This window comes from Lytechinus variegatus, chromosome 3, assembly GCF_018143015.1.
Source record: "Lytechinus variegatus isolate NC3 chromosome 3, Lvar_3.0, whole genome shotgun sequence".
NCBI lineage: Eukaryota > Metazoa > Echinodermata > Echinoidea > Temnopleuroida > Toxopneustidae > Lytechinus > Lytechinus variegatus.
In genome coordinates this window covers 33,473,331-33,617,509 of record NC_054742.1, presented here as the reverse complement: position 1 = coordinate 33,617,509, position 144,179 = coordinate 33,473,331, and the positions used below count along the sequence as shown (strand labels likewise).

The window sequence follows — 144,179 nt, the reverse complement described above, 5'->3', positions numbered from 1 at the left end:
AAAAGATCGAAGATCTAACTACATCTCGCGTTCTTACACACAAGATATCCGTTAGGAAATAAAGCGAGCGCGAAGTGCGACCTATCCCTTTTCCCATATTTCATGTATAATAATTTAAAATTTAGTATTCTAAGCAGTTGTTTATAATCATGAACAAGATGCGTATGTAACTATTAATGCGAGCGTGTTGCGAGGGCTAAAAGTGTTAATATAGCTGATCTGAAATGGAACCAGGTAATGAAAGTTTTGCAATGACTCAGAGGATATTGCGAGTGCTGAATGCGACCTGAAAATTTAATATACTAATCTAAAAAAACGATCTATGACCTAGTAATGACGGTTTTCAGTGAATCATGAAAATTATCTAATTATGACGCGAGCGCGAAGTGGAGCAATTAGATTATAATAGACTATAACACTTTATGTAAAAATGAATACAATATGTATAACCAAACAATATTGATGCTAGGGCGAAACGCGAGCTTAAAATTTTCATTGTCCGAGTAGAAAACTGGAAATGTACTTTTCGTAATCATCAAGAGGATAGATAGGCCTATCTAACTAAAAGTAATTATGCAAGCGTGAAGCGCGACCTACAATTTTTTTATTTTCATACGATTAAGCTGGATATCTTCATTCTGTTTTCATCATTGATGAAAAAAACCTATTTGTGTACCTCACTAAATATATTCTAATAAATAAATAAAAAGGTATCTCACTAAGAAAAAAAATGCGAGCGCGAAGCACGAACTAGAAATGTTGATTTTTCGACTTTGGAAATTTGAAGCAGTTTCTTTTAACCATGTACAAATTGGTAGAATAGATATCTAACTAAAGGAGTAATGCGAGTGCGAAGGCGCGAGCTTAAAATTGATTTTTTTTCCGACTAGAAATGTGCTTTCCGTAATCAGAGGATCGGTATCTAACTTAACAATTTACGCGTGCGCAAAGCGCTAAAATTTTTTCTATTTTCCGACTTTTAACCTGCATTTTTTTAAATAACTTTTTGTAACCATGAACAGAAAAGAAGAACTGATGCGAAGCCCCGGTGCGAAGCGCTAGCTGAAAATCTTTGTTTTCCGACTTTAACTGGAAATTGCACATTTTGTAACTATGAACAGAATAGTTATCTCACCAAAAAATGATACGAGCGCAAAGTACGAATGGAAAAACGGAATTTTTTTCGACTTTTAAACTGGACTTTTTTAGCACTTGTTTAGTCATGAGAATAGAAGAATAAATATCTAATTAAATACCTAATGTAAGCGCGAAGCGCGAGCTAAAAAAATATTTTCTGACTAAGCAAGTTGATGTTCTGTGAGTGGGCCGACTGTTTGTTATACTTTGAAAACAATGGATATTTGATCAAACGATTGAAATGAAGCGTAATATGATTTATTTTTTGACCTGAAAAATAGACATTCTAAGCACTTTTGACAGGATTAGTATCTAATTAACAATTTGTGCGAGCGCGAAGCGGGAGCTATAGTTAGGAGGTAGATTTTGATCCCTATGCACTTTTTTCTAACAATTAAAGGAAAGGATGGACATTTCGCTAAAATGAGGAGAGTGCGAAGAGCGAGCCATTGGTTTTTTTTATATTCCGATCTAAAAGAAAAAAAAATCGTTACTTTAAGAAAAAAACACAGTGTAACCCCCATAACAATTAACAAATGCGAGCACAAAGGGCGAGCTGATTTTTTATATGCTCATTTAAGCTCTAATTCTTCTTCTTCCGCCCCCTTTTCTTTCTTTCTTTTTTTTTCTCCGTCAATGGGGGGGGGGAAGGTTACATTTTGGATGGCGAATCATTAGGAATCGGTCTGAATTGGCAGCTGCTGCAAGAGAAGGAAATTCGTAGAGCCGCTTTGCCCCCTGATTCTGCCTATGTATACTGGAATCCTAACATTTTAAGGAGTTATGTGTGCTATCTATGGAGTGGATACCTAACTCACTAATCAAATATTGCGAGGGCGTAGCGTGAGCTGAGTTTTAAATTCAGCCCTGTTTTGTGATCCTGAACAGAATACCCAACTCGCTAAACAGCCTTGAAAAGAGAGCACATAGTTTTTTTTTGTATCGTAAAAACGGGATATTTTAATTCAGACGCATTTAACCTTTTAGTTTGACAGGACGTGTATCTCACTAGGCAGGCAATACAAGCAATTTTGCGCAACCGATCAAACATGAATTTACATGGCGCCCCAATAAGTTTAAGGTAAATTTGGTGCCCCCATGTGAAATAAGACTATCCCCTCCCCCTCTGAAACAGGAATTTGTCGCCTCCGGTCAAACATTAAATTGCCGCTCCCTATAGTTCGAACATCAATTACGCTTCCCTTAGTTTGAACATCAATTTGGTGCCCCCCCCCTCTAGTTTGAACATCGATTCGGCGCCCCACTAGTTTGAAAATAAATTAGGCCCTCCCCTATGTTAGCTCAAATATCTATTCGCCACCCCCTAGTTCGAACATCAATTTGACACCCCCTAGTTTGAACATAATTTGGCGCCCCCTATTTGGAACATCAATCAATTTGGCGCCCCCTAATTCAAACATCGATTTGGATCCCCTTAGAAGGGCCCTGTCCAGGGAGGATTATTCTTTTGTTAGCCATACATGGAGCGGCTACAAGTTACATGCGCTCGCGCTTGACAATTTTGGCAGGGCTAGCTGGGAAAAAACTAAGATAACTCGCAACAGGGGTCTTGCGAGCGGGGTTGGGGGGCTTCTAAGCTGAACTTTTGTCATTTGGAGTATCTAGAAAACTGAAAATTAGGTCTGAAAAGGGTGTGATCAAAGCAGCACATCCTTGTACCACCAATACGTGTTGAGTGCCCCCGGGTATCCCCTTAAAGATTCCAAAAATATATAGCAGGAACTTCTAAATGTTTTTTGAACCAAAAGAACAGTGAAGTCAGTTTGCAATGTCTATGAATATATAACAAAGGATTAAACCAAATCTTATTTCTATAAAAAATACATCCATCTGGAACATGCATGACTGAAACAACATTACATTTCCTAACTGAATGCTCCAAATAGAAAGAACAATTCTATTATAGGGATCGAATCAGACTGCAGCAGATCTCGAAGGAATTTAGCTTCATCAGAGGTTTCACACCACTTGTGCATGCCTTTCATCTTATCTTAAGTTCTTTCTGCATAACAGATTACAAATACTCTGTCCTTTTCACTTTCATGTATCCAACTATTTTTTCTCTCACTCCCACTTCACCCTTCCCCCCTCACATCTTTATCTCTTCTTTTCTTTCTGCCATCTCTCAACATTGAGTGGCAATCATCACCATCCCTTTCACCCCTCTCTCCCACCCTTTTTTTTTCAAGTAATTAAACACTCCAAACTTAATAGTCTCCATTTACCCCATTGCTCCTCCCCCTAATTATCTTTAATGCTTCTATATGTGACTCTTCAACCACAAACGCAAACTTTTAAAAGTTTTGAAATGTTGATAATTATTTAATGCATAATTTATACTACATAATATAGATTCTCATTCTATACAAAATGCATTCATTTATAAACAAGATAATGTAACGGCCTCTCAAATGAATACAATATATATATATATATATATACTTGTAAACATTATATAATGTGGTAGCCAAAAAAAGCATATACGGTAGACTCTTAACTCTGTAATCGTCAGTCATTTTTCCCTTCAGTATTTTTTTTCTGTTCCTTCATTTCCTTCAAGTGTTAAGCATGTCAAATGTGTTAAACAAGTCAAGGTTTGTGTTTTTTTTTTTTTTGGGGGGGGGTGTTGGGGGAGGTCTCATCATGACAGTATATAGAACAAGAAAAACCCAGCACTATTTAATAGAGAAGGATGGAATACTTTGTGAAATGGCAGAGAAGTAAAATGAGATATATATCATATTTTCTTGGTGAAGATTCCTGATAATGTTCCACTTTAAACAATGAATTTGTCTTAATTCCATATCAGTCACAACTTTCAGCCACAATAGAAGTAGTAATACAGGTGAAAACCTCTACAAAATGTTTGGACGGATGAATTTGAGGTTCGTCATAGCTTATTATGTCATGATTGATCCTGCAAACCTGTGTGCCAAAGTCAAAATATGAGCATAGATAATTCAAAAGACCTTGGGGTAATATTCAGTCATTAAGACAATTTGACATTAACCATATCAAGAATATCCTATGTGAAGAAATATGCCATCTCCTCCTCCTCTTTGTTGGCCTTCTCCTTGGAACGATCAACTTTGCGCTTTGTTTGTGGGGGCTCTGAACGATAGACAAGTTTGCGACCAGTCTGGAACAAAATCAAGCAAGCAAATTATGGATTAATTCCTGTTGACTATCAACAAATGATGTATAAGTAGGGTAACACTTGAGGTATTTGTCATTGATATCTAAAAAAAAAATCAGGCATAAGAAATGTTATAAAATACAGGAGTCAATGGTTCTGATGACTTACGTTTCATGTCTTTTTTTCTTTCAAGTCTTGAATGGCTTTTGATATCAAATTTGCTAGGCCTGGGTACACAGTTGTGAAGTAATTCCTTACAAGTGTGAGACTAAGAAATACTAAAAAACTTGAATTTGTGCAGAATGTTAATTCTAATGTCTCTTCCAATCTTAGTTAATTAAGTGTAATTTTTTATCCCTGAACTAATTAATTGCATGTGTATGAGCAGAAAAGTGTACCCATAGATTTCATAAGAAAAGAAAAAGGAAAAATAATAAGCAAAACACACAAGAGAATGATATTTAATCTTTTTTTTACAGTAGAAGATTTTAAAATACCAAAAGGTGTATAAAGACCTAACATAAACATATTTCTTAATTTAGAGCAGAAATCTATGTTTAAATTAGCATGAGTAATGGTATCACACACAAAAAAGAATTTGACCGCAATTTATGATTAGGGTGACAAGCATGTCAATTTCCGGTGCACAATGCTGTCACTGGCCAATATCCAGACTCCCAGAGGGGCTAAACACACCCCATCCCCTGTAATATAATCTACATAGAAAGCTGGTCTTGTAATGTTTAAACAGTTAATAGAAAATAAAATATAATGGTCTACTTAGCTTCAACTTTTGCTCCATGAGAATTGTTGTTTTGCTTTCCACAATCCAGATATTATGAGTAACTTTATGAGCTACTTTATCAAATATCACCCTTTTCCCCAAAAGAAAAAAAATGTTAGTACAGAATCACCTGACGACACCTACCTTTTTCTTGGGATCTGCCTGTGCCCTCTCTAGGGCTCTCCTAACCCTCTCCTCTTGGTGGATCCTCTGAGCCTCCAACTTCTCCTCTCGAAGGCGAAGACGTCTCTCTTTCTCCTTGGCTTTCTCTGCAGCTTCGACCTTCTCTGGGGGCATGGTCTCGATGCTCTCAAAGAGTTCCTCCAGTTTGTTCTCTATGTTCGTCAACATCTGGAGAGTGCTGTTGTAACAATATCAATAGTATCATGTGTAACTGCTTATGTGCAGAGTGATATATCAACCAGGTGATTTGATATCTGCCCATTATTTGTCATAAACGCTAGTAAGAAATATGTTTCACCTTCTACATCAAATAATTCACTGTAATTTGATTATCTTTTTATTCATTTATGTGTTATTTTGTTTGTTAATCCACTAATTCTTTCTTTCATTCATTCATTTCATCTTCAAGGTAACCTTGTTCATGATAATGGCGATATTACATGCTGCTTTAATATACACATCCATTCCTTTTAAGATCAGAAATGGTATTACTTCTGTTTAAAATCAAAATTAGTAATACTTCTGTTTTAACATGCAATTTATTTTCTTTAAATAATAGTCACTCTAACAACTATCATCACAAAAGTTACAAGTAAGTTGATTTTCATGAATATTTGTCACTCTCTTCAAATAGAAAACCCAACATTTCTGTGATCTTACAGAATGATACAAGGCACCAAAATTGGGGACTGGCATGAGCCTGTCAGTATTATCATCTTCTGACAGTAATATTCTCTGCATGTACATTGTAAAATATTGTAGAACTAGGAGATTTTCTTTGTTGTTGTGTAGATACAGATGTCAAAGCAAAAAACACATACCTGATATTTGCTTCATTGTCACCAATACAATTGGCATAGACCTCTTCTACTTTGTTGTTTAATGTATCCAACATGGCTTCCTGTAATAAAAAGTTTTGTGAGAAATCATTAATGAACGTTGCATCGTGGCCTGTGTACTAAAAGGAATATGTATCAGAAATCATATTTAGTGTACAAAAATGATTTGCATTTCATACCTGTATCCAATTACTTTTATTGTCACAAGTTTCATAAACCCACCATTTTCACACATGGTGTTTGCTCATGAATTAGCATGATTAATTCATGATTGTATTTACATCATCTATTTAAGAAACTTAGTGAATTTTGAGCACAGTTCTTTACTAAGTGTAATAATGAATACAATATAAAGAGAAATACATTTTATGAAAAGGGGCTTTGACTACCCATTTGCTTATGCAAACAATAATCTTGTGCTTGTGTGTTATAATGTAACTTGGTGATATGTTGTTCTCCTACTTGAGATAAGTTAATCTAAAATCATACTGAAACAAAGCAAATAGGTGGTGTCTATGTAATTTGAGGAGGGGGGGGTCCTCTCACTTGAATATTATAGGGGTGTGTTCTATACACAATTAAGACCTCCTTTTTGATAGCCTCCTTTCTTTCTTCTTCCACTTTACCCCTTTTCACTCACTTCTTGAAAAAGCATGAGGGGGGGGGGGCTATTGCACCCCATCTCTGTTCGCATGTAGCACCATGCATCCCTACTTTAGCATACGATGTAATTTAGCAGCAAATTATCTCCCAAAAGTGGAACCTGATACTGTTATTTCCTGAAAAACTTTCTATTTAACAAAATAATTGTGGTTAAGCCACCATCACCTTTTTTTTTTAAATATCTTGAAGAATGCCACATAATAAGGAGATTACATGCTGAATTTAAACATAAAACCTGAAACCAAATGACTAAAAATATAGAATATAAAAAAAATGAAAATATATTTATACACCTGCAAAAATCCATAAAAATTAGGGTGCTAATATTGAATGAATAAAGGCCACCTCAAACCTTACGACTGTTAGCGATCCAATTTTGGGACAAATCGCATTTTGCTCATTTTCTAAAAATGTAAATGGAACATATCATTTTATTTGAGGTTGAAAATAATTGAAAGAATACTAATATAACCATTTTGAAAGATTCCAAGCCTTTATTTTGGAGTAAAGGCCAAATTAGTTTCAAATCGTAGCCAATCGTTCGACTGCTATGACGTCATTACAACTAGATATTAAATTTGCTTTTATTCTAAGAAGGGTGATAGCATAGTCATGGATTTGAGCATAGGTATTCATACGATGATTTAAAAACATTACACAGTAAGATATTCAGTCTCAATATTAGCATCAAATTCTACTACATTTCATTCTGAAATCGGGTCGCAGACCAATCGTAAGGTGTGCGGTCGCCTTTAATTGAACCAAAAAAGTGAGCCCCTCAGATATGACTGAAATGAAGAATGAATATAAAAACAAATTGCATGTATATAAAAGTCATGCCATTTCCATGCACTCAGAAAAGTTCGATCAAGTAGTGGCAGGACGGAATAATAAAACAATGACAGTGATGTTGGCTTGAATATATACATAAAAAACGGTTTCAAAAGGGGGCATTCCCGTACATTTGTAGTAAGGGGACCCGCTAATTTGATGACTCCCTTCTTTTCTGTTATCTCTAGATTCTACATATAACAAAAGTTCCATTCAGAAGCCGTCCCACCCCGCTCACAAGAACCCTGTTACAACATCTCTGTTCCCCAGACCTGCCAAAATTGTCCAGCGCGAGCCTTGAAAACTAAATCCGCAAAGCTAGCTGTATACCGGTACATGGCTTTACAATTCCCTTCACTCCGTCATGCCCATAGCCCACCGTACCTTCAGTACAGAGCCAGCCATAAAGCGATTGCGACTACAGGACTACAGTGTTGCCAATTACAAGTGTGCGAATGGTACAAATGAAACGTAGAACGTTACGCATGCTGCATGCACTACCCATTAGATTTTCAAGTCAACTTATGCAAGCTTAACATGTAAATCGTACGCTTACATATATGATCATATTATTATAAGTGGAATCAGATGTTGAATCTCAGTAATCATCTCAAGCTCATTTCTGAATTTAGAACATAGTGTAAAGCATTCCATCATGCATATGATACATTCTTTGAGAAGTTTATGCAAAGATTTTAAACACTAGAGCTGAAAAGACAAGATTCCATATAGAAATTCCCTTCTAACAGAAGCCAGCAAAGGAAGTGTGGGATTTATCAAGCAATCATAAAATCAGTATTTCATTCATGCAAAATCATGCTCACAAAAACAAAGAGGGGAGCTATCTTACAGAAAGAAGGTTTGCATTTTTGAATGACAGACAGGAGAACTCTTCTTAATAACAGTGTAAGAAAGCTTCTACAGCTTGGAAAAAACAATCCAGATTCAAAGATACTAAAACTGAATTATAGTAATTACAAGGCATATAAGGAAAAATCTAGTGCTCCTTAAGTAAAAGAAAATTCAAATAATGCAGTACGAAAGGGAATAAAAGCAGTTATTTTTTTACATGATAAAGAATTGCACACAGTCTCCCCTTAGACCACAAGAAATATAAGCAAATGGGACTAAGCTGGCCAATAAGGAATGAATGTCACATGCATGTCCAAAGTCCCAGGCTGTAAGAGAAGGATTTGATAGGACTTGTGGAATCTAAATCTCTTACGGTTGACGAAGGGGAATCTACAGATCGACCTGCTGACGATTTATTGGCTGCACTTGTAGATCCCTGTAAAAATTGTCACAACACACCTCTAAAAACAAACAAAGCTGCTGACCTTTAATTCAATACCCTTTGGTAAAAAAAAAAATCCATCAATGAACATTGTAAACAGCAAATACAACATCAAAAAAACAAACAGATTTTAGTGAAAACAAACAAAACACGAACATGATATTAAAAACGAATGTTTTTTTTTTGGGGGGGGTCTTTAATACCATGAATGTGCAAGATGTGTCTGTATGACTGCCTGTTTCTGTCTCTCATCTCCATTCCTGCCCTTCTCTTGGTAATCTTATCTTAAACGCCCATATTTAAACACATAAATGTGTTGGTACATAAATCTTGTTTTGTCTTGTTGTTTAGATCAGTCAACAACATCTACATTTACATACATTCATTACCAATACTGCTAAGATTTCTTACCTGATCTTCTGCCTTGAATTCACCAAAAGAAAACATTCTGAAAGCAAAGTGGTAAATATAACTCATTGCATTACACTGAGTTGTTACGTTCAATGCATAATGCATTCTTGGAAATAAAATACAATTGTGCATCATTTTACTATTATTTACATTTATTTGGCTATTTACCTGCTTTCGGTTTGCAACAACATATTATCACAAATTCTATCAAAGTCTTTAAATATGGCAAAGTAATTTCAAAACAAAGAATCTGTGAGAAATAGTTGGAAATAGATTAATCATTAAATCCATCTCTTAACAATAATATAACCCTCAATAATAGATGTAGTCTTTTCTTTGTTTTAGTTCAGCAATTTATAACACGTTACAAGGATGACTAAATGCATTGAAACATAGGGGCAAATCTCTTGTTCTATACACAAGTGTTACGAGTACCAAGTCTGTTCAAATTTTAATCCTGATGTAACAAGGTTCAAGCTCAAGTTTAGCAAAAATAATAATTATTCATTACAACATCATCATGTCTGAATTGCTATGATCTCAAGGAACTGATCATATTCAGCAGGGTATTCTTACTAATGTCTCCATGATCATAGACGGGATATATGGAAAAGGGTTTTCATCATGATCAAACTTACTTGGATTTGTGCTCTAGATCTTTGGCTTTCTCCTCTTCTCTATCAATGGCATGTTTTAACATGTCAATCTGCTGCTTAAGAATCTCTGTTTCACGGTCCCTGAAAACCAAAAAAATAACAAAAATAATGCCAATGATTACAATAGCTGTGTGATAACTGTAAAATAGTCTAGTTCTTGATATTCAGAGAAGGGGTATGAAAGTATGTTATTATGGAATATAACACCAATCTGGGTTAATAATACTTTTGAAGTAAACTGAAAGCAAATCAGCCTACGAGCTGCTATGATCAGTAAATAAATAAACCATACTATTACAACTACTACTACTACTACTACTACTACTACTACTACTACTACTACCATACTACTACTACTACTACTACTACTACATGAGTGTGGAAGTTGTCTGTACATCTATTAAACTCACATTCTTGTTTCTGTTGATGTGATGGTCTGTTTGATCTCCTCCAGGTTTTCTTCTGTTTCTTGACTGTTCTGAATCAAGGATAGGTTCTGTTCCTCCAAGTCAGCAAATATATCAAGAAGCTGTTGAGGGTCACTGAAGAACAACTCTGGCTCCTAACAATAACAAAAGCAAAGATAATGTTTAAAAAATCTTTAAACTTTGTTACAAGGCATAAGCGACGTCGTGTCTTGCCCACTCGTGAAAGTAATCAGAAATACATAGTGATTTGCAAGGGCACGCAACAGAATTGTATAAAAAGTTCATTGTAAAATAACTGGGATAGAATAATGTTTGTCATAGGAGTTTTGCACATAAGCTTTAATGTTGACAACAAAATGACCTTTGACCTTACCATGTGACCTCCAACTGCAGCATTACATGCTTGTCCCCACCATCCAAGTTTGGTTGAAAAGTGACTAACGGTTGCAGAGTTCTATGTTATAATGTTTGTGACGGACGGACGACATTTGGATCCCTAAGTCTTTTTTTTTTAAATAACAAGTTTTTCACAGCTCATCTACAATACGTTTTTTCTAAGAATTTTTTTCCTCCTGTAGAATTATTTCCCAAGGTTTAGCTACGCAAATTTAGATTATTGCTTATTTAAAGCTAAAAGTAACATTCTATTCCTGTAAAGGTATTAGTTGTAAAGGTTGTTGTTTGATATTAGTTAGGTTATGATAATATGGATTGCTACCTCATCGCTCTCATAGTCAGAGTCGTCATCTGCTGGTCGTGCTTCATCTTCACTCTTAGCTGGACTCTGAATCGTTGCTCTGGAAAAGCAAACAGAAGCAAACAAAATAAATGCTCAAAATGTCCAAATTTTGATACTCTACATCAGTATACATCTACAGAATGCCTAACATGCATTTAAACAAAGACTATTGCTAATTTAGAACTTTATCCTTTCACCCAAATCTTTAACAATAAAAAAGGGTTGATTTGAATTGTTTATCTCAATGAATTCAAATCTATCGCCAACAAATAGTGATATCAATCACAAAATCTCCAGATATAAACCATAAGATAAATGATCACAAATAATCAGCCAAAACAGTTGGTAAGTTAATATGCAAAATAAACTAGAGATAATCAAAATAAAATCATTAATCTCCAGCACCACACATACCTCTTAACAGCTGATCCTCTACTAGATGCCTTGCCCAGACCCTTTGACATACTGGACCTAGAATTTCTTCCTTCAGTACTTGCAGACGATACTGTATTCAGAAAGTGACAAGATTGAACCACTTCATTTCAAATTACTTTTAGTCTTGCACATGTCAAAATTCAAAGAGGAAAAAATAATGAATTTCTCAAATTTGTATGTACATATAGTATACAACTCAAGGCCATATAGAGACTGTCTAGCAGTAATGTCACATGATTTTTTTTTTTTTTTTTTTAGGCCTAGAATATGAATGTCTATGCAGAAAAATCGCGGACAGAGTATGAAACAGGCAAGCATGTACATGTACTTTATAAGCTGAATATTTTGAAGAGATTTATTTGTAAACATTTTGCATCATACTAACAGCAAAATAAAAAAAATATTTACTCTCTGACATACTTGTACAAAGTGGATTACAATGTGATAAAAGTGCAAAACTATACTCCTGTGAAATTCCAGCCTCAAGCCAACATTGTGGAATATTGTTTGCACTTAAATCCTGAAAACAAATTCATTTGTGTTCTTAGTGTAATACCAAAAGTTTCTTTTAATTAGTTGTGCAATTAAAGCAAACTGCTGGGATTCAGTTTTGTCAAAACTGTGCTCAGGTTAAAGAGATGTAGACTTTGAAAACAATATAGGCAATTCTATCACTGAGAGATAACAAGCTCCTGCTACAAGTTACTGAACTTAAATCAAAATGTGTGAATGATTAGCTAACTGAGAGACAGGTTGTCATGGAATAAGAACATGCCATTGATAACAAAATTGATTCAGATTATATCACCCTATTCACCTTTCTTTCTGCTTGCTGATGTGAGCTTTTCACGATCTTTATTCTTCAGTTTCCTCTTCTCCATCCTCTGCGTTCTATTTTCTTCTTTCCATTCTGCGGGTGTGAGAGAATCTAAAAACTTCTTGTAGAGTTGGTAGTCTTTCAGCAGCACCTCATTCTTTGAAATTTCACTAAACAAAACCCCCAAAAAGATGAAAAATAGGAATGTCAGATATCAAAAACGTAAGAGAAACATGCAATACAATAATGAGAATAATACCGATACACTACAGTGAGCAGAGGCCCATCCTTCTCTTCACTGATCAACTATCTTGTAATAATTTCAATATACATGTAAGAAACCCATTCTCAGTTACTGTAATTGAAAATTATACATCTGAAGGGCAATTTGGTCATTAAAGAGCAAATAGATAGGTTAATGAAGTCAGCATTTATCAAAATAGAACAGATTTTTTAAGGACATGAGCCACAAGTGTCTGGATTACAAGCCTGTTTGTGCAAAATGTCTTTTTTTTACTTGGATAACTGTCTTTGAGGAATTGTAAATAATGCAGCATTGACACAGTATCTAAAGAATGAATAAAGAATTAAAGGGTGATTGCTTTCTCACCTTATGTGCTGATTAGGCAAGTACACTACAATACTATATAATTTATTTATGTATTTAACTAATTCCATTGTATGTCATTTTTGTTTTTATTTTGAAGAGGTTTATAATGCATGGGTATTCTGACATAGTTGCAATGTATTCCAAAGCACTAGCAAAGTCAGAAAGTTTCCAACTACAAATTAAAGCTGAAGAAAAATTGCATCTGACAGAAGGTAGAATTGTGCCCAATATTGTAGATGTATAAATATGTGTAATAAGTATCATTATTTATTCCATAAGTCAGAAAAGCAAAGTAACCTAAGCAACTTACCCTCTGATACGTCCAATCTCTTCATTGATTTTCCTGATTTCTTGCACCTTTTCCATCTTGGCCTTTGTTTCTGCTTCAGCTCTATAAATATTCAAAATTCACATAAATTTTTAAGATGAAATTTGTGTGCAGTTTAAGTAAAGCTACCAGGCTGTTTAGGAGAGCAGTTTTAGGTAAATTCAACTTGAATAACCCCCAAACGGCTAGAAGCAGCTTTCCTCTTCACCTGCACCAGTCTGAAAGAAATATCAAGCTAAACCCTACCTTTACTCATAACATGTAATATACAGCCCTCACTACTCTACCTTCTTTTTTTTTTGGGGGGGTCCCTTAGTTTTGTTTTACGTTAATAAAAAAAATCATTGGACTGTGACATAAATAAACAAATTTGAATATTTTTTTGAATAATCTGAGTACTTACTAACTGTCCAACATACCTTTACATTATACCTCATCAATTCACATGCGTTGGATGTATACCAGCAAATTACAATTTACATTATATTTTGAATATTCTACTTTATGCATGAGGGGAAAATAAAATATAGATTACACCGATTGTTTGGAGTATTTTTCACAGAATTAATGCACTGATTGAAAATTCAGATTCAACTTAAAAGGAGCAGAACAGGTACTTCAAGCTCACATTTTGATTGCCTCTACAGAGTTCTTGTCATTCTCCTTGAGGAATTCATCAAACATGGCTGCATCCTCCTCCAGGTATTGCTCAGCCAGCTCTAGCTTCCTCTCCTCTGCTGATGCAATCTCTTCCAGCTTGCGCATCTCATCTCGCTTCACGCCCAGGGAATATTGAACCAGAAACATCTCTCGCTTCTTGGCAATGTAGTCTGGAAGGCTCTCTTTCTCAACATGTCTGTCTGTTAACAATGAGAGTAAAATTAGAGAAAATGAGAGTATATATCTATCCTCTATCAATAAACATAATTCCATAGACTAAACAGTTTTTTATGAATACAATGAGAAATATAACTTCTTACATTATAACATAATCATCATATCAACAACTGACTTGTTTGTGATAACTTTAGGACTGTTACTTGTTTGCTCTTATGTTCTCTGAACTGTAATTATTTTATTTGAAACCTTGTTTGATTTTTTTGTTAAGTACTAATAGATCTCAAAATGCTTAATTCATCTCTTTGAATTTCAATGATAAAAAAATAGAAAATATGTCATAGCTCACAGATTTATGTATGATTATGTGAACTACAGTATGTCAAATTTGTTGTAAGACAAAAAAGGGTACAGGTCAAAATGCAGAAAAATGTAGACTGTATCTTTAATTTTATTCCTCATTTTGAAAGGAATTCTGGTTTCATGGTCAAGAAAATTATAGTATTTATTATCAAACCACATTTAGATCGCTTGAGAGCTAAATATAATGAAGGAAAAACCACCATGGAGTTACATGTAGTGTGGTTTTGCTTTTTTTAACAGCTAATAAGTGATAGAAATTTATCAATACAGATTCAGTGAAAATCTATCAAAGAATGACAAAACTTTTATCTTTGGAATTACTTATTCAGGAAGCTGTCCATACGTCACAAAATCAAAACTTGAAAGAAATAATTACCCAGTATTTATTCATTGTTTCATGAAACCGAGAGGACTTACTTTAAACCCTGATTTAACCAAGTGCATCATTGTTATTTCTGATAAGTACCTCTTGTGACAGCAATAGTAAATGATGGGTCATCCTTAACAGCCAGTGCCTTCTCATCTCCTGCTTCATCATCTTCTTCAGCATCAAGTTCATCCAAAGGCCTTCTCATAGAGGCCCTCAAGGCATTAACACGAGATGTGTATGTTGTCTTCTCGTGGACTTTGAGTCCCCTTTGCTTGATTCTTTCCTGTTTACAGAGAAAAAAAAATGAAAGACCATAACCAATAGAGCCAGAGCAGATGTGATTAACCAAATGAACACATTATTTGATTTTAATATAAACCCTACCCAAAAGCATTAAACTAAATTCCTACAACAAATACAGCAACTTATAAAGCATTCTCAGCAATGGAAATAGACTCAACAAATCAATAGTAAAGCATTGGCCCATTTTGGGTGTTTTAAAAAGCACATTTGCTCTAACTAAAGTGCTGAAAGATTGAAAACAACCACATGGAGCCCTACTTCTTAGTGTTTACACTTCTTAAGTATACCTTTCTTTACAACTTTGCAAATTTTGGTGAAAATGACATGGGTTTTTAATAAAGTGCGTTATGTATTGTACTTCTCAAATTTATTATAGAAATGTCAAATTACCATTATTCAGATTGCTTTTTTTGTCATCTTTCACACCATTTTTTAAGACTGTCGGTGCTGCTCGACATAAAAATAGCAAACAAATAGCACTACAAATAAATTCTACATCTGAAGTTTACAATTGTGAACTTTACTGTGAAATTTGATGAAATTTTGACGGATTCAGACTGAGCAACAAAAGTTTACACTCAATGTAGTGATCTTGTGAGGTCTAAACTGAATGCCAACTTCCAATTGCGTGAAGCTCCATAGCAAAAAATCAAGCACATGAACCCATGTTAATTTTTGCATATTTGGAATAGTCAGGGGCTAAAGTAACTATATGCAAAATTTTGTGAAAATAACATGGATTTCACTTTAACTATGGCGTCCTTAAGTTGAGAAAAGGAATATTCATTTCTCTCCAACAGCTGAAAGAATGAATGACTTACTGCTTTCTTTCTCTGCCTTTCCTTGTCTCGTAACATGAATATATCATTATCAGCAGGCATGGTGAATGGATTGAAGTCGGCTGGCATTTCTTCATCTTCTGCGGTATCAATGTACAATCAATATAATAAATGAAAGTATTACACAGAGGGAAATGATGATCCACATTAGTTTTAACAAATCGAGTAATAACTCAAGTGCAATCTCATAAACAGTGGTGGACCGTGACCCGGAGGAGACAATGATTGGAGGAGCACTGTATTGTTTCTGAACAATGCTGTGCTCCTCCAATGCTTTGTCTCCTCCGGGTCACGGTCTGCCACTGCTCATAAAAAAGAACCTTTGACTTATCAGGCAAGACATTTGAACATGAACAAAAATACAACAGTAATAAGGAAAATGTAAATCCACTATATATATAAAAGCATATAAAGTAAAAATCAATTTTAAAAATATCAACATAACAATTATGCAACATAGCACTTAATACAAATGTTTCAAAGCACTGCATACTATTCCCCAGCTATAGCATGGCTACCCTGATAGGGCACATTGAGCATTCAAGGAATTCGTTCCCACCAGGTACCCATTTACTACACCTGGGTGGAGAGTAACAAATGTAGATAAATGCTTTGCATGTGAGTGCCGAGGTGGGATTTGAACTCTGGACCTTGTGGTTCAAAGTCCAAAGACTTATCAACTGAGCCACAACCCCTCTAACGTTACTTGAGTATATATTATAGAATAATAAAACTCATTAAAACACTTAAAGAAATGTTGAAAGAAATGAAAGAGTATTCAGCTACACAAAATAAAGAAATAAATTTGGTTGTAAATAAAAATTTTTAATTACCTGTTATTACTGAATTTTGGGAAGCCGATTTGATGGATTGTGGGAAGGTCACTCTTCCGGATTGTCGAGAAACAATATCTTGTCCTGCAAAACATTTAAGACAGATTATATCAAAATTATCTCAGACATATTTTATAATCATATTCAAATATTTGATAATTAAAGGTTTTGATTCTGTTGAACATCACTTTGATCAAGTGATCAAAATGTAATTACAAACTTTTGCATTTGACATCATCATGGCCCTCCCTCAGAAGGAAATAAGTGTAAATGGAGTTGTCAAGAATGCGTCAGCTGCAGATCACCAGCGCATGCAAGGCAATAGATTCAGCCTCTAAGATGGCGGCATGATGACATTAATGCATAAGGTCTATTGTTGATATCCCATACTCAAAGGTACACGGTCTATTTTTCAAAATACAAATTTCAATCAATTTACTTTCACTTCGTAATATATGTTGTTCATTCCATGTGATTTATGATAGTCGTAAATAAACTCACAAGTCTCCTTAAATTCAATAAAATACTTATTTTTAAAAATCTCAGCTATATGACCGTCCTGGACCTAAATGACCCTGACTTCAAGCCAAGGACTCAAATTCTACTCACATATTTGGTGAAACTTGATAACATATGTCCAAGTTTTATGAACAAGAATTCTATAACTTACAATAACAAAGTTAAAGTTCATAAATCAAAAATAATGTTTAACCTTGATTTGTGACCTGAAATTCATGCTAAATAATTGGCAACATTTGACTACCTATGTCCAGATTTCATTAGATAAACCCTTAAATACTTTCAAAGCTATGAGTTTGATGCTGAAAAGCAGTTCCTACTACGACTCTATTTTGCAATGTGGATAACAAGACAAAATATAAGAGATGAAATCAATAAATAATGCCACTCTAAATCCTTGAACATCATGCCTGATGTGGATATTACTAATAAAACTTACTAGATTTTTTCTCACCAGAGTTTGGTGACTGTGAAGGTGATGGAGACCTTGCTGGGGATCCGGATCCAGACATGATGGCAGTTTCTTCAATTGGTCTATAATGCAAGAGAAACTATAACAGGATCAACAATAGATACACTTAATAATTACAGTAGTTTGACTTAATGCTTAAAAGCCCCTGCATTAAAACCTGTGACATTTACTAAACTGAATTATCACCTTCTCTGCCAGGACTTTCCTCAACCTCGCTGACGTACTGTCCGTGGACCGAGAAGTGTCCAGAGTCTGTGCATACAAGAGCACTTTGCAGTCACACAGCTCAGAATATGCAGACAGTGCACAAAAATGAAAAGAACTTGCACTTGTCTTCCAACATCATTCTACTTAGATAATACATTTATCCCTGTTGCCCACAATGAAGAAGCAAACTCATTTTATATTTTTGAATAGATTTGTCTTTCTGTTGATGCCCACAACCAATTATTATGGCAAAGCTGAAAAAGTTGACTTGACCTTGTCTGTGATGTCCTACTGTAATTTTGAAACATTGATATTTTTTTTTACTTTAAGATAAAATGATATGTTTTCGAGATGAAAGCAAAAAGCTGAATTCACATGACGATTGTATTTTAATACCAAATTTAGACTATATTGTACACCGCAATGCATCTTGAACTCGCCCCACAAAAAATGGTTTTGCTACGCTTTTTCAATTTTTATTCGGTTTAACATACTTTTATTGTCATGAAATCAATCAATATACAGCTAAATATATAAAAAATAATATATGAAATAATATATAACGTAACACAAATGGGGCAAGTTCGAGATACATGGCAACATGAGATAGCCAGCTGGTAAATGTTCACATCCGGACAATAGTAGCGCTTTAGCCCCCTTTTTGATCCCATGCATGATCCTTTGCGTGAAGCTACATATATTTGCGATAAAATCTAGACTCTTCTAGACACAAGAATAAAATAAAATCTAGACAAAAAGTACAAGTTTGTCTGGCCATGTCAAATGTAGCCTGGAGCTCTGGATCGGACACTCAAGAGTTCATTACATGCTGCCGTGCACAGGGAAAATCAAGGTACCATGCATGCAACTCTCTCTCTGAGCTGATCCTTCCACTTTTTTTGAGATTCCTGGAGTCCAGGTGAAACACTTTCATGGTATTGCACAAATTAGATACTTTGAGAAAATCTTAAATCTAATAAAATCGTTCCATTTCACTTTAATTGATATAAAGTCTTTTTTGTAACTTTTTTTTTACTTGACATTTTAAGAAAAAATATTTCTCCTCACTGTTGACGTTGGTGCTTCAGACTTTTGTGCAGACCAATATTCGACTAAAATTAAAATTATTATTCAACAAATAATAAAATTTGGAACTTGATTATAAATATTATAAATAATTATTATTACAATGATTATTGCATTGTACGTAGGTTCAATAAGCGATGTTACAAAATGCTGTTTTGGAGAACAATTTATACATGTAGATAAAAATTATCATTCAACAAATAATAAAATTTGGAACTTGATAAATAATTATTATTACAATGATTCTTTATACAGTAATCAAGTTTTAAATTTTATTATTTGTTAAATAATAATTTTTTATCTACATGAATAAATTGATCTTCAAAACAGCATTTTGTAAACATCGCTTATTGAACCCACGTACATGTACATGATCATGAAGCAGTTCAAGGGTCAAGATTATTTTACATGTATGTATGTGAGGTGTACTATTGTTATGTGATGATGTCACATACTCAGTATCATATCAATACATAATCAATATTTAATCAATACTTCTACAGGAAGTATAACAGGAAATCATATGTTCACCAACTCCAAGTTTCTGAAGGAAGTATTACTCATTCTGTTTTGAAGAACAATTTATACATGTAGATAAAAATTATTATTCAACAAATAATAAAATTTGGAACTTGATTATAAATATTATGAAGAATTATTATTACAATGATTATTTATACAGTAGTCAAGTTTTAAATTTTAAAACAAACTCTGCAGTAGATTTGATTACTCTATTCTACTTTTTCTAGCTATTTTTTTTTTGTAATATCAAACGATAGTCAAGAATACATGTTTCATAAATAATTATCTCAATCATGATTTTATTCAGAGTAGGCCTATGAACCGAGCTGTGTTTTCTTTTTCTCTCCACAGTCATTACACACTTTGCAGTCACAGCTGCACAGCTCAAAATACGCACAGACAGTGCACGAAATGAAACAAAAATGCACTAGTTTTCATAAAATCTGTGGTAATTCTTGCAGCTATAGACAGCACATCTATCTCTGCCACCCATGATTAAGAAGAAAAGTGATGTTAGACTCTGGAACAAATATGACGAGGTGTTTATTGGAAGTTTAAAAAATGTTGGCTGCGGGCGCCGATCGTATTTTGATATACTACCGGTAGTATGGAAATCGTAGACTTTACTGTCGGCTGCTTGAGGTCGCATGTCGCATCCGGACAATAGCGGCGCTATTGCTCCCTTTGCGATCCCATGATTCTTTGCGTGCAGGGTGACCAGATGTCCCGTATTTCCCGGGATCGTCCCGTATTTTCCCCCTGTGTCCCGGCGTCCCGACAAACCCTTCCCGGGACGCCTATTTGTGACGTATTTCAGAATATTGAACAAAGTATAATTAAAACATAGAAAAGTGAAGAATATTCATCAAATAACCAACAGATGACCAAGCAGAGATAACAATAAAATCGATAACTGTTAACTTTTGCAAGTTCTACGGTGATTTTCTTTCTACCCAATACATTTGCAAACAAACTGGCCTCCTGCCTGTGTGTGGCAGGCTACTATAGCTAAGCATGTTGGATCGGAGCAGATTCTCAATAGTGCAAACAAATCTCACATGATAAACAGTTCTTCCACCAATATAATCACAAAATCGGCAGGAAATTTGTATGATTATATTATGGCTTCTCAGATTACTGATAAGGTGATGAAATCGGAGGAGAAAATTATTGAGTTTTCATAACTAGATCTAGTTCCTAGTTGTTTCAGTTTTCGTTTTGAGTCTTGTGATAGGTGCGAACTTTGCCTGTGTGTGATGCTGTGAAGTTTGACATTGTTTTATTTTGAATTCTATTCATTTCTAAAACATTTTAGTGTTTTTAAAATTTTTTTAAATATATTTAAAAACCCAAAATATATCATTATAGATTTTTATTAGATTGGATTTTTTTGTTTGCTTGAAGTTTGAACTTTTTCCTTTTTTTTCTATCCTTCTTTTTTCATCCTTCTATCCTTCCTGCTTGCAAATTATTGTTCCATTTATCTTCTTTTCCAATCTTTCTTATCTTTTTCTGATCATCTCTCTCTGTTCATTTGTCTTTCCTTCTTTTTTTTAAGTTCCTTGTTAATTTTTATTTCCTTCATTCTTTTTCCTTAAACTTTTCTTTGCTTCCTTCTCCGCCTTCCTCCCCTTTTTCTTTTTGTTCTTTCTCTCCTTCCATCTTCTCTCTTTTTTCATTCTCTTATCTCTTCATTCTTTCCTCCCTCTCTGTAATTCATCCTTTCTTTCTCTCATTCTTTATTTGATTTTCCCTTCCAATTCTTTTCCCTTATTCTTTCTTTCCTCCCCTCCTGATTTATTCTGTCTTTCATTGTTTCTTTCAAAGAACGAAGGAAACATATTTTTTCCTTCATTCTTGAATTCTTTCTTCCTCTTTTTTTGACTTTCATTTTTTTAATTTCTTTCCTTTATTTTTTCCCCACACATTGATTCCCTTTATTCATTTCAAAGAATGATGGAAACCTTTTTTTTATATACTTCTTTTATTCTTTCTTTAATCATTTTCTTATTCTTTCTTTTTTTTCTCTTGTTTCCTTAATTTTCTTTACTTTATTTTCCCCTTCATTTTTTTCTTTCCTCTCAATTAAATTAAGGTACGATAATATGCCAGTGGCAGACTGTACCAGACTGGAAGAAGAAGCAATCTCTTTTCTTTCTTTCCTTGCTTCATTCTTTCATTCACCCTCACTTCCTTTTGACTTTCTATTTTTTTTTTGCAAGTCTAACACTGACTGTGTAGCCTTATTTGCTGATTTTTAAAATTCTTATTATGACCTGGCTCGGTCGATCCGCTCGTGCAGCATGCTTTGTCGATTGTCCCGTATTTAATTTTGTGAAATCTAGTCACCCTGTTTGCGTGAACCTATTTGCGCGGGCCCGGCAGCGGAACAGGCCGGTGAAGGGTCGGCTGAGCTCTCGCTCACTATCCACCGCCTCTGGCCTTTGATCACCGCATGATGTAGTAAACGCAAATTCTTACTCATACTAAAGTTAGTTTAATCGCTTTATAGTTGGCCAAAGCTTTAAAAAAAATCTCACGACACAAGGATCCAGAGTAAATAGAGATATTCATCAATCTTACCAATTATAAAATACAATCCTTGTGATAGAGTTTGATTTGGGGTCGAACATCAGAAGATATGGTCTTTCCTTTAATTCACTAATTAGGGCACGGCGTCATAGCAACACTGTGCAGTTTATTGACGTAGGGGGCCGGCTGCATGAATTGCATGTCTTGGAAATAAAACTGGGCCCTGTTGCATAAAAGTTTATGTATTGATTTATGTCATGATTTATGTCACGATTTATGTCATATAGCATAAATCATGACATAAACACAAATATTGACATAAATCCGTTGCATAAAGCTTTATGTCTTAAATCACGACATAAAATCATGACATAAATCCATTTGAATGACATAAATTTATGTCGTGATTAAAATCAAGACATAAACGGCGGCTTTCTGCAATAAGTGACTTAAGGGTAATTTTACGATCATTTTCTATAATTATGCCCTCTGTAATTTGATGATATTTTGAGTTTTACTTGGACTTTCGAAATAATTTTTGTGTCATTGGATAGCATATGATGTATTCTTTCAATATTTGAAAAACGAACAATCATAAATCTTTCCCTTATTTTTATAAGCAAAACTAGGCCTAAGCATAATAGTTAGTGTTTACTTCGTTGACGATAGGACATTTTCCGAGGAATGATGACATAATTTATATCAACGCCACATATTTTTCAAGCACCACCCCTACCTCCCAAAATGATGATAATAACTCTGACTTTCAGTCTAGAATCGCCCCTTTTGTGCTTAATTCAAATGTGATTAAAAAAGAAATTTGGTACATACATTGGGTGATTTCAAGTCCAGTGTTGGCGTTGGTATTGGAATTTGAATTGCTTCCCGTAGGTTTAAAATCTATTTTGTGTGTCAGAAATCATGTTGCCATGGTAACGGCATATTATATGACATAAAATTGGTAAAAAAAACTTTCAGATTTAATTACTAGATCAATTTTCAACCAATTCTCATGAAATTTGGTTTACATATTGAGTTTGAGGTGAAGATGTGAGAGACACATATTTTGTGTGTGTCGGAAATCATGTTGCCATGGTTACCACATACTATTTGCCCTAAATTAGGTAAAAATATATTGGTTCCTGCTTCTTGGTTATAGTTTAAACCAATTCTCAATGGGGGAATTTCTTCAAGAAAATGTTTGACATGAAAAAAAAAACAAATAAAGAAGCCTAAATAAAAAAGAAGAGACGGGGTTTAATCCGTGCCAAAAACTGGCCATTAGAGATGGGGCGATGGGGGGGGGGGGGTCCACTTTAGAATGTGCTCACTTATTGCCCAAATTCCAAGAGGAGTGCACATGAGGGGCCACTACTCATCACGGCTTTGTGCCTTAATTGGGACACGTTCATACCACCTGTATCCCTTAATCCATACCTCAGTCACCAATCATTTATATTTATTCATCTTTGAGCACCTGGCCATTTTCTTTCTATCTCTCTCTCATCAAATGTAACCCCCCCAAAAAAAAATGCTTTATCCTTTTATCGCTTGCATTATCTCCCTCCCTCCGAGATTAGGCCACTATCATTCACGAAATTTATCTAACCAATTCTCTATACATCTCTCTATCTCTGTTAATGACTCCTTCACATTTAAACTTTTTCATTTCCCTTCTCCCATTCTAATTCACCTCGCCCCCGCTTTCTCACTATTACTTATACAGTGTAATCTTTGCATCTCTACATAGATCTATCTCATTTTCATTTCTCGCCCTCAATCAATTACTTTCCAAATTTGACAATTCATGGGACAATATTTAGAGTTTATAAAAATAATCCTACAATTTTCTACAAATATTAATTACTATTTTTAGTAGGGAAACAAGTGTGTTCTGAGGGGCAAATCATATTTTGACCAGACCCACCCCCCCCCCCCCCGATTCAATAAAAGCAACAAAGAGATGAAGCAAAAAGAATGACATTTTATGTAAATTTATTACTTTAAAAATAAATACACACTAGAAATTTGTGAAACAATTTTATCTTGTCACCTGTCCTATGACTTTATAAACATGATTAAAAGTGGAACATGGATTTAAATAAAATGTATTTTTCATATCATTATATATTACATTATTAATAGATATTTCCACTTAAAAGAGATGAAGATTTCTGTAATATCATGAAGAGGAACTCACAGTGTTGTAATTTATTCTTCTCCTTTTTCACCCCTCTTCTTTTTCTTCTTCTCTTCATCCCCTCTTCTTTTTCTTCTTCTCTTCCTCCCCTCTTCTTTTTCTTCTTCTCTTCCTCCTTCTTGGTTGTCTTCTTTTCTACCTATTGTTCATTTGTATTATTATGACCTATCATCATTAACATTATAATAATTTCATGATAATCATAAAATATATCCACAATGTCAATATAATGATTATTATCTTTGAAAAAATGAAAATTAGTACTTTTCTTAATTTCAAATTTTTAAACCGTTTTTAGGATACTGAGGTTGAACAGTAATGTAATTTAGTTCCCTTGCCAGGTGCTACCAGGTCCATGACGTCACCTCTTCAACAGTCTTGAGTCTTGAACAATCTGAAATAAGAAGAATCAGTGAAAACAACTTTAGCAACTCAACTTGATAACAGTAAAGTGTTCACATACATTTACATGTATGATGTATCTCTAAAAGATTATGAAAGAGCCTTTTGAGATTGCAATCACAGACATAATTGAAAAAAATATAGAATGTTAAATAAAACTTGGGTAAATAGCTTTCGAATATCATTTTTATATACTTATAATTAAAGTCAGAATATATTTAATTTCAATCAAGTCATTTGTGAAAATTTTCATATGTGGTGTTACTTGAAAATGAAAATATACCCTTCTACTACTACTATTTATTCTTAAATGCACTTAAATTGCGTTTATGCTTGTAAGCTCTCATTGTTAGCCTCTTTGTTGAGATTCTAATAAAAATATAAATCAACTGAATCTGAATCTCTTGCAAAAGTTAAGTGGAAAATAATTGTTACAATAGTATGGATCCAATAGCCTTCCTAGATTTTGTTTTCACTTTGACGAGTTGCATTGTTGTTGCTCTTACATATTTTTGTGAATGCATTCCATAATAATATCATTAATTGAAATATTAAGAGGGCTCAGTTGCCAATTGAAACTTGAATTTCTATAAAAAAATCACGAGATTGATATTATCCATTTTTGTGAGTAAAATTAAGATGTATTTATTACAAGATGTGGATGAATTTTAAGAGATTCATATTTGAAAATTACTAGAACAGGACATCACATTTGAAACTGCTCTTAAGAATAATAAATTAGACAAGAATAAATATTACCGTACAGTAGTATACTTGTATTTACAAGTAGAATGTTCAATAAACACAACTTTATATAATGACTCACCTTCATACTAGAAGCTTGACCCCCTGATCCAAAGAGAAATTTCTTATTCAATCGCAGACAGTGGTAGAGTGTCTGGACTTCCCTCTCCTTCCAGTTGCTGTGCCCCTTTCTCTCTTTACCTCTTCTCACCGTTTGTGTGGGTCACCTGTTAAAAAGTGAATACCAAATTTTTCATATAGTAACAGATGAGAATGAATTCATATTTACATTTTGTATAAACAACAACAACTGAAGTCCCTTCTTTAAAAAATATATTTTTATCATTACAGATTTTGTCAAATATATTTGACAGGGGTGTTGGTACAGTTATACAGAATATTTTATTTTAAGGCAAATGAGGTCTAGTCTTTCAAACTTGAATTTGAACCTTACGGGTTGGTACAATAAGGGGTGCTAATGAGAGCAATTATACCCATTTGTGCACCTTTATGGGTGTATCATAAGTTATATTAATCATCATATAGGGCGCAGATTTGAACCATATAATAGAGGTTAAAAATTTGAACATCTTTAATCTTTAAGTATTATGCACCTTAAAAGGTTGAATGTTGCCCCTTTTATTGAGCAAACGAACTTTATGGGTGCAAACAATAACAAAGCAACTTTTTTTAACCTTTTATCACTTACTAAGGAAAGTACAAGTGATTCATTTAGGCTTCATTTTTTTATGTTAGAAAAATGATTTACACACTCAATGTATGAATGCTTCTAGTGAAGATAGGTTTTGATAAGTAATTGTAGGCCCTATAATTCTATTATTCATACAATTAGGGATTTTCTTTACTTCAAATTGCCAGTTTTTGTTTTCTAAAAAAAGCACCCCTCTAGTAACTGATCTAAAAGAAATCCTCTTTACAGTAAATAGGTAAAAGGAATAGAATATACTATGAGGAGTTCTTAATAACAGTCATCAAGAGAATTTCATTTGTCATGGTTATTTTTATTCACAGATCAGAAACCAAATCCTGTAGTTACCAGTAACTGAAATGCCTTTTCTCCAAGCATATTATTTGTGCACTGATTTGAAAATTAATAGAAATTAATCCATCATAGATGTACATTAATATCTTTATTAGATATTAACATACAACATAGTCATCAGTTTTTCGTGAAGTTACATGTCTTTTCAGTTCAGTGTTTAACTTAATTAGTTCAGTGTGTAATTCTCCCCCCCCCCTTCTTTACCTTCCTGTTCAGTAGTCTCCATTCTTCATTAACACAGAGGGTGACCCAGGATTTTCTAAATTATTTTATCACCTTTATTACACACCAATCACTTTGTTGTTTTTTTTCTGAACGAAGAGGGAACCCCCCCCCCCCTCGCTGCTAGGGTCTTATACTCTACACATGTTATTGAAGTGCACATCTACCAACTAATAAATCATCTAGGCCTCTACTCCTGGCACTAGAAACTAATATCATATTAGAGCTAGACACCCTATTCCATAGCTCTATCAAAAACCCAGGGGGCTCCATCACCGTAGCGTCGGCAGCGGAGGACTCGTCTCCCAAAGGTCTAAGTTATAACCTACACATATACTAGATTGTATTTGAATTTTGATGTCAGAGTTAAAAAGTCAGGCTAAAGATTAGACATAGAATAGATCTAAAGTAACTTTTGTAGTTCTAGTAGATCTATAATGTTACTTGTTTCATATAAATGATATATAGGCCCCACAAATGATTAGTTTGCTAATGATGTAAACACAATTTTGGGGCCCTGAGCTAGATCTATTCTAGATCTCTTGTATTGCTAAACTAGATTAGGTCTCGATTTTGATCTATTAATAAAAATATGAATGGAAGGAGCCCCAGCCAGACTCAGTCCAGGGGCAGGGCTGCACTACCTCATTCACTGGCCAGGACCAAGGCCCAAACCAGGGTAGGCCTAGACTAGAGTCTAAACTAAATTGTAGGGCCAGCTCAGCTCACCTAAGTAACTAAGACAAGTTTAACTTAGATTTTTTTAGAGCTAGACTAAGTCTAAATTAGACCCTAGACTTGATCTAGTCCTAGATAGAAAACTAGATAACAATAGATCTAGACTAGCACTTAATAAAGGGGCCAAGCTTTTACTTGCTAGGGCCTGGCCCTGCATTGACACTGACAGTGACATGCCTAAATTTAAGGTTTTTTTTTTTTAATCTCCGAACATAGGCTCAGCACAACTAATTATTTAGGCCTGGGCTAGGCCCTCACGGTGAGTGACAGAGCTATTTTGTATAGACTCTAGAGTGTCTAGTCTAATCTTAGACAGTTCGGCTCTAAGTCTAACGTTAGACTAGGCCTAACGAGTAATGTTAACATAGGCCTAGATGTAGATCTTTCCAGGAAAGGAAGAACAGTGATGCTCTTAAAAAACCTTTAATTTCAAATCAATGAATGAAAATGTCCAATAAAATGTCGTGAAGATTAATTAAAACTGTTTTCTGTCAGTGTTCATCCCATGAATTATTTGTGTTTATCCGACGCCGAACCTTAAAATCAATGTTCAATGTCGTGAAGATTATTTAACACTGTTCTGTTGTTGTTGATTCCATGCATTATTTGTCTTTGTCAGACGCCGGAACCTCCGGCTAGCACTGCCGGCGTTGTACGGCTAAGAGCAGCCGGAGAGTATCCGAGCAATCATTACAAAAAATTGACGGCGATAATGATTTATTTAAAACATCTCCTCATACTTAGAAACTTTTAATTTTGGTCAGAACGTGAGATATATCTATCATCTACGATATACAACAATGAAAATTTGATACATACCAAAATAGGCCTCTATCCCGTCCAAATAGAAAGCCGAAGACCCTTTTTCGCAAGAGCTTCCTGCGGCTGAAAAATGACAACTTATGCCAAGTTTATGTCAACAGGCTCGTTCATGACTATTCAGTTTATGTAATGATGATTAAATCGCGTCATAAGCTAAAACAATACATAAATATTTTTATGCAACGAAATTTATGTCAACGGCATAAGCTATGCATGATTTTATGTCATGATCGAAATTTATGTCATTATGACATAAATTTTTATGCAACAGGGCCCTGTAGGTATATTACACGTAGGGGAAGGCGGGGTAAGTTGAGCCACCAGCCCGCACCAGCCCCAGACCAATAATGAATGAGTCAGACATTGTGGTGGTGTCATGTATTGATGACCCATAGCATAACCCCTAACCATGTTAATAGCTATATGCCCTAACCCAACCACATTGTTTCCAACTTTGAAACAAAAGGTAGTTTTTTAGAGGGAAAAATATGAATTTCAGCCAAAAAAGTAAAAAAGAGTGTGAAATAGATAAGTGCTTTATAAACACGTACACACGTCTTTAAATATAATAAAGACATGATAACAACATTATTAGTCCAGGTATGGATCTTCATTCTTGTCATAGTCTTTTTTACGATGGATGCATTATGGATACAAAATTATCACACTAAGTTCGGACTGGGGTAATTTGAGCAAATAGCATGGGGCAAGTTGAGCCATGGTAATTCCTATGGTAATGTATATTAAAAAACAAACAAACCATAAAAATCAATTGAAATGCAGGCTGAAAGGAGCAAATTTACATGTCTGCTCCTTTCCTTTTACAGGATGTTAGTATTTAGGCCCTATAGAGAACTAGCAAGTGAAAAGACTTTAAACAAAAAATTGACGTGCTGGTTCTCCCAGGCGCGTACGCAGGATTTTTGAAAGGGGGTGGGGGTTTTCGAGCTGATTTTTTTTTTAATCTCCCGCCCAGTCTCTAAAAAGTGATGAGCGGGGGGGGGGGGGGAGGTGATGATTTTTTTCTTTTTTTCAGCGCTGCAAATAAGACAATAACATTTAAGTGGGGATGGGGTATGTAACAGTGCGGTCATGACCCGCGAGCGAGCAGAAATGTTCTCGTTTTTGCGTTGAAAACATAACCTTTTTGTCAATAGTTTGTTGGTATCATAGTCGATGCTACATGTCCTTCGGATCGTAGCACTCATGATATGGCCTTGATCAGAACACTAGAAACTTGAGAAATGTCATGAATAATTACGAGCGAGCGGAGCGAGCGAGCCGAAATGTTTGCGTTTTTCCGTCAAAACATACAATTCTTCTCAATAGCTTGTTGGTAATGATTACATATTAGTTGATGATATGTCCTTCTGCTCGTAAGTCTCATGATATGGCCTTGATCAAGAGACTAGAAACTTAAGAAATTTCATAAATGATTACGAGCGAGCGGAGTGAGCGAGCCGAAATTTTCGCGTTTTCCCGTCAAAACATACATTTCTTGTCAATAGTTTGTTAGTAAATCACTGAGTATTAGTCGATGCTACATGTCCTTCTATTCGTAACACTCATAATACGGCCTTGAACAGGAGACTAGATACTTATGGAATTTCATAAATTATTACGAGCGAGCGGAGCGAGCTAACCGACATTTTAGCGTTTTCCGTCATTTTGGTTTTCATATTGGTAAAACATATTTTGTAAGAAAACGTATGTCTTTGTCTTGGTTCACTTGTATTCATAAGTATACATCATGATCAGTAGCGGACCGTGACCCGGAGGAGACAAAGCATTGGGGGCACTGCATTGTTTGTGAACAATTAATGCCGTGCCCCCCCCCCCCAATGCTTTGTCTCCTTGGGGTCACGGTCCGCCACTGATCATGATAATCATGTATGGCCTTGTTAATGGCGATACCGTGATCATGTCGGCGACATGCGGAAATAAAAGATATAATAAAATGGAGCGAGCGAAGCGAGCGGAAATTTTTTCTGTGTTTTTCGTCGGAAACATGAGATTCTGTTCATTATTGCTGTCATATACATTATTTGGTAGGGGAACTGTCCATAACCAGACCAAGGAGTTATCAGGCGCTTGCCCGATAACTCCTTGACCAGACCGACCTCTGGGGAGACAAGCAAAAAAAAAAAAAAAAAAAAAAAGGAAACGAAAGGGGGGGGGGTTGAACCCCTTAAACCCCCCCTTGCGTACGCGCCTGGGTTCCCCCCATACATTTTGTACATAATTTTTGTGGCTCAACTTACCCCAGAAGGTGGCTCAAACTTACCCCATATATGGGGCAAGTTGAGCCATTTGACATCGTTTTTTTCAAAGGTCACGATGACTTTCAGTGTGGGGATAGAAAGTTATATATAGGTGGAAAATATTTCAGAAGAATTGAATTTCAAGGCAAGGTACTTATTTCGACAAGATTATTAATCATATCAATTCTAACATGCAAAAAGCAAAAACTGTCACAACTTACCCCGACTTCCCCTACCGTAAGCTCCCGGTAAGCTCTCGGTTTCTTGCCCTGTGTTTTCTTCTTGTTATTAAAATGCATAATTTCTATGATCAGATTTAAGGATTTCAGTAGCTTTTAACTATTGTTAAAATTTGTTATTGTAAGAAGTAATATTTAATTTGTTATTGTAAGAAGTTTTATTAAATGGGTTCTGCACCCGGGGGGGGGCACTCAGTATATAATGCATAGTGTGGGTATATGTGCCGCGGAGGGGACCCCCATTTTTACACTACTGAAAATTTCCGTTCCGAGGCATAGCATTTTTGTCTTATTGAGAAAAAGAACAAAGAAAGCCGCTCCAGAGCATAGCATTTTCTTCTCGAGAAAAGAGAAGAAAAAAATCCGCTTCAGGGCTTCGCATATTTTTTCGTTACGCCTAGTATCCCTAAATTAGACCTCAAAATAGCCAATCTGGAATAAAATTATTGGAAATGGTTTTTCAACTGATTTGAGTAGGTATGGGTGTCAACATTTACCAAAAAAAGTTAGGAGGAATACGGGTTGGGGAAAGTGTTTTTTTCAAGGTCAAAGGTCAATGACCTTTTTAAATATACTGTATCATGGTATCTCCCAGATAAAATACTACAATTTGGTGATCATGGTGTCAAAATGCACAGATTCTTACAAGAAGATCAAATAAAATAAAATCAAATTAAGTACCTAGCATGCACATTCACCAATGAAATTCAAGGTCAAAGCCTTTCAAAGGTCAATGACCTTTTTTACATTATATACCATACTGTATAATGGTATCTCTGAGATGATAAGGTACAGGCTAGTGATCATGGTGTCAAAATGTACAGATTCTTACAAGAAGGTAAAATAGAATGAATGTGAGTACCTAGAATGGACATTCACCAATAAAATTCAAGGTCAAAGCTTTCAAAAGGTCAATGACCTTTTTACATTATATATATCATAATGTATAATGGTATCTCTGAGATGAAAAGGTACAGGTTGGTGATCATGGTATCAAAATGCACAGATTCTGATCAGAAGATCAAATAAAATAAAATTAAGGACTAATGGTTACTAATTATGGGATACTAGCCGTTCCGGTCGCAATTTTGGTGAACAGCGGCCGCAGGCTCGCTGTCTGACCATCGCCTCTGCGCTGGCGCGCCGGTCAGTCGTGGCGCCGGGTAAGCATGTACGTTCCATAGGGATGCATACGTGAACTCGCACGCAGGACCCGTTTCAAGGACCCCCGTTTTCACAAACATTTGTAGTTGCGAAGCCCGTTCCGAGGACCCTCCTTTTTACAATGAGCCCGCTCCATAAGGCCCCCGTTTTTTTGTCTCGCCCGCTGCACATTCCTATACCACTTTTTTGGTCGAGTGCCCCCCCCCCGCAGGGGCGTCGATCCATTTTTCAGATTGGGGGGGCAAAATCATGAATCAATTTTCCAAAGGCGCTCGATCACACCCACACACATATGCCTATATATATGTGTACATATATATATATGTATATATATACACACACACGCACACACACAGACATATATATATACATATATATCTCACCAGCAGATTAATGCGAGCGCGAGCTGAAATTCCAATCTGAAAAGTGGACATTTTGAGCACGATTTTAGACGAAGAACGAGTTGTGTATTCCAATCTCGCTTGCTGATTTCTGTGTAACATTACAATCTTATTTTATTTTTAGCACATGCGGAATTATTGGGGGGGGCAAAATGATATGTTTGCCCCCCCAATATTTTCATTGGTGGGGCGATCGCCCCCCCTACCCCCCCATAATCGACGCCTCTGCCCCCCCCCCCGGGGTTCTGCATGCGTATACACAGAACAATACTTCACCAAAATCTTTCCTTTTGGAGTGAAATCCCTCCTTTAATGTCATTTTTTTTGACCACAAGTCACTTTAATTCGATTGTTCACAAACCAGCCCCCTCCCTCTTCTTTCCAAGGCCCTATGATGCATGAACCATCATACAGGAGAATAATGATTGGCAATTATTTTACAGTAGGCCTATAGGGTACACAGTAAAAATTTTGTGGTGTTAAAACTGACACCCGGGCTGACACCACGGTGTTAATAGAGGACCACACCCTGAGGTGTTAAAATTAACACGGGGGGGGGGGTGTTGGAGGGGCCCGTTGGGGATAAAGGAAGAAAAGGGAAGAGTAGGGAAAAACCGGAGGGGGGGGATAGAAGAAAGGGGGAACAAAGGACAAATCGAAAAAAAATCGAGGAAAAAAGAAAACGAAAACAAAAAGGAGAGAGAAGGGGGTGCAAGTGGTAGACAAGGTTTTGAGGTAAAACGCCTATATGGTCTTGCTCTACTATGCAGGCGAGTCAAAAATCATATATATATATCAAATATATATTACAATATCCCAGAGCAATGTCACCTTGCTCTCTAGCACAAATATTATTCCTTTCAGAATCCCATAATATTTAACAGTAATTGCATAGCTTAATTTGTTACTGTTGCCATTTCCAAATCATTATGTTAATGATTTTGTTAAATATTTCATACTTCATATACCCTAATAAAAAGAATTAGTGAATGACGTCCCTCAGTTCCCTCATTTGCATACTGACCAGAATGTACATTTTGTTCTGTGAATTTGAGCAAAAAATTTTAAATGTCACTACATTCTTACTTCACTTCTTAATGATGTCATTGTAAGCATTCCTCTTTATTCACACCAACTTTTTGTTGGGGTAGACTTTCCATTTAATTTTACTTTCAATCTCAAAAACTAGGAAAATATAAAACTTGATTTCAAGTTTAAATCATCTCAGCTGCTCAATTATTTTTAGATTTAGGGGAAATGCACAAGAAACAGCTTTTCCACATATGGTCACCTCACCAATGGCTTATTCCATTACGGTGGAGTTTCGTGAGTGCAGTTGGGAGGGAGGGCAACTTTAATCATTAATATGCCAAGATATGACACTGTCTATTTTCAGAATTATTTAAATGTTTATCGATCAAAATCTAAAAACACAATATTCAACTGGCTAAAGAAATAACACAAACAACTGAATCTCGATTCAATACATTTTTATTCCATGAATATTTTTCATAGTTACAATAACATTTCAATTCAAAACAATTCTGGTTCACATATTATCAGACTTCCTGGAGAATCACATTTCCATAAATTTATCTTATTCAACATTATTTCTGAAGGACATGGTCATGATGATGGTATATTCACCTGGTGTTTCTGCATGAAATGTTAATTTCAATATCTTCTGTTCGGTAACTTTTCTTAAAGTAATATCCATGACTTGGCCCCATGTGGGATTTCATGCTTGCTAGCTTTCCCTATCTCCAAGGTTTGTAATTGCCAAAATTGAAGAATAGGAAGAAGAAAATCTGATCACATTCCAACTAAAAGCCAACATATAACATGACTAAACAGTTTATTTATTTACCTCACTGAAAAAAAATGTAAGAGGACATCATTGCTTAGTAATCTTTGTATCAGTAATACCTAGGTCACTTTTGCTCTACGGTGGCCGTACGGCGAGTCAAAACAGTCGTTTTAACATTTTTGCACTAGCTGCATATAGGTGGTTTGAATCATAATTAATAAAACTGTTTTCGACTCGCTGTACGGCCGCCGTAGAGCAAATATGACCAAGGTATAGGTGTACCTGAAATAAGGTAAGACTTCCAGTCTCAACTCTTCTTTTTAATCCTAAACATGACAAGAGTTTTGCCAAAACAATTTGATTTTTCCATCCAAGATTACTCCATTGTCCAGAGTTTCAACTACTGTGAGGCATATCAAGTCCTAGTGTTAGATGAGGTAATATGAACCCCCCCAGGTTATAAATTTGACTTCAATTGATGCTTACCGGTACTACTGTATCCAATATACCTCTTCAAATCCTTCACCTAAATGTTAGCATAGGAAATAAATATTAGTGTGGTTGTATCTAGTATAAGATTCTCCTTTGAAAATACAAATGCTAAACAAGGTAAGTCTGATTACATGTGAAATATAAAAGGAACATACTTTTAAAGTTGATCATATCATTCACACACCTACACGCAACAGTGAGGGGCTTTAGCCCCAAACATCCCGACTCAAAATGGAACACTGAGGCCAAATAATGGATTTGTTTGCCACTGAACAATATAAATGCACAACTACAGAATAACATACATAATGCCACCCGCAAAATTCAGTATATATTTCGAAAAATGTAGTTGAACAATCATCACCTTTCATACTCATTTTTCACACAAGTAGTCATTGAAAATTTTAGTTTATCAAGGAAGTACATGTAACTCTTTTGACAGGAGGATAATGCCTTGAATTATCATACTCAGAAATTGTAAACAAAAGCTTGGCATTCTGCTTAATTATTTCATCATGAGTACCGGTAATGTATTCCAAAAACAGCATTTATACCTGATAGAGTGATGAGATTTTCTGACATTTAATATTACATTTTACTTACGCATTTAGCTTTGGATATGATCTTTCTTTCTATTTAATCTAGGGAAGTAAACAACACATTCGGTCGACAAGGATGAACTTTGGGTGTGTAATACTGAACTTAGTAATTAATTACACAGTTGATTTGTAGGCTTGTGCTTGATTGCATATGATCAATCTGATTGAATCAGCTCTCTGAAAAAGAATTAATATTTGTGTTACAGGGCCGAGGTGATGACAAAATAAATTTAATTACCCTTCAGTGGTCCCTTATATACAGACTTGAATCTATTTTTCAGTTTCCACATCTAGACACTACATATTTTTGGCATTATCCCTTTTGGTGTGATCGCCTATTTCATTGACCACATTTGGTCATAGGTGAATAAATAGTAAGATAATGGGACTGATATATGTAAACCTTTTTATAACAAGATATCACATCTGACATTTTCAAAAGCACCCATTTTATTTGCCTCAAAGTAAAATACCACAATAAGTCAGTGGCACTAGATGGAAATGTAGAAGTGCTGTTCCATTTAGTTAAAATAACATTGAATCCTGATGACGCTTTATGATTTATCATAGCTGAGCCTGGTAGAAGTTATAGTTTATTGCATTAGTACTCTGCATGTAGTAACACTTTGCTTTTGGAGCATTTGTTTTAATATAAAGTTGAAATCATTTGGGCTTAGTACAACAGACTTGCAACAAGTCATGACCATTTCTGACCATTCATGATAACTTCAGTCTATTCATCAGTAGCATTAGCAATTTTTTAGTGCTTATTTGTTGTACTCAATTAAATACACGATGAAAATTACATAGGGAACGCGCGGTAAGTTGTGACAGTTTTTGCTTTTTGCATGTTAGAATTGATATGATTAATAATCTTGTTGAAATAAGTACCTTGCCTTGAAATTTAATTCTTCTGAAATATTTTCCACCTATATATAAATTTCTATCCCCACACTGAAAGTCATCGTGACCTTTGAAAAAAGCGATGTCAAATGGCTCAACTTGCCCCATATATGGGGTAAGTTGAGCCACCTTCTGGGGTAAGTTAAGCCACAAAAACTATGTACAAAATGTATGAGGGGAGAACCAGCATGTCAATTTTTTGTTAAAAGTCTTTTCACTTGCTAATTCTCTATAAATACTAACATCCTTTAAAAGGAAAAGAGCAGTCATGTAAATTTGCTCCTTTCAGCCAGCATTTCAATCGATTTTTATGGTTTGTTTGTTTTTTAAGATACATTACCATAGGAATTACCATGGCTCAACTTGCCCCATGCTGTTTGGCTCAACTTACCCCAGTCTGAACTTAGTGCGATAATTTTGTATCCACACATTTATTATGCATCCATCATATAAAAGACTATGGCAAGAATGAAGATCCATACCTGGACTAAAAATGTTGTTATCATGTCTTTATTATATTTAAAGACGTGTGTGTTTATAAAGCACTCATCTATTTCACACTCTTTTTTACTTTTTTGGCTGAAATTCATATTTTTCCCTCTAAAAAACTACTTTTTGTTTCAAAGTTGAAAACAATGTGGTGGGGTTAGGGGTTATGCTATGGGTCATCAATACATGACACCACCACAATGTCTGACTCATTCATTATCGGCCTGGGGCTGGTGGCTCAACTTGCCCCTATGCTCAACTTACCCCGCCTTCCCCTACAGATACAATTGTACATTGCATTGTAAAACATACCAGAAACAGACATTTTTTCAAGAAGACCTAATGCCATGAAAGGATGAATATACTTTCATTCTTACGCCCACAATGAAAGTGAGAATGTGTCTTGCTAAATGCCTTATTACGAATCCTTCTTTGTGGTTCATTGAGAACATTACAAGGGGAACCTATGCAAAGAAAGTGTAGCGACAAGGGATGAAGACACAACTGTCCCATTGTAGGAATTATCAACGTGGGTGATTTCAAGTTTGGTGTTGGTGCTTGTGTTGGAAGCACAATTAAGTTTGCCTATCTAGCTCCAATGTGTGCAAAGATGATCCATATCACATTATTGTTAGCTCACATCAAGAGAGATTCGTCACAAATGTAGCTTCCTTTGAGTTTGGAGCTATGCTGATTTTAAAATCAACCATACAACAAACTTGAAATCAAGTACACAGTGAGTGGCTCTACAGACTATAAATGGGAAACTGGTTGAATCGGCCAGCATGCCTGAACTTTCCAGATACAAGACTTTGTGACATAGCACAAATTGTAAATATACAACTAGATGAGAAATAAGATTGTAAACCCTCTATCTTTACCAATCAACCAACAATCGAGGAACTGCTACTGACAGCTGTCCTAGAGAAGACGGGTCAGCGGGATGAAAGATATTGCCCTTTCCTTGTGCAGAAGGTATTTACCAAAGATGACAATATAATTTCCATTAGATAGGGGTATGCCAAAAGCATCTGCTGACACATAGGAGGGGATTTGAATTTTGAAGACGTCTACTAGAATGTACCAGTCTTACTGTATCAATGTCCACCATGCAGCAGCATTGCTTTGTTGTCACCTGTTGCTAGTAGTACAATATAAGTCTTTTTCTAAAACAGTCCCATAATCTAGAATGCTTCCTCATCATCTTCAGCCATCTCCTTTGCTAATTCAAAATCCTGTTGCTCTCGTTCTCTCCTGTCCTAGAATTAAAAATGAGGGGGGGGGGATATTAGTGAGGAAATAGACTAATGTTCTGGGAAAGGGTGCACCTATTTCCATCTTCTCTATTTTACATCAGGGAGAAGCACTGTAAATAAATCAACTGCAATCATTATCTCTAAAATTCCCTAACGTTGAAAATGACACATATAATAAAGTAGGTCAGATCATACATGCCAGAATTGTGTGTGGTTCAATATATTTGACAGGCAATAATGAAATGTTGGGTAACTTAAGTACCGTGTACCTGGGCATAACAAATTTGGCCTCAAAGATGCGCATGACTTGAAAAGTAAACTAACAAGTGGGGTGTCAAAAATTTTATGAGGGGGTGTAGTCTTCAATTTGACATCCCCCATTAAAGACTAAGGCTTCCATTTTAACTCTAGTAAAACCCTCCGAAATCCAGTTTACAGATATAGCAAAAGAAAAGCCTTGTAACATGTAACAAGTGGAACACATCTGGCAGTCATGCTTGCATTACACGATTCGATATAGCAGCAGTGCAGACTATGAAAACAGCTATTGAATAATTATCCACAAAAGAAAACATTCATTTGATAGCAAAAACAATTATTTCTACTTGATTACCCTGCATATGTTTCATGAACTAGATCCATAAACTTTCAAGTTATGATGCCAATTCAACAAATACCCCTAATATGACCAAAGCTAATTGACCCTAAATGACCTTTGACCTTGATCATGTGACCTGAAACTTGCACAGGATGTTCAGTGATACTTGATTACTCATGTATTGAAGTTTTATGAACTACATCCATAAACTTTCAAAGTTATGATGGAAATTCAACAAATACCCCTAACATGCCCAAAGTTCATTGACCCTAAATGACCTTTGACCTCGGTCAAGTGACCTAAAAAAACCAAGACAGGATGTTCAGTAATGCTTGATTGCCTTTATATCTAAGTTTCATGAACTAGGTTCACATACTTTCTAAGTTATGGTGTCATTTAAAAAACTTAACCTTAGGTTAAGATTTGATGTTGTCGTCGCTGCCGTCGGAAAAGCGGCGCCTATAGTCACGCTCTGCTATGCAGGCGATACAAAAACATAAGTTTTAACCCTAAGTAAAAATGAGTAAGAAAATGTATTGAACTTGGGCATGTATTGGCTGTGATTTATATAGAAAAATCTTTTAACATTTGGTATAATTACCTCTGCTGATTCAAGATCCTTGTTATATGACTTGGGAGGAAATCTCATTGCCTGTGAAAAAAAGAGACCAAAATTAAACACTGTAATATCATACACATGTAAAGGAGTACATAAACTGACATATGTTACTGAAAGACGGGATCATGTAATATTGTAATTCACACTTCAATAACATGAAAAAAATGCATTAGTATGTACAAGACAAACATCATTGAAACATGAAGCCCTTTACAGCTGCTCTGCTAAAGCAATGGTAATTATGCTGCATTATTGCACAGTGCTAATAAAGCAACCACGATGTGCTATATAAGCAAGTAAACTGACATACAATTACATGTAGGCATATTTATGGTATGAAGGTGATTATGGAATTATGTGCAAACAAATTAAAAAGACATGATTCACTAGATGGGAGTAGTGTACATCAGTGACGTGATTCAGATCCCTCTTAACCCTTCTTAACCCTAAATAGACTGGGCTATTTCGACGCCTAAGAAGACTGGGGGGGCTGATTCAGCCCCCCCTTATGATCTCGGCCGTCGATTGCGCGATCGCGACGAAAATTGGCACACGCGTTACCCATGGCATTATCTACAAAACTATAACATCAAATTCTGCAAAAAATCTCATGTCTCATTAATTATGCTAATTTATGCGTAAAATCATAAGTTTGCTCTAATTAATAAAATAATGCCCCTGAAATGCTAATTTTTGTTTCACATATTCTAGATAGGCATCTGATCAAATTGATTTTAAAAAAATTTCGAAATCGCATTTATTTTCTTATGTATTCTATTGTTTTCTAAATTTCTTATGTATTTCTTTGTTTTTTTACTTTTTGTTTTTTATTGTTTTTTCAGTGGAAATTGTCGGGGAATTTATTTTGACTATAAAAAAAATAAAATTGATTGAATTTAAGCAGTAAAAGGAAAAATAATGATACATTTATGAATTTTGGCTAAGAACACTATTTGCATTGGATTTGTACACAAATTCACGTTTTTGAGTAATTTTGGATCTGCATGCACTTACGAAATGTTGCATAATTTTGGAACCGCGTACCCGGGGGTCACAATTTTGGTCTCAAAAGTTGCGCAAGACTTGAAAGTAAATTGTCAGCGAGCGACGCGGTCAAAAAATTTCGCGCGGCAGATTTATTGCGAAAAATGTCGAGGGGGGGCTGAATCAGCCCCCCCAGTCTTTTTAGGGTTAAACTGGGGTGGGGTCAATTGGACCCCCCCTCAACAAATTTCACTGCTACGCCCACCAGAGGTGAAGGCGAGACTTAGGGATCCAAATGTTGTCCGTCGTCCGTCCGTCACAAATCTAATGACACCTAACTCCAGAACAGTAAATTGCTTTTCAACCAAACTTGGATAGTAGATGGACTTGGGGGACCTCCATGTTATGCTGCAGTCGGAGGTCACATTTTCAGGTCAACGTTAAAGTTTACATGCAAGACTCTCTTATGACACGAAACTCCGCAACCGTATGTCACTTTTCAACCAAACTTGGATGGTAGATGGACTTGGGGGACCTGCATCTTATGCTGCAGTCGGAGGTCACATGGTAAGGTCAAAAGTTATTTTCAGGTCAACGTTAAAGTTTACATGCAAGATGACACCTAACTCTGCAACCGCAAGTCATTTTCAACCAAACTTGGACGGTCGATGGACTTGGGGGACCTGCATGTTATGCTGCAGTCGGAGGTCACATGGTAAGGTCAAAGGTCATTTTCAGGTCAACGTTAAAGTTTACATGCAAGACTCTCTTATGACACCTAACTCCGCAACCATAAGTCGCTTTTCAACCAGACTTGGTTGGTAGATGGACTTGGGGGTCCTGCATGTTATGCTGCAGTCGGAGGTCACATGATGAGGTCAAAGGTCATTTTCAGGTCAACATTAAAGTTTAAATGCAAAACTCTCCTGACACTTAACTCCGCAACCGTAAGTCACTTTTCAACCAAACTTGGATGGTAGATGGACTCGGGCGACCTGCATGTTTTGCTGCAGTGGGAGGTCATATGGTAAGGTCAATGGCAATTTTCAGGTAAACATTAAAGCAAAGCTCTTATGCAAATGTTATTCTATCCCAGTCATTTCACAATGAAGTTTCGATACAATTATGTTGCGTGCTCTCGCAAATCACGATATTTCTGGTTATTTTCATAAGTGGGCGAGACACAAAATCGCTTTTGCCTTGTTTTTGACAGCCCCGCTCGCTAAAATTATACTTTCAAGTATTGCGCATCTTTTAAAACCAAATTTGCGATGAACGGCTACGCAGTTCTGAAATTACGCAATATTTTGTAAGTGCATGTCGGTCCCAAAATTGCTCAAAAACATGATTCCGTGTACAAATTCAATGCAAATTGTGTTTTTCAACTAAAAATGATAAATGCATGATATTAACTTTTGCTGGCTCAGATGGATTTATTTTTATGTTATTAATGATCGCAAAAATGGTCCCCGACAAAGTTCATTAAAAAAAAAAAAAAAAAGGTTTGAAAAAAAAACAAATACATAAGAATTTAAAAAACAATAGAATACATAGGAAATTAATTATTTTTCAGCAATTTTTTTTTTTATAGATATTTGTTAGAAATGCAAAAATCTATATTATGTTCACCAAAAATCAGCATTCTAGGAGCTATATAAATTGAGTTAAAGGCAAAAACATACACACACAAAAAAAAAATAGGGCAAATTTCACACGCTTATTTGCATGTTTAAGTAATTGAAAATGTACCGGTAATTAATTTTTTGAAAATTTTTACTATACAGGCTCGGAGTTTCCATCTGGCTCTACGCGCATGCAAATCTTCGCGGAGATCGCACAATCAACAGTCGAGATCTGAGGGGTGGGGGGATGTTGGTCTGGAATAGCACAGTTAAGATAAGATTAAACTTTCATAGCAATACCAATCTTGTATTGATCCCCAGTACCTTAGTGAATCAGTTCCTCCAAGCAACACCGTTCTTAGGAATGATATTGAGCCTCATAGCGAATTGGATTCATTGTTGATTTTAGACCCTGGTGAATTATCACCCCCTTCAATCTCCAGTATTATAGATAATAATATCGACTCCCATCCACTTTCACCATTTCGTCCCTCCATCTTGACCCACTTGTATTCATATTATGACACACTTCCTACTGAAAATACAAAAAAATTTAAATGACTGTACATACCTTGACTGACTGATTATGAATATCGAGGCAGAAGCTGATTCGTTGGTGGAAGGCAGACATAGGTTCCCTGGTAGTGTAGACATCAACTGTTTCTTTGGACTGTACATAGCCCTTCTCATGGTCTATACTGGCCTCTATAACACCATCCCTGATTGCCTAGAACAAGAAAATAACAAAAACATAGGTTCAGAGAAAAGATAAAAATGATCTCATGCAATTTTTAGGCAGGTACAATTGAGGCGAAAGTTTACTTACACCAATGGAATTCAGTGAAATTTGTTCACTTGACAAACATCATAAAATTTGGGATATCTTCAGAAATATAAATACTACCATGACAAATTTTGTATCAACTAAAGAGCGTATATTAATCTCTTTCACATAGTGAATGGGATGCCGTTGGGATTAAAGTATATTTCAGGTTAAATTTTCTTTGAAGAAAAAAAAGTAATATTTGTGCCAAATGTATTTTATTGTTCATTATATTTTCAAATAATTTCATAGAAACTCATAAATGTCAAATCGATGATTTATATTACGAAATCTGTTATGTTTGTGTTGACAAGTAACTAGCCCAAATATGATATGTTTTTGTCAAGTTTTTGTTTTAATTTGTCTAAAATCATAAAGACTTTTTTGGGGAAAAAAGTGACACCTAAACAAAGTAATGTGATGAAGGGACACGACATATTTATTTGTTTGATATCAGATTTTTCATGATCTAGCACAAATATTTTATAAGATACAGTAAATTTTATGATGTTTGGCAAGTGTCAAATATTTTTTTAATTTCCTGGATATATGTAAACTTCTGGTCTCAATTGTATATATCTATTTTTTATCCCCCAAAGCACCCCCAACATTTTCATAATAAATCTGTAACATGAAAAGCTTGTACCACATTTCATTTGTGACACATGGGAAAGTTGTTCCTAAACAATTTTGCAATTTAATAAGACCCCAAACTGCTCAAAAGTGTGATTTCATGAACAAATTCAATGCATACAATGTTTCTGGTGAAACTGATGAATTCTAATGTTTGAAAGAAAACTAAGGACTTGCATGAATTTCAGAATTAATCAACCTTTTAACTCCCTAAAGAATTTTATTTTTAAATTTATTTTCTACTACAGTGTAAAAATGTCATGTACAAAAAATGCATTGAATTCTGAAAACAGCATACAATTACCTTAGCTACGATGAACTCTGCATCTTCTGGACTGTCTAGCTGGAGCTTCTTCGCAACATCTGAGAGGGAAATCTTTGAATAGGAGAGACTAATCATACGAACACCGGTCTTGATAACATTGTGATGAAGTCGAATAATTAATGTGTAAGTGAACTCAGACTGGAACTTTGCAGCAAAGTCCTTCAACATCTGGTTGAAAAGACCAAGGTTGCCACTTTTTACAGCTGTATGAAAATAAGAAGCGAGAGAATTGCTAAGTGCAAATTTTTAGGTTGATTTGAGCATTTAATTTCAATATCAGAGCAGGCACACAGGCTCACTCTATTTTAATGTCCAAGATTTATATTTTAAGGAATTAGATATGATATGTAACCAACTATATATCAGCAGGCTCATAAGAATTAATAGAAGCAAAACTGAAGGGCATTCATACTCTGACCACAGCACAAGCGCTTAATATATTACATTACTTTACAATGGCAAAATACTTTGACATTCTGAACAAAGAGTGAATTTTCACTGTCACTTGACTAACAAGTGTACCAAATTTCAAAACATGAATTGATAACAGATGTAGTAATCCAATAGTTCTCCAGTTACCACATATGAAATTACCTCAAATTCTACTAAGATCACCATCACATCCATATGCATACCAGAGCCAATCCTGAAGTTGATCCATGACATAGTTCTTTGGTTATTATGAGATGGGGGTATTTAAGTGGTGGAGGCATAAAATCTACAGATCTGCCAACTCTAAACTTGTTACCATTTCCAAAATATCATGGAGACACTTCTCATTTACAATAGATAATTATCATTGTTCTTTTATTCCCAAGGATGGGTTTGGAGGCGAATCTTACCTTGAGTAAGCTGGAAGTACGGAACCAATGTTTTCTTGTAAGCACTCTGCCTGAAGATACTCCTATCAGGGATCTCTCCCAGCAGGAGCTGAACAACAATGGCTAGTTTGTGAACCTAGGAAGCAAGGAAGAGACATCCATATCTTTTTAGCAATTTCAATGTCTCAATGTTTCAAGGAAACCAAATAATTTTGATGTTGTTACACACAATATATACCACAACTCCTAGAAATCAAATGACTTAAGATACACAAAAGTAACAAATCTTAAGTGTTTTACATTAATAGTTTCACACTTTGGTATCTTAAAATGATTCAAAAGCATTTGGTTCAGATGTATTAAAAACATTTGAAAGACTTTTAACCATGTAATATCATGGAGCTTAATTATTTGTCCATCTTCTACAAATGTGACCAGTCACCCCCAAACCAACAAGAAGTCGCCCAAAATGAATTTTGAGATTTTCATTGTGAACAAGCACATCGTAAGCATTAAAACAATATATGATTTGTCAAACTTGATCAACAGTAACTCACTAAAATACTGGATTGAATGCAGAGAAAACAAAGCGAGAGCATAAAAATCGAGAAAACATTTAAAGTTTGTGTTCACTCAAGAACGAGATGTGCACACTGTGTAAATTTCAATGAAACTTCCAAGCATCCCTTAAAAACTTGTGTCAAAGAAACTTTTGTATCTTGTTTTATTTAACTTTACAACTCATTTTTTTTTTCAGTATGAAGATGAAGAAATACTTCTTCAGACAAGCTAAATTTACTTTTTTTTAAAACAATTTACCATTTTGGCTATTAACAGAGAACCTTCCCTAGCGACTTAATGGTGGTTTGGTTGTTACATATTTCAAACATACATACTAATCTTTACATAAATATAAAATAAACATCGATAAAAATGTTTTCACTTTAAAAATCAAGTAAAGAAGAAAAATGGAAAAGGTGGTTAATGAACCACAAGTTTCGCCTGTTACGCGATCAACAAAATATGCAATATGATATTTTGACCCCTAGATCTGATCTTTGACCTTATCATCTTCCTGAACACACATGTGGAATATTTGTACAAGTGTAAACATAATAGATGCAGAAATAAGAAATGAGAGCAAGTTGAAGGAAAACCTGAAAGAAGGATCGATATGACCTCATATCATATCAGCTTTTGACCCAAAGATGACCTTTGACCTCATCGTTTTCATAAGCTAACATGTGGTATTACCCAAAGATCATATGCACTAAGTATGAACATAATTGATACATAAACAAATGAGATCAAGTTGAACAAAACTTTAACATTTTTGTAAGACTAACAGGAAAAGGGATCAGGTCTCTGCCGGAATTTCATTCAGGTAAGACAAAAAGTGCTTCAGGTCACCTGCACTTACAGTTTGCTTAAATCCTACAGCTGTGTACTGAGGTGCTTTGCGGAGAGCTTGGATAAGGTTCTTATGTGCTTCTGAATACTCCAACTGGATTGCCTTAATTCTACCTGAAAATGCAAAGTAAAAAATGATAAACAGATACTAGTATTTGATTTCTGACCTCTTGTATGTAAAGTCAATATTGTTTTTCCAATGTTACACTTAGATTTAGAATAATCCTCTTTCAACTTAGAAATATTTTACTCCCTCTGATCAAAATAGACTTCTTTTACCATCGACAGTAAAAACTCTTTGACTTCACTCATACAAAGATAATCTTTTTTATTACGAAGAGCTATTACATTTGTTGACACTATATGTTAAAACATAGTTCTTTATTGATATACATGGTTTCTGGCTGCTTTGTATTCTTTTTAGGCAACTCCCTTACCTAAGTAGTATAGAAACCTTGCCCATTCATGATTCGATGCTTGTTCAGGAAACGTTGACTTTGCAACAAGCTTATCTGCCTGGTCATATAAGTTGTAGTGGAGGTAGTTTCGCAACAAAAGGTTCTGGAGCGTAGCTTGAGCTTCAATATTGTGCCTTAGTGTTGCAGTCCTCAGCTTGGCATGTAAAAAACTAGATCAAAAAATGGTAAAAGATTAATATAACAAGATCAGTGCAGACCAAAAAAAAATCACTTTCATTAAACTACGGTATTTGTGATCCTCTTACATGTTTAATACATAAAGAAATATGGTGCAATTCAACAACAGTCATCAATTCCTATCAACACCAACATTTCAACATAAAACCTAAATAACAACTGCTTGAATTCCAAGGTGCATAAGGACTAATATTGCTTTGAAAAGATGTATTGATGCCCTCTTGAAGGACATACAAATCATTAGTTTAACCAAATATCACAAAATATATATTATAATATAATATATATATATATATTTTATAATATACACAATGTTGAAGAATGTTCAACAATCTACTGTGTCAAGTCACCCATTACAGCAAGAACAAATAAACAAAAAGTGAATCACATCTGACAGTCTCGCATGCATTACATGTATGTGATTCATTATAAAAGCAGTGCCAACTTTAAAAAGATGAATAATTTTTCCAGAAAAGAAAGAACTTTACAAAGAAACGTGCTATTCAATTCATATCATTTGAGACATCCAATAATCATCTTGCACAAGTTTCATTTGATTTTTAAAATAATCTACAAAATATAAATTCTTATCAAACCTGATTGATCTGAAAGTCTGTTGACTTAAACCAAGTAAAATGAAATTACACTCATTTAATGTCTGGTACCTCTAACTAATTTCAACAGTGGGCCTATCTTGAAAATTCAAATCTTAATCTTTGGTAAAGTTTTGATAAGTTTTTTACAAGTTCAGTGAAGAATGACTTAGCCAAGTGACCTGATAATGACTTCATCTATTTGACAATGATTAATAATCAATATATTTACATTGATCAGCCATCCCAAAACCAAGATCAGGGCACCAAAATAAATTTTGAAAAAAATTTTATTAAGCTTGAAAAAATCCTTAGCTTTAACATGATACATAACTTGTCAAGAATGATCAACAGTAACCCATTCAAGTACTTGACTGAATGTAGAAGACTAGAAGTAGTTCATTGTGAGCTCCACAGAATAATGGGAAGAAGTTTAGGGATCACTCAAGCATGACATTTCAACAATAACATATCTATGCAGTCTGGAAAAATGGTGTTTAAAGAAACTTTTGCATCTTGTCTTTTATTTATCATTACAACTTAAAATTTTGACAGTATAAAAAGACCAATTACTCTTTAAATTTTCTTATGTAAATTTTCTACTTTTTACTCTGTGAAGAGCAAACTACTATTTTTGCTATTTCCAGATATGCTGGATAGAGAGGTCTTAATGGCTTAGGCTAAGCTGCTAAAAGCCAGTCCATGGTCTTGAATTAGTAGTAGTAGTACAGAGAAATTCCCTGGTGACTTATTGCTGGTTTGGGGGAGGCTGGTCACATTTTAAGTTTCATGGATTAAGAACTTACACTTAAAGGGGTGGTCCAGGCTGAAAGTATTTATAGCTTATTAAATAGAGTAGAATTCACTGAGCAAAATGCCGAAAATTTCGTCAAAATCGGACAACAAATAGCAAAGTTATTGAATTTTAAAGTTAAGTAATATTTTGTAAAAACAGTCGTCATGAATATCATTAGGTGGACTGATGATGTCACGTCTCCACTTGTTCTTTTGTATTTTATTATATGAAATAAGGTTTATTCAAATTTTTTCCTACAAGAACTAGAAAACATTGATTGACAACTGATTTAGTGCATTAGATATTTATTGCTGCAACTTATTTCATTATAAGGGAGACATATTATTCACACAAGTATAAAATAATGAAAAAAATATGATTTTATGTAAGAACATAAGAAAACAGAAAGTGGAGATGTGACATCATCAGCTCGCCTAATGAATATTCATGACGACTGTTTTCACTAAATATTACTAATCTTTCAACTTCAATAACTTTATTATTTGTTATCCGATTTTAATGAAATTTTTGGCGTTTTGCTAAGTGAATTCTACTGTGTATTAAGATATAAACATATTCAGCCCGGACCACCCCTTTAAATGACCTTTGATGATGATTATGAAACCTGAAACTCTTGCCAATTGAACAGTGAAACTTTTTTATCTCTTTGTCCAAGTTTCATGAAGCAGGTCCTTAGATTTTCAGTTATGATGACATTCAAGAGAATGAAATGAACAAAATACATTGAGCAAATCTAAAAAAATACTTTACCTTCTTATTTGGTCAAGTTGACCGATAAGCTCATATGCTCTTGAATGATAGAAGTATGCCTTTGCTGAGAGCTGGTCTAATGAGCGTCTGTTCTGAGCATCTAACTTTTTTACGAGAACATCTGAACATTTAACAGCCTGAAGAATTCATACAAACATGCAGAACCAAATTATCAAGACATAGCAATGGCAGTGTGGGATTATTGTCATGATTTCTAAATGATGATCAATATCGTATTTCAAAGATGTAATATAATACTAAATACATTACATACATACATTAAATATTTATATAGCACCTTTCCATTAACAAAAAAAAAAACCAATATCAAAACAATGAAAGTAAAGAGTGTAAAAAACTAGTTCACAATTCTACTGTCCTTTCAAGTTACAACTTACATGTATAATCCTGATTCATTAGTTGAAAGAAAAATGTATGGATTTAAATACATTTCTTTCCAGCCATTCAAATGACACGATAGCTAAGATTTTTATAATAAATCATACAAAATATTTACAGACCTAAAATCATGAATAAAGGATGTTTCTTATCTCTTGCAACTGATCCAAACACAGAGCACAATTGAAAGAAGTTTCTTATTCAAGTTTGAATTTTATTCCTTATATGTCTACTTTTGTATGAAGACAAAACAAAATATCATAAGTCTGTATTTCTAATTCTGAATGAGATCGTGTCAAGAAACCTTATTTCATATGTACAATTACATAACTTAACTGTCAACAAAAATAATTAAATCATGAGAGTCACAGTTGGCTTCCCCTCAGGTTCCCCTATTCAGGTCATTAGTAATTTTTCAAAGAGAATAACAGTTCACTATACTTCTGACCTCTAGATATTCAATCGAAGCGAGTATTCTTACCTCACTGAATCTCTTTGAATCTAATAGGTGCACAACAACTAGAAGATGAAGATACACATCAAGCTCTGGAAGGAGAGGGGCATGTGCTGCTTTACCAGTTCTGGGTCGGAACAAGATATTGTTTTCCGTGTCCATGGGCTACATATCATAACATGAAAATTGAGCCTTTATTACATGAACATTGAACATTACATGTAATTTGCCTCAGAACTTCTTGATTGTTAATACGAAATCTTATTACCTGAGATGTATCAAAATAAATACCAAATGGTTACATGTAGCTTTTGAAGCATTGTGTCAAAAAGTTGACAAGTTGGATTATGGCTAGAAATTTAGACTTAAAATTACGCCTCTGCCATCGCCATATCTGAAATTATGCATCATCCTCTTAATTCCTCATAATCATATCCAATCATCACTCCCATATGGCCATGTGTTTTATCTCATCCCATTTGTGTTCTGTCACCCACATCTAATGAAAGTACATTTATCAGGATGAGAATTGTCATTTAAGTAACTCTTAAAACTATTTACCCTATCCGTACATGAGGATACTTTTTTCTAAAAGGGAAACATGTAATAGGCAAAAATCAATACTAGGCCTATTGGGGCTTCAAATTGGCCACACAGATGATGGATGTCAGGGTGAGGGGGTAGAGACAACTCCCTCATTTGCTCCATCACTCAAAATGGTTAAAAATCATGATAATTTTTCAAAGTTGTATTCACAATTAGATATTTCTTTCTTGAGGACATAATAATATGATATATTTTCAGTGTTACCCTGGAAGAAAGGGGGGCTTAGGAGTAAAGTACATGTACTTCATTGTTAAGTTCATGACTTTTACTAGGTACATAAAGTTATCTAATATTTCAAACATTCATAACTTCTTATTCCTTGTCCAATTTCTTTCCAAATTTAACCATTGACCATTCCATTTCTTGATTTTTTCCTTTATACACTTTCATTTTATTACCAAGATTGGATTCCCATTTAAATGAAAGTCAAGACAAAAAAAAAACAGTTTGATATTAACGTGAATCCAGCATACGACCAAATTGTTTATCATTTGACGCAAAGACCTACATTGTAGGCCTACATGCATATATTCTGATATTTGAGTTTACTGCCACAGCTGTCATTTTCAAATTACACTATTAACTATAATTCACTACTGTAGTAATATCATAATGATCAAATGTAATTGTATGTAAAGCTAAATAGGGTATTAAAAGAAAGTATTCATAAAATGTCTACAAACTGACTTGTTTGAAAGTAATAAAGTACAATGCTCTATTTATATAATTTTTTTTCATTTCTGAGGAAATACAGGTAATTTTCATTTTGCCACAAAGATTAAAATAGATCATAGTTACCTCATCAAGATATGTCAACAGTGTTGCCTTGCTTGTGTTTCCATTTGGAATATATCCAGTAATAAGCTTGCGTAACACAGTGTGGTTTAATTTGCGCCTTGAGGATGTAAGGGCTCTAATAACTCTAGCCATATAGTTCTTTTCCTTTGAAGAGACAGCTTTCTCGATGTGTTTAACATGCTCCTTGAAATCTGTTCAACATTTAAATTACATAAACATTTTTATGTTGGACTCAAATGCTTTGTTTACTTTCATTCAACATCTCAGATATGAAAGGGTATGATCTGGCATGTGGCCCCTTAAGGTAAACTTGTTGTAACAGTAAATTTTTCACATTTTGTCAAAAAGGTTAAATATTAATGACAAAATGTGAATTATGGTATATTGATCTATCACATCACAGTCTAACCTACTGAATGTGTAGAAATTCTCTTGTAACTCTCTTGTAAATTCTTTGTGAAAATGGTAATTTTACATCTCTTCAGCACTAACCCATCCCTGTTGGTCTAATTCTCAGATTGTGAATTACCACAAGGGCTGAACAAGAGCTACAATGTACCATCCTCGGTATATAGAGGTGGCAGAGGTTTGCCGCCCTCTATATGCGTCTCGCAGTTTGGCTAATACATGTACATGTACATTGTAACAAAGAGGACAAGATGGCCATGTAAACATTAGTAAGTTAAATCCCTTCTTCTAAGAAATTATTTTTGTTTATGTTTTAAAATGATGGAAATGAAGTTCTAGCCCATTTACATGATTTAGGGCTTGAACTTTAACAAGGAAAAGTAGAAATCTCAGGGGTGAAAATTTCAATTTTGACTGTCCTGTATGTATATGGGTACAATCCCTGGCTCTGTGGAGAGCAAGCACACGTTACTGAATGATTTTTACTCTCTAGGAGCCTCCTCGCTACACTTTAAGCGAAAAATTCCTATATCACTTCTGATATACAGCCCTTGTGAACATCAAGAAAAATAATATGAAGAAATCAAGAGAAGGATAAAGAAGCAAGAAATTGACTTCATATTGTTTGGTAAGTTTTATACAATAGTTTGAACCTATTAACGAAGTGATTAGGCTAGGAATGTCACACAATCTCATGGAAGCGTTGCATGCATTGTGCCTGTGATTTCCTGTGCACAATGTACGTAATTTTTCCATGGGTAGTTAGGTCCCGAAACTCCATATTAGACTCCCCCCCAAAAAAAGTGTTACTATTGGCGTACCCCGCCCGACCCTAAAAATATATTTCTATTGCTTATCGATATCGGATATTGTGCTGACTTCGTGATCGAATTTGCCGTGTTGAAAACCCAAAGTGTTGCGGACATAATACTGTAAAAGCTGTTATTTTCGGTACAGAATTTTTCGCGAATCGCGGGGTCCCGACATTTTCGCAGGTTGTTAAATTCGCGATCGGAAGATGTACGATACATTTCCACAGCATTTCAAAGAAGCAAAACTAGTGCGATATATGTGCAAATCTACACTCCTCAAAGTCACCATGCTGATATGTCTTTTGTACATAAATATGTCCCTGTAAAAACAGTTACAAATTGTGGAAATTGTGGCTTAAATTTCACTTTTTTAACCTTTAGATCTAAAAATTCATCATGCCACAGGATCTATAGGGTTAAGCAATCTTTTGAATTTGTGTTTTGTTCAATTCATTTTTTTCAAAAAGTTGGTAAAAAGTGCAAAATTGTGGAATTTTGTGAACAGAATGTTCACCCTCAAAATTCTGGTCATGTGACTTATGAATATTAATGAGTATGCAAATCGCTACCTACACGTGTGTATAGAGTCAATCAGATGACAATAAAATCAAATTGTTTCATGGAAAATACATTTTAATATTACAGTGAGTGTATAAATATTGATAAAATAATGTTAAAAAATAGTTTAGGCCCTGATATTGTTTGAGAAATTAAAAAAAAGTGAAATTCTAGCTAACTTTTTGAATCACTAACTGTACTTTCTAAGCCTTATTTTTGTACATATAAAGGTGCATATCTCCATTTTCTTATTATGAAGGATGTTTTCAAAAGTAAAGCTTTGCTGTTGGGGGCATTGGCGACCGATCGGCATTTCGCGAAATCCGCGAAAATAAAACCCCGCGAAAATAACAGCTCCTAAAGTAGCTATTTTCCCGTCGTAAAATATTTCTTTCGAGCGGCTTTGGTGAAAGTATTCTTCATGAGCACCAGAGATGTATTTCTGAGCATGCCCAATACCGCTTAATATTGGAAAGATATCTACGCCCGGATCGGGTCCATTTGCCCTCAAGACAGGTCGCCCTAGAACAGGTCACCATCCCGTTCGTGAGGAGGGTGACTTGACTTCTACAATTCTACAATTTTTTTTTTTTGAAAACATTTGTTTGTGGCTTGCCTGATAGAATAAACCAAATTGTTTAATTATTGTTTTTTTTATGACGGTACTATTATTTTTAAAGGTCATACAAAATAACAATTGAGAATCGTGTACAGTAAAAGGCACACATTTAAGTTTATTTTCAGCAGCAAAGTAGGCCAGAGTTATTACATTTTGAAAAAACTTTTCGCTATTTAATAAAATGGGCGTTTAAGATCAAGAAAAAAAAACCCACCAAAAGTTGCTAAATTTTCATATTTTGCATTAAATCCATGAAATGATCATCTGTTTGCCATATTTCCTTGGAATTGTTTTGATTTAGTTTGACACTATCAAGAAATTGAAGAATATTCACCTAATTCTTGACTGTGAAAAAGATTGTTTTATGATGTTACAATAAAAAAAAACCTTACATGTAGGTTAATTCATCAAAACTGTCAAGTGGCTCAAATTTCACATTTTGCATCTTTATTCACTTCAAATCCTTGAAATTGTTTTGATTTAGTTGGAAACTATTAAGAAAATTAAGAACATTCACCTCTCTCGTCTTTTCTTCATCGTTATATGATGTTACACTAAGTCAATATATTTTTTCTATTGCAGTCCCACATGTAGACTTTTATGGTGTTGCAACATTAACAGACAGCCAGAAAACCATTGTTGATCGTTCCATCGTTTTTGATCCTTTTACACTTAGTCAGCACCATGAAAGGCTACATGTGGGACTACAATAATTAAACCAAAAAAATTACCGAGTGTAACATCATCATAAATCAGAGTCAAGAAAGAGCTTTTTAGTAGTTTTCAACTAAATCAAAATTCAAAACAATTTCAAGGTAATATGGAAAATAGATGGCCATTTCAAGGATTCAAAGATGGAAAATGTTATATTTTATTTTAGCCACTTCAGGTGTTTTTTTTTTGGGGGGGATCTGCATAGCCATCAGCGAATTGCGCAAGCGCACATAGCTAGAACGTAAGATGCGATGGCATGGTTCTTCGAACAAGGTACCGTAAGCTCGTCTTGCGGGGCTCTAACGGTGTATTAACCGCACCCGTGTATTAACCGCACCCCCAACTTTGGACTAAAAAAAAAAAAAAAAAAAAAAAATCTTCTCACATTTACATGCATATTTGAGGTACGGAGAAACAAAATCTAAGCTTTTAAGATTTCAAAGTATCCAAAGAGATTACCGGTATGCAGAAATATGCTGTTCTTGATCAATTCATCTACAAATGTTAGAAAGAAAGAACGGTCCCGCCAATATTGGCAACTTACACACTCGCTCACCTCACAGTCACAGTCTACACACACTCGCACAGCACTGCCATTACATTGCAAACTACGATACAGTACAGGCAAGTCATGCCAGTACATCTTATCAAATTATGATCTGTCTTTCCCAGCGTAGGAGGAAGAAACATTCACATTTCTTGCATCACAATCTCACAATCACTTTCAGAAATTTGATGTCTTAGCATGAATTTTGGATACAGGATTATAGGAAGGTTTAAGAAACAAAGAAATTGACATTTTTTCCAGTTGTTTTTTACGGCTTCGTGCCGTCTCTCTCGTGCATGGTTTACATGGTATCTTATGAAAAGCAAACAGGAAAGAAAAAAACAAGCTGGCGCGAAACGGGACTTTGAATAGCGCCAGCTTAAGTCGCACTGTAACCACATTACAACGCAATCTCTAAGCTCACTCAACTCTCGCTCAGCGGTGACAAAATATTACCGAGTATGCTTGGCGTCTCTTTTAAATTAGTCAGGGAACTTCACTACTTTGAATCGAGAATAAAGTCAAAATTAGTGTCATGAAAGTGAGTGCGTTTGTTATGGACACCATTTAAGTAATATTGCAATAATCGCTTCCCATTACCCGCGGCTCATACCCCTCTAAACGACATTGCCTGGGCGGCTACGCCCGGCCACTCGATGTGTTGTGAACTGGCAGACATCGTACATGTACGGGAGGGGTTACGGCGGGCTGGCTCAGACCCGTCACCGTGTATAAACCGCACCCCCGACTTTTGCTTCTACCCCGCCGAGAAAAAGGTGCGGTTAATACACCGTTACTTACGGTACCTGGCAATAAATTATCAGTAATTGGTGCTAATTTTACATCAGTTTCCACTGTTTTTTGTCTGCTTCGTTTGACATTATATTATATGAGAGGTAGTTGTGACTATCCCCCCCCAAAAAAAAATATCGAAATTTACTGATGTTTTATTTCCAAAACAACCTCTTGCACGACTTAGCAATTCACTTTGAAGCTTTGAGAAATGCTTGCTCACACATCATTTTCATCTGCCCCGGGCAAGTGGGTTTGTCGCGCCCTGCTAAGTTTAACTACATTGTTCCCTCAAATTTGAGCCAAAATATGAAATTTGAGGCAAACTCACCTATTGACTTCTGGACACATGTCTACAGGGACAGCACAAATCTAGTGCCATTGGCATTGCCTAGCCTACATGTATCTTAGCCCTTACCAAATGCTTTTAATAGGCTAGTAAACCCCTGCGGGATTACCATTTTCTTTGTATGGCAGTGAGTCCAAACTTCGCACGAGCCCATACTTCGCGGACGGTCAATATCTAAACAAGTGGAATGCCTCTGGCCGTCTCACCTGCATCACGCGGTTCAATATAGCAGCAGTGCTGACTTTGAATACTACTCTAACTCGCACAAGATGTTCAGTGATACATGGTTACTCTTATGTCCACTTTTTATGAACTAGACCAATAAACTTACAGAGATATGGTTATTCAACAAAAAAAACCCAACATGGCCAAAGTTCATTGACCTTACATGACATTTGACCTTGATCATGTGACCTGAAACTCACACAGGATGTTCAGTGATACTTGATTACTCTTATATACAAGTTTCATGAATCAGATCCATAAACTTTCAAAGTTATGATGGTAATTCAACAGATACACCCAATTCGGCCAAAGTTCATTCACCTTTGACCTTGGTCATGTGACCTGAAACGCGCACAGGATGTTCAGTGATACTTGATTACTCTAATGTCCAAGTTTAATGAACTAGACCAATAAACTTTTAAAGTTATGATGGTAATTCAACAGATACCCCCGATTTGGCCAAAGTTCATTGACCCTAAATGACCTTTGACCTTTATCATGAGACCTGAAACTTGCACAAAATGTTCAGTGATGCTTGATTACTATTATGTCCAAGTTTCATGAATCAGATCCATAAACTTTCAAAGTTATGATGGGAATTCAACAGATACCCCCAATTCGGCCAAAGTTCATTGACCCTAAATGACCTTTGACCTTGGTCATGTGACGTGAAACTCATGCAGGATGTTCAGTGATACTTGATTAACCTTATGTCCAAGTTTCATGAACTAGGTCCATATATCTTCTAAGTTATGATGACATTTCAAAAACTCAACCTCAGGTTAAGATTTCGATGTTGATTCCTCCAACATGGCCTAAGTTCATTGACCCTAAATGACCTTTGACCTTGGTCATGTGACATGAAACTCTAATAGGATGTTCAGTAATACTTGATTAACCTTATGGCCAAGTTTTATGAACTAGGTCCATATACTTTTTAAGCTATGACGTCATTTCAAAAACTTAACCTCAGGTTAAGATTTGATGTTGACGCCGCCGTCGGAAAAGCGGCCCCTATAGTCTCACTTTGCTTTGCAGGTGAGACAAAAACTAGCCAATATCAAAGTGAAAAGAGACCTAAAATTACCCTTTGGCGTAAGTTTCTTTAGGATGAGTTCAGTATGCATGAAAATACTGACAAATCAGCAAACTTGACACCATTAGCGCCCCTTCCGCAGAAATCTGATATTCTCAACAAGCATCACGATATCATCATTTTGCAAGCAGATGTCATCAAAAATGAGAATTCAATGTGGTACTGACAGCATTTTATCGTCAATCTGATACATGTATACATCTCACCTTATGAGCTTGTTTAAATCTCTACAAAAAATTTGGTCTGTGAAGTTAGGTCACACTTTTTCAGAACGGTTTCCAGCACAGCGCGCATTCGTCAATCGGAATAGAATTCTGAGATCACGATACTGGTGAAACCCCTTGACCTTCCATGGGGGGGGGAGGGGTACTCGACCAGAAAAGTGGTAGGTATGTGCTGCGGGCGAGACAAAAAACGGGGGCCTTGGAGCAGGCTTATTGTAAAAAGGAGGGTCCTCGGAACTACAATTTTGTTTGTGAAAACGGGGGTCCTTGGAACGGTCGCCTGCGTGTGAGTGCGTATGCATCCCTATGGAACGGGCATATACGTGCATGCAGCTAGCCCGGCAGCACGGGCGCCGGGTGGGCTCGCGCAGAGGCGATGGTTGGACAGAGCACTACTTTTTTCACCAAAATTGTAGCAGATCAATGCAACCGAATGGCGCAGCGAAAAATATGCAAAGCTTTGGAGTAGATTTCTTCTTTTTTCTCGAAAAGAAAATGCTATGCTTTGGAGCCGCTTTCTTTTTTTTTTTTATCGATAAGACAAAATGCTATTCCTTGGGACCAAAATTTGAGTGTAAAAATAGGGATTCCCTCCGCGGCACATACCCACCACGCATTATACATGTATACTGAGTGCCCTCCCCTTGGGCTTGAGCTAGATTAGACAGCTGGCAGCCGTCTGTTCCGGGGAGTTTTTTTTAACTTTTTAAAAAATTTCTCCTACACAGACGGCTGGCTATCGTGCACTCATGGTTTCAAATCGTCTCGTGTGTGAAGGATTCATATGCACCTGGTGCACGCGAATCTTTCACACCATTTTTACTAAAATAACTATGACTTTACATCATAGCTATGACTTATAATGTTTCTATAACACTTACCGAACCATATGGATCGTTTGTTGAATTCTCTTTGTTGTTTGTTTTAATAAAATAAGAGCATTTTTCGTGATCTTCACGTAGATGCCTCTTGATCAGCGTTGATATCAACTTTTGCCTAAAGAGGGCACGCGATATTATTCACCAAGCCGGTAGGCACTTAAGAACCAAGTTTGAAAGGATACTCGTAAAATTATGTCACTCTCGCCGATGAATATTCATTAGATCGTGGTCGTGCGTGTTCAATACACACCGAGTGCATGCATGCAGAGAGTTTGTATTGAACACGCACGACCAGGATCTAATGAATATTCATCGCGAGAGTGACATAATTTTACGAGTGTCCTTTCAAACTTGGTTCTTAAGTGCCTACCGCACCTTTGTTTACGGTGTTGCAAGCTAGCTGCATTCTAGGCGATCAGCATTATTTTCTTGCTCGTTCAATCCACTTTCATCATCATCTTGTCAAAAGATGGTGTACTTTACCAATAAGTATATACATGAGATGCAACCTGTTGATTTTTGGTACAATTTCCTATAACGCGCTGACGACTTGAATTGAGAATGTTCGATACGAAAAATTGCTTTTCGATTGTTGTTTGCGTACTTTCCACCGCAGTATTAAGGACGGATCGAACGGAGTATCCTGGTTGAGACTTGGAGGTAAGCGATAAAAACAGTTTTATAAATAATTTCCAATTCATTTTTTTTTAAAACTAAAACTATTAAAAAGAAATCATTAGTGGAGAAATACTGAAACGTTTGGCGTTTTTTATTCCCTCACATTCGTGTGATGAATGAAAACGTCAAAGTCCACTATGAAACCACATGCGTTGTGCGAGGTTAGTATTACTAACCTCGCATGTTGTGTGAGTGGCTATCGTGCAGCCACCATTAGGGACTTGCAATGTGAAATCCTGTCGGGGCTCTTCAATTCTTGTCTTTAATGAATAAAAATATTAAAAAATAATGCAACCAAAATGCAAATCAATATTCCCTCCTGGCAATAATTGCCAAAAAATGGAGAAAAATCAAGTTAAAAGGAACAAAAACAGTGAGTTACATCGGCTGTCGCACAAATTCACTTCCCCGTTTTATCCGATCCTCAGTTGACTCTACATAAACATAAGGCCATTGAGTCCCCTACAGATCGCGCTAGAACTTCGGTGTCTGTATTTGGTGAGTGAAGCCAACCGAGTTCAGCTGAACAACCAACATAACAGAGACCGAAGCTTTTGGTCTAAACTAGAGCTAGAATCTACTTCACATTTTCGTCAACAATTTTCTAATCTAAATTCTAATTTACAATCACCTGTCAATCTTGCCGACAATGAAAATATTTTAACTTCGGTCTTTCTTGAATTGGTTTTGTATAAATTATGAACAAATTTAAGCTGGATGAATATTTTCGAAAAGTCTGTGAAGTTTGGACACCCCAATCATCAGAGATGCCAAGTTCAAAGACCAGCTATACGTGAGATTTTCTATGAATCTGAGCATGCTGAGTGAGATCACTGACATTGTGCACAATGTCTATGGGGATAGGCTGTGATAGTTGCGTGAGACAGAGATTTTAGGGGATGAACAAGAGTCCAAAATGCTTGAGTCTCACGCATAATGCGTGAGACTTGGTAGCTCTGCATCATACAAAAATCATGACACAAGAGTCAAGACTCTTCTCATTCAGTATTCACCGAGCAGACGTCCGCGTTTGTACCAGACGCGGCGCGCGGTAACGCCGGCAAGAGCGCGGGTGCATATAGCTGGGTCATACACGATCAGCAAGTAACTCGCCCTCGTATTGGGGATGAATCAGCATTATCTCACTCGCATAAAAAAAATCATTTTCTTGTATTTTTCGTAATATTCCTTTTAAAAAAATGAGAAACATATACTGATATGAATACGTTCTTCATAAAAATAGACATATATTAATGAATTTTGGACCAGCAATATGTGTTTTTCAAGTTTAAAACTGATACTTCACCTTCTAAAGTGATCAAATCACTCTCTTTCTTTCCAGTCGAGGATTTTTCGTCAGTCGCTTCTGGCGTCTCAGTTTCGTCCTTCATTTCTACATCATTCACCTTTTTGGCACTTTTAGAAGCCATGATGATAAGAATCGATGAGTAAAGATATGAAAACGATTGTTTAATATTGAAATTCACGCCTTTTCAGTAAAATTAAAGTTCAACACAGTTCGACGAAAATTTTTGGCACGGTGTCTTCAACGAAATACACATGAGTGACATGCAAAATGGCAGGATTCAGAATTGTACGCAAGCGCGATGACCCTAAAATTAGTCTTGATCCCTGACCTACATGCATCTTCATTTAGGACTACTATATGCCGCCCAAGCTATGTGAACAGTCTGCATTCACAGGCTATATATCCATTTCGTACATTTTTTTTTGACAAATCTTATAAAAAAAAAATTGAATTAGTTTTTCAGTGTTTATGGTATAAAAAAGTCCACCTCAATGCACCGCATGATCCAGTCATAAGTTTGTAAAATAATGATGGTCGGATCTACGCGGGAGCGCGGGGGGGGGGGGGGGAGGGCCGCTGGGGCAGCCTAGAGAGTTTATCCCCCTCCCTCGAAATTGGCTCTCAAAACATAGGAACAGAAAAAGACAAAATAATTTATAGGACGTGGGGGAAAATAAGAAAAGTAAAGAGAAAGAAAATTGATTGATGAGGGGATCGAGGGTATAGTGATCAAAATATAGAAAAACTATATTAAAATACAAATTTCGCTCACACATCGCACTCCTATAAGAAAAATGCCTGTTGAGTGAGATAATAATCTGCTCAGGAGGAAGGCACAGAGCTTTATTCATCTATCACTATAAGGACGTTCCACGGTTAATGAAGTCCATGCAATTTTCACCAAATTTAGCAGACTGTATCTATTCATTATGAAAATGAAAAAAATAATATATAGGTTCATGTGCTTACTGTAGTTTTTACATGTGTTCAAAGTAGCCATATTTAATTTGAATGATATGCAATCTTGCGCAATTAAGATAATTATATGCCTCTCTTAGACCTCACGAATTTACCAAATGAGTTTAAATCATCTTTACTCAGTGGATACCGCACCAAACGTTATAAATGTTTCAAGATATATAACAAAGTGTAGGCCTATACCCAGGCGCGGATCCAGGAGGGGGCCGAGCCGGCCCCACCTCCCCTATATTTTGACAACCTGCAGAAAAAAGTGTACTCTTTATCTTGATAGAAACTACGAAAAACAGAAAGAAAAGTAAGAAAGTGGTATTATACCCATGATGTGTAAAAATTTATGGCCTCGTAATGGCCGGTCCGAACCCGAAAGGAAACAAGAAAAAGGTGAGGGGAAGAATTGGAAAATAGACTTTATTTCATAATTTTCGCTCGCGCTTCGCGCTCGCATTGCCTGTGTAATGAATCCTATTCAAGAGGATTACATGACACTTCATATATCCAGTTCTGAAATCAATTTGCACACAATATTTTAGCTCGCATATCAAGCTTTCATTATTTTGTTTGATTTACACAAATTGTTATATCAAAATTTTCAGCTCGCGTTGTGCGCTCGCATTGTTTGATTTGTGAGATACCTATCCTCTTTGGAAATTCTTTCAGAAATTCGTCCAAATGCTCCTTTATCATGTCAGTAAATCAAAAAATTAAGCTCGTGCTTCGCGCTTGCATTAATTGTTTGAGACACACAGCTTGTTCTTTATTTGAATAAAAACACGCTTATACTGTCCAGTTTTCAGGTCGGAATATCAAACATTTCGAGCTCGCGCTTCGCACTCTCATTATTTAATTGGTGATACTTGTATCCTCTTCATTAATTACTAAAACAGTCCTAATTGAGTCCCTTTTCACGTTACTGTAATAAAATTTCGGTTCGCGCTGGCATTGTTTAGTTGGATACTTATCTTTGTTCATGATTATAAAAACTCCTCAGAATCTTCAGTAAGTTCTTAAGGACATAAAATATCAAAGAATTTTAGCTCGCACTTCGCGCTCGCATTATATATTAAGACCACATAAGATACCTTATCTTCTTTATAACAATAAAAGCTAACATATAATTAAAACTTGAGTCTTTAGTTAGGACTACCCCCTAAAAAAAATTATAGCGGCCAATGGAGAAAAACTTTGATGAAAATATTTTTCGGACCCCCCTATCGGCGAAAGCTGGATCCGCCCCTGTATACCAAAGTAAGAGAAAGTCTTGGTAAAACTATATCTATCCTTAGTTCTGCTCCCAAACATTAATTGAAAATATTGAAATCAACTTAAAGTGCGCCGAAAACAAGCAAAAAAAACTTCTATGACATAAAAGCTTCTTCTTAATTCTTGTTGTTGTTTGGTTATGGTTGGCAACCAGTCAAGAAATGATATTTGCCACTACTTTGGAGCTTTTTTTTTAAAGATTATATAATTTCCTATTTTTTTCATGTACTATTTTACTTTATTTTCATATTCTTTTTCTATTTCTTTTTTTTTCTAAATCGAAAAGAGCCTTGCTAACATGACAAGGTTGAAAACAAATGGCAAATAATATGCACTTTGAAAATAGAATTGTAAAGTTTCGTTGATTGGCAAATAATAATTTGATGTCATAATCTCGTCATAATTTGGTCAAATGAAAACGCAAATTTCCTCGTCATTGATTGGTAAATGAATGATGTCATAATCATGTCATAATCTGGTCATACAAAAATGAAAAATAAAGTTGTTCAAAGTCGTCAAAATGACGTCGTAACAACGTCGTACAAATAACTTATGACGAGTTTTACCAGTTTTTGACCCCAAAAATGACGTAATCACAACCGTGTCTGCTATTAGGGAAAGGGCATATACCCTCTAAAATGCAAATGCTTCCAAATTTAGCTTCCAAACATTCAAAATCCATGTCATTTTCATCATACTATCTAGATTTAGAGGATATATTTTGAAGGTATTAAACTATTTTTAAATATGGGGTCCATGTGTTCGTTTTTAAACTATCAGTGTCTAAAGTGTTTCGAGTTGGCTTGAAGTTTTAGGTCATTTAAACTATGGGGTCCATGTGCTCGTTTTCAAATTTTCCTTGTCCAAGGTATCTCGAGTTTGCTTGAAACAGCCCAAAATGTGCCGAAAGCAAGCAAAAGTCTGTTAATACCTTGTAAAATGCGAATGTTTCCGAAGTCTTGCTCCCAAACATTGAAAATCCATACTTTGCACATAAATACTTTAGCACCTGAATATTTCAAGTATGCACAAATAAACATAGGTACATGTGTTTGATTTTTTTGCTACAGAGCTTCAAAGTTAACCCAAATGGATGTTTTTAAGAATTGCGCATTCAAAGAATTAGGCATTTTTAGAACTCACAAGATCACAACAATGAGTTTAATTCTCTATTACTCAGACAGTCAAAATCCATGAAAATTTCATCAAAGTTGCAATAATTATGATTGATAATTGTATCCTTAAAATGGATAATCTATTTATATTGCTTTCAATTATTGTTGGCTCATTTAAGTCTAACAGCACTCTCAGACAGGTTGACTGTCCGTCTTCACTCCTGAAGACAGACATTTTAATTTTCTTTATTTCCACATCATGATTGATCATGATGAATTGATGTCACTGGCGGATCTCGGGGGGGGGGGGGCACAGCCGGCCCGTCCCCCCCCCCCGAGAGGCACAGTTAAACTTTGTAAGCAAAATATGCGGTTTTATTACAAGTGTGCCCCTTTTTATAGCGAGGACTTTTTTGCTTGTTAAATATTTTTTGTGTATGGACGACTTACATTAAATTGTTGGTTTGAGGAAAATCCTTTAAAGATCAAGAAAGTTATTAGAAGTTTAGGTTTTTTAGTCTGTGACGTCATATACGAGCAGCTGCTCCATGACACTTTATGCACTACAAAATAGTTCATAATAAACGAATTGGGAATTGATTTGTCTCTTGATACATACTGAAGATACAATAAAAATCATTTTGATTTTTTTTATTATAGAAAATTACATTTCATTGATTTTTCATACACCCTAATGGGAAAGCTGCTCGTAAATTACGTCACCATTGAAATATAGAATTATAGCTTTTTTAATCTTTGATGGATTTTCTAAGAGTAAAACCCTCACAAATATCTATTTTTTCTGCTATTTTTACAATTGAACTTCCCCTTTAATGAATTAAGTACAATTGCGAACCAAAGTGTGCTTCAAATTTGAATATTGGTACAGCGACTTGACATGACAAGACCGTCCATGTAAGTCCAGAAAACATAAAATATCCCAACAATTTGGTTATCAATTTGGTGCAGACGATCTGTGATTTTTAATGTTACCTTTTCCATTATCTAAATTCTCTTAGAACTTTCTTAGTTAATATATGTAAGGCCTACATGCGGGGGCTTTTTACTTTTGCATGGGGGTTTAAGACTGGCCATTTTTACAGTATGCCATTATGGCCTCTGCCATTATTACCTAATATTTTTTGAAATTTTTACCTAAAGAATGGAAATTCTAAGCCCTTTTTTAACTTAAACATGATAGCTATATGACTAAACAATAATGCGAACGCAAAGCGCGAGCGGGAAATTGTGAGATTTAGACCTAAGAACGAGATACTCTATTCATGTTTTGTAAATCATGAAAAGGGTGATTAATTGGGGGTCTTCCTTACTTTACTAATGCGAGTGCAAACTGCAGCCAGAAAATATTTATATACGTTTAATTGGAACTGATCGAAAAAAGGACTGCTTGCACTTAGCCATGAAGACGTTACATATTTCAACTATCAAATAACGCTAGCGCGAATCGCGAGCTGAAAAAATTGACATTTCTCCAAAAAGAATAGAAAATTTTAATCAATTTTTGTAATCGTAGCTATGTAACTAAAAATTGATGCACGCGAAGCGCGAACAGAAAAATTCGAGATTTAGACCTAAAAACGGGACACTCTATTCATGGTTTGTAAATCATGACAATGATGAGAAATGGGGGACCTTTCTACATTAATAATGCGAGCAGAAAATTCTTGATATTGTGATCTGAAACTGGATGATTTAAATAGAGAACAAGTTGAAAATCTGAAAAAATGCACGTGTTTGAGATTTAGACCTAGAATCTAGGCATTCTACACATCTTTTATCATGAAAAATCAAAGCGAGCGCGAAGCGCGAGCTTAAACTATTTGATATTCCGATTTGAAAAAAGAGTCAATTTCAGCTATATATTTCAAGTACTTTGAATGGATCATTTCATCTTTCACCTCATACACTCCCCTCATCTTATTTTATTCACTCTGTAAAATTTGACAAGCAAAAAAAAAAAAGGTTTTCACCCAAAGTATAAGGTAATTTAGCCCAAAATACATGTATTATTTCGAATGTGAATGATGTCTTTTTCTCCATCATAAAAGACCAAAAATAGTAGGGGGACATTTGATATTGTGTCCCCCTACTATTTTTGGTAGGGGGAACACGTCCCCCCTGCCTCCCTGGGATTTCCGCCCATGCATGGACCTGTGATACAATAAAGACAATGATGAAAGCAGACATCTTGCTGGCATCACTGAACTTGCAGTGGCTGACACTCGTGCCATATAAAGACCCTCAAACCAGGGGCGGATCGAGGTTTGACGGGTATGGTTTGACCGGCTCGGTGTAAAAATGGCAGATCCGCCCCTGGTTTGGGGGTCTTTATTGCACGAGTGTCATCCATTGCAAGTTCAGTGATGCTAGCAAGATGACTGCTTTCATCATTGTCATTGTTGTATACAAGTACTGTCACTATTTTGAAACCACTTGCATCCCCACCCCAAAAAAGATGAAAGAAGAAGAAATTAAGGAAAAGATAAAAAAGAGGAGAAGGGGGAAGCAAATATAAAGGGGGTGAATGATGTTATTAGGCCTATAAGGAAAGAGTCTATAATGAATATACAGTATATAAAATCAGGATAACCTTAATATGCCAATATTTTTTTCAATTTCAATTTTATTTATTTAATTTTCAACAGAACAAAGTAAGGTCAAAATAATTACATAAAGACAAAATAAATTCAGGTATGTACAGTATATGATATGTATCTAAATTAGAAGTAAAACAAAACATAGTAATATATATATAAGCAAAATGTCATAACCATATAAAATATCTAATCAAATTATGACTCGGGGAAAAAACACACAGCATTGAATGTAGGCCTATTCGCTTATTTTGCCATATTTCGGTATTTTGTGTATAACACCATTCTAATAGAACGGAATTGCATTGTTTCCCCTCAATTTTCATTTGGCTAGGCAGCGCATGCCGACATTACGTATGACATTAACCGTTTTCTCATTAATCTTATTATTGAATATCATTTATATCGATAATTGCCATTATTGAAAACATTTTTTTTATTGATATCAAGAAAAAAGCCTATTCATATCAAGAACGGGGCTAAATAAGGATAAATGAATAAGCAGAAGCCGTCCAGGTGGGTCACTTCACAATGTATTCCGCCGTATACGATATACTTTATAACAAAACAGTTGAACAACATAAAAAAATTATCAATGTATAGCCTTTAGTATTTCATACAAAAGCACCTCTGTAGCCAAAATCACTACAAAATATTACATTTAAACTCAATGAATTCGATCGAAATATACTTAAAAAGAATTGTTAATAAATCCACTCTAAAAATATTGGGTAAATGTGCTCCATGAGGGTATGTGTCCAACCAACATTGGGCATTTCTTTTGGGCATATTTATTTATCCAGTGTGATGAAATTCTATTCTGCCCATTCTAAAGTATTGTTGCTTATTTATTTTAACATGTTAACCTTACTGAACAATATGCTTCCCGCATTGGGTAAAATACTGCCCCAAAGTGGTTGGACACATAATTACCCTCGTATGGTGGTAAAAACTTTACCCAATATTTTTTTTACAGTGTTGTAGTAAAGTTGATTATTGTAATGGATTGATGTTTGGTTTTACAGTTTTCAAACTTGCAATGTGTCCGAATTCCTATGACTGTGACTAACCGCCCTTTCACACGGTAAAAAAAATCGTAATTTGAATGAGTCCAGTGAAAAGTACGGCTAATGATGAATATTCAGCACGTGTGAAACCAAAATAAAACATGATTAGAATCAAGAACGCTAATAACAGTTACGATGACAATAGCAATCATCATTACCACGGTCACGGCATTGGGGGGCACCAGCAAAAATTTTGAGTCACACATACCGTGTTTACACTTAATCGGCTTTTGAATCGGCTTTTTCATTGCGTGTAAACGCGAGTAACTTGCATCGGCTCGCGGTTCAGAACCGGCAACTTGCACCACCAAAGTAGTAGGTTCTGAACCGCGAGCCGATGCAGAATCGGCTATTGTGTAAACAGAAAGCCGATTCTGCATCGGCAATTTGTGCGCATTTCATTTACTTTACCATTGTGACGTAATTGTGAACAGGTGTTGTGAGCGCACTGATCCAGCGTTGTCTTTATTATGACGTATAGGCCTATCGTTGGTGTGCGTATCATTTCAGGTTTTTGCATCGGCTCGCCGTTCTGAACCGCGAGCTGGAACAACGTGTAAACGCAAACCAAAAGCCGATCAAGTGTAAACACGGTATCCCTGAACGCGCGAAGCGCGCTCAGTTGTCACGTATACTGACCTAATAAACATTTTAATGACAGTGCCATTAAACGGATATGTATCTCACTGATCAAATAATGCGAACGCGAAGCGCGATTTTGAATTGTTTGATATTCAGACCTAAAGGACAAGTCCACCCAACAAAAACTTGATTTGAATAAAAAGAGAAAATTCAACAAGCATAACACTGAAAATTTCATCAAAATCGGATGTAAAATAAGTTATGACATTTTAAAGTTTCGCTTCATTTCACAAAACAGTTATATGCACATCTCAGTCGGTATGCAAATGAGGGAACTGATGACATCACTCACTCACTATTTATTTTGCACTTTATTATATGAAATATGAAACATTTGATTTTCTCAACATTGTCATGTGAAATGAAGTTTCATTCCTCCCTGAACACGGGGAATTCCATTATTTTAACATTTTGTGCTTCAGGCAAGGAGGTCCTAATCATCAAATTCGTAAAAATTGAAATATTGTATAATTCAAACAATTAAAAAACAAAAGAAATATTGAGTGACATCATCGACTCTCTCATTTAGATGTAACTGGCTCGTTCATAAATAACTGTTTTGTTAAAAATAAGCGAAACTTTGAAAAGTCATAACTTTCTTATTTTACATCCGATTTTGATCAAATTTTCAGCATTGTGCTTGTCTGATTTTTCTCTATTGATTCAAATCAACCTTTTTTCTGAGGTGGACTTGACCTTAAAAGGGGACATTATAAGCATTTTTTTTTTATCATGATACGTATACCTGTCTCACTAAACAAACAACACGGGCGCGAAGTGCGACTGTGCGAGCTGAAATTTTTGTATATATTGACCCCAAAAAGACATATTCTAAGGAATATTTTTTAAGGGATCCATTAAGAGTATACTATCTCACCATAGTAATCTAATCGAGTGCCAATGCGCTTGATAATTTTGTTAGAATTGCATCTAAGCACATGAATTACTTTTTGTAGTCACTATGATCATGATTATCATACGCATCTCACAAATCAAATATTGCGAGTGCGAAGAGCGAGCTGAACATTTAGGAAATTCAGACCTGAAGAGGAACATTGTAAGGCTTGTTTGTAGGAACTCATGAAGATCAGACATATCTCACCAATCCACTATTGCGAACGTGAGCACAGACGGGAAAATGATTTATATTAAGACCTTAGAATGGGACAATCACTTTCAGTCGTCATGAAAAAGAAACACGTCACTACATATACGAAATACGAGGAAATCTATTTGGTGTATATTGACTTGAAACGGAAGGATTTAGCACAACAGGATTATATATCTCGTCAGACAATACGAGCACCAGGAACAATGAAGACATAGGCCCTGAGCAAATTATGTTTCATAAAGTTATGAAAAAAAATGTTTCTTATGTAATAAACAATATATTTTTCTCCTTTACCTCGTTTTGTTTTGGCCAGCCGATGGGGGGGGGGGCATGTGCCCCCATGTCCCCCCGTAGTTACGCCACTGATCATTACAATGATTCAAGATTCACCTGTGAGAAGGCCCTATAACTCACCAAAAAATTATCATACCTATCCTAAACGGCTACCTTAATAAAATAACATTCAAGATACTTTAACTGATGTTTGAAGCATTGCCATTAGCTTTATTTTTCACTGGAATCATCATTCAAATTATGATTTTTTTTTTACCATGTGAAAGGGCGGTTGGAGACAGTGCAATTAGATATGCAGCTCTAAAACTCATTGGACCAGCAACTTGCCCTTACAATTTATTAGAGCGGCCCGATCTAGGCCAACTTGCTTTCAATACCTTATTAACCGCCCTTTCATACAGTAAAAACAAAATCATAATTCGAATGATTCCAGTGAAAAGGCTGACGAATATTTAGCACGTGTGAAACCAAACTAGAACATGATTAGAATCACGTATACGCTAATCACAGTCACGGCGGGTCGCGCAGCCGAGCACATGTATCCCCCGAACCCACCGCGTCATCCGTCATTGCGATAATAGAGCTCACATAGAAATTTGACCAAAAAATATGACCCTAGCATGCAGGTCCCCCAAGTCCATCTACCATCCAAGTGTGGTTGAAAAGCGACTTTTGGTTGCGGAGAAAGAGAGTCTTGCATGTTAACTTCAACGTTGACCTGAAAATGACCTTTGACCTTACCATGTGACCTCTGACAGCAGCATCACATGCAGGTCCCCGAAGTCCATGCATCTACCATTTAAGTTTGATTGAAAAGTGACTTACGGTTGCAGAGTTAGGTGTCATATGAAAGTCTTGCATGTAAACTTTAACGTTGACCAGAAAATGACCTTTGACCATACCATGTTACCTGCGACTGCAGCATAACATGCAGGTACCCCAAATCCATCGACCATCCAAGTTTGGTTGAAAAGTGATTTACGGTTGCAGAGTTAGGGGTCATAAGAGAGTCTTGCATGAAAACTTTAACGTTGACCTAAATGACAGTTAACCTTACCATGTGACCTCCGACTGCAGCATAACATGCAGGTCCCCCATGCAAGGCCATCTATCATCCAAGTTTGGTTGAAAAGTGACTTACGGTTGCAAAGTTAGGTGTCATAATAGAGAGTCTTGCATGTAAACTTTAATGTTGACCTGAAAATGACCTTTGACCTTACCATGTAACCTCCGCCTACACCAAAATCAATAGGCTTCTACGCTATACCATGCCAAATTTGAAGACGATCGGAGAAGAAATAATGCAGCTGATAGAGCGCTCACAAGGAAATATCTGCGGCGGACGCGGCGGCGGCTGTTAAGGCCCTAAACCGCAAATTGCATGCACCTAAACCGCAAATTGCCGCCTAAGCATGTAGAATATTAACAAGGACCGTGCGCACGTAAGAGGCGTGAACACAGAGGGCGGCAAACATAAATCGCAGAAGGATAGAGGTTGAAGAGTGAGGAATTAGAACTAGGGCGCTGATCTCATTTTTATGAGAAATGTTGTTGTTGATACACGTATTTATTTATTTGTTTATTCATTTATTTATTCATTTAAATATTTTACCAGGGTGCTCATTCAACATAAAGTTGGTCTCCCATGGGGCCCTAAAAGGCTATCATTATTGTTCTTCTTGTTTGTTGGTTTTGGACTTTTGGTTATGGCGGGAGTTGGGCAACTTGGGCTGTACATAGTGCCGTTTTTTTTGGGTGTTTTTTTGTGTTTTTTTTTGTGTATCCCTAATTCTCCCCAAGTATAATCTAACACCTGTAGGTTTAAGCAAAGGAAAAGGAAAAGGGAAGAAATGAAAGGGGGAAAATAAAGAAAGAATCGCTATAAATAATTTTTTAAATATTTATTATAATCTTTTTAAAACTTTAATACAAATGTTACGAGGGTAATGAAGCCATGTACTCATATTATTATAGTCATAATCAGTACGAAATAGTAGTAGTAGTAGTTTTAGTAGTAGTAGTAGTAGGAGTAGTAGTAGGAGTAGTAGTAGTAGTAGTAGTAGTAGTAGTAGTAGTATAGGAGTAGGAGTAGTAGTAGTAGTGGTAGTAGAAGTGGTAGTAGTAGTAGTAATAGTAGCTTATTTTCAAAAATTTTCAAACTTTAATACTAAATGTTACCAGGGGAGTGAAACCACTCATCCAAGGTCCTTCGTTATCATTGGTATATTCATTATCATTATAGTCACAATAATTATCATTATTGGCAGCAAGAGTAGTAGTAGCAGTAGTAGTATAATTCTAGTAGTAGAAGTAGTAGTAATTTATAGTTTATTTAGTTACAATTAACCAACAATATAAAGTTAATTTCTTTGAAGAGATCTTGGTATTGAACAAGATACAAAAACATGGTTTACTATTATATTCATGTGCATTTTTTTAACTTCTGTGCAGCCCTGATTCCAACAGCCAAAAATTATTGCAATTAAATAATTTGAAATCCAAAGTTCCTTTATCACCATTCAAGAAAAACGTGTTAAATTTAGCATTCTGTTGAAATGACAGCAATCGGTGGCCTACCTTGAGAGAACAATATGTTAATAATTGAGTGACTGTCCTTTGAAAGCGATAAGGGCATGTCATCCGAAGTGATTGACTGTATAAGTGATTCGTACTTCAAAGCTATATTCCATGATGAAAGTCACGACTATAGTCCCAGTTGTCATATTTCACTTCTTTTTAGCGGGAGAATACCAAAAAAAAAAAAAAATCTGCGGTGATATTGTCATAATTACGTTTATGTGAACAGTTTGCTGATGGTATTCAAGTTCAGAGAAATAAAAGCAAGTAGCAAAAGAATAGGTATTGATGCGTTCTTGGTCTTTTATATCAATTTCCCTGTCCACCCCTTTCTCTCTATTCTCATCCTATAACACATACATAAACACAAACACACAAACAGGTACACACCCAGACAGACAGACAGACAGACACACACACACACACACCATCATTTTGACAAAGTATCAGACAACTATAACATGAAAACAACAAACTTCGGTGACATATTATAATAGGCATTTAATACGTGAATTACATGTTCCACACAACAAAAAGAAAAGGAAAAACAAAGATAGAAGAACAATGAATTCATGTTAAAAGATTTAATCACGAATGCTTAAAGGACGAACGTGTAGCTTTAAAACTCTTCGAAACCCACTGCAATATAAATATCCAAATATCAATACTGACAAGTGATTTTCTCACCCTGAAATTATTAACAAGAGCCCCAGGGGGCTTAACGCTCACCTGAGCTGACGGATATTCAGCTGATGCAAGCTCCCTTGGTGCAACTAGGAGCATGGCATCAATTAGAACTGTGAAATCCTACTGGACCTAAATTGAACTTGGGTCCACAGGGCCCAATGGCAAGACCCTCTGAAGTGCCATGAGCAAATTTTATTCCTCAGCTTACAAGCACATGTATATTTGCATTGCAAACATATAAGAATCATATCTACAAAGGTGGGATAAAACTGGAACATGCATTTCAAAGAACAAAACAATTATATTTACCGTTGGAGCACCCCACCCCCCCCCCTTACCCCAGAGGGGGCCATCCCAGGTATTTTCAGGAATAATTTCCATTCTTCACTTATGAAGGTATTTGGACACAATAAACTTACTCCTATACTTCTGGATTAGAAGTTAGACATTTACAGAGTCTTGCCCCTTTGGGCTCTCCCACACCTCCCCCCCCCCAGGGTCCCCGCGAGGGCCATATTTACAATGTGAATATTATCTGTGCATCCCCTATTCATGAGCACAATTCCAGTATCAATATGGGATAAAATTTTACCATCAAATTTGCAACAGAAAAAAATATTTTCCCCCTTGAAATGCCCCACCCCCAACTCGAAACCCCCACAGGGCCCAAGGGGGTCATCCTAGGAGCTGTCATGAAGAACTCTTAATTTTTCACCCAATAAGATTCTATGCATGACACAACTTCCATTTCTGGAACTGGAGAAGGAGAAGTAGAATTTTACAGTTTTGCCTCTGGATGCCCCCCACAGGGTCCAGGGGGTACCATTTAAACACCTGTGCGTCCCCTACCCCTAAGCATGATTTCAGCCAGGTTTGGATAAAATTTGACCATCTATTTTGAAAAAGAAGAAAAAAAAATAGGACTTTCCTTAAAGTGCCCCACCCCCAAATTTTAAGCCCCCACAGGGCCCCAATGGGGCCACCCCTGGAACTGGCATGAACAACTTTTGTTCTTCACCTATTAATGTGTCTACACACCAAACAACTTGACTGTTCTACTTCTGGATCTGAAGAAGAAGATTTCTGAAATTTACAGGGTTTCCCCCTTGGGGGCCCTCCCCCTGGGCCCCCATGGGGGCTACAGGTATCCCTTGAACAACTTTCTGTCCCCTACACCTAAGCATAATTCCTACCAGGTTTGAATGATATCTGACCATCCATTTTGAAACAGAAGAAAAACATATGTTTTTTCCCTGAAGTGCCCCACCCCCGACTTTTAAGCCCCAACAGGGCCCCAAGGGGGGCACCCCAGGAACTGGCATGAACAACTTTATTCTTCGCCTATTAAGGTGTCTACACACAAAACAAGTTGACTGTTCTACTTCTGGATCTGGAGAAGAAGAAGATTTTTGAAATTTACAGTGTTTTCTCCCTTGGGGCCCTCCCCCAGGGCCCCCATGCAGACTTAGCAGAATCAAACAACTTTCGCGAATTGCATGAAGTGTTTACGTACATGTATACATGTATGCACAGCTAGCTGGCTCAATTTCTCGCGCGAACGTGTGCACGCACAAAGAGTGCATTGCTATTGAGTAAACAAGACTAAACTTTTTTTCTACAAGCTTAGGCGGCGATTTGCGGTTTAGGTGCAATTTGCGGTTTAGGGCCTTAACAGGCGGCGGCGCGACGAGGCCAAAACCATAGTATCCTCCGAACTCTGTTCGGGGGATACATGATTCAAGATTAAGGTATGAAAAGGCCATATAAGACAGATTCTGTGCAGGGAAGCGTTTGCAGTAACTGACCATAGCGCAGTAGAGTGCCTGCGCTATACAAATTTATCTTATTATTAACGAGTCCGACCGCAAGTGGCGTGACATTATTTTCGTTATCATATTTATTTCTACACATTTCATTTCATTTTTGTTGAAAAGAGGGTTACATAAAAAGAAATACAAAAAGAAATACAACGGGGGCAGCAGCCTATATATAATTGTATATATATAATTTGGGCGCATACTAGAGCATCAGAGATTTCACACCCTGATTACAACTCACTATAAAATCACATTCTCATTATTGTTATTGATATCAAAATCATTTCAATAAAACAGATAACCAAAATGTTCTGCGGCTTAACTCTGTGTAAGGGGTTTACAAGCAATCAAAACGTCATAGAACCACGTGAGCTGGAAAGATGCCTCATGTTCCTCTCCCTCGGAAACCAAGATAGAGTGTAAGCTTGAAATAAGATAAGAGAAAAAAACGTGTAAAATATGAAATCTTCAAGATTACTGTTGCGCAATATACAGCAGAAACCATTAGTTTTTATTATATTTTTGTTGCGCATAGAAACAATCACGAAATTAAGCGATATTACAATACGTTTTTTATGATCAGCTTAATTTATCCACATTTCCTTGATCCTGCATATCCATCTTTACACTGAATCATTATCAGTTATGAACAATGGATTAAATAAAAAGTGGTCGGTATATGAGGCGATTAATAATTACCCCAGCACCCTTATTGAATTTATAAAAACAGCAATTTTTTTTGCTCTGCATGTGAGTTATCATGGTATAGGAGTATATAAAGAGCTCTTTCAAGCACTCAGATATGAATGATGTATCATACTTCGAGGGGAAGGGGGGGGGGGGGCTTTGAACTTATAAGGAATCTTAAAGGGTATATACTTAGAATGGAAATTCTTTTATTCACAAAAATGTATTGTGATTTATACTCCTGAATACGATTTTGGCAAATGAGTTACAGTATCAATCGTTTATTTTTCTCCAAACATCAATAAACGTTATGTCTTTTGATTGTGAATTTTGGTATATTGTTAGGCCTTCGCTTTATGGAAGGATGTTCATGTAGGAAGAAAATGAATGTACCTGTCTCTGTATTCGTCGAAGAATGTTGTATTTGGATGACGTTCATGGTACTTAATGGAAAACGAGATGGTTTGCAGGAAGTTAATATAAGCTGGAGCTGTCAGTGTGCGGACGTATTCCACAGAATACCTGTAATCACGTTCGAACATTTATACGGTTATAGATTAGAAGCCAGTTAAATGAAATCACAAATAATAAAGATGTATCATTTTCAATGATGATAGGTAATAATCCGTCTATTATTTTAAATTGTGTATGCCTAGACCGTGCTTCGATCAGAGTTTAAGGACACATGCAGTGTGAAATTTAGTTTATTGTATGCACACTCAAAATGTCATGAATGTTAGGCAACATACTGTCCACTGCATGTGTTGAGTTGATAAAAAAAAATTGTACATTTTCTGGCAATTATTATCCAATTGCGCGTATTTATTACTCAATTATCATTTTTATTACCCAGTTTAGACAGATTTTAGCAAATAGTTGTGTGGACAGTATGTTGCCCAGTGATGGTTAAAAATTTTGCATTTTTTTTGCCCAACCTTTTTAAAAGTGTAGTATCTCCAAGAACAAAAGTCATTGTTTTCTCTTTCATCTCCCATGAAAATCATCTTATGCGTTGATCACCTCCGCCTCATGCAATTGACATATTTTTCATTTTCACATTTCACGTCAATTCAGCTCTGGTATGACGGATCCGGGATTTTTTAGGGCTTAAAAGGGCCAACGTTTCCTTTAAAGGTCAAGTTCACCCCAGAAAAATGTTGATTTGATTCAATAACGAAAAATCAAACAAGCATAACGCTGAAAATTTCATCTAAATGATCGAATATAAAAAAAGAAAGTTATGACATTCTAAAGTTTTGCCCATTTTTAAAAATTACAAAATAGTTATGCATAACTGATATGCAAATGAGAGAGTCGATGATGTCTCCCACTCACCCTTTCTTTTATTTGTTATTGTTTGAATTACAAAATACATCGCTTTTTACAGATTTGCCAATAATGACCACATTGAACAAAAAAATGGTAGTTATACATGTTCAGGAAGAAATAACATTTTATTTCATATGACAATGAGAAAATTTGAATATTAAAGAATTTAATTATAATGAAATACAAAATAGTGAGAGCGTGATGTCATTAGTCCCCTTTTGTATACTGACCAGGATGTGCATATAATTATTTTCCGAAATTTAGCGAAATTTTAAATGTCACAACTTTCTTATTTCACATCCGATTTTGATAATATTTTGAGCATTATGCTAGTTGGATATTTATCTTTTCGCTCAATTTTTTTGTTGGGAAGGTCTTTTCCTTAAAAATGTTCTGACGGGTAAACATGGGTAATTACATGTACCCCACGCCATATAGGGGTGGGGGTGGGGCTAGTCCAGTTTGGCCCCTTGTGAGAAGGTTTGTTGTTGTTGTTGAATATGATGGCGCTCTTCAATCTCTCCAGATTATTATACGCGCCAGTCGCTTTCGCAAGTAGGACGTCGTCGGCAAAGGAAAACGATCCATACGACGTCAACCATTGTTGACGATATTAATATAGATTAGTCACCCATCCACCTATTATATTAGTAGTTCCTAAAATTTTCGTCAAACAATTCAAATGGGAAATCACATACATATTTCTCATCCTTCTTAATCTTTAGTTTTGTCTTTTCTTAGTTTCTTATTAATGAGAATTATAAATCCTTCTTTCAAGTCTTGTGTTTGAAAAACCACACCCTAACTTTTAAAACGGATAGTGGCATATATAAAACTTAGTAGGAAGCTATACTCAAAGCCCAACATAGAGGGAGACTGATAAAAGTATCCCCGTTTCAGTATATATAGACAATGGGGGGGGGGGGGTGTTACGTGACTTTTGTGAGTCTCTCCCCCGTGCCAGGATTTGAGGAGAGTAGATTACACGTGGACTTGGGGTCGGTGGGAATAATGTGAGTCTCCCTGTATGTTGGGCTTCGAGGTTCCTTCTCACAATAGGGTAATTTTCTTATTCATTTTTCTTTTGAGAATTGTCTCTATAAAAATCTATTTTTCCAGGGAGGGGAGGGGCTGGACCCGCCACTGTATTTTTGTCGTCTATGTTAACTTTCTATTTTTTTTACGACACTAGAACTTGCGCGCAACTTGAACAGTTTTTTTATAATACTGTTTTTATTCTGATTTCATGAACAAAAAGTTACATAACATTTCAATTTAACATTTCAAATCACATAAAATACTTTACATTTCATATTTTCACTTTTTTCACTAACTTAAAATAATCATGAATCATATATATCTTAAAAGAAAACAATGAAATCAGTTATTGAAAAAAAGCTTTAAGACCAAACGTCCCCCTCCCCAACACACACACACAACACACCACTGTCCAGACGATCTGCTCACACTCATCATAAGTAAATCATGTTTTAAAGTACAAAACAATTTGATGAACAATTTTGAATATAACAAGCTCACGGGAGAAGCATTACATAATTGAAAGCAAATAAAGACCTACAAACTTAACCTTGTCATAATTTTACTGTAGTCTCCCATTTTGCAAGTGCCGTCCTAATTTCCCCATTTTAATAGCTATTTTCTTTTCTTGATCCTTATATTCTAAAATAAGTTTATGTTTATCGTCAATGGTTGGGAACACTGTCTACACACCCTCACACACACACTTTTTTTGTTTTGAATGAACACACACACACCCACACACACAAGAATACATGAATGTCGCGGGGGGGGGGTGAATGAATAAATGATTACAAAATGAAAACGTAAAAATATAATGTAAAAACACGTCATTAATGATGACTATAGAGGAAAACATTTGCCTTTTCAAATCGTAGGACGGGAATTCCAATGTATCATAAAAAGTGCAGTACGTCTGTTGATCTATGACTCTGTAGTTGTTCAGCTCTCGTGTCTGTAAATGAGAAGAATATAATTGAAGAAAATGTATAATAAAATAGGGGATTGAGAAAAGGAGTAGCAGTAGGAAGCACGAAGATGGTCATGGTGTACATACAGACAAACAGACAATAAGATAATAATGATGACATTGATAATTATGAAAATAAAAATAATTAATGATATGAATAGTAGTGATATCGATATGATAAACAAAATACCTGAATCAATCAAATTTGAAAAAAATATGTTCAACACTAATTGATTTACTTTCTGTTTCTGTAAACTCGACAAGACAGTTTTTCGGCTTGTGACGATCGTCTGCGTTCACGGATCGGGGTGGCCACACTCTTTCGAGAAAACTGGGCCGGAGATTTTCTCCGAAGGGTAGGTTGAGGATGGGGGGGGGTTCAAATTAACTCACGCTTTCGGGACAACCGGGGAGCTTTCATGAAAGTCCGTGATTAGTAGTTTTCTGAACCAGTCGTTTCTCTGAATATTATTCATCAAATGAAAACAATATGATTTTAATAGATTTATGAGAAAAAGAAGAGAGTTTGCAGTTTTTGCTGATTTTGTATGACATTGCATGATTTTAATAGAGTTTATCATTCTAGAACCTCGAAACGATTCCACAAAGCATTATTGAATTAAGAGAAATATAGCGTGTTTTCTATTCTGAATAAATTTGTATTTGTATATAGAAGTATGTTAAAGTGAATGAACTTAAAACTGGATTTCCATCACAAGCTGGTATTAGTAGTGATTATACAATAGTTTACATGTATGGCAATCTAGCTGGTAGCCGAGAATATTAAAATACATTAATAAAATGAAAATGCACAAAAATATTTTCCCCTTTTCTTTAGTCCCCTAGTCACACACACACATGCACCCACCCACCAACCCATTCCACAAACACACCAGGCCAATGCACTTAGGCCTCCATACCCTCACACAAACAAAAACAACTGGTATACGATCGATACTACTCAGCACAGCCGTTCGTTAAAATTCCCCAGTTAATTGTCTAAAAAAAGGTGTGTTAATTTGACTCCCCCTCCCTCAACCCACCCTTTTCTCGAAAGGGTGTGCCCTACCAGTGTAGCCACCCCCGTTCCATCCCCACTCCGCAAACGCAGACGATCGTCATAATCCGTTTTTTTTTGCTGGTATAACGCCAAGCTGGCATATAACCAATATAGTGCGTATCAAAAAAAAGTTTACACTTATAAAAGAAATCCTGTAAAATTATACATTTGTAATATCTCGAAGGTTTTTCCACATTTTGACATTGGTACAGATCCATTTAAACAAATGACGATATAACTGTCGAAAATATTTCCGCTTGAGTGAGCACCACTTACTTTTGAAAAGTTAGTGAAAAAGGATTTGCGCAGAACTTTGAAATAGTTATGCGAATAAAAGTAGACCTTAATCATGAAGAGCACATGGAATTTAGCTAGTAAAATTTATTTGAAGACATCTGTTTTTAACTTGTTTCCTTGCCCAAAACACTTCGAAGAGTGCATTGTGCCCCACCCCACTTCCCCACACACCGAGGCCATCGTGACGATATTTGCTTTACACTGAGCTGATTTACATTAAATGGCTTAGGCTTGATTTTCATTTTTTAAATCATTGTCAAGCTTGGAAAAAGTGTGGAGGAACAAGACAGAACTAAATAAAAAAAAATGTAATGTAAATCCACTTTAAATGATAAAAACTTAGTGAAAAAATGCTGGAGATGTCTGCTATAAACTTTTGTTCAGATTCAGTTATGTCCTCGCATCCAGCTGGCACAAAAAGGGTAAAGGTTGTGCTTACTAAGTGTTGAAATTTCAATTTGGGTGGCAAAATTGTAACAAAATGCTTGAATGTATTCGTTTTATTTCAATTGACTAAAAGTGGAAGGGAAATGTATAAGAAATGTTTCGTAGGGTATGTTTGATTTCGCCCTTTCCCCTTGACACGGCATGAAAAGAAGTATTTCTGCGCAAACAGATTTCTGCGAGCTTTAAAAAATGGACAGTGCTCACTCAAATGCAACATTCTGTCAAAACTTTTAGTTTAATTGGATAGATGAGACCCAAATCCAAGATAATATGCGAAAAATTTACCTACATGTTGTATTTTTTTTAATTCCCAGGGCTTTTTCAAAGTGTAAACTTTTTTTGATACGCACTGTAGAAAACATTTTAGTCTAAATTAGGCAGAGCGCCTGCATTGTATCAATGTGGAGACAATGGCAGAACTCAAACCTTTAGATCATGTGTCCAATGCTCTAATCGCTAGACCATACGATTTTTACCATTTCATTTTGATGAAACTTTAGGGCCCCATGTTCTGATTTTGGAAAAGTTGTTTTATTTTTCTCACACTTCATCTCTACCGTTTTATAGGTTAGAAATGTTTGTGTTAATAAAATTGTTGCCTATTTGAATACTAACATATTTCTCCCTGCATTTTATCAGCCTTTCTTTGATCAGTGCGTTTTGGTGGTCGATAGCCCGGATGCGATAAGTGCCAATGACGGCGATACACCCTCCAGGTTTCAATATACGATCAACTTCACGTGTAAAAGTAGGCATATCGAACCAGTGGATTGCAGATGCAACAGTCAACAGGTCCACACAACCACTTTCCAATGGCAGTTCCTCGGCTGGAGAGATGCTTGAACAAGAAAGCAATGAAGAGGATTTCAGTAGATCGGATGAGAAAGAAAAACGGGGAGAGAGGGAGCTTATTAGGAAAAAAAATCTTATAATTATAATATATATAATTTGTGTGTATCTATCCATATGGGATAAGAATACTGTTTATTACATTCAATTTTACTATTACGTTATACACCTATCACTATATATATATATATATATATATATTTGTGTGTGTGTGTATCTATCCGTATGGGATAAGAATACTGTTTATTACATTCAATGTTACTAACTATTACTACACCTATCACTTGTTTCCGTACCCGTACCCACCCCCCCCCCCCCAAAAAAAAGAAATAATGTGATTTTCTAAAAGTTAATACCTGTATTCGACATGACTGAATTTATTGTGTTTCTTTGCTTCTTCAATCTGCGCTTCACTGACGTCAAATCCTAAGGCTCTATCGAAATATTGAGCAAGACTTTGGGTGAACTGACCAGAGCCACACCCGACATCAACTACCAACCCGAGTTTAGGACCGGTGGTTTCCTGCATATTATCATGAAACATAATGGCGAAGATCTATTATTTTTTCCATCGTTCATTCATTTTCCTTGAAATAGGGGAAATGTCTAGTCCAGATTGTTTTTATCATTCACCTAATGCCAAATTTTAAAATTCACTGTATTATAATTAACACATACAAGGAGATGAATTAGAATTGTATGATTTCTAATAATATTTTGTTATTGTTATAGGCGATGGAGATGCTGCTGCTGATCATCGTGATCTTCATTGAAATAGGATATTATGAAAGAGTCAAATGGCCAATTCGCAATGGTCAAACTTAACTGGGATATTTCATACCAGGATATACTGGGGGGGGGGGGGGTCAATTTGACCTCCCCCTCCATATCTCGGTCGCTGATTGAGATGGCCGCAAAAACTTGCACGCGCGTAGAGCCGGATGTAAAGTACAAGACTAAGCTAGTAAAATGCTAATTTTTAATGAGAGTATCGATTTTTACACTTCTAACAAATATCTACACAAATTACCAAAATGTAATAACATTTTTTATGTATTTTATAATTTCTAAAATTTCTTTGTTTTTTAACCTTTTATTATTGTTTTTTCGAAGAACTTTGTCGGGGACACTTTTGCGATCATAACTAGCATAAAATAAATCAATTTGAACCAACAAAGTAAAAAAAAAAAACATATACATTTATGATTTTGGTTGAATAACCCAATTTGCATTCAGGGCCATCGCTAAGAGGGGGGAGTGTGGTGCGACCCCCCCCCCCACACACACTTCTGGGGATATCGTCGGTAAATCTTTGCGCCGAAAAAAACGGGGGAGAGGTGAAAATGAAGGAGGGGAAAAAGAGGAAAGAAAAAGAGAAACAAGAAAAGTGAAAAAGAAAAAGGAAAAAGAAACAAGCGAGGGGGGGGGGGAGGAAAAAGTGAGAGAAGGTAAACCTGTGAATTTGTCAGTGTAAATAGAAATCATGGTGCGGATTTTGAGAAGTTTTTGAGATTATTTTTCGTAATTTTCCAAGCGCAGGGGACGTTGGACCGACGCATGTCGGAAAAAAATGATAAATTGGCGGATCGCATAGGAATGTTACGATTGCCCGGGGGGGGGGGCCACTTCCATTCACGAGTGGATACCATGCGCGACCATGGGGTCTCGAAAAGCACCCTAAACACGTAATTTCCATATTCTGAAAATGCACCCCTTAACAAGTATTGGCGTGTGAAACCCTACCCTTAACAAGTATTGGAAACAAAACGATACTCTTGGCAAATATTCCCTGAAATGAACCCCTAAACAAGTACAAGAATGTTTTATTGTTACGGGTCCTTCGGTCGTCTATTTATGGTTTAGTGCGACCCCACCTTCTACACCTCGCGCAAATCGGACTCTAAACACGTAGTGTTGGGGCAAAAATGACATCCTTTATAAAACATTTTAATTTTGTTTTATCATCCCCGCAAATTCGACCCTAAACACGTAATTTTCCTAGCGAAATAGATACCCTTTTTTCATTATTTTTGTGTTTTTGACACCCTTATCACGTTACGTACGTAACGCGCCCTATCGTGAAAAGGACATCCTTTTTACGTGTTTTTTTTGGTCGCGCATGGTATCCACTCGTCAATGTAAGTGGCCCCCCCCCCCCCCCGGGTACGATTGCTTCATGTACCGGCAGTGACTGGAATGTCCCGCTTGCAGGTCTAAATCGCACCAAAACATGGAGCTGGCTACGGAGGACTATTATTACTGGGGGTGCTGTGACAATAGTCAGCACCCACAGTAACAATAGACTAATCCTCCTTGGACAGGGCCCTGCCCCCCCCCCAAAAAAAAAATCAGCTCGCGCTTCGCAGTCTCACCTTTTTTTCTTAGTGAGATTTGTACCATCTTCACATTTATCTTACGTGTTGGACAGCGCTAAAAAGGTTCCCCTACGGGTCAGTTCATAAAAAAGATTTAGCTCACTTTTTTTTTACTGAAAAAGTACAATGTTTATAAGTTTTGATTTAGGAGGAATATCAAAAAATTTAATGGGCATGATAACCGTCGTTTCCATTGTTAGAAAATTGTGCAAAGACTCTCCCGTTTTTAATTCTAAAAAATATCAACTCTTGATCCGCGCTATAAAACTTTTCTTTTTTTATTTAAAACGTGCTTAAACTGTCAAGTTTTCAGCACGGATTCTCTAAAATTTTCAGCTCGCGCTTTGCTCTCTTATCGATTGTTTTATAGGTACCTTTTCTGTTCATGATTACAAAAAAGTACTTAAGAATGTTTTTTTTTCTCGTAGGAGTATCAAAATTTTGCGCTAACATAAATTGTTTGATTCCCATTTTGTTCATGATTGCAAAAAGTGCGTAGAATATCCAGTTTTCTGGACGGAAATGAAAAATATCAACTCGTACTCCAATTATTTAATTGGTGAGATGTACAATCAATTCATGAGTCACTGCAAACAGTCATATTGATTCCCTTTTAGGTCAGTTTATTAATAAATACAGCTCGCTCTTCGTGCTCACATGAATTGTTTAGTTAGATACGCATATTTTTTTAAGATGACAAAAGTGCTTAAAATGTCCAGGTTTCAGGTCCGGAAATCAAAATGTCATCTCACTGTTCGATCTCACATTATTGATGAGTGAGAAATGAATTCTATTCAGGAGTCACTGCAAACAGTCATTGATAGGTCCTTTTTCTGATCAGGTAATTAAAACTTTCATCCCGCTCTCGCATGAATTGCTACGTAAGCAAATTATTCATAATTTCAAAAGTGTCTTAGAATATTCAATTTTCCGGTGGTAAAATAAAAGTTGTCAGCGCGTGATTCGCGCTATAGAATCTTAGTCCTATGCCCACCCTCATCATTGTTACTTTGCGTCGAATGTCGACTCCTGTTTTAGTTCTATATCTGCAAATATTCAGCTCCTCCCGCTTCGCGCTCGTTTACCGTGTTCTTTATCATAATACGTGCTTAACCAGTCCAGTTTTGAGGTCGAATATCTTTAAAAATTCAGCTCAAGCTCGCATCAATTTATTGTTTGGTTAATAATTATATCGATCCTCTTCATAGTTAAAATCAAGAATTCAGGTCGAAATCTAAAAAAATAATATGGCGCTTCGCGCTTACAATTTGGATTGGTGAGATATGTAGGGGAAGGCGGGGTAAGTTGTGACAGTTTTTGCTTTTTGCATGTTAGAATTGATATGATTAATAATCTTGTCGAAATAAGTACCTTCCCTTTAAATTTAATTCTTCTGAAATATTTTCCACATATATATAACTTTCTATCCCCACACTGAAAGTCATCGTGACCTTTGAAAAAAACGATGTCAAATGGCTCAACTTGCCCCATATATGGGGTAAGTTTGAGCCACCTTCTGGGGTAAGTTGAGCCACAAAAACTATGTACAAAATGTATGGGGGAGAACCAGCATGTCAATTTTTTGTTTAAAGTCTTTTCACTTGCTAATTCTCTATAAATACTAACATCCTGTAAAAGGAAAAGAGCAGTCATGTAAATTTGCTCCTTTCAGCCTGCATTTCAAACGATTTTTATGGTTTGTTTGTTTTTTAAGACACATTACCATAGGAATTACCATGGCTCAACTTGCCCCATGCTGTTTGGCTCAACTTACCCCAGTCCGAACTTAGTGTGATAATTTTGTATTCACACATTTATTATGCATCCATCATATAAAAGACTATGACAAGAATTAAGGTCCATACCTGGAATTATAATGCTGTTATCATGTCTTTATTAGATTTAAAGACATGTGTGTTTATAAAGCACTTATCTATTTCACACTCTTTTTTACTTGTTTGGCTGAAATTCATATTTTTCCCTTTAAAAAACCACTTTTTGTTTCAAAGTTGGAAACAATGTGGTGGGGTTAGGGGTTATGCTATGGGTCATCAATACATGACACCACCACAATGTCTGACTCATTCATTATTGGCCTGAGGCTGGTGGCTCAAATTGCCCCTATGCTCAACTTACCCCGCCTTCCCCTATTGTATTCATGGATCACTGCGAAGGCTCTGTCTTGCAGGCCTGTAAATTATGAAAATACTTACCTGATTTTCTTATTTACGAGATAACTCATACATCTACTTGATTTGCTAGTTCAGCCCTCTGGACTGCCATACCCGAATAGAACTCCCAAGGATTTAAAAAGCGCGAGCGCGCCCTCTCCCGTTCAGGCTTACTACCCATGATCACCGCGCAATTAGCGTCCATCTTCCTCACCTTTCGCAAGCCCATACGTTGAAACATGTTGCTACGCAAGGCGGAGGGTCGGTGGGAGGGTATCAAGTAGATGTATGAGTTATCTCGTAAATAAGAAAATCAGGTAAGTATTTTCATAATTTACTTCAATAACTCCATACATCTACTTGATTTGCTAGACCAGCACGGACTCAAACCGTAGGGAGGCATGTTTTCAATTGTAAGCCTAAGAAAATTTAAAAGAAAAAACAAAAACAACGAAATTTAGGGAGAGGGGGAAAAAGCCGCAGCTGCTTTAAGCGCCGAAGCAGCAAATCTCGCCTCGCTGGACGGAATGTCCTTCAAGTAGAAAGAAGTGAAGGAGTTAGTTGAGCGCCAAAAGGCGGCCCTCAAAAATGTCCTCGAGAGGAATGCCCTGTATACTCAGGAATACTAAGTATCATGGGCCCTCGGCCTAGTGTCAGGAGAACAACATCACCTGCTGACTAGAGCGTAAGAATTGAAATTTGTTGAAAATTTCAACAAGAATCGTGATCGGAAAACTGAAGCTTTTAAGGCTCAGTAAGTGATCAATCGACCAATCTGAGAAGGCGAGATATCTCAGAACCCCTACCGAAATTTAAGCGTGCCGCTTGCTAGTAACTAGCATGCGACTAGCAGGGCACTCGCTTAATAAGCGAGTGCATGCTAGCGAACAGTCCCTGCTCGCTAAAAGATCGCTTAACTATTACTCTGCACGCATATCACACGCTTATTAAGCTAACCGCATGCTAGTTACTAGCATGCCGCAAGCTTGCGCAAGCTAGTCGCACGCTTCCCGCAAGCTTGGAAATTTCTGTAGGGGAATCCTCCGCGTGGGAGAAAGCGCCCAGAATTCGATATCTGTCTCAAATGCGTGAGGGCAGAAATCTGCAGAATTCTGATAGAGAGCTGTGGTAAAAAGTTACTAGCGGTCCGAAGGGGACTAGGAACGACGGAGAGTAGGGATTTAGGAAGAAAACCACTCGTAAGGCAGACAAGGGTCGAGAAAGCGACTGAGTGCCATCCTGTTAATAAGGAATGCCGCGGACATGTTGCCTATGTAGAATAGAGCAGTCTGGTCAAAACAGCTCCACCGGGCGTGTCAGGGATACAGCGCGGTACACATCACGACAAAAGTGTGTTAGACCGAGTGATCGAGAGAGAACTCAGGATCCCCTTTCTCCCATACTGATTGAAGCACCCATCTGAGGGTGCAGTGCCCGCGGTGGAAGAGGTGGCTTGGCTCAAGCCACCATCGCCGAGAGAGCCCGTGAGGCTAGGCTGCGATGGCTGTCCGCTGGGCGGGGGAATCCCTAGCAGCAGCAAGTGTACGCCAGAGGGAGCTGGCGAAAAAAAATCTGTCACGATATTACGTGTAAACGACCATCAAGAGATGCTCTAAACGAACAGACATCGCCAGATATGATACCTCAACCGTTACATTCCCAACGGAATCGAATGAGGTAGCAACGGCCCTGTCCTATCAAGTTAGGGACGGAAACTGGCTAAGAGTGTCGAAGTCCTCGCTTGAAGAAACAAGCGAAGGAGACTTGAGGAAGTAATCACAAAATTTCCATCAGTCTGCGGTGAGAACCAGTTGTTTATGAAAACAGTCACAAGGCCTGTTTCTCAGGTGATCGTAAGAGCGAGCACCGCCGGCGCCGGTTGCGGCAGCGTGGAACAGTCCGATATCGGTAAGATAAGGAGCTCCAAAAAGCTGCGGGGGGCGGCAAAAATGACGCCCTAAGCAGCGGGGGATGAGAATCTAAATTTCTAAAAGAAGAACTCCAGTGAAGTAAATCACTTACATGGAGAGGCTCATCCACAGTCGGCCCGAGAGAAGGCGGGTCGTAGTGATCGTGGTTAGGAAGGCATAAGCATACATCCATCCACTGTTACATCATCCTCGGTCGTGCGGTGACCCTGGCCACATGCCTTGCATGGAAGGAGGATGAAAGCAGCATGCGGGGCGACTCGAGTGTGCCGTGAAAAAATTTCTAAGAAAGAAGCCGATTCGACTAACGGGCACGGTAAAGACATCCACCGTAGACCACTCCGCACAAGGAGGGAGCGGCGGAGACGCCCGCAAGATTGACCCACATAGAGGGCAGTCTATAAGATAGACAGTTAGAGCTCGACCGATGGTCTGGCGGTGTACAGTTTGGTGTGAACTCGCCGACCCGGTACGGTGGGTGTGCCCAGAAAGTAGGCATAGAATGCCGACAGAGAATCCTGGGGCTTTAAACAAGTTTGAACGCGCGTACATAGCCAACAATCTCATGAGATGTACGGCGGTTACTTTCCTCCGAGATGATGTTTACCCAACCGGGAAAGACTCGGGGAACAGCTGTGAATGTCAACAGGAGGGATATCTAGCATATGAAAAGCTGATTCCTTCCACGTATTCGGTGCGGGTGCTGCCGGCGGTGTCCGGGGGGACGACCGGTGATGGCAGCTCGGGCAGGGTTCGTACGAGCCGCCCGAATACGAGACAAATAGGTTAACATAACCATAATGCACCGGGTGGTGAAGGCATAGCGATTATTAAGCACAGGAGAACTTTTAATCGCCGTGACATTCAGATCCGATATACATACTCATAAGCTCGGAGAGCTATGAGATAGTGAGACATACCGCTGAGCGGTGATGGTGCTCATATCAGAGTCGCCCTCTCTTCAGCGGCGATCGCTGGAGAACGGGTGTCTGTACTAGCCCTGACTCTGGCGTTGCAAGGGTAGGAGCTAAGTAAGACAGGGCACCCTTACTTTCGAATAGAAAGTGAGGTTCAGGCCAGAAAAGCGACGGTCCCGTCGCCTGGGCGGACGGTCCGCGGACGTGATAGGTTGTCCTCTCAAAGCAGCCAAACATTCTCACGAGAGAAGTGCGGCATGCGGTATGTAAGAGATTCATACCTCCAATCTACGGGCCCGCTTAGAAGGAGTCGTCGCCGTATGTGAGCTTGACGTAGAGGGCGAATTCGGGAGTACCTGCATAATAATCGCCCCCCCCCTGCCTCTGCCTTCTCGCTAGCCTCGAGAGGCTTGAAAATTTCGAGACGGCGGCGCCGGAGCCTGGCGCTTCCGGGCAGCAGCAGAGCGGGGGTGGGTTTACACCCACGGAGCTCTAGAGCGACCCCGTCACTCTCCGAGACCCCCAATTCGGCCGATTGAGCTCGGAGCGCCTGAAGAGGCGGGGCGAGAAAATATGGACTCCCTTGCTTCATCAATACCCCCGCTCGGAGGGTAGATGTGAGGTAGATACTTGTCAAGCAGCGCCTGAGCGCTTACTGAAAAGTCGACCGCGGGATAGGGGTTGTCCTCGTAAAGGGAGTCTCGCTCTATGGACTGAACCGGGGGGTTGTCCAGTAAGCGCCGGGGTGGCCCCGCGTGTCGGCTGGGACACGTGCTCTGAGATCGACGAAAATGCTGGAAAGCACACGCGATCTTGGGGCACCCGGTTAGTCGGTGCACTGGCTGGCGATTTAACAGAATCGCTCGAGGATTTCCCGGGTGTCTGGTGGTTATTGCCCACTTGTCTCGCTTGATGCTCAGGGGCATCAGCGGGGTGAGTAGACGTCGAGGGTGGGGTGAACCCGCACTACTCGAAAGCAGAATGTAGCAGCATGAATAGCTGTAACATCTGACCACCGACACAAGGGTCTGAAGGAGGGACGCCCATGGCAACAGGGCTGGCCGACCTCACCTTCGACCTCTTCTTCTTCGCGGCCTCCGCCGGTGTGGCCGGGGCAGAAGAAGGCACGAGAGGCACGGGTGATTTCTTACGATTTGCCGCCCCTGGCAGGGCGGCCGTCAACAACGAAACTTCACCCGAATCTGACGGGGTCAGATTGTGGTCACAGTCTGATGTGTGACGCCTCTCGCGGTAGCAGAATGTAGCAGCATGAATAGCTGTAACATCTGACCACCGACACAAGGGTCTGAAGGAGGAACGCCCATGGCAGCAGGGCTGGCCAACCTCTCCTTCGACCTCTTCTTCTTCTTCTCTTTCTGCGGGCTCCGCCGGCGTGGCCGGGGCAGAAGAAGGCATGAGAGGCACGGGTGATTTCTTACGATTTGCCGCCCCTGGCAGGGCGGCCGCCGACAATGAAACTTCACCCGAATCTGACGGGGTCAGATTGTGGTCACAGCCCGATGTGTGACGCCTCTCGCGGTAGCAGAATATAGCAGCATAACATGTATGACTGTAACATCTGGCCACCGATAAGAGGGTCTGAAGGAGGAATGCCCATGGCAACAGGGCTGGCCGACCTCTCCTTCGACCTCTTCTTCTTCTTATTTTGCGGGCTCCGCCGGCGTGGCCGGAGCAGAAGAAGGCACAAGAGGCACGGGTGATCTCTTACGATTTGCCGCCCCTGGCAGGGCGGCCGCCAACAACGAAACTTCACCCGAATCTGACGGGGTCAGATTGTGGTCACGATCAGATTGTGGTTACAGTCTGTGTGACGCCTCTCGCGGTCAGGGGCTGGGCGATCTCTCCCGATGCTGTCAACGGAGGACGACTTATACGGCAGAGATCCTGACCTGTGCCGGGGGGAGAGAACCGCACTCTCCCTCCGGACTTCTGGTGACCCGGTAGCCGGTGGGTCGCATAGCCCTATGGGTGCTGCGGCGGCAGGACCTAGTTTAGGCTTGGAAGCCTTGGCTACCACTTTTTCCTTTGTCCGAGACCGTGGCACCACAGTCTCGGCCTTCCTTCTCTTAGCATCCGACCGCAAATTCGGAATGCTGATCGACGCACCCTCATACTCACCGCCGCTGGGCGCTCACCGCGGCGTCCCTCCTGCTCGCCTGGAGGCGGCCGACTTCTGTAACTTGCAATCGGGGCGGTCCCCGTGGAGGGCACCAGGTCCTCTGGGGCTGTGTTAGTCCCATTCAAAGATACCTCACTCTACCCTGAAAAAGGAAAAACAAGAATTTTTCTTTTTCTTTTTTTTTTTTTTTTACAAAGATCTCGCTTAGATTAAAAGTGGAGACCGGAGTGGTCTTTCCCTCCTCCTAAAAGGAGTTTGTTTGAGCAAACAGAACAAAACAAGAGGGGAGGGGTAGGGAGGAAGAAGAACCTAAGAATAGTTTAGGTATCTGCCTGTAAGAAAAAGGAGGTCGGAGACTTTGAAAAAAGAAACTCCTACAAGGTTCCCCTACTATATTCTCTTTTTTTTTTTTTTTTTTTTTGCCCGAAGGAAAAATTCGAAACAAAAATTCAAAAATGAATGCAAGTTCAGAAGAGAACGAAGTTTCCACCTGCGAAGAAACACAAAAACAAGCATTTCAGAGCAGGAAGAAAAGGGATTGAGAGACAAATAATTCCAGATAAGAGAAATTTTACGATAATTTCCAAGAGGAAAAAAAAAAGTAACCTCCTGTGGAAAGGTAAAGAAATTCAGAACAGGAGGAAGGAGGAACGTCTCTAGTAACGATTCCAAGAGGAAGAACGACACAGTAAATCCTCAAAGGGAATCGTAGAGCCCGCCTGTCGAAATAAAAAAAAAAAAAAAAAAAAATATATAAGACTAGGAGGGAAGAGGGAATTGAACGAAGAAAACAATTCCGGGACAGGTCAAAAAAATTTCTAACAGGAAGGAGACCCCACCTGTAAAGAACAAAAAATTTTTTTTTTTTTTTTTTTAGGGGGGATTGAATAACCAAACAATCATCAGGTATAATTGCGTAAGCCGGATTAAACAATCCCCGAAGCGTCTGTGAATAAAATATTAATCAAGAATTTTATTCAGAACAGAAAGGAAAAGGAATTGAGCTTTAGGATGCGCCTGTGAATAAAATATCAATCAAGAAAATTTATTCAGAACAGAAGGAAAAGGAATTGAGCTTTAAGATCCGCCTGTGAATAAAATATCAATCAAGAAATTTATTCAGAACAAAAGGAAAAAGGAATTGAGCTTTAAGATCCGCCTGTGAATAAAATATCAATTAAGAAATTTATTCAGAACAGAAAGGAAACAGAATTGAAGAATTAATCAATCAATAATCGAAAATCTTAATAAATCAATTCCAGAAAGCAAGGAAGGAACAGAGTTGAAGATCCCAACCTGCAAAAAGAAATAACAATAACACCCTCGACAACAAAGTGTAGAGGCTGTCTAGAATTTAATTCAAAAACGGCACCAAAAGCCACCACGCTTTGAACGTGAAGAACAATAACCATGACAGGTGGAGAAGGCTTGCTGCCACGTAGGCAGGCCAAGCCCGGTGCCTCGCGAACGCGCTAGCGATGCGGCGCGACGAGAACTCAAACGTTAGAAAAACAATTTAAGTGTCTCCAAAAACACGTCTAAAAAGTCACGCCAAGTGTAAATTCTGAACACAATCTTACACACAAATGGAAAGATTGAAATTAAAAGGGAGAATGCACCACAGATAAGCGAAAATAATATACCAAAGCTCAAAAAGATTTGAGCTCTTAGGAGACTTATCTGAGCACGTCTTGACAGGTGGCTTGCCGAAAGCAAAAGAGGAAGATGGACGCTAATTGCGCGGTGATCATGGGTAGTAAGCCTGAACGGGAGAGGGCGCGCTCGCGCTTTTTAAATCCTTGGGAGTTCTATTCGGGTATGGCAGTCCAGAGGGCTGAACTAGCAAATCAAGTAGATGTATGGAGTTATTGAAGTAAATTAAAAATTTCAGCTCGCGCTTCAAGCTCGCATGGATTGGATACGCATCTATTTCATTGACTTTGTACACGGAATCACGTTTTTGAGCAATTTTGATTCCGACATGCACTTACAAAATGTTGCGTAATTTCGGAACTGCGTCGCCGGTCGCGAAATTATATTTCCCACCGCAGTTGTGGACATTAATATGAAAATCCATGACATTTGTCGTCGGAATAAGAGTACGCATGCGCCGCATGGACTCCGTTCGTTGTGTTGAATGCCGGCCATACCATGAATGAATCAGCACCTAAAATTGGCGGTACCCTATAGCCTATATCTAGATCCAATTCTTTAACACTTATCAAATTGCCATTAACGACAAGACAAAATACTAGGCTAGGCTATGGCTATAGCCTATACATGTATAGGCTAGGGCATTAACTTTATCTCAAATCTGGGGCGGTATTCTGAAAACATTTTTATCTTAATTTTGTTCTTATCTACGTCACGTTCCTAAATTGGTATTCTGATCTTATCTTTTTCTTATCTTACTTTCCATTGATGCTAAGCGCGTAAATTTATAATTCGCGTATTTGATACAAAAGCGCGCTAAAAGATAACAAAATTAAGATAAGTGGTATTCTGAAAACGTTCTTATCATTTTTCTTTCTTATCTCTTTACGATATTTATAATATTTAAGATAGCTAGAGGGTTATCACATCTTACGAGGTCCGCCTTCTTTCTTGCTAAAAATCGATGGCCACTGGTAGTAACAAGTATTCCTCCCACCTTTTCTTTCATTCACCCTTTATTTTGCCTGTATCTTTTTTCTATCCCTTTTTTATTTCTTTCTTTCTTCCTTTCTTTCTGTTTGTCTTTTTCCCTTTCTTTCATTCTTCATTTTGTTTTATTCTTTGAATCTTAACTTCTTCCTTATTTTTCTTTTGCGTTATTTTATCTATTCTGTCTTTTCCTTTTAATTGAATTTATTTCTGTTAAAAACAAATAACAATACATATAAAATGATACATGTGAATTGATAAATTAAAAACGGGAGGATGGGCCTACACAACAGCATCAATCATGGTGCTGCTGGTCTACCGAGGGGTCCTTCCTTTTTTATTTCCCTTTTCGCTGTGTTTCCTTTTTTCTTTACTAAGTTTTTGTTTTTTTCTTTGCCCTTTTCTCTATTTCTTTCTGTTTTTCTTTTCCTTTCATCCTTCACTTCATTTATGTTTTGTAATCTTTTTATTTCTTCATTCTTTCTATCTTTCATTCATTCTTTCCTCTTCATATTTTTTCATTTATTCATTTAATTTGTTCCTTTTTTCTTTCTTTCCTCCTTCCCTTAATATTCTATTTTTCACCTCATTTTTTTCGGTTTTCTTTCTCTTATAATTTCTTTCATTTCAATTTTGGGGTTCTTTTTTTTCTTTTTTTGCGCTCGTTCATTTGCTCTTTCTTTCATTCTTTTTATTTCTGCTTTATGACACTAAATGTGTGCCTTCTTTCGGCCTACTTTCTTCTTTATTCTAATTTATTTTTTTTGCTCATTCTCATTTCGTTCGTTCTTTATATTCTTCTATTAATTTCTAAAAATCTTTCTCTTTATTCTTTCCATTAATCTTTCATTTTTTTCATTCATTCTTCATTTTCCTGTCTTTATTTTCTCCTTCTTTTTCTTTCCTTCTTTGAATTCACCTTTCTTTTTATCTTTATTTAGTTTTCAATTTTGCTTTAATTTTCCTTTCATCTTTTATCTTCTCTCTCTTTATCTCTTTCTTTCTCGCCCTCTCTTTCTTTATTTCTTTGTTTCATTTTCCCCTTTTCTCTCTTCCTTCACTTTTTACATATTTTTATTCTTTCCTTTTTTTACTTTCTTTCATTCATTTTTTCTAACTTTTTTTGTTCTTTATTCCTTCATTTTATCCTTTTTAATCATTTTAATTTGTCATTTTTCGTTTTTTTCCTTTAAGTTTCTTTCCTTTTCCTTCTTTATTTTTCCTTCAATTTTGTATTCCTCTTTTTATCATTGATTATCATTCTATTTATTCCTCCTTTTTCTTTCTTGTATTCTATCCTTTTTTATTTCTTTTGATTTTTTTTTATTTTCTTTTTGCTTGCTTTCTTTCGTTTACCTTTTCTTTCATTCATTGTTTTCTGCTTTGATCCTTTTATTTTTTAAATTTCTGCTTCATTCTGACCCTTTTCTGTCTTCTTACTTACCTACTTACTTTCTTTCTTCCTGTTTTATTCTTATTCGTAACTGCTTTCTTTACCTTTTTTTTTTACTTTCTTCCTTTCTTTATTTTGTGCACGTGTCTCGAAATCATAATAATCAGTCATTGCGTATAAAATGCCTATTTCGCGCAATGCGCCAGAAACGGTGTACGCGCAGCGCCCATGATATTCTCTTCACAAATAAGGAACGCTTCTATTGGTTAAACTGCCAATATAAAGCGCATTTTGATTGGTAATATCTTAAAAATGGGCGTGTTGAAGATAAGAAGGAGGCAGTCCTTACAGAGATAAGAACGCGTTAAGAAGATTTTCAGAATACCGATTTGCAATGATTTTAGCGTCTTCTTATCTCATTGAGATAAGAACAAAGATAAGAACGTTTTCAGAATACCACCCCAGGACCTGTCTGATGCCGACTAATGCCACGGTTATCTTAGAACTCGTTAATTCCGAACTTTACGTTTACTAATGTTCAACCAAATCCAATGAGCTTAAGGCATGGTCACACCGCCCGAGCGTTGTTGGAGCGGTCGTGGAGCGGTAGGGAAAGAGGGCCGAATTTCGCTCACAAAATTGGGGAAAAATCGAAAACATAAATCGAAAAAAAAAAATCGAAATCGAAAATGATGAACGGTAGCGAGCGGTGATGATTTTTTTTCTCTCCGCTCCACGACCGCTCCAACAACGCTCGGGCGGTGTGACCATGGGTGGTATTCTGAGATCCATTTTATCTCAGATACAATAAAATATTTTATCTCCGTTAAAATCAGCGAGATAAAATACCCTTGGATCTCTTCGAATTGATAATCTGAGAACAATTTTATCTTCATTTTATCTCTGTAAGACAAACCTACTTTTTAATCAATATCCAATTAGAAACGCGCTTTTATAGCTCTCTCGTGTCACTCAACCAATTGGAATCCATTCCGCCAGGAGGTGTGGCAAAGGGGGCAGATTGCGTCAATTTATTGACTTCAAATACGCTTGCACTATGCGCTTCAGCGTCTTTACAGAGATTTCTTTTTAACAAAAAAGGACAATACTCTCATTTTTTTTTCGAAGTCTCTATCGCATCCTTTCAAGCATCATTTTAAAGACAATATTAGTCAAGATATATCCTATGAAATACTTTCTGATTGTACAGGAATAACGTTAAGGTGTTATTCTCAATAAATACATAATTTTTCTTCATTTTCATGTCAACATTTGGGGTTAATTCACCTAGAAATATTGTTGAAGTCAACATCGCATAGATAAAAAAAAGCCCCTACGGCCCCCATCTCACTAGGATGGCGATCATGGCGATCTGTCTTAATCCCGCAAAGCGTAGCAGAATCGTCCTCGAATTCTATTTTTAGCCTGCGAGGCGATTGCACTACAACTTCACTGCGACGGACCTGCGCTGAAGGCGATGGTAATACGCTGGTAGTACGACGCTGCCACCTCTTGCCACGATTTGAGGCAGATGTGATGCGCTGCTTCTGCGATCAAAGCGACCGTACAACGAGGCCCATACGCTAATTAGGACCTCGGTACGGTGGTGCTACGAATGGAACGATTGTGTTACGTTCATGATGGGCTCTTGAAACGATTTCAAGCAATCGGCATATTGATCGCGGCACATGAGACATTTTTCAGTCGATTGCCAACCTCCGACCAAGATGGATGTCCAGAATTTGGTTGGACTTATACATCTTAGCATTATACAACAACTTCAATTAGAAGTTGAATACGAGGACCTGATACGAGGACAGTAGAAGGAGGAGGCCAAAAAGATACTGGGTCCGATCCTGGCTGTCACTTAAGTCATAATATACAATATATATTAAAATTTCACTCAAAAGATGTCGATGAGCCTTATAGTTAATATGAGGGATGCATCCAGAATTTCATAAAAGAGCATAAAAATGTTTTATATTTTGTTTATTTTTTTCCACAAAAGTTTGTCACTCAAAATTGTTAGGTAAATTCCTTTCAAATTTGCTTTCAAGAAGTAGTCTACTGATGTGAGAGCACTCATAAGGGGAGGGGGCACAATGCCAGAATCCCCATAAAGTGTGCTTTCCCAATCAATACATCAGTGATCGAATCATTAAAATTTTAATATTGTTTACTGTCACTGTAGTTAGAATTCATTCTATTTTTAAAACATATTCAATTTATATATTTTTGCGGAGGTAACCCATTTCGTCATCAAGACATGCGAGCGTCTTTTTTTTCTCTCTTTCAAGCTGGCTCAGCAGTTAGATTTTCATCCTCCTACTATACCTCCTCCTCCTCCTCTTCCTCCTCTACCACCACCATAACCTCTTGTTCGCTTCCTCTTGGACATAACAGATTGGGCAGCTTCCCTTTTTGGTCCTTTTTCTGGGAAGTATATTTGAAAACGTTGTGGTGTCGCCTCGTAATCTGTTGAAAATGTGATAATCCGCTACCATCGGCACGTTGTTTCATAGCAGCGCAGACGGTCGCTGCTCAATCGCTGGCCAGTCATCAGCGGCGCAGCAAAAGCGCAACGCAAATGCCTGCAGCGGGCTGAGAACGTGTGCCACATGCCACCCAAAGGGAAAGCGTCGTGGTGGAAACGGTGTGAAGCGTGTCGAGCGCAAGGCAGTCGCCTCGTAAACGGAAGCAGCGTAGCAGAATTGTCTTGGGAACGGGCCTGAAAAACACGGGCGATCGGTGCCGCTTTTAATGCGCTTCTACTACGCTTTGTGCGTTGGAGCTTCGTTACAGCTACGAATATGTCGTTTGTAATACGCTCTTGACTCGATTATGATGCGCTTTAGCACCTCCGAGATCTCGCTACGTAAGTTTTGAACATGTTCAAAATTTTGTGGCGACCAGGAAGATGGTGGCGATCCTTGCCGCTTCAGAAAAGATCAAGGTACGACGGAGAAGATTGAAAAGATCAAGCCAATACCACGCTTTGTCGATTTTTGACGATCGCAGCGAAATCGCCATCTAGTGAGATGGGATCAGTATACCCTCTTTTAAGTTTATTTTATTTTTTCTTCAAAGTAACATGGGCGCAAGCACATCATCTGCGTTGCAATGGCCATACGCGATGGGTATGTGTACGCAGGCATTGTTCTGTTGCGTATCATCTGTAGATACGCAAGATAAAATTTATACACAAGATAAAATCCAACGAACGTAGAGGGCAGCAACACACAAGCGTGTTGCTATAGGAAGGTCCACTTCGCTCAGATTTTGTGACCACCTTCTCCCAGAGCACTTTTTTGGAAGAGTGTAGAGTTGATTTTTTTTTCGTTTGTTCAATTTTATTATTTTTTATTGATAATGAAACCTCCATGGAAATATGTTAAATAATATTATTTATAAATATTTGTATTTTGTAAAAACTGCAAGACAAAATGTAATCATGATTCTTGTAGTTTACGGAGCACTAAAAATACATAGACTGATGACATTTGTGTTACCGCTCTTCTGCTTAATTTCGCTGCCCCTACCAATCTACACAAGCTAACGCCAGAGCAAAGACCGTGATGTTCTGGTCTGGCCGCGCCGAAACTTCCCCGGTCACCTGTACCTCGGTGCGCGTACTGCGCTGCGCGAATGATGTGCTGGCCGCACTGCACTGGCAGGATAATCTCGACGCGACTCGACTTTAGCTAGATATGGACTTGAAAGATATAGACTTGGTCTGTCATTGATGTGGCACTATGGCGGATGAGCAACGATAAATATTCAAGGTTAGAATTTCAATTTTAACTTACAATGTAGATTGTAGTCTGAAAATCTGAAATAATTATGATAAATCCACAAATCCAACCAACATTTTGCAGTCCATCAGGCAGGATCGAATACGGCCACTACTGAACTAGCAAAGCCAAGTCCTAGTCTAACTCTAACGTTAGACCTAATATTAGACAGAAATTATCTGGTTCAGTATCGACCTATGTATATTCCGACGGGTCTTGACTTGAGAACTATCAATGGGCGAAGCTCTATGTCACATCTACTATTTTCATTCCATAATTTTACAAAAAATTGTGTTAGCATATGCATGCAGCCAACCGTACCCTACCTCAGCACCGACCGGCCCGGGGCGCCGGCGCGGTCGTGCCAGCCATGGCGCCGGTATACAGCGTACTGGATTGTGTGCGCGCATTACGGTGCAGCGAAATTTAAATAAAGACATATCAACGTCACGTATACTTGTTATCATATTGATATGCAAAGTCATCAAACCGTTGTCACTACTATGTAATATTTTATGAAAAATATAGGAAGCAATGTTTAATATTTTTAAACATGATATTTGATGTAAAAAAATTTCAAGCAAAAATAATGATAAAGAGGAAATGAAAATAAATCAACTCTACAATCTACTAAAAAAGTGCTCTGAGAGGATTTCGGTGGTCACCATAGAGATGTATAGATTATCTAGAGTGCGGGGTCCCCATAGGCGCGCGTACTTAACGTCTGTGATCGCGTGGAGCGGGGTCGGCCATTGCTCGATAGGTCTAGATTAGCAAAAGTACCCGGATGTACACATAGCTCGTACGTTGTAACGCTGAAAAAGGAATGCCGTCTCCGGCCTTTTTTCTTGAAGAAAAGAATCCAACCTCATTACAATCGAAAATATTAATGACAAATTGCATCTCAATTAACTATTAGTGTGATTACATGTGGATTAGGCTGTGAATTTGGCATTTATACCTGACTTCTCTGGATGAAATTCTCTATTATGATTTTTTGCGTTGACCCCGGCGTTTACCTCTCTGTTTATATGCCTATTTCCCGGGGCCTATTTTAGATAATGATAGATGACAATGTGTATTTATATCAGATAAAAATGAAAATATACAACGTACATTAATGGAAAGATTGAAAATTAATTCAAAAGACAGTGAATTAGCCCATCTTCTGTGGATTTCCCGACCTTGAACTGCATCGTCCTTTTCAGTCACATTTCCTCCATTCACGTTCTTTGATTCCATGTTCTCTTGACCAATTTGTTTAAATTGGATATGATTTTGTAATGTCCACGTAGGCCTACCTGTATGTACCTTGCTTTAATTTTCTTTGAAATATATCATTTTTTAATGTACACTGATTTATATAACTTAGCGGTTTTGATCTTTGATTACTGGATGCAGGGCATTTCATTATTGTTCTTGGTAAGCATGAGTGTTGAAACTTGTGCTATTGGTGCGACGTGTAGGCCTACGTGATGAATTTTCCCATAGGAACTAATAAATTCCAAAACCTGTCGGCCTATATGGCACTGAAAATGAAATTTAAAATGTCGTGAATGACTTTTTACTGTTCCAACTTTTTGCTTTTTAATTTGCTTCACTTTAAGTTACTAATTTTTATTTATTTTTTTTTAAATTCGCTGTTTAGGGGGGGGGGGCGCATTGACACCTCCCTGAAGTGAAAATGAACATACTGTCCCACCAATTCCAAAACCATTCCACGCCCATAAAATGATATTATAATTTTGTTCATCCATGGAAATAACAAACCTGAATAATCAAACTCAGGTCCATAGACTAGCAATTGAAATCAAAAGAAGAAAACTAGAAAATCAAATTCAGTATATACTTTTAAAATGACAAATAAAACTGAATATGCAAAATGCGTATTTATCTGTTTAGTGTACGTTTTGGAAATCTTTGCCATAAAGTTAATATTCAATCGACACAGACACAGTTAATTAACACAATAATTTCAAGAAAGGAATATACAGCTGAGATTATAAATTAGGATGATCACTCAACAGCGGAATTTGTAAAATCGTATTCCAAGTATTTGTAAGTTTTATTGTCAATATTATTGTTTAATATGTATGGTTTTGTATTCACAATTTTGCAACCGCTTTTATATGATAAGTTTATTAAGTTTGCAATTATCTCTTTCATGTCTGACATTGTTATCAATTGGTTTTATACACTCAGTTTTAGTAATAATATTCTTTAATTGTAGTAAAAATACGAATTATCCTCCTGAACCGCCCCTTTTCTTCCACTATATTTCCCCTTTTCCTTCTTCCTCTCCTTATATTCTGTCCTTGATTTGTTCATATAATATTGGTCCATTGGAATCATTATAGCATCACAAACACCAGCTATATATCAACAGAATATTTCAGCTGGTTTGCTATATCAGCATAGTATTTCAGCCGGGTTGAATCAAGTCCGACTTTCCAGAAAATCAAAGTGAATTGTTTTATGTTGCACATTGTAATTTGTTTACTCTCCGAAATTTGGAAATGTTTGCAAGTCAATAGTACACTGTAAACATCCTACCCCCCCCCCCATTTAGGCCTCCTGTACATTGCAAAAATGCGCGCATTTGATATGCAAATTTTGCTGTCAACGAACTTTTCTACATTTATCGCATGTAAGAAAGTACTAGTAATCAATATGATCGATGGTTGCCTACATTGGAAATCTTAATCATCAATTAACTGGACCAATGCGTAGATCATTATTAAATATTATCAATAAAAAGTAATTTTATGATACTCACGAGTTATTGTGATGTTGGTTACATCGACGTTTAAGCCAACGGGGTTCAAAGGGAGTTCGGCCCTATTCTAAATTTCTATATATGATTTCTATATATTAAGTAGATATATATAGAAAACAACAATTATCAAGTGAAGAAATAAATTATCAGCAATCAGCATCATAGTAATTAGGAAATTATACTTGAAAAAATACAGTCGTATTTTTTCGCGTCTCAGATGAATCAGTCACTGTGATAGGGCCTATGAAATTTTTGGTTACACTTCGTAATTCCGAAGCTTCGTAATTCCGAAGCTTCGTAATTCCGAAGGTTCTTTATTCCGAAGGTTCGTAATTCCGAAACACGTAAATTGCCTATACCTCGATGTTCGTTAATCCGAAAACGAAAAAGGGTTCGTTAATCCGAACATTTGTGGCGTTATTCCGACGGTTCGTTATTCCGAAGGTTCGATAATCCGAAAACGAAATAAGGTTCGTTGTTCCGAAGGTTCGATAATCCGAAAACGAAATAAGGTTCGTTGTTCCGAAGGTTCGTTAATCCGAAAACGAAATAAGGTTCGTTGTTCCGAAGGTTCGTTAATCCGAAAACGAAATAAGGTTCGTTGTTCCGAAGGTTCGTTAATCCGAAAACGAAATAAGGTTCGTTTTTCCGAAGGTTCGTTAATCCGAAAACGAAATAAGGTTCGTTAATCCGAAAACGAAATAAGGTTCGTTAATCCGAAAAATGAAAACCGGGAAAGCAGAGGCAAGGGGGATGGGGCGGGGGACACTGTTGCCGTTCAATTGTTATGAGGATGGGAAGGCAAGGGCGGCCGAACGAATTTTCGTTCGGGGAGTAAAGCCAAAAAATGAAACTCATACGTCAAAATGGACACTTTGGTGATATTTTCCCCTTAAGATTATCATCTGCTTGAAGTCATTGTGTGTTTGATAGTGATTAAGTAGAGAAAAACCTTTTTTGAAGTGATTTCTTATTATGGCAAAACGTATATTTAGGCTTTATTTTTCGGGAGAGAGTGTAATGAGCGAGCGGCTTGGTAAAACAAATTCAAAGGTGAAGTTGTAAAACGTTTTTGGTGTCAATTATTCTCAAAATGGCATAATTGCGAGGTGTTGCGAGCGTGAATCACAAGCTAAAACTTTAGGGTATTTCAATAAAAAATGAAAATAAGTTTTTAAAAATCCGAGCAGATTTCTGCTGTCATTAAAAAGATGTGCATCTAACTAAAAAATTAACACGAGCGCAAAACGCAGCTTAAACATACTGACCAGAAAAGGAACCTGTTAAAGAAAGCATTTAGTGACATCCTTAGGATGCATATTTCACCAATCGAATGAGAGTGCGAAGCGCAAGCTGAAAATTTGCAATATTCCAGCCTGAAAACTTAACTTGTATACTTTAAAGAGTATTTTATTTCGAAAAAACACGAAAAACGGCATATTTATTTTTGAAAAAGGAACTTTCCCATTTTGGAAAATATTCATTTCCCTGTTTTTTTTTTATTTCATTTTGGGGTTGCAAGTGCCCCCTGCCTCCCTCCCGGCGGATCCAACTTTCGTCAAATAGGGGGGGGGGCAATATTTTTTTCAGCCACATTTTCCTCGATCGGCAGCTTAAAGTTGATTTTTGTTTGTTTCTTTGAAAGGGTAGTCCTAACAGTCAATAATTAGCTTTATACTTATAAAATAAAGTAAATATGTAATAGCATGATAAACCCTTTTTAAATAATGTGAGCGTGAGCTATATATATATTTTTAATATGATGGGCAATATGTTTGTGATCTTCAAAACGAAATGCCTATGTAACTAACTTTAGATAATAACTGCGAGCAAGATCGCAAACAGAAATTTTAAATATATAAGCTCTGACCTGATCTAAAGGGGACATTTAAAGAACTTTTTGCAGTTAGCCATGAAGAAGATGCGTGTTTCAACCAGTGGCGGCGGAATATATTTTCCTTGGGGGGGGGCAAAGCCAAAAAAGGGGCCAATAGGGGCAATTTGGTGCAAACGTATATTTTCACCATGAGATTATCATCTGTGTAAAGAGGTTGTGTGTTTTGTAGTAATTGAATTGAGCAAAAAAAATTAAGTGATCACTGATTGATAAATTATATATTTACGTTTCATTTCTGCGAGCGTAGCGAGCAAGCGGTTTGGGGGAAAGAAATCAAATCTGAAGATGTAAAATTCGCCTTTTGGTCAATTACTGTTAAAAGGGCATCCTTGTGAGATGTTGCGAGCGAATCACATGCTCAAACTTTTGGAAATTTCATGTAGGCCTAGAATGATAATAATGATATAGATATTATTTACCCAGGGAAGCCACTTCAGTTCTGAAAACTGTTCTCCCAGCTATTATTTTTTTACAAGAATGCTTAGAATGTCCAGTTTTCAGGTTGGAAATCGGAAAATTTTGGCTCACGTTTCTCGCTCGCATCAAGTATTGTTTATTGAGGAACTCATTCTATTCCTGGTTACAAAAAATATAAAATGTCAAGTTTTCAGGTGGAATATCACAAATTTTAAGCTTGCGGTTCGCGCTCTCAATATTTAGTTCGTGAGATATATATTCTATTCATGAGTCACTAAATGCAGTCCTTAAAACAGGTCAGTATATAAACAAATTACAACTCGCCCTCGAGTTAATAATTTCTTTAGAAAGATACACATCTTTCTCACGATTAAAAAAACTGCTCAGAATGTTTAAGTTCACGTCTTGTTACATGAAATGTCTACTAGTTTGAGCTTGCGATTCGCGCTTTCAACATCTCACAAGGATCATTATTATAGTATTATTTTTATTACCAGCAGAAGCTGTTATTAAAAATGACATCCCCTCCAATACAAATCCTATTATCTAGAGGTTACTCGCACGCGACCAACACACTTGATCCCCTGCATCTTTAAACCATTTGCTTAGGCAGCAATTGCTCAGATAAAATCGAAATTAGCCAATGCTTGATCAGGGCGCCTATTCTTAATGAAATACATGCTTTTGGCCACAACACATGCATGTATCATCGATCGTCATTGCATAATATCGTGTAATCTTGTAATGACAACACCGTTTTTGTTACCAAAATGAAAAATTTTTCATTTTCGGAAATACGAACCTTATTTAATTTTCGGATTAACGAACCTTATTTCGTTTTCGGATTAACGAACCTTCGGAATTACGAACCTTATTTCGTTTTCGGATTAACGAACCTTATTTCGTTTTCGGATTAACGAACCTTATTTCGTTTTCGGATTGACGAACCTTCGGAATTACGAACCTCATTTTGTTTTCGGATTAACGAACCTTCGGAATTACGAACCTTATTTCGTTTTCGGATTAACGAACCTTCGGAATTACGAACCTTATTTCGTTTTCGGATTGACGAACCTTCGGAATTACGAACCTTCGGAATTAAGAACCTTCGGAAATACGAACCTTCGGAATAACCGAACCTTCGGAATTACGAAGCTTCGGAATTACGAATGTATGCGAAATTGGTTACGTACTTGAATACCAAATTATATTAAAACATATTAAATTTATTTGAGGAGCTAGAACGATATGCCTAGGCCTACATGTTATTTTCAAAATTCATCACTTCCAAATCATTAGAAAATAGAAGTCATATCATTATATCGAAATGTTATGACCCAAGTAAAACATTATTGGGGATGTAGCCTATTGATACTAATGTAGGGTATGTGCTTTAGATGGGCCTATATAGGCATGCCTGTCTTCAGTTTTGTTCGATTTTTGTTCATTTGAACTTTAATCTAGTGCAATATTTACAATTTTGCTTTTCAATTGCTTTCGCTTTCATATGTCATCATTTTGTTCCTGTTCTATACTCATCCATGTACATGCCCCATAGGTACTGTACGCGCATGGCAGGCTGCGAAGACCTATCGAGTAATGGCGGCCGGTCTCCGCGTAATCACAGCGATTTGACGAAGTACGCCCTCTAGCGTTATTAAGTATATATCTCTATGGTGGTCACAAAATGAGCTTGTCTAAATCCGGGTGAAATTAGCAGACTGGTTTATTCATGACAGAATTTAATCCCGGTTTACTGAAAATGTACAAAAATTTGTGACAATAATTTAGTGATATATTATTTTCGAAATGTGATACATTATTAGTAAATGCTTTATATATTTTTTGTTTTTATTGTTTCAATCTATTATTGTCATTATTCATTTGTTTACTTCTATTTTGCTGTCACTCCGTGAGTGTATTGTATCGGATCATGGTTACGTTGGCATGACTACCAAATTGTTCGCGCACTTCATTTGTATGCGCGTATCGAGTGGACCTTCCTAATAGCAACACGCTTGTGTGTTGCTGCCCTCTACGTTCGTTGATAAAATCTAACATTTTATCTGAGAGATAAAATCTCATCTCAGAATACCAATTTCATTTTAAGAGATAAAATAAAATATTTTAAAGATAAAATGACCTCAGAATACCACCCCATGCCTTTAAAGGCCTGTCACACCGCCCGAGCGCTGTTGGAGCGGAGAGAAAAAATCACCACCGCTCGCTACCGTTCACCATTTTCGATTTCGATTTTTTTTTTCGTCTGTCAAATTGACTCCCAGTTAAATAAAAGGTTAACAAAAATACGCATACTCTGATATGTTTGATAACAGATTCAGTCACTACTGCTGGAACACTTGGACGATACCGGGCATAATCGCTGGCCAAGGTGGATCCTTCAAAGATTCGAGAAGACATTATTGAGACCTGCAAGGATGATAACATTTACCAAAAGATTATTGGGCTGGTATTGTTGAAAATTTATGTTGTCGAATTTGTTTTCGTTAGTGATTTGTTAGACCTTTCCGCAATAATCATATAACATTTCAATATATGTAATAATTAGACCTGCACCATTCCCACAGAAACAACGAGTAACCTTTTGTCATTGAGACTCGAAATATCGAGAATCACTCCAACTTTGAGTCTCTTTCGCTTACAGTCATTCACCCTCAGCCCATAAACCCCTGGAGTGGTGTATGGGCTGAGGCTGAATTTGGAGATGACTTGAAGTGAAATCAATTCTTTTGAACCCCCTTCTCCATATTCTCCACTCTCACTTCTTCACCTTTCCATTCTCTCTTCTCTATTATGTCTCTCACTCACTACCAGGATGCTATCAATATATTTATATATATAAACCCCTCAAAAAGAGTTTGGTAATCTGTGTTTGCCCATTAATTTCTCTCAACTCCCAAATTTACACAATGCATTTTTTTACATCATTCAGGATCATTTAATTCTCTTTAAAATGCTCCTTGCTTGTTATGATCATGCCATTACGAAAAGAGCAGGACTCAAGTGTTGGATGAGGTCTAAATTGAAAAGCTGCAAAACGAGCAAAAAAAGGTTTGGTAATCTGTGTTTGCCCATTAATTTCTCTCAACTCCCAAATTTACACAATGCATATTTGATATCATTCAAAAGATCATTTAATTCTCTTTAAAATGATACCATGCTTGTTATGATCATGACATCAAGAAAAAAAAACCGGATTCAAAAGTGTTGGTTGATGTCTGAATTGAAAAGCTGCAAAAAGAGCAGAAATAGTCATGCAGGGTCAATACATGCAGAACATGATTCTTTTGTCTGTGTCAATAGAGATGAAAATCCATTCAAATCAAGCCCCTCCTTCTGTAGTGATGGTTCTGTGAGATAACATTACATGGTTTGAGTCGTGGTTTGAAATACCCATGCATACATGTTTGTTTGTTTGTGATGTGTTTGATTGTGCAGAGTTGTGTTTGATTCCATGTTAATGTTGATGTTAATGTGCATGAAAACAATTAAAAGAAACCGCTGAGAAACTCACTACATGGAAAAAAAACAGTGACTTTCAATATTGTGTCATTTTGCAACTTTTGAATTTTGACCTTGGCCCACATTTCAAGGCACTGCACCTCCATGTGAACCATAATCGTATCCTGTAGGGTATCATTTTCAAGAAAATTAAATGATCTATTCATTAACATTAATGACACATTGATATTTACTAAAACCGATGAGAAATTATCGATCAAATTTCGCTTAGAAACTCACTCATCACCACGGAAAAAAGAGCAGTGACTTTCAATATTGTGTCATTTTGCAACTTTTGAATTTTGACCTTGCCCCACTTTTCAAGGCACTGGACCTCCATGTGGGGTACCATTTTAAATGGAATTAAATGTTCTATTTATTGCTATTAATTACACATTGATATTTACTAAAACGGAGGAGGGATTATCGATTAATGATAAAATACGACATCCATTGACCCTAAATGACCTTTGACCTTGGTCATGTGACCTGAAACTCGCACGGGATGTTCAGCAATACTTGATTACTCTTATGTCCAATTCTTATGAATCAAATTCATAAAACTTCAATTCAACTTTCAAAGTTATGACAAATACCGGCCCCCAACTTGGCCAAATTTCTTTAACCCTAAATGACGTTTGACCTTGGCCATGTGACCTGAAACTAAACAACGCCGCCGCCGTCGTCGGAAAAAGAGACGCCTATAATCTCACTCTGCTATGCAGGTGAGACAAAATGCTATGATTGGAAGAGAAATATTAGTTCAATGACATTGCATCCTGTTTATTGGTGTGCCAACTCGCAACATAGTTGCATTTGACATGTTCAATGTGGAAAAAGTAGAGTTTCTAAGCCCAACGTGTACATGCACGGTGTATGCCTAGGGCGGTATTCTGAAAAGTCTCGTAAGTTTCCACTTAAATTTCCTTTTAAGTTACCCATTTTAATGGAGCGCTAATGTACCTCCAAATTCGTATTCTGAAAACTCTATTAGCGCTCAATTAAGTCTCTTTAGGCCACTCCCCTACTGAGCCGAATTAGCCAATCAAATGCGCTCTTACAACGTAAAATTTTCTCCTAGCGCGCAGTGTCTCTTCACTTTGCTGCCTTGCAGCGCAGCGCCCGGCTGCTGCAGGTGCACTGCACCACGATCTTGATAAAAAGAATTTTTGATGAAACGCTAAAGCATTTGCATCTGAGATTAGAGGTTCGTTATGTTGTTGAAATTAACTGTTGTCTTTTCCCTTTCTCTCTCATTTATTGTACCTCTGTGCTTTTCTTTTTTTTTCGAACGCGTTCTGATTTTCACATCCCCCTATTTGAATCCATTTGTAGCTTTCTTTCTTGAACTTAATTCCTACTTATTTTAAAAAACTACATACTTTTCATTTATATGAGAAATCTTCTCCAACAAAATTTGAATAAACATATTTTAAAAATCAACAAGCATTATTTAAAAAGAAAGCCGAAATTTTATTAAAACTGAATGTACAAACGTTATGACATTTATATTTTTTATAGGTGGGAAAAACGATGACTCACCTACTATTCTTTTCTGGTGTATTTTATTCTATATTCGTTTAAATATTAAAGGGGTCTATGCTTACTTTTTCATTGTCAAAAACAAGGTTTAATTCACCCCTAAACATTGCTGCATCTACCGAGATTTGGCAATTTCATTATTGTCAAAAAAGTGTGCAAAAACAAAATAGTTTATGAAGCTAATAATAAAAGAAAATATAGAAAAATAAAAGTCATATTTTCCCTATAAGTACACAATGTCTGTCTCCTTTCCCCCTTTTCTAATTTCTTTATTAAGAAATATAGTCCCTATTCCTTATTTTACTTGTTTCTATATACCAAATTTTCCCCCTTTATTCTATTCCCTTTTTAGCTCTCTCCTTTATTTTCTTCCTTCCTCCTTCCTTCCTCCTAGTATTAAACCGATTTAATGATATTTATACGAAATGAAAGCCACATTTAGCAAGATATGATGAGACTTCATGGAACTCTTATCACCATTATCTTTCCCGACTGGAAAGTGTGCTAATTGAGCGCTATGAGACTTTTCAGAATACCAAAAGTCTCGTAACTACTCAATTAAGTCTTCGCGCGGTCATAACGCGTACTATTGCAAGTGCGCGCAACGCAACCCTGCCAAATAATACAAAAATGCTAATTGAGCACTAATTGAGCGCTAATTGAGCTTTCAGAATACCGCCCCAGGTCTGTAGGCACAGACCCTGATTGAAACTTTGATCAACAAGTGTGTCTCCACGCAAAAGACTAGCACATACAAATCTTGCTGTTTCAAGTACACAAGGCATGAGTAGGCTGCAATTCAGACCCTTTATTCGAGTGAAGGGTTTGCCCAGCAGACTAGTATAATGCCTACTTTTAGATTCATCTGATAAAAAAAATAATATCCAAAAACACTGTCATGGGTTTGGTCAGTGTAATTCAATATGTACTTAACTAATCTAGTCCACGTGTGTCCGTTTACAATAAGAACTATCTGTCAGGTTTGAGCCAAGGACTTCAACAAAAGAAACTTATAGATCACTGAAATATACTTTTAACTTCCCTTTTTTAATCAAGGACTTATGGAATCTCATCACGTTTAACACTTCTCCAGTCAATCCAAAACCAAACAATCTCAAATTGGTTGCACACCGAATATCAAATCAATTCAATATCAAATTATACAAACTTCCATTGGATCAAATTGTTCAAGTAATAAATATCACATTAATAAGTGCATCAACTTGCTCGAAAAAACGGATTTCAAATTAATCAAGTATCACAGTATAAAAATGCCAAAGATTACTAATGCCTACATGCATATTGGCCAATATACCCCATTTAGAAGATAAAGTTGATTGTATTCATGAGTGTCAGTTAAATTCAGTTGCGATGTCCCAAAAGGCGCGTTCATGAACATAATGGTTGAAATGTGCAATTAAGTTCAGAAACAAACGGTTGTCACCAACTCCATAAGGTTTGTCTATAAATATGTTGATGAAAACTATCACACGCATACGTCACCTAATATGACTTCATCAAACCTAGGGTAGGCGTTGAGGACTGATGACTGAAGAATCAGTAGGGTTCGGCCATGATATCTACACGAGAACGCGGTCTTGAAGATCGCCCAGTTCAGGTTTGGAGCGCTGGCCAAGGCCTTAGCAACTGTCACCAAGTCTCGAAGTACATCCACAAAGAAGGAACTTATTATAAGTCCCCTGCCGTTCACTGAGGTAGCAGGCGATCAATTTACAATTTCTAATGTTGCTGCCACAAAGAAAGGGGTCTCACAAAGGCGTCTCCGGTGTCAAGCCAAGACCCCGGGGGCCGGGGCACTCAGTATATAATGCATAGTGGGTATGTGCCGCGGAGGGGACCCCCATTTTCACACTTATTTCCGTTCCAAGGCATATAGCATTTTTGTCTTATTGAGAAAAAGAACAAATAAAGCTGCTCCAAGGCATAGCATTTTCTTCTTATCGAGAAAGAGAAAGAAATCCGCTCCAAAGCTACGCATATTTTCCGTTACGCCGTTCCGGTCGCAATTTTGGTGAAAAGCGGCCCTGTCCGAACATCGCCTCTGTGCTAGCGCGCCCGGCAATCGTGCCGATTGAACAGCTACGCCTTGATCACAGGCCAAAATGCCTAACGATTTCTCCGCGGCATTAACAACTCAATAGCTGTCTATGACGACAAAAATTAACGCAGAATTGTAGCCAGAAGCGTGGGAAATTGGCAGAAAATTCAAGAAAAGAACCGGTGAGTACCGATTTAACAGTACTAATGTATTCATTAACATTTATTGAATCATAAGAATATTCATTTTTTAGTTAAACAAAGCTTAGTTCTAAGCTAGGGCGGCCCAAATGCGCGTGAGTGGAGTCCCAGTTTCTTAACACGGGTAAGTATTTCGGTGTCGCCTAGAGTGGACTCAAAGGGCGTGGCCGAAGTCGAGATCCTCAGTAATAAGAGCTACCTGTAAATCATAACCAGTGCTTGCGTGTAACAGTGACCATCAACATAAATCTCAGTATTCATCATAAACAGGATATTACTTATCATACCATAGTAATTATTATTCATAATGCATTTTAACAGCAAGATATTTTATCAACTGCAATTAAGGGCAAATTAAAGATAATTCAGTGAATTAAGATTTCAATATTCAGAATACACATTTAAAACAGCATTTGTATTATTACTCTCTAACCTGTCTATCTTTCAATTAAAGTGGAAGAAATGTAAGGGGGTATAATTCAACTTACAACTTGACTTGTGAAAATAGGCCAAAAAGGAAGACACAGGTCCTCTCTCTCCAAAAGTCAATAGGCACAGTGCTTGCCCAAGCTATACAAGAAAGGCAACCCTTCACACTATCTCTTACTCCACACATCAGCTCACATACTTCCATTCATAATCGCTCAAGCCAACACACAGTTTCTATAGAGGTTAATTTGCATATCAAGTCAAACTGTAGCTCCTAAAGTTGTGCCTGCAATAAAGGAATCAAGAATGCTAATAGGTTAACTAGCAAAAGAACTGAGGGCCTCCGGATATCTGCCAAAGAAAGAAATTAGTCACATCTGACAATTCCCAACTATCACGAGAATGATCTTTACCCAAGCACAGTCCAAAGGTTTCACTAATAATGATGGAGTCTGGCTCCATTTTTATGTACAAATAAAATTGGGATGCGGATCCTACCAGCAACACTCGAGCAACACTCGAGACAACACCTGGAGCCGTACACAATTCTGCGATCATTGGTGTAGGAGGGGAATCCGAGAGAGGCTCCAAGACACGTGTCTCATCAGCAGAAAACTCCGGAGGTAGGGAAAACTCAAGGAATTCACCTGGCAAAATGGTGGTAGTTTGAGAAGGGGCACGAAGGACAAATGTGGGACGCACTGCATATGACCAGCCTTAGGCTTACTACATGAACCATAACTAAACACAGTACCATCAGCCAAGGAAATCTCCCTCCTTGCTGGCCTGATGGCCACATCATTCCTTCCATAAATGGAGTACCAGCCAAAACGTCAACATCAAGGTTCTCAACATGCTCAATGACCAATCCTTCAAAGTGGAACTCATGACTGCCACGAAAAACTGTGAGACAAACCTGCAGCGGGGAGGACCCATCAGCCTGATGAGCTGACTGGGTGGTGGAGGACACGCTACAACCTAATACTCGGGCCATAGGACCACGCATCATGTTCCCAGTAGCACTGCTGACGAGGGTGATATGAACAGCATAATGATTATAAAATGCGTCGAAATAAGGAGACTGCCGAACTTGGACACGCAGTGTGGAATAGGTACCTCCACGGTCAGGGGTCTGGTGACAAACAAGCCTCGTCACATGACTCCCGGGGGTCAAAATCAACGTCAAAATCATCAGAACCACAATCATCGAAAATCTTGGCAACCTGCCTGGCCCTTGCCATGTACTGCCGATCGGAGTCTGGGAGGTAAGGACAGACACAGGGAAAAAAATGGTCACTATGGGACGGCCAGCCTGAACGCAGAGTGGACAAGATTTGGAAGGCCTGGGACGGAACTTTGCCGGGGTTCGAGACTGAGTACGCCGGGGAGCAGTCTGACTATACGACCACAAGGCGCAGGGGCGGATCCAGGATTTTGAAATAGGGGGGGGGGGACGCCAGGGGATACCCCCTCCCACGGCAAGGACTTTTTCAAAAAATCATGTCCAAAAGTCGTATTTTGAGAGCACCTTTAGAAGAAAAATGCACACTTAAATCACTGTAACTTCATGAATAAAAGACACATACTGACTCATTTAGGATCTGGTTTCCAGTCACACACCGTATAAGCGGTCATTCAAAACATACATTTGGCAAAGGCTCTTCACTTTCGTGTGATTGAAACGTCAAATTTAAATGATACGAAACTGAGACTTGTAATCGATAAGTTCCTAATAATCCATTCTGTTTATTGTCATTTGTGTATTTACATTGTGTGTTTCAAACGAGAATTGTTTAGTCGTATGGCAACATGCATAAAATTTTGTTCTTTTTTCCCCAAAATGCACAGTAAATTGTTACAAACTACAGAAAAAAACGACATCATCTTCTGGTAATCAACCTTTTCCCTCGTATTATTTTCAAATCATCTTCAATAATCCAGTCATTCTGCACAACCTCAAAGTAATATAATGCTTCTTAAGGGGATTCTCATCATTTTTATTGTTTACGTTCAAAGTCTCTCATCGCGTTGCCATCTTAACTTATGACCAGCCAGGATGAAATTGTATTTATATTTATTTTAACATAAGATAATCAATTTTTACGAAGCACTTGTTAAAACTATACCACAAGTCAGTGGCGTAACTACGGGGGGGGGGGGCACGTGCCCCCCCATCGGCTGGCCAAAAAAAAAAAAACGGGGAAAAGGAGAAAAAGAGGGGAAAAGGAAGAGAAACGTATAGTGGGGGAAAGAAGAAATTGTTGTTTATCATAGTGTTATATTATGTTATATAACATAAGAAGCATTTTTTCACAACTTTATTTGCTTAATTGTGTCTTCATTGTTCCTGGTGCTCACATAGACTTTTTAACGAGATATATAAAACTGCTGTACTAAAGCCTCCGGTTTTCAAATCAATATACAACAAAATAATATGTTTCCTCGCAATTAGAGTTATTATTGTTTTAAGTACTGATATATTCTTCTTTTTCATGACTACTGAAAGTTATTGCCCTATTTTAAGGTCTTGATATAAAACATTTCCTGTCCGTGCTAACGTTCGCATTACTAGTGGATTGGTGAGATTTCTGCTCTTCATGAACTCCTAAAATCAGTCCTTAAAATGTCAATTTTTCTGATCTGAATATAAAAAAATTTTAGCTCGCGCTCGCAGTGTTTCATTAGTGAGATGCGTATGATAATCATGATTACAATGACTTCAAAAAGTGTTCCATGTGTTTAGATGTAATTCTAACAAAATCAGCAAGCGCTTGGCACTCGCATTAGATTACTATGATGAGATATGTATACTCTGACTTAATGGTTCGTAACTATAGTCCTTAAAATATCCATGTTTGTGGTCAATATATACAAAAATTTCAGCTCGCGCTTCGCGCTCGATTCATTTGGTTAGTCAAATACGTAGGGTCTTAGAGAATTCCTACAAACAACCCTTAGAATGCCCCTCTTCAGGTCTATATTTCCTAAATTTTCAGCTCGCGCTTTCGCGCTTGCAGTATTTGATTAGTAAGATACGTATGATAATCATGATTACATGACTACAAAAGGTGCTTCATGACTGTGTTTAGATGTAATTCTAACAAAATCAGCAAAGGATGGCACTAGCATTAGATGACTATGGTGAGATATTTATACTCTTAATGGATTCTAAAATATAATCCTTAAAATTTCCTTGTTTAGGGTCAGTAAATACAAAAATTTTAGCTCGCGCTTCGCGCTCGCATTGTTTGTTTAACGAGACAGTTAAGTATCATGATCACAAAACAATTTGCTTATGATGTCAATTTTTAGCCCTCAATATCAAAAATTTTCAGCTTGCGCTTCGCGCTCGCATTATTTAATCAGTGAGATACATATTCGTTTGATGGCACTGCATGTCCTTAAAATATCTCTATTAGGTCAGTATACCTGACAACTGAGCGCGCTTCGCGCGCTCCCTAAGTGACCCGAAATTTTTGCTGGTGCCCCCCCAATGCCGTGACCCACGGTACGCCACTGCCACAAATAATTAAATAAGGTCAATGATAAAATGCTAGAAAATACATGTAAGGAGCTTTGATATCCAGTCCATAATTGTATAAGTTATAACTATCAGTGGCAGAAAATGTAAAATAAACCGAGGCTCGTCTTCGGTATACAGAGTTCAGAAGGCATTTTGTAAGCTTTTCATTTATGAAATTACAACTTGTTTAGACCATGAATTCATATAGGCTTCCAATTTGATGTTTTTTCTACATGTTGAATCAATGTATACTAGCTTTCCAACCAACAAAGTAAATGTTGTAAACTGTATTGATTGCCTTCTGTTGGGCAAAGCTATTCCTGCCAAGTTTGAGCTCAATCATGACTTTTATTTTTTTAAGATGAAAATATGGAAAGTATATAGCTGCCTATACACAGCAAACGCGGAGTGGGGTCGACTGGTGATTGAGAATATACAATTTTGCTCCTTGATATTTCGTTGGAATGATTGCTTCGGCGAAACTTAGTTGGGGCGCCCTGGATAATATGCCTCTGAATCTACCAGAAAGTGTAAAAGTTAGTTTACATTAAATACAAATATGTCTGACCTATACATTTCAGTGAAAACGTACATGACCAAGGCAGAATGATAATGCTGCGCACGTGGCGCCCGATATAGGGCTTCATCTTTGAGTGAAGAATAATCTCGGGGATAGACATTATCATTCGCATCGTTGACACTTTCTCTCGCGATCTGTTACTTACAATTTACATGTATTTGCCATAAAGACGGACAAACGCATGTTACAAAAAACACAAAATTTCGGGAAAAAATGATACCCAATCCAACATCTTCACACTGGTCACTGCACTGCAACTCCCGATTACAAGTGGTGCAACTTTCCAACCAATCGACTTGCGCGCCCTGGAATTCCGGAATTTACATATTGCAATACAGATGATGATGGAGAAGATGAATTCACAAGCTGTTACTCGACTTCAAGTGACGACGAGAAATCACCACTATCGCCGGAAACTCCAACTCCAGACAGGCAAAAACATGGAAAAACATCTACGAAAAGGAAACTGAAAGGAAAGAAAACAAGCAAAAAAGCAGAGTGCAAAGGAAAACACTAGTAGTAAGCGAACAATGAACGAAATGGAAAAGTATAAGTCGATTATGAAATGGAAGAAATTAATTCAAAATCAACAAAATCAATGAATGGTGACTCGACTTCTCTTCATCTTATATCCCTGAATGTGAGAGGAATGCGGGATAAAACGAAAAGAAGCAAAATTATATCGTGGCTTCGTGCACAAAAGACAGATATTGTTTGCTTACAAGAAACTTACTGGACGAAAGAACTTGAACATGAGATTTCATCACAATGGAATGGTCCATGTTTTTTTAGTAATGGGTCTAACCACTCCAAAGGGGTTTCAATATTATTAAGAAAGAGATTACCCCTAGAAATTGTAAACGTCTATGCCAGAAATGATGGAAGGACCGTTGCTCTTAGATTAATGTATAACAATTGTTGCTATTTATTATTGAATGTTTATGCGCCAACAAAATATTCTGATAAAGTCATATTTTTTAAAAACCTACTCCATTGGTTTAACAAAATTAAGAAACCTGGAGATATATTAATTTGTGGAGGTGATTGGAATACTACACAAACTTATTTAGATTCCCGTGGCGCATCTCGAGTTTATAAACCACCCAATCATTTCAAGAAATTCATTCAAAAAAATGAATTGGTTGATGTTTGGAGGAAATTATATCCGACAAAGAAACAATTTACTTGGAGACAGAGGTTTTTTGGTATCTATTCTAGATTAGATTACTGGCTAATTTCAACAACTCTATATCCTTCAATGTACAGCACTGATATACGCCCAGCACTTAAATGTGATCATAATGCCATTTCGCTAAAGTTGAAATTGAGTGGTATTGGGAAAGGAAAAGGTTATTGGAAAGTAAACAATTCACACTTATTAGAACAAGATTTTAAAATCTGTATTAAACATGTGATTGATAAAGTAAAAATGGAATTCATGAATGAAAGTCCACAGCTTATATGGGAAATGTGTAAAATTAAAATAAAAGAGGTCACTGTGAAATATTCTAAACAAAAACAAGAAGAAAGAAAATGTTATTTTGCAAAGTTACAAGATGATCTCAATAAACAAAGTGAAAAGGCTGATAAAAATCCAAACAAGAAAGAAATTGATAAGTTAGAAACAATTAGAAATGAATTAGATAAACTTTACACATATAAGTGCAAAGGTGCGTATATTAGAGCTAGAGAGAAATGGATGGAGTCTGGCGAAAAGTCGTCCAAGTATTTTTTGAAAAAAGAAACCATAAATGGCAAGAAAAAAGAGATTAATTGTATTGTACAAAACGGTAAAACATTTACAAAGAAAACAGAAATTTTGAAGATTATTAATAATTACTTCAGTAAATTGTACAAAAATAACTATAACGATAATGATATAAACATTAAATCATACTTAAACAATATTGAATTGAAAGTATTAGATGAGAAGGATGCACTAAGTTGTGAAGGACTGGTGACAGAAAAAGAATGTTATAAAGCTTTGCTATCAATGCAAAATAATAAGGCACCTGGTTGCGATGGATTGAGCTCGGAGTTTTATAAATGTTTTTGGCCAGACATAAAAGATTTGCTAATCGACAGTCTAAATGAAGGATACGCTCAAGGGGGTTTGTCAGAAAGTCAAAGGCAAGGTATACTCACACTGTTATTTAAAAAAGGGGATAGTAGATTATTAGATAATTGGAGGCCAATCTCATTATTAAATATAGATTATAAGATTTTAGCGAGAGTTTTGTCACAACGCCTTCAACGAGTAATCCAAAAAATTGTTTCGTTTGATCAAACAGGTTATATTAAGGGGCGTTCAGCCTCAGACAACTTAAGGTTGGTACAAGATGTTATTGATTATTGCAAAATCTTGGAACAACAAGGATTGGTACTTTTTTTAGACTTCAAACAAGCATTTGATTGTGTGAGACATAGCTTTCTTTTCGAAACCCTGTCAAGATTGAACTTTAAAGATTCATTTATCCAATGGGTTAAAGTATTATATAAAAACGCTGGGGGAAAGGTAATAAATAATGGTTGGATTTCGAAACAGTTTAAGATAGAAAAGGGTGTAAGGCAAGGGTGCCCTCTATCGGCTTTGTTATTTGTTTTGGTTGTTGAAGTAATGGCGTCACAGATAAGGTCAAACAAGAAAATCAGTGGTATTAAGATTCCATTCCACAAAGAACCATTTTCAAAAGAATTAAAGATCTCACAGTTAGCAGACGACACCGCTCTTTTTGTTAATTCCGTCCAGGCAGGAAATGTTGCAATTCAAGAGGTTATTAAGTTCGGGGAATATTCTGGCTTAAAACTTAATTTAGATAAAACCAAAGTTATGCCACTTAATATAAATTACAATGAAACAAATGGTATATGCAACTTGGAATGGTCTGATGAACCAATTAAATATCTTGGTGTTGTATTATGCAAGAACATAAATGACTTCAATGTTCTTAATTGGTCTGTAAAGATAGATAAAATCAAACGTATTATAAATCTTTGGAAGATGAGAAATCTGACATACTATGGGAGAATAGTTATTATAAAAATGTTACTTGTATCACAGTTAATATACTTAAGCACATGCTATGTCATGCCCAAAAATTATATCAAAGAACTTAATAAAATAATTCATTCATTTTTATGGAATTCTAAAAGAGAAAAAGTGAAAAGAGCTTACATTATTAATTCACCCCAATATGGTGGTTTGGGTATGATTGATATAGATTCTAGATTGAAATCACTCACACTTTCTTGGTTACCAAAAATTGTAAGAGGTGATGAACCACCATGGATATATATTTGTGAGTTTTGGTTACATAAATTAGGCGGTATACCTTTATCTATTCAATGTAACTGTTCTCCTATAGACATGATCAAATTATGCAAAAAATATTCATTACCTACATTTTATACAGACTTACTTACTTCATGGGCTGAACTTCACTATCTTAATATATTCGAAGTAACTCAATTTGAAAATGAAATCATATGGAATAATTCAAATATAAAACATGAAAACAAGTTACTGTATTTCAGAAAATGGTACGATAAGGGTATAGTTAAAGTACACCATTTAATTGAAAATGGTTCATGGAAAAACTCCGAAAGTATTACAGACTTACTGTCGATGAATTCTCTTTGTATCTTATTTCAATATGCTAAAATTAAAACTGCTTTTCCAAAATATTGGTTCGATAAATTGAACACTGCTCAGCTTGAAAATCACCATGATCAATCAACGCAAAACGACAAATTTATTCAAATTAAAACTGGTGACTCAATTGACATTACAATATCAAAAACAAAGCAATTCTACACATATTTTGTAGATATAAAAAAGAATTTACACCCAACGGTGTTATATTTTTGGCAAGACAGTCTATCACTTGCAGAAGATTATGATTGGAGTAAATTGCTAAAATTTAAGTTTGGAAAATTATTTAATAACAGAGTTAAACAATATAATTTCAAATTGCTGCATCGGATTTTGCCGTACAAAGAGAATTTAGTTCGATGGAATATCACATCAGACATGACTTGTAACCATTGTAAACAAATTGAAACTTTAGATCATGTTTTGTTGCATTGTCCACATGTGAATTTATTTTGGCAAAAACTACGGTATTTTATCAAGATCCAGTTTAATGTCAATATTCGGATTAATGAGAAAACACTATTGATTGGCCACGATGTTGAAAATGAAAACATGGCTTTTCTTAATGTAATTTTGGTTTTCGCACAATATACGATTTATAGAGTCTATATGTTGGCTCAGTTCACTTCAAAAAAATTCAGTTATTTTTCTATGTTGTCAGATTTCAAGAGAGAATTAGTCATTAATTTAAGATTTCTTGAAAAGAGTAATGAGATAAAACTAACAGAAAAACAGTACAACGAAATCAAAAGCCTGTGAAATGTGAAACTAATTATATATATATATCGTTTGTGTTTTGTTTATTGATTTCAATGTAAAAGAGTAACAATATAAAAAAAAAAATATCAGAAAAACAGTATAATGAAATCAAAAGGTCGTGAAATATGAAAGTAATTGTATTTATTGTATGTGTTTGATTATTGATTTTGATGTAATAAATACCTCTGATGAGGACAAAAAAAAAAAAATATTGTAATACAGTATGACAGAGGTGCATTTGTGTGAACACAAAGGCCATGAGCGTACGTTGAAATATAGTTTTGACTAGATCTAGCCCTTGAAATTGACTACATTGTACCAATCCAGTAAATATAACCCTAAAAAAAAAAAAAAAAAATCCGGCGAAAATAGGGGGGGGGGGGGCGCGCGCCGGGGCGCCCCCCTCTGGATCCGCCACTGAGGCGTAAAAGCCGTTGTACGCATTGCCCTGGAACATTCAACTGACTCCAAAAGACTAATAAGGGCCTGAGAAATTTCAGGTTTTAGGGACGCAAGTGTGCGTGAACGGAGTTCTGTGCCGTACCTCTGCTTAATTCACCACCTGAGGAAGGTCAGGGTGCAAAAGGCGAAATATCTGCAGAACAATGAAATTCTCAATTGTAGGCGAAAGCTCTTCATCATCCAGGATATGGGATCACTGTGATGGGTAATAACACCACCAGCCGTCAACAAATTGTTCTCGACAAACGCAAGTAATCTTTTATATAAATCTTTTGGTCGCTCATCAGATTCCAGCTTTATCTCGCAAAAATAAAAAAAATGAGCACCTGTTGCCTAGAAACCGTAATAAGCATTTATGAGGCGCCGATCTATCTAGTTACCTATTCAGTGGAGCACTATAATATATTACCCTGGCTGTAGCTCCAGCTACTAAAGGCGCTTGGTGCATTCAAGGAATTAATCCTGCCGGGTACCCATACACCTGGGTCGAGTGCAGCACAGTGTGGATAGATTTCTTGCTGAAGGAAAACACGACATGGCTAGGATTCGAACCCACGAATTGCAAACAATAGAATTTCTGGCAATGACTGGACAAACATTAGCTATTCGACCAAGCATAAAATCAAGTAGGGATCGCTTTCTGTTGAGCAGTCTTGCGTAACTCTGAAGGAACGGAGGGATTGTCATCTATGAAACCCCTTGTGGGGTTAGCTTTTGTTTTCTTACCCCATGTTACACCTATGAACGAGGTTACCGACTCAGAAAGGAAGAAAGCAAATTAGGATCAAGATTCAAGGTGTACAAAAGACTCTGTCTCCATTCTTCAAAGGATGTAATTGATCCTACTTTACCCAAGCACCATTCCTTTAGTACTTTAGGCATACTGCACGCCAATGTAGGACCGACACTAATTACGGCTAGAATAGATCTAACCAATTACTCGTCCACGGTAAAAACTTACTTTTACGCTACAACCGGCTGTTTTCCTTCTCAGCAAAGTCCTTCAAATGTGGAATAAGAAAAAAATTCAGACGTGGGTGAATCCCATAAGCGACCAACACGACAATACATTAAGACTCGGATGCAACTTTGTAGTTAAGATCATCATCAAGTGTCGGAAAAACGAATAGTCACATAATTAGCGCAGATGGCGCGTGACAAGTCGAGTTGTGCTATGTTGTGCTATGTTGCTTCATTTTCTTATCATTTTGGATATATATAGGAATTTGGATTTAATCCTGGATTTTGCAATTACTAATTTGAGGAATTTCCGGATTGCAGTAGGTAAGCTGTCATTTTTGGTCCTTTCATGCACTTTGCACTTAGATAGCGAGGGTTTGAATTTCCCGCCAAACATTGGCGGAGAATCTAGCTCAGTGCAAGCCCCAGAAGAGGAGGGGGGGGTTCAAGTTATTAGGAAGCTAAAATTAGCAAAAAAAAAGATTGAGAGAGGGTAGTTCGAGTGATGTGGATCAAGAGCTGGCAGCAGATACTGACTTTGGCACACCGCGCCGTCAACTCCTTTCAAAACAGGAATAATTAAATGCCACAAAAGCAGACCACCTAAAGGTACTCTTAATACCCATTGAGAGAAATAAAAACCTTAGTGTAGTTAATGAACTAACTATCAAGAAGGATATTGGAAAGGCTTGCAGGTCTCCCCGGGGTCTCCCCCTGACTGAAACAAATTCTGAGCGGAGTGGACCTTCCTAAAAGCAACACGCTTGTGTGTTGCTGCCCTCTACGTTCGTTGGTACGTGCTCTCTCAGATCTAATGTGAGTTATTTGGTAAGTAGATTGTTGATCTAATGTATTTGTTTCAGATGTAACTTTTCATGAAAATATATTTTTTACTTCACTTGGAAATGCATAAGGAAAAACGTACATTGCTCTTTATTATATGAGACATCTCCTTGATAAGATTAAGACTAAATTTAGACTGGCACTGATAGATGAATGCGGCATTTTATTTGCAGTCCCACATGCTGGGAATTGTGTTGGGATTTTTAATTGATAGTGACCTGAACCACTCTGAGTCTCTGGGCGACACCCCTGTACTTAACCGTGTTCAAAAACTGGGACTCGGTTCACGCGCATTTGGGTCGCCCTAGCTTAGAACTTAGCATTAATATCTAGAAATTATTCAACTGTAGCTGTATGGCAGTGTATCCTATTGCCGGACACCTTTAATAATTTTATTTCACATTTAAAATGATAACTAGACTCTCAGTCTCACACTCATTCAATGAACAAGGTTATAATATTACCTTGTTCTCAGTTATATATCCATGTGTGGCAAAATAAGGGTGGCAATGTTTGGCTTATTTTCTCTTTTTCTTTGGGGCAAATGCTCGATTTTTTACACCGACAGTTTTCATTACACCCACTTGTTCACTGCTACCATCTGGCCTGTGGAGAATCTACAGGTAGGACTATGGTATGCCAATGCTGTATTGAGCACACACTTTAAAGGGGAAGTTCACCCTGACAAAAAGTTTATTGCAAAAATAGCAGAAAAAATAATAAAAAATATTGCCGAAGGTTTGAGAAAAATTCATCAAATAATTAAAAAGTTATTAGAATTTCAATTATTTGATTTGTGACGTCATATGCGAGCAGCATTCCTACATAGCGAATGGTAAAAAATCAATGAAATGTCATTTTCTCAGAAAATTGAAAATGGTTTTCACTGTAACTTTTGTATATCAAAAGACAAATCATTTCACACCCGATCATGAAAAGAAAACAAAATTAAGTCATCAGGAACCATACAAAATTTGAAATTCATGCATTTTATATTACATAACACATGGGGCAGCTGCTCGTTTATGACGTCACAAATCCCAAATTTTGAACTCTAATAATTTTCTTACTATTTAACAGATTTTCTTCAAACCTTCACCAATATTTTTTACTATGTTTTCTGCTATTTTTACAACAAAGTTTTCTTTAGGGTGAACTTCCCCTTTAAAAAATCCTTAAAATATCACTTTTGTTACCAAAATTACTAATTTCCATACAGTTTTAATTTATTTATCATTAGTAACGTGGGAATAATTTTTGTATTCACCAGAGCGCTCAAAAACTTGAGTTTTGGGCATATTTTTGTGTACGCCCTCTATTGGTGGAAAGTAATATGGCAAGAAAATTTTCATTTCTTGATCTCTATTTTTAATTAAGAAAAAATGATAGAAAGAATCAAATTTAAATAAGAGCCAAGTTTTATTGAATAACAGGTCTCATGGAAACTGTCTGTGTCAGTGTAAAAAATCCAGCATTTGCCCCAAAGAAAAAGAGAAAATTAGCCAAACATTGCCACCCTTATTTTGCCACACATGGAGATATAACTGAGAACAAGGTTATATCATAACCTTTTTCATTGAATGAGTGATTACACCTATTTTTCCTACAACTTGGCTCTTATTTAAATTTGATTCTTTGAATAATTTTTTTCTTAATTAAAAATAGAGATAAAAAATGAAAATTTTCTTGCCATATTACTTTCCACCAAAAGAGGGCGTACACAAAAATATGCCCCAAAGTCAAGTTTTTGAGTGCTCTGGTGAATACAAAAATTATTCTTAAGTTACTTATGAAAAATAAATTGCAACTGTATGGAAATTAGGCCAAGTAAAAAAAGATAGTAGTTGATCGTCCGGGTTTTTTGAGAGCGGTGATGAGGGAGGTCCTTGCTATTTGCTATCTTACTATTTTTTTTAAGAACACGGAGGCATTTTCTCGGTCCGATTTTTGACATCAGTGATGAGGGAGGTCCTTACTATTTACTATTTTTTTTGCTATTTTTTATTCAAATGATTGTCAGGCCATGTCAAGCTCGAATTATGTGAACGATGTATGCTCAATAGTAATAATAAATGATTAGAAATATATATATACATCTATGATTGATTGGAAATCTATGGAAAATAAAATCTATTGATGTATTATTACTGATGTATACTGGTACTGTATTGTTGTCAAACAGAATGTTCATGTCAAGTGAATAATTTAAACATTTTAATTTATGTAAGGGTAAAAAAAATGCATGGGGGGGGGGTCTTTTTTATTGTCATGGAGTCTTGTTCAATTTTCCAGAGCCAATCTCATTTTTAGCTCTGGGTATGGTTTCGCATCGCAGTTTTCGGGTGCTTGTTCGTTTACATAATGTTTAATACTACTGGATCTTTTCCGGGTTTGCAAATTTTATTTCCTTGCTAATTTATGATGGTATCTTCAAAATCCAATAAAAAAACAAATCAGAATTTTTTTCTTTCTTGCAATTACGGCGATATCGGACTTTGCAATTATTTTTGAAGTTGCGAGAGAGATCCCAGAGTAATCTTGTGAATTTTTTCGTTATTCAGCAGCCATAAAAATAGTTAATAACAAGAAAATTGATGCTGCAATTAAAAAGGGAAGATGGCGAGGACGAGAAACATCACAATTTTTTTTTTTTTTTTTTTTTTTTTTTTTTAGAAAATAGTAAATAGCAAAAATTTTCATGCGGCGGCCAAAAGTGATGTGCGCGAGGACGATCAACTACTTTCTTATTTTACTTGGCCTTAGTAATTTTGGTCACAAAACTGATATTTTAATGATTTTTTTAAAGTGTGCTCTGTGCAACATTGGCATACCATAATCCTATCTGTAGATTCCCCACAGGCAGGGTGGTAGCAGTGAACAAGTGGACTCTCATAGAGACTACTCTAGAGTCTAGATCTACTCTAGAGTCACTTACACATTGTACGAGGTTAGTATGTACTAACCTCATACAAAAGACCGTGTTTGACCCTGGATTTCGAAGTAGTCGGCAAACATCGCTTCATTGCTGAAGTAATATTTGACGAAACTCCTTCTCGCTACGCACCGGGGCTCTTGCCGGTAAGTAGCAATGGGGGCAATTAACAAATAGGAAATTATTTTAAAATCATAATCATTAAAAAAAGCAAATTTACTTACCTCGGCCTCGAAAGTGACTTCGCTTGTCTCTTCCACAGAAATACAAGGAAGCCCGTTGGTGGCGCTAATAATTTCACAACCTTGATTCAGCTCCTCGGTAATTTTATAACTATCTAAATCTTTGAATGCGCAATCCTTATAATTAATTTACTAATTATGGGTATCAATGAACGAAATACCTTCAAAAACATAATTAAAGATTATTATTGGTGATGATAACACTTATTTGCAATGAATTTAAAAAGATGACATTTAAATTAAAAAAAAATGAAAATAATATACGTGCCTGGAAAGAAACCAGCAGTACAAGCTTTAATAATACTTGAAATAAATGAAAGCGAATTTGATATAAAGAGACTTCTCAATTCAGCAGAGTACTCGCATCAAAAAGCTTTGGTATCCTTCGTAAGAAGGACCCAAAGATTCACATAGTATATTCGAGTCATTATTGTTAATTGAAATAATTGAACTTTGTATTAGTTCCATTCATATATGAATATTGATATGTTTGTTGAGTCTTATAAACCCATGTTGGAAAAAAAATATATATAATTATATACGTGTTAGATATGAATGTGTTAGATATGAATGCATTACATATATGTCTTCCGTATGATCTTATTAATTTGTAAATATTTGATATATTGAACAAACTATGAGATGTGAAAATTAACCCAATGCACGATAACTGCACAAGACTCAGAACGTTTGTTTTGTCTCGAACCTAACCATTTGTATTAACATAGAGCTATTTTGAAACTCGGTTGAAGGAGATCATTTCGTCAACAGACATCACACAGCCTTGACTGGTATTGGGGGGGCCTAAGGCTACGCATGCGCATCATGCAGTAGCTGAGAAACCTGATCAATGTACCGATCCGGGCTTGGCCAGAAAATACATCTGAAGTGGTTAAGTGATTTGTGATGACAGTCTGTTGTGAATCTCCAAAATTGCGCGAATAATGCAGCGCCGTACCTGACTTTTACTGAATTGATTTTAGTACAGAAAAATTTATAAATAAAATTACCGCAAATTATGCTGGCGCAAATATTCACTACTGAATGACACGCGCCGTATAAGCTAAAACAGCAACAACAACACCAATAATATTACGTATACGATATCCCAAAGTCTATACAATGAAAAGATTGAACACTTCACGGACTTCGCGTAATGCCTTGCGTCGATTTGCGTGTAGAAATAGTGTAGGTGCCTAGTCTTTCCCTTGTCGTGTCTTTGATCTGAATATTAATCACGCGCCCTCTTTAGGCGAAAATTGATATCCGCGCTGAGCAGATTTCATCTCCGTAAAATCTTCACTAAAGATCAAGAAAATATACATGTTTTTTAAAAGAAACTTCAAGGAGAAGTCACGGAAGGATCTAAATGATTCGGTAAGTGTCATAGCAGAATGTGATATATGAAATTTTAAGTCATATTTTATGTGGGCAAAAGCCCAGCAAACTTTAACTGTGTTGTGTGTGTCGCGTGCATACAACTGATATTCCTTCGCACGCGAGATGCTTTGAACCCATGGGTGCTCTAGAGTAGCCTGGGGCGTTTTGTGGAGTGAAAGTTATCTACTATACGTATGGAGTCACTCCCCACTACGCCTGGTACTCCTACCTATACTTCCCCACATACGGGTACAAAACCAGAAACTTTCGCCCCCGAGAATTCTACTTTCCCTCTAAAAGATCTAGGCCTAGCCCTAAAACATGTACATGGGGTCCAACTTCATTTCCAACATTTCTGCGATATTGATTTCATTTTTAAAGAAGAATTCATTTAAAAATACGAGAGATTTGTTATGAAAAGATGGGAAGAGCTTACGGCCGTGTTTACGTTGCCATCTTGATTTCTTTGTCTTCCGCTTGGCGACAGCACGCGATTTGCGAAAGTTTCTGGTTTTGTACCCGTATGTGGGGAAGTATAGGTAGGAGTACCAGGCGTTAGTGGGGAGTGACTCCATACGTACAGTATATAACTTTCACTCCCCAAAACGCCCCAGGCTACTCTAGAGCACATGTTCACTGCTACCACCCTGCCTGTGGGGAATCTAGAGGTAGGACTATGGTATGCCAATGTTGTACAGAGCACACACTTTAAAAAAATCATTAAAATATCACTTTTGTGACCAAAATTACTAATTTCCATACAGTTGCAATTTATTTTTCATCAGTAACTTGGGAATAATTTTTCTCATTCAATAGAGCGCTCAAAAACTGGAATTTTGGGCATATATTTGTGTACGCCCTCTATTGGTGGAAAGTAATATGGCAAGAAAATTTTCATTTTTTTATCTCTATTTTCAATTAAGAAAAAAATGATTTAAAGAATCAAATTTAAATAAGAGCCAAGTTGTATGAATAATAGGTGTAATGGAAACTGTCAGTGTAAAAAAATCAAGCATTTGCCCCAAAGAAAAAGAGAAATAAGCCAAACATTGCCACCCTTATTTTGCCACACACGGAGATATAACTCACTCATTCAATGAACAAGGTTATGATATAACCTTGTTCTCAGTTACATCTCTATATGTGGCAAAATAAGGTTGACAATTTTTTGATTATTTTCTCTTTTTCTTTTAAACAAATGATTGATTTTCTTACACTGTCAGTTTATACAATACAGCTATTCATCATATAACTTGGCTCTTATGTAAATTTGATTCTTTGAATTATTTTTTCTAAATTAAAAATAGAGATTGAAAATAAAATTTTCTTGCCATATCACTTTCCACCAATAGAGGGCGTACACAAAAATATGCCTAAAATTCAAGTTTTTGAGTGCCCTGGTGAATATAAAAATTATTCCCAAGTTGCCTAATGAAAAATAAATTGCAACTGTATGGAAATTAGTAATTTTGGTCACAAAAGTGTTATTTTAATGATTTTTTAAAGTGTGCTATGTACAGCATTTGCATACCACAGTCCTACCTGTAGATTCCCCACAGGCAGGATGGTTGCAGTGAACAAGTGATATAACTGAGAACATGCAAGGTTATATTATAAAAAACTTGTTCATTGAATGAGTGCTCTAGAGTAGAGCTAGAGCGTAGTCGTAAAGGAACTACAATCAAGAAAAATTCGCACTTGCTATTCCAAATATTATGAAAAATCATGAATATGATAAATCATTTTATATTTACCAACCATTTTCTTTGCATCGCACTTGCCGCATACCCCTCCACTAGCCTGGAGGCGTCTGGGGAGTAAATTCATCTAAATTCTACCTACGTAGGTCACTCCCCTAACGCCTGGATTTGCTTCATATGCCTCTCTGTAGAGGCGAGGGTTACCCGTCTCGAACTTAGACCTAAATCACCAATTTTATTTTTTGTTTTTCGCCCAAAGTTATGTACATTGGCAAGTTTTATGTTTACACCCATTTTTTTGTATTTTTCTTAATTTTCATTAAATAAATAGTAGTAAAATTGAAAGAAGTTAAGAGCAAGAGCGTTCACTTACCCCGTCTGTTTACGTCGCCATTTTTATTTCTTTTGTTATCGGTACCTAGATACACACGCGTGCAGAACTGTAACTTAGATTTTAAAAATACTTGCATTTGCTGATTAATATCACGATTCGTAAAATATTTGTTTCGGTTGATAAATATCATAAAGTAAATTATATGATATTTATTGATTAAAACAAATATTTTGCGATTCCTGGTATCTATCAGCAGATGCAAGTATTTTTTTAATCCAAGTTGGCAGCTCTACAGTATATCCAAACTTGGATGGTAGATGGACTTGGGGGAACTGCATGTTAGGCTGCAGTCGGAGGTCACATGGTAAGATCAAAGGTCATTTTAAAGTCCACGTTAAAGTTTATATGCAAAACTTTCGTATGACACCTGACTCTGCAACTGGAAGTTACTTTTCAACAAAACTTGGTTGGTAGATGGACTTGGGGGACGTTCATCATGTGCTGCAGTCGGAGGTCACATGGTAAGGTCAAAGGTCATCTTCAGGTCAATATACAGAGATGCCAACCCTCCCGATTTCATCGGGAGGCTCCCGAAAATTCATCCCCATTCCCGCCCTTACGATTACCATCCATATCCTCCCGAAATTACGATGTTTTTACATTGATCAAATTGGATTGAAAGTACATGTATCGTCTGCTAACTTTAGCATGTAGTAACTCCATTACGTTCGCTGCTACTAAATTCTGTGTGAAAGGCAGACAAATAAGGAGCAGCGAAAAGCTGGTGCATGTGATATGCCCGACGGGAATCCACTGTGCACCAGGCCGGTAGGCCCGGCTAGCTTCGCGAGGCGTGTCCGCTCGCGGCCGCTGGATTTGTCGAGTCGTGCGGTGGAACATTGGTGCAAGATTTCGGTGTATTGATGGGTTGATATCGACACAAAATGGCGGAAAATCAACAAATGAAGACCAAGAAATGGTCTCAGAAGTATAAGACTGAATACAGTCTCCAGAACCCGCGTATTCGGAAGTCGGAAAGAGGAATTTACCATGCATTTTGCACAGTTTGCAGCGTGGACATTTCAGGGAATACAGACATTGCGAAGACAAGTCTTCTAGCTCCTGTTATGTTAACTTATTTCACCAAGCAAGGGACCAGCCAGTGAGGAGGAAGACGTTATCTGCGCTGAGCTTTTCTTAACTGGATTAGTATAATTCCTTTTTATTATTATTTTTGAATAGGTAATTTTCTTCTATTGTCCCCTCATTTTTTTTTACATGTAAAAATGCAACAAATTTTCTTTAATTTTTATGTTAAAAAAGTGGGAACAATGTTTTCTTAACATGTGAAATGCTCCAAAATAAGGGTCAGATTGCACCAGAGAGCATCTAGAAACCCAGAGCTTCCAGGGCCCTAAGGCGGGCCCTGGACCCCGGCCGCATGGGTCGAGCGCTCCGCGCTCTAGATGTGCGCTCTGCGCACATAATTTGGTGTCGGTTGCAAATTCTCCCTAATTCTGATTTCGAAATGTTGCCATCTCTGATATTAAAGTTTACGTGCAAGGTTTTTATGACAAGTGTTATTCCATCCCAGTCATTTCACAATGAAGTTTTGATACAATTCTGTTGCGTGCCCTCGCAAATCACGATATTTCTGGTTATTTTCATAAGTGGGCGAGACACAAAATCGCTTTTGCCTTGTTTATTAGAAACGGCCAAAATTATGAATGCTTATCCCCTACTAATAAAAAAATAAAGATAATACAAAATAGATTTGATTAAATCTTGGTATAACCACAGCTGCTATAAATTGAGAAAAATTATTAAAATGCAAAAAAAATGAAAAAAAGTCCATTACAAAATCAAAGACAGACTACAATAAAGAACGAAACACTTGGAAAAGATATTTAAAAAAAAAAAATTAAAAGGCAGAGATTCTTGTAACTGTGCAAGGTCTAGATCTACAATGATGATCAAGATCCTTAGGCTACCATTACATTATGTAGATTGGTTGTTTCATGTTTATCATTATTCAGCCAAGTTTACAATGACGTCATCATTCGTGCAATTTTGGATCCATAAGATTTTGTCCATTGCAAGCTCACGCCAACACCACTGGCAGTACACGTAAATAGGGTGCGCATGTTTTACAATGCAAAAATCAACAGACTGCGTTCGCACTGATCCTGAATGTACTTTTGCACTCAAATTTATTAATACACAATGACAAGGATCTATTTTTAGGTGTCATATAAAACAAATAATGTTATTTTCATCTGTGCAATGGACAGAGTACTTCAGTTCAGTGAAAGATGAAATGAATGATCCATTCAACTCGTGTATGCTTTGTTGAATGGATCATTTTATCTTTCAACTCATGAAGTATTCAGTCCATTGCACTCATGAACATTCATTATTTGTATATTATTGACCAAATCATGATACTAATAACACACGATAGTACAGTCCTACATGCTGGTCAGGGGGTGATAAAATCATAATAAATAGCTGTTGCTCAGAAGCATATCACCACCCCCCCCCCCACATGTAGCACTGCGTACAAGTATCAAGCTTACAAAATATCCAAATTACAGCAACAAAAAATCTAATTCAGCATTTAGTGATATTTCTAAAAGAATAATGAAGGGCAATTTATGACTGATGATGTTTTCAATGTAACTGGAGAATTACAAAGGTGGTCGACTTGTCATTAATCATTTATACAGACTGGTGAAAGAAATGATGGGGTTGTGTCTGTTCTGAGCCTGTGTGTAATTTTCATCTGTACAGGGCAGGGGCCTCATTGCTTTCTTATTTCATATGGGATTTGTAATGCATTTTCAAATTGTAGTAATGTCTCACCTTATTGTGACATGCAGCATTCTGTATAAAGTCACAACAAAGAAAAATACCTCTGATATGTATTATGATAAAATGAGTTTCCTTCAATTATGGTTTCTCTTTCACAGATCAAATGGAGCTTAATAGGTCTGAGGGTAAAGGAATCAAATTAAATTTGTTCTGACAGATTACATTTTACCAGAATTCTTCAAACATGGCCACCAAGAAAAGAGTCATCCGAATCATTGAATGGGATGACATGGACAAGCGAAAGTTCTTTGGGTTTGGTGCCATGCTGTCATTTGCTGTTCGGACTTCAGTCTATCCTTCCCATCTCATCAAGACCAGACTTCAAATGCAGCATCAAAACAGCCTCTACAAAGGGACATGGGATGCATTAAAGAAAATCATCAAATATGAAGGGGTCAGAGGATTATACAAGGGTTTTGCTGTGAATCTTGTATCTATAGGTTCAGAGCAAATGTACATTCTTAGCTATGAGATGATGCGAAAGGCTTGTGAGAATATGGACAACACCCCTCGTACTTTCATAGCTGGTGGATTTGCCTCTCTGGTTTCACAGACAATACGGGTGCCTGTTGATGTTCTCTCCCAGAAGACTATGATGCTGGGACTAGCAGTTGATGCAAAGACAGTAACCAAACCCGTAAGGTTCAATGATGTTTTTAAACTTGCCCAAGAAACGTACCATAATCATGGGTTCTTTGGATTCTACAGAGGATATGTTGCTTCCCTATTGACATTTGTTCCTAACAGTGCTCTTTGGTGGACATTCTATCACAACTATACAGGTAAGCCCTAAAGATCAAATTTGAATCCATCAAAATATCAGATATAATATTAAGTGAAAATAGGGATGAGGGTACAGACTCTCCATTAACCCTAAATAGACTGGGCTATTTCGACACCTAAGAAGACGGGGGGGGGGGGGGGGGCTGATTCAGCCCCTCCTTATGATCTCGGCCGTCCATTGCGTGAACGCAACGAAAATTGGCACGCGCATTACCCATGGCATTATCTACAAAACTAATATCAAATTCTGCAAAAAATCTTATTGCTCATTAATTATGCTAATTTTTGCATAAAATCATAAGTTTGCTCTAATTAATAAAATATTGCCCCTAAAATGCTAATTTTTCTTCACATACTCTAGATTGGCATCTGATCAAATTCATTTTACAAAAATTTCAACATCATATTTATTTTCTTATGTATTCTATTGTTTTCTAAATTTCTTATGTATTTCCATGTTTTTCGACTTTTTGTTTTTTAATGATTTTTTAATGGAAATTATCAGGGACTTGATTTTGACCATTGACAAGATAAAATTAATTGATTTTAAGCAGTAAAAGGAAAAAATAATGATAGATTTTTAAATTTGGCTAAAACACTATTTGCATTGGATTTGTACACAAATTCACGTTTTTTAGTAATTCTGGGTCTGCATGCACTTACGAAATGTTGCGTAATTTCGGAACCGCGTACCCGGGGATCACAAATTTGCGCGAGACTTGAAAGTGAAAAGTCAGCAAGGGACTCGGTCAAAAAATTATGAGCGGCGGATTTATCGCGAAAAATGTCGAGGGGGGGGGGCTGATTCAGCTCCCCCCCGTCTTCTTAGGGCTAAACTCTGAATGCATTTATATAATTTTCTAGTCTTGGACCACCTTAATGATGAGCAGTCTGCAGGTACAAGCCCTGATTAATAACAAGTGGATCTTTATAGAAGCCTAGCACAAATTTCACGTTGTCATGCCTATTTAGGACAATCAACAGTGCACAATCACATTCCACACTGGTAGTCTGGAAATTGAGAGCACTCTAATATGTGTTTTGAAAAAAGGTGTCTGCAAACTCGATGTTGATGGCCAACTGTTATTTCTGCTGTTCCCTGAACCAAGCAAAACCTTGAAATTTAGAGCAATTCTAGACATGGTGACTTTAAGCAATAGAGTGCCTGCCGCATTATGAGAAATTTATGGAGTATGTTTAATTTAACCCGTCATCTTGGCAGGCATTCAAGAAAAGAGAAGGACAATAATATGTTGTGCAGGGCCTGCTGGAAGATCAACTGAAGTAATTATCCTTGTAAAATGAGTTATATTTTTTTTTATTACTCAATATTTTATAATATTTGTCATTTTTATATTCAGAACTAATTGCCTCCTTCCTGAATACCAGTCTTCAACTCCAAGTGCCTACTCTAGCTATTCAGGCAGTCTCAGGGTCCTGTGCAGGATGCAGTGCAGCATTTATCACAAACCCTATGGATACTGTTCGCACAAGATTACAGGTAAGTTGCTATTGAATTGTGCCATTCTTGTTTCAATGTTTCATGTTACATGTCTAGTGCAGCCATGAATGAATTAAGAAAAAACAGTGTTTTTTCAAAATTTCCTCAAATCTGGCATGGTTTGCATGACCTAGCACAGTGTATCATCTCATGCACAGATTCCAAACAACATGCTGCAGAGAAGCTTTTAACCCTAAAAAGGTTGGATTCCCCCCCCCCATTGAGAGCTTTGCCGCCGATCATGCGAGCGACACAATGCCTAATGGTAGTGTGCGATGTAATCTACAGGACTGTATTGTTTGATTTTCCAAAATAATAAGATTTGCATACAATGCCAACCCTTACCATTAAACCCAATCACTCAGATAAGTAAAAGGATTAATAGCGGCCATCTATGCAACAGATAGTCTGAAAATCATTGTTGATTCTTACTTAGCCATAACTTGGTATCTAAAATTTTTAGGTTTTCAGGTTTTAGCTTGTATGATGAATAAAGCTACTCTTGAACATCTGCTAAAAGAAACGGCAAGTGGCAAATACATGTACCTTCTATTAATGAAATTCCTTTCCTTACTGGCAGGTCACTGGTCAGAAGTCCATCACTAAGACGTTTCGCCAACTGCTTGCAGATGAAGGCATGGGGGGACTGACCAAAGGATTGACAGCACGACTCCTGTCTACCATCCCGACCAGTCTCATCATTGTACTAGGCTATGAGACCATCAAGAGGTTTAGTTTACGGAAAGAACTCATGGACAGTATCCAATGGTGACATTAGTTTTGGGTTTGTAGGTAGTTACAATATGATTATAGACTCTTACATGTATAATAATGGAATATTTTATGAAATATGTATTTTTTTAAGTCCTATGATTTAATACATGCATGTACTTGTATGTCATTCTGTCAGGCTCCCTGTGTGTGGTTGTACTTTGTGAATTGAGGTTTTTTCTGTTTCTGATTTCTTTACTACCGTAATAAATGCTTGAGTATATAGATGATTGAACACTTCAACATTACAAACAAAGAATTATGGATATCAATTATAAGAAAATGTATTGCAACTTGTGTCTGCACCTGAATTTTAACCATATGGCTATGAAGATTTTTTTTTTTTTTGGGGGGGGGGTACTGAATAACCAATTTTGTCTTTTAATATGTTTCATTTTTTTTCACCATTATTTTTATGAATTTTTGTTCCACATCTAGTGCATATTTTGAACACAATGATTTTGCAGTTCCAGAGCTGTTCCCTTTGATTTGTGTTAAGATGTTCTTGTAGGGAATGTTTCCAAGTACATTTTCCCCAAACCCTGTTTCTCAGCACAGGTCTAGAATTTAAATTTTCGTTGGGCAGTGCCCCCTTTCTCTAGTTCACATTAAAGTACAGTGGAAAATTTAAAAAGCTGTACAGAGAAAATCAAAGGCCAATGTAAAGGATGCTATCAGTTGTCCTGGATAAATGTCAGCCCTAACATCAGCTCTAACATTGCAGGATTATGTTTTTGAATAAAGTTGCATATACATGTAAAACAAACTATTTTACAAAATAAAGTATAACATAGGAAATTATAAAACAGGTTCAAGGATGTAGCCAACAGTGAGTGCGTATACAAGTCACATTTTCATGCTTTTACCCTAATAATACGGGGAGGGGGGGCGGGGCTGATTCACTCCCTCAACTTTTTTTTTGCAATAATTCCGCCGCACAAATTTCTTGACCATGTTGCTCACTAACTTTCATCATTTGTATATTATAAGCAAAGACATATAAATTGAAATCAGAATTTACCCCCAAATTTGAATATATGCAGTCATTGGTTTGAATAAAAGATATGACAATATTATTTACAATTAAAAAACATGATTGCTGAAAGGTGCATGTACTCGTAATACCTCATTATTAACAATGAAGAACTCTTGAATGAAAATAAGCACAGAAATTAGAATCAATGTATTTTGATTTCATGAGAAATTTGCATATGCATTTAAGTAATCATGCATTTGCATTATTACTTATGCATAATTTGAAAATGAGGCAGGGTATCATGAATCTGTAGATGCTGTATTGTATATTCTGTGTTATTCGGTAGATTGATAGCTGAGATCTTAGGATGGGGGGGGGGGGGGGGAGGGGGAGAATTCGTAGTTGTGGGCTATGTCATTATTCTATTTAGGTGTCAAAATAACCAATTCTTTTTAGCGTTCATTTTTTTTAGTCTCCTTTCCCCCTCAGAGAGAGTTTTGAATGATTGTAAGATGATGCTGATATTGGTTCCAGTAATAAATACATGCATCTACTGCCTATTGTCCCTTGTTAAGTCGATGAGAAACATATATTGCCAGTGGCTATGATATTGTTACATATTTTAAACATTAGTTTTGATTTAATTAAGTAATTCAGTAAACCTGTTTTAAGTTCCTACATATGTAGTCATTTTATCATAAACCTGTACATTTATTTTACTGTGAATATATATCTTTGTACGTATCTTTTCAAAATTATGTCTGTTTATATAAAGCAATGTAATCCTCTTCATTGTGAGAGCGTACAAAAAGAAAATAGCTGTAGAATTTGTACAATTTTTTTTGTTAACTTTCAAGATATATTTCTTATTCATCACCTCATCCCAACTGTTATGATAGTGCTGCAGTAATGTATGGAATGTAATTTATTCCACCTATAATTGTCATGTCCTATCACAATAAATAGTAATTGCTCCATTTGAAAAAAAAACATAATTGTCATACAGCCAGTTGCCTGGTTACTCAACATTCATTTTGATTTCTCAACAACAACTCTCCTGGTTGGATTTTTTGTATAAGTTTAACATACCTTATTAGATGATAATATGGAGTAAAGTAACTTTAACCTCTTTTGTGTCATAGTGGAATAAGGCCAAAACACAAAGGGGATCAGACTCCAGTAAGAACATAGATCATACAGTCCATTCATGTACATGTACCATGTGTTATAGCTCATGCAGGCAACAAGAGCTTCGCAGAGTAGTAATGGTCTCACCAAGGTTTTGACATTTGACCTGTCCATTATGGCTATAATCATGTGATAAAATGAATATCAATAAAATTGGATACCACTAATTATTTTAGAGTTAAACATATGCAAAATATTGACATTGCAAAAATCATATGCAGTCACAATATTGGACATGGATTGTTCCCATCAACAAAGCCTCAGTCTGCAACAAAATAATAATACATCAAAATCTTTCAACAAAAATATTCTTAATAAAAAGTACCAGTACCAAAATCCAGAGATTGCAGCATTTTTGTATTTCATAATGTGTATGGGTCTCAGGCACTCTGAGTCTGCTGGAAGAAAATGACTTGACTTGCAAGAGCAAATTATTTCACTAAGTCCATATCTAGGCCTCTTGTAAATTTTCATGTTTATGATATTTTCTTTAAGAGTCCAATAAAAAATGAACACTGTAAAAAGGAACATTCTTATAAGACTTTGGAAATGAATGTGCTAATGACTGCGGTAGATCTTTAAAAGTAAAGAAATAGCTCTTTGTTAATCTTAGAAATGCTCCCTCTCTCATGTCTAGCTCATCAGTGTTTGTATGTAAAATATATGTTTTCACATGAAATGGTATTTTATATTTAATGTAGTTTGATTAATTTATTGTATGGGAAACTTTTAAAATGGAAATGATAGCTGAATACTTTTATGATGTGTTATTATGAAGACTGTATTTTGATGTTCACTTCGTTTAAACTTCCATGTATAATGCTAGGTTCCTACAGTTGGTCTGTCAAATATGATCTGACCCAATCCAATTCCTGTTTGTTCATGTTGGCATGGTAATCGGTAAAAATCTACCTTTCAATGGTATAATCAATCTACCATCATCAATATCAGTGGTGATTCATGGTCAGAGGAGGAATCCAGATTGATATTAAACAAGTAAGACTTCTTATTCATACCATCCAAACACCAAATGATGCACGTATATGCAGTGGGATCCAAGTCTCTAACAATCCACTTACACTGCCCGAGAAAGGAATGTGACATATGCAACTATTATGTTCCCTATTTGTCTGCCAATACCTCTTCACTTTAGAGTTCTAACCAGACGTAATGTCTTTCATCAGGGATTTCTTCGTTATTGGAATATGTTGATTTGATTATTTCCAATATCTAAAAGAAACACCACGGGTAGCACAGTTTATTATGGAAACTATCGTTTACCAGAGAATCGTTCTTTAATCTGTTTTCTAATGTCTGCTAAAGATTGATTGTGCATTAATGAAACCACAACTTCCACGTTGTGTACATAATGATGCCAATATTATTGATTCACAGGATACAGAGGGATGTTTAATAAAGCCATTCTAACTCATGAGACTGTAATAGCCTACTGTTGACAGGAAATATGTGATGATTGAAATAAAGTTAATTTAACTTGGAACTGCATAATTCATGCGATTATGTGAACCATAAACAATCTCAACATAGAACTGAAATGATGTCTCTTTATAGTTCTACCAATGTATGTCTTATGAATTATCTTCAATTGAACTGATATACACCTTAATCCTCATGAACATTTAAAAGTTCAAATTCAGTTTTGATAGGAGAAATATTGTAATTTTTATTCGTGAACAGGATTGTGTTTGGTTGTGTGATTTCTGATGGGCTAATCAAGAGTACTGTCTCTGAACAAGTTTCTGAGAAACACTTGTGAGAAACATATCATTAAAAAGATGCAATATTATGTATTTTTTAAACAAATATAGTCATGTTGTTTGAAGCATTTAATTTATCACGCAACTTGAAGATTATCTATTAAATGACTATACGAATGGAAATACCAACAAACTTTTATTGATATTAATTTGTGTACAGTATTTACAGCTTTCAATATTATGATTTAGTGTTCATCTAAAAAACTAGGATATTAAGCTGTAAAACGAACAATAGAATGGGTCAGATGTATAAAAAATATCAATTGCTTTTGCATGGCCTTTGCTTGATTCCGTATGCATACAAATTAGCGAGCAAATGCTTTTAAGTAAGTTGAAGCAATCGCTGACTGCTAGCATTTCCTTGACGATCGAAATGTACGCTTTTTAGCTTTTGCTAAAAAGCGTGTGCATAAAGCGAACATTTTCGCTTGTGCGTTCAAATGCCAAATATATAAACGTGTACATTTATCAAAAAGAAACAAGCTAGTTTGACACCACGTCAAGGAAAAGGTGTTGAAAGAAGCGCTAATTTGAAGCATGATCTTTTTCTTGGCTAGCTATTGCCTGAAGCAATCGCTTGCCAGCAATTGCTACTTTTATGCACCTGACCCATTGAATGCGTCAATGGATGGATGGATGAATGAATAGATTCTTGGATGAATAACTTGGGGAAGAATAAATGTATAGTACAATCAATGACAACAGTAATGGTTATTGTGAACCTAGAGCTCTAGATTTGCAATCTGAAATTCCTATGATTCATTCCGAAAACTAATGACATTGATTATGTAGTTTGGGTCACAATAAAGAAATCGAGAAATTAATTTGAATATAAAGATCCCGGATAAAGATTTATTTTAAAAATGAAAATAATATCAAGACCTATGAAGAGTATACGTATCTCACCAAATCAAATAAGGCGAGCGTGAAGACGCCTTGTTCTATACTTTTAACCCTATATAGCCCGGGCTATTTTGAAATTCCATAGCCGGGGGGGGGGGGGGCTATTAGGCCCCCCTCAGATCTCGGCCGTTTATCGACCGATTGCGACCAAATTTGGTGTGTGGGTGTCTCATTATGTATTTTTACAAGAATGCGTTGTCAAATTTGTGATATTTATTATCATTTTTTATTTATCTAATTAATTATGCAAATATTCAAATTTTTTCAAGGAATTTTAATTTTTTTGTAGCCCCCCCCCCCCATTTTGTTGAGAAAATGCAATGGAATCAGGCATGTTAGTAGCCAGTCATGTAATCTAAAAGACAGCTCACTCAACTGTATTGAAATTGTATAATTATTAGATTATAATATTTAGTAATTAATTATGCGCATCCGCTAATTTTTCTTGAAATTCTGAATTTCACATATTGATTACCACGTCTGGGCATAATTTTTTTTTCTAGTTGTGTACTGAAGAAAGGTGATATTTACTTTATATATATTTTGACCTATCATAAAAAAGTGAAAATACTTATGCAAATTAGAGAAAAATGAATATTCATTAGCAGCCAGAAAGTTGAATGTTTCAAAGTAATTTTTTAGATGGATAATATTTTTGTTTCCTTCCGTGTTTCCAATTTCTTATGTATTTCTTTGTTTTTAATTTATTATGTATTTCTTTGTTTTGAAATCTCTATTTTTCATTTTATTTTTTTAATGTAGAATAGTTGGTGATAGCCCAAAAGAAAGTTATGTGAGGAAAAACAGAAAAAAACATTCATCTGACAACACTTCTTGTAAAACCAATACATTGTACACACAAAAGTCGATGGAAATTGCCTTTTTTTGGTGACATTGGTCACGAATATGTGCTATATCTCCGCAAGTGTACCCCCGATTTTCGCAAACAGGGTCTCAAAATTTGCGGGAGATGTGAAAGAAAAAAGTCATGAAATTTCAGCGTGTTTTTTTTTGCATTTAGAAATTATCGCGAAAAATGTCGAGGAGGGGGCCTTTTAGGCCCCCCCCCGTACTATATAGGGTTAACCCAGTGTTTCCACAGCTCCAAAACAAATTTCCCGAAAATTTCATACGCTTAATTGCATAATTAATTAAATGAATATGAACAATTAATTTTTTGACAATTTTACTTTACAGTCTTGTAGTTTACATCTTGCACTACGCGTGTGCAAATTTTCGCTGCGATCGCGCGATCAACGGCCGGGATCTGAGGGGGGGGGGGGGGGGGTCAAATTGACCCCCCCGGCCCCAGTATATGTTGGTCTGAAATAGCCCAGTTTACACTTCGACCAGGGGACAAGCGCAAAGCGCGATGAAAATTTTCGATCCAGTGATCTGAAATGGGGACATTTCAGGCACTGTTTGGATTCGTGAGCAGGATATTTTGTTGCTATATTGACCTAGCTGAAAACCACACATTTGGGTAGTCGTGAAAAAGAGAAAAATATCTCGTAAAAATTAATGTGATGGCGAAACGTGCGCTGAAAATGTTGACACATTGATTTCGTCTCCTTCTTCTTCTTTGCGCCGCAAATAAGGGCCATGACACTACCTTTTACCTTCACTACTCAATTTTTTCCTCTCCCACCTCCTCTCTCTCTCTCTTTGGCCTTATTTATTTCCTTTATCTCTTCCCCCTTTTCCTTCTCTTTTCCTTTTTCTTATTTAGGTGATCTGTCAATCGACAGATCAACTATTAATTTCGTACGAATTTTCTTTTTTATTTCTTTATTTATTTTTATTTTTCCGCCCTTTTCTTGTTAGCACAAAATCTCCAAATCTACAACATCAATTTTCATCAAAATATCATCAGATATGGGGACTTATCATGTGATGTGTATAAAGCAAGTTCAAGGTCAAAAGGTCATCATGACGTCATCTAGACGCCATTTTGTAAAATCACATTATCAATCATATCTTCATTATCAACTATCGAAAATCAACAATATTTACATCACATTAACTTCAGGTCAAGGGTCAACCGCCCATGTCATCAAAGGTCATGTAAAGGTCACGACGTGCGCGTACGCGCGCGTCAAAATTTTAAAATGCTCAAAATCACTTTTTGACCAAAGTAGAGTATGAATCAGGTCATTTTAAGCATTTCAAAAATTTGCGCGCGCGCACGGTTCCGCGCGCGTTTCTGCGCGTAACGGCACTATACAACATAGGATCACCATATTTTTAATATCAATGCATCCGTAATAAAATTCTGAGTAATTTGATACCTTGATCAACTTTCTACGACAAGTAATAAAGGAATTAGCCTCCATCAAAGTTTACAGCACGCGCGCACGCGCGCACTAAACATAGACAATATATGTGCAAAAACATGCCTATACAAAATTCATTATAGCTTTTAAAGTAGTCCGTTGACCCCATTTTTTTTTCACATTCGAATGGAGTATAGATGGGAGATATGATTTTATGTCACATTTGACCCGAAATTATATCATAACGTCATGAAAATGACGTCTGAACTCAAAATTTCCATTTTGCTACTTATGACGTCATCATAATTATGCTAATTTGACTCTAACTCTGTAAATATTGGTCAATTTTCGCGCAGTTTTCAATATGTTGTAGCTGAGGACATACTCTTTCTATTGTGATGGCTATATTAACATTTAAAGGAATGGATCATCCTAAAAAAATCCAAATTAAAGAGTTATGTCATTTTCGCTCATTTTGTGTGCAATCTCTATGGGAAATGACTTTTTCTCAAAACCGGATTCTACATTTCTCTATTTCGCGAACCATATCTCTATTTTATTTAAACGGATTTCTTTGAGCTTTGAGTATGTTGTAGCTGAGATTCTAAGCTATCGGAAGTGTTGCATTTATTTTCCGATCAGATGCCTGGATAATCCTTTTATTTCACTTGCAAAATTGGATTAGAGATCCTCTTCATTTGCTTATGTGTAGAGTCCTTGGCATTGTACATGTCAGTATAGTGGTCAGTATTTGATCTTTCACAGCACACTCACCTTTGACCTGTGACTCACTATATATAAAGTCTCTGATTTGGTTCTAGCTCTCTCTCTACCTCTCTCTCTCCCTCTCTGCCCTATCTCTTTTTTTTTACATCACAAAACTGCAACTTTCCTTTCTGACACACTTATCAAAGTTTTCTACTCTAGGAGGCACATGTTTTGAGAACGTCTTCAAATTACTACTTCTGTGGGCTGGTATCATCTCACCTGAAGCAAACTTCATACATTGTGTCTTCTACGTCATCTCATATTCAAGTCCATACTACCCCTTTTCTCTGTCATTTCACCTAGAGAAAAATCCAAGATACCGGTTGTGCTAGCCAAATTAGGTTCTGTGCGATTTTGCGTATATTGTAACAAATTTTGGGATCATACAATAATTGAAACACTTCTGATATATTGGATGATTGTCTGTCGGTAAGTGGAGATTGGCTTATTACCATTTCATCATAATTATAACCAACCCCCGCTTCAACTCATTTTTCCGAATTGCAAGAGCTATCAACATATTTTGGTTTTCATCATGATTATCATATTGATCTGAATTAACATTGTGATCATATTCGTGATCAAGAGAATCAGAGACAGATCACCTAATTCGTCCTCATGACGAATTAAAATTCTAGTTTCCTTTTAATCCTCTCAGTTTTCATTTCCTTCTTTTTATCTCATTTTCTCTGTTTCTTTCTCCCTTTTTCTTCTCTCTCCCTCCCTTGTTTCCTTCCCTTATCCCACTCTCACTTTCCCCCCTTTTTTAAGGTTTCAAAAGGGGGTCAAGGGTCAGATGTGCCCCCTGGATCCGCCATTGGCTGCGACATACGCTTCTCCTCATGACCATTATTTTTCAGATTTAATCTATTGAATTTTAGATATAATGAATACAATGAACTGAATAAAGTAAAATTCCAATCGTGTTTATTAGCGACTTTATTATTCATTTGTTTTCCTATTTTTTATATGCATTATAATCATGATGCATATTGAATCATGGGTTGAATTATTTGAATTTGTATTAAAAAAAATTCCATGCTTCCCTCAGTGTTCTAATATATTTAGAAGTGCCCTGGGCATTATGACCACTGAGAATTATCATGTTATTGTAAAACAACGGGTTGAATTTGCTATTCCAGTGTTAGTATACAAACAAATACAAATGAACGGTTTGTGAACAGAAACACAAAGCAATATAAATTCTGTAATATAATTTGAAAATATTAACATCTCGTTAATGTTTCGTGAATGGTTGTAGGGGCAGAGGACTGCCTCGGCCAAAGCAAGTGTTTCTTTTGTATAGTATAATAATATTCTACTTAAATTTAAATGATGATTGGAAAGTTGTCAACAAATCATTGTAAGTCATCGTGCATGTACCTCATGGGTTGAATAAATAAAACTCGATGAAATTCAAAATTATTTTCACATAATTCATCATTCATACAAAAGAAGAAAACGTATTTATACATATTAGCAGTCTTTATAAACATAATTCAATCATGATACCAATGTATGTATTGAAAATGGCTAATTTCAATTTCATTTAAATCTGCACTATCACAGCATTCTAATGATCTGATAATAAGCATTTATCATAAAAAAAGCAATGGGTTACCATTTCAGTAAGTACCAGATGAGAATGAAGAGTGTTGGGCACTAGCATACCTAAGGGGGGAGGGGGAGCAGACTGCCCCCTGACGAGTTACAAGCAACAAAAAAAATAAAAGGGGGTAGAAAAAAAGAAAAGAAGAAAAAGGAAAGAGAGAAAAAAGGGGGAAGGGTAAAAAGAAAAAAGAGTTTAAGAGAAAGGGGTAAAAAGTGGACTGCAGACTGT

The 144,179-nt window shown here is 36.6% G+C and overlaps 4 protein-coding genes and 1 long non-coding RNA gene across 9 annotated transcripts; 1 reads left to right on the top strand and 4 right to left on the bottom strand.

The window, feature by feature from the left end:
• Nucleotides 1–3,464: 3,464 nt before the first annotated feature.
• On the bottom strand, nucleotides 3,465–22,354 carry LOC121410831 (cilia- and flagella-associated protein 100-like). 3 transcript variants are annotated; one of them, XM_041603147.1, is made up of 17 exons: nucleotides 22,247–22,354; nucleotides 17,831–17,910; nucleotides 16,858–16,941; nucleotides 16,007–16,104; nucleotides 14,979–15,165; nucleotides 13,941–14,172; nucleotides 13,295–13,375; nucleotides 12,375–12,544; nucleotides 11,537–11,627; nucleotides 11,102–11,180; nucleotides 10,366–10,517; nucleotides 9,938–10,036; nucleotides 9,300–9,336; nucleotides 8,820–8,882; nucleotides 6,083–6,162; nucleotides 5,223–5,439; nucleotides 3,465–4,297 (listed from the first exon to the last, which is right to left on the bottom strand). In XM_041603147.1, the coding sequence occupies exons 2-17, from the start codon at nucleotides 17,886–17,888 to the stop codon at nucleotides 4,184–4,186; spliced, it is 1,842 nt and encodes a 613-aa protein (XP_041459081.1). In that variant the 5' UTR covers nucleotides 17,889–17,910; nucleotides 22,247–22,354; the 3' UTR covers nucleotides 3,465–4,183. The 3 variants fall into 3 exon arrangements, with proteins under 3 accessions (XP_041459081.1, XP_041459080.1, XP_041459082.1); XM_041603146.1 differs by having other exon boundaries at nucleotides 17,816–17,910; nucleotides 22,247–22,353; XM_041603148.1 differs by lacking the exon at nucleotides 8,820–8,882 and having other exon boundaries at nucleotides 17,816–17,910; nucleotides 22,247–22,353.
• Nucleotides 22,355–24,716: 2,362 nt separating this feature from the next.
• On the bottom strand, nucleotides 24,717–28,666 carry LOC121410830. Its single transcript, XR_005969381.1, has 3 exons — nucleotides 28,384–28,666; nucleotides 25,624–25,768; nucleotides 24,717–24,789 (listed from the first exon to the last, which is right to left on the bottom strand). It is a non-coding gene; the product is annotated as an uncharacterized LOC121410830 (long non-coding RNA).
• A 9,252-nt stretch (nucleotides 28,667–37,918) lies between these two features.
• LOC121410829 (26S proteasome non-ATPase regulatory subunit 3-like) lies at nucleotides 37,919–60,395 on the bottom strand. Its single transcript, XM_041603144.1, has 11 exons — nucleotides 60,115–60,395; nucleotides 50,906–51,096; nucleotides 49,529–49,666; nucleotides 48,649–48,785; nucleotides 46,270–46,460; nucleotides 45,843–45,946; nucleotides 44,444–44,558; nucleotides 43,581–43,804; nucleotides 42,392–42,547; nucleotides 39,197–39,247; nucleotides 37,919–38,000 (listed from the first exon to the last, which is right to left on the bottom strand). Exons 1-11 carry the CDS (start codon nucleotides 60,236–60,238, stop codon nucleotides 37,926–37,928), a joined length of 1,506 nt encoding a protein of 501 aa, XP_041459078.1. The 5' UTR covers nucleotides 60,239–60,395; the 3' UTR covers nucleotides 37,919–37,925.
• Nucleotides 60,396–74,423: 14,028 nt separating this feature from the next.
• On the bottom strand, nucleotides 74,424–121,406 carry LOC121410827 (uncharacterized methyltransferase-like C25B8.10). Of its 3 annotated transcripts, none has more exons than XM_041603142.1 (7): nucleotides 121,098–121,406; nucleotides 105,725–105,838; nucleotides 81,317–81,483; nucleotides 80,727–80,949; nucleotides 78,201–78,292; nucleotides 75,364–75,492; nucleotides 74,424–74,707 (listed from the first exon to the last, which is right to left on the bottom strand). In XM_041603142.1, exons 2-7 carry the CDS (start codon nucleotides 105,827–105,829, stop codon nucleotides 74,602–74,604), a joined length of 822 nt encoding a protein of 273 aa, XP_041459076.1. In that variant the 5' UTR covers nucleotides 105,830–105,838; nucleotides 121,098–121,406; the 3' UTR covers nucleotides 74,424–74,601. The 3 variants fall into 3 exon arrangements, with proteins under 3 accessions (XP_041459076.1, XP_041459075.1, XP_041459077.1); XM_041603141.1 differs by lacking the exon at nucleotides 121,098–121,406 and adding an exon at nucleotides 111,220–111,493; XM_041603143.1 differs by lacking the exon at nucleotides 121,098–121,406 and adding an exon at nucleotides 109,976–110,096.
• Nucleotides 121,407–131,496: 10,090 nt separating this feature from the next.
• On the top strand, nucleotides 131,497–137,002 carry LOC121410826 (solute carrier family 25 member 44-like). Its single transcript, XM_041603140.1, has 3 exons — nucleotides 131,497–132,180; nucleotides 133,543–133,682; nucleotides 134,263–137,002. Exons 1-3 carry the CDS (start codon nucleotides 131,583–131,585, stop codon nucleotides 134,452–134,454), a joined length of 930 nt encoding a protein of 309 aa, XP_041459074.1. The 5' UTR covers nucleotides 131,497–131,582; the 3' UTR covers nucleotides 134,455–137,002.
• Nucleotides 137,003–144,179: the final 7,177 nt, after the last annotated feature.

Coding starts and splice junctions, on each gene's coding strand:
- LOC121410831 (XM_041603146.1), bottom strand. CDS start 17,888: ATGTCTGGATCCGGATCCCCAGCAAGGTCTCCATCACCTTCACAGTCA. Junction 12,545..13,294: donor GAGATTGGACGTATCAGAGG/GTAAGTTGCTTA, acceptor GGTTTTGTTTAG/TGAAATTTCAAAGAATGAGG. Junction 8,883..9,299: donor AATTCAAGGCAGAAGATCAG/GTAAGAAATCTT, acceptor CAATTTTTACAG/GGATCTACAAGTGCAGCCAA.
- LOC121410829 (XM_041603144.1), bottom strand. CDS start 60,238: ATGGCTTCTAAAAGTGCCAAAAAGGTGAATGATGTAGAAATGAAGGAC. Junction 49,667..50,905: donor TGTTGACATATCTTGATGAG/GTAACTATGATC, acceptor TATGATATGTAG/CCCATGGACACGGAAAACAA. Junction 43,805..44,443: donor GTACTTCCAGCTTACTCAAG/GTAAGATTCGCC, acceptor ATTTTCATACAG/CTGTAAAAAGTGGCAACCTT.
- LOC121410827 (XM_041603142.1), bottom strand. CDS start 105,829: ATGTCTTCTCGAATCTTTGAAGGATCCACCTTGGCCAGCGATTATGCC. Junction 78,293..80,726: donor TAAAATGCAGGGAGAAATAT/GTTAGTATTCAA, acceptor TCTCATTTACAG/ACACGAGAGCTGAACAACTA. Junction 75,493..78,200: donor CCGTCCTACGATTTGAAAAG/GCAAATGTTTTC, acceptor ACGTGATTACAG/GTATTCTGTGGAATACGTCC.
- LOC121410826 (XM_041603140.1), top strand. CDS start 131,583: ATGGCCACCAAGAAAAGAGTCATCCGAATCATTGAATGGGATGACATG. Junction 132,181..133,542: donor ATTCTATCACAACTATACAG/GTAAGCCCTAAA, acceptor TTTTATATTCAG/AACTAATTGCCTCCTTCCTG. Junction 133,683..134,262: donor CTGTTCGCACAAGATTACAG/GTAAGTTGCTAT, acceptor CCTTACTGGCAG/GTCACTGGTCAGAAGTCCAT.